Source organism: Astyanax mexicanus, chromosome 6 (assembly GCF_023375975.1).
Source record: "Astyanax mexicanus isolate ESR-SI-001 chromosome 6, AstMex3_surface, whole genome shotgun sequence".
Classification (NCBI taxonomy): domain Eukaryota; kingdom Metazoa; phylum Chordata; class Actinopteri; order Characiformes; family Acestrorhamphidae; genus Astyanax; species Astyanax mexicanus.
In genome coordinates, this window is record NC_064413.1 from 14,256,776 (window position 1) to 14,400,954 (window position 144,179).

The 144,179-nt window shown below is 37.0% G+C and overlaps 8 protein-coding genes across 12 annotated transcripts in view; 6 read left to right on the forward strand and 2 right to left on the reverse strand.

Annotated features, from left to right (window-relative positions):
• Positions 1–2,793: 2,793 nt before the first annotated feature.
• Positions 2,794–21,115, forward strand: LOC103035039 (golgin subfamily A member 6-like protein 22). Its single transcript, XM_007232943.4, has 6 exons — positions 2,794–2,852; positions 5,946–6,287; positions 8,988–9,014; positions 10,396–10,455; positions 12,655–13,077; positions 17,923–21,115. Exons 2-6 carry the CDS (start codon positions 5,948–5,950, stop codon positions 18,972–18,974), a joined length of 1,902 nt encoding a protein of 633 aa, XP_007233005.3. The 5' UTR covers positions 2,794–2,852; positions 5,946–5,947; the 3' UTR covers positions 18,975–21,115.
• A 1,622-nt stretch (positions 21,116–22,737) lies between these two features.
• On the reverse strand, positions 22,738–30,075 carry gnptg (N-acetylglucosamine-1-phosphate transferase subunit gamma). The gene is made up of 10 exons (XM_007232941.4): positions 29,908–30,075; positions 29,664–29,718; positions 28,746–28,868; positions 28,233–28,316; positions 25,630–25,723; positions 25,350–25,464; positions 25,163–25,245; positions 23,346–23,468; positions 23,168–23,249; positions 22,738–22,965 (listed from the first exon to the last, which is right to left on the reverse strand). The coding sequence occupies exons 1-10, from the start codon at positions 29,954–29,956 to the stop codon at positions 22,862–22,864; spliced, it is 912 nt and encodes a 303-aa protein (XP_007233003.3). The 5' UTR covers positions 29,957–30,075; the 3' UTR covers positions 22,738–22,861.
• A 675-nt stretch (positions 30,076–30,750) lies between these two features.
• Positions 30,751–36,729, forward strand: tsr3 (TSR3 ribosome maturation factor). Its single transcript, XM_007232940.4, has 6 exons — positions 30,751–31,188; positions 32,825–33,032; positions 33,456–33,649; positions 35,328–35,495; positions 35,589–35,643; positions 36,359–36,729. Exons 1-6 carry the CDS (start codon positions 31,068–31,070, stop codon positions 36,483–36,485), a joined length of 873 nt encoding a protein of 290 aa, XP_007233002.2. The 5' UTR covers positions 30,751–31,067; the 3' UTR covers positions 36,486–36,729.
• Positions 36,730–39,468: 2,739 nt separating this feature from the next.
• On the forward strand, positions 39,469–62,724 carry pdpk1b (3-phosphoinositide dependent protein kinase 1b). 2 transcript variants are annotated; one of them, XM_022674063.2, is made up of 14 exons: positions 39,469–39,608; positions 45,027–45,221; positions 45,770–45,812; positions 46,502–46,639; positions 47,381–47,525; positions 49,960–50,057; positions 53,082–53,157; positions 53,331–53,399; positions 53,507–53,603; positions 54,454–54,627; positions 56,412–56,641; positions 56,870–56,927; positions 58,953–59,105; positions 61,305–62,724. In XM_022674063.2, exons 1-14 carry the CDS (start codon positions 39,585–39,587, stop codon positions 61,416–61,418), a joined length of 1,614 nt encoding a protein of 537 aa, XP_022529784.1. In that variant the 5' UTR covers positions 39,469–39,584; the 3' UTR covers positions 61,419–62,724. The 2 variants fall into 2 exon arrangements, with proteins under 2 accessions (XP_022529784.1, XP_022529785.1); XM_022674064.2 differs by lacking the exon at positions 39,469–39,608 and adding an exon at positions 39,816–40,168.
• Positions 62,725–64,134: 1,410 nt separating this feature from the next.
• Positions 64,135–82,800, forward strand: kctd5b (potassium channel tetramerization domain containing 5b). Of its 2 annotated transcripts, XM_022674065.2 has the most exons (7): positions 64,135–64,610; positions 77,170–77,278; positions 77,549–77,640; positions 79,280–79,375; positions 79,487–79,597; positions 80,048–80,173; positions 81,438–82,800. In XM_022674065.2, exons 1-7 carry the CDS (start codon positions 64,410–64,412, stop codon positions 81,465–81,467), a joined length of 765 nt encoding a protein of 254 aa, XP_022529786.1. In that variant the 5' UTR covers positions 64,135–64,409; the 3' UTR covers positions 81,468–82,800. The 2 variants fall into 2 exon arrangements, with proteins under 2 accessions (XP_022529786.1, XP_022529787.1); XM_022674066.2 differs by lacking the exon at positions 79,487–79,597 and having other exon boundaries at positions 64,139–64,610.
• A 3,745-nt stretch (positions 82,801–86,545) lies between these two features.
• ube2ib (ubiquitin-conjugating enzyme E2Ib) lies at positions 86,546–97,442 on the forward strand. 2 transcript variants are annotated; one of them, XM_022674067.2, is made up of 7 exons: positions 86,546–86,704; positions 88,456–88,532; positions 88,852–88,935; positions 89,037–89,109; positions 89,584–89,693; positions 96,306–96,385; positions 96,488–97,442. In XM_022674067.2, exons 2-7 carry the CDS (start codon positions 88,467–88,469, stop codon positions 96,549–96,551), a joined length of 477 nt encoding a protein of 158 aa, XP_022529788.1. In that variant the 5' UTR covers positions 86,546–86,704; positions 88,456–88,466; the 3' UTR covers positions 96,552–97,442. The 2 variants fall into 2 exon arrangements, with proteins under 2 accessions (XP_022529788.1, XP_022529789.1); XM_022674068.2 differs by lacking the exon at positions 86,546–86,704 and adding an exon at positions 87,068–87,245.
• A 1,044-nt stretch (positions 97,443–98,486) lies between these two features.
• Positions 98,487–115,755, reverse strand: LOC103033223 (interleukin-4 receptor subunit alpha). The gene is made up of 9 exons (XM_007232937.4): positions 115,599–115,755; positions 114,762–114,861; positions 112,041–112,161; positions 108,753–108,937; positions 107,308–107,447; positions 106,627–106,795; positions 105,534–105,633; positions 102,902–102,956; positions 98,487–101,521 (listed from the first exon to the last, which is right to left on the reverse strand). Exons 2-9 carry the CDS (start codon positions 114,829–114,831, stop codon positions 101,192–101,194), a joined length of 1,170 nt encoding a protein of 389 aa, XP_007232999.3. The 5' UTR covers positions 114,832–114,861; positions 115,599–115,755; the 3' UTR covers positions 98,487–101,191.
• A 13,443-nt stretch (positions 115,756–129,198) lies between these two features.
• The window catches only part of cog7 (component of oligomeric golgi complex 7), a 23,180-nt gene continuing 8,199 nt past the window's right edge, over positions 129,199–144,179 (forward strand). The window contains exons 1-11 of one of the 2 annotated variants that reach the window (XM_049480093.1): positions 129,199–129,545; positions 131,338–131,559; positions 135,500–135,648; positions 135,753–135,869; positions 135,986–136,154; positions 138,306–138,388; positions 138,539–138,661; positions 139,808–140,006; positions 140,116–140,243; positions 141,878–142,032; positions 143,998–144,114. In XM_049480093.1, coding sequence (XP_049336050.1) covers positions 131,394–131,559; positions 135,500–135,648; positions 135,753–135,869; positions 135,986–136,154; positions 138,306–138,388; positions 138,539–138,661; positions 139,808–140,006; positions 140,116–140,243; positions 141,878–142,032; positions 143,998–144,114 — 1,406 coding nt within the window. In that variant the 5' untranslated portion in view covers positions 129,199–129,545; positions 131,338–131,393. The remainder of the gene's footprint in view (positions 129,546–131,337; positions 131,560–135,499; positions 135,649–135,752; positions 135,870–135,985; positions 136,155–138,305; positions 138,389–138,538; positions 138,662–139,807; positions 140,007–140,115; positions 140,244–141,877; positions 142,033–143,997; positions 144,115–144,179) is intronic. The other variant, XM_022674069.2, reaches the window with a different exon arrangement.

The following is a 144,179-nucleotide window of genomic DNA, read 5'->3' on the forward strand; positions in this document are numbered from 1 at the left end:
TCATGTCTTTATTAGTGGGCCAACGAAGAAAATCAACAAGGGATCAAATACTTCTTGGACTCACTGTATAAATAAGAGTAAAATAATCTCAGAAAGAATCTGTCTTGCAAATAGTGACCCTGCAAGATCCCCAGTCTTTGCAAAATCTTAGTCTGTGACTTGTCTTTAGATGTGAGAGGGTGTCAGATTTTACTGTGTTAAAAGTATTTTCATGTATGGGTAGCATTAGTTGGTTGGAAGGTAAATATGGCAGTGAGCATATGTTCCTCTCTTGTATGCAGCATAACTGAGTCTCATATAAACGATAATGTTAGCCCGACTCCACTGAAGTCCACTGGCTTTAAGCTTTGGTTCTCCCTCACCAGACTCATCATCATCATCATCATCTAACTCAGTTCATGTTGAGCTGAGATTAAGTAAGAAGTGTGTTCACAAATGTACTGTTATTAAAGACTACAGGGGGTTAATGGTTCAGTTTGGGTCAGGTTTTCTGGACTGAGGTTACAGCAGACGTTTGCAGGTGTTTCCTCTCCTCTAGACCTTTAATGAGAACATAACAGCAGAAACATTCTCACAAGGCTAAGTGCCTGTTGCTCAATGAGGTGGACAGATCTTTTCTTCAACTATTGAAAAAGGAGGGTTCCACCCAGTTGACAAATCATTACACTAATTACTTATCAGACGTCAGGCAGAAATAGGGTGAGGAGGTATGAATAAATGTGTGTTGACAGTTCAGTTTAAATTGCTGCAGTTGAAAATGGCAAGTAGGCCTATATTTTTTAAAAAATTGCATAATTTAATTTGATGTAAAATTATGTGTTCTCAAAATTGTTACTGCAGAAGTGCATTTGATTAAGCTTGATCAATTGATTACAAATACAAAAGTGTTAATGCATGTTAATTATTTTAACACATTATTCTTTTTTACGAGTTCAGAAGCTGGTTTTGTAATCCTGTTGGGAGCATTGACTAAAAGCACTGTATTTTAGAAGGACAGAGGTGGGCTATTCAACAAAAGTTCATACTCAATATCATGTTTCACTACACCCCATTTCACACAGGATTTTTCCTTTAAGAAGATTTCTTCCTCTTTTTTATATTTTGCATTGTTGTGCCTTTTTAAAATTCAACTAATATTGAACATAGTTCACAAAGGACAACCTGTACTCAAAGTTAAAAAGATACTGTGATGATCTTACATAGATTTTTATTTTACTTTTAAAATCCATTATAGTTTCAGTGATAAGAAGGGAAAATGCGTTTAATCACAGCATATACAGCTCTGGAAAAAATTAAGAGACCACTTTAGTTTCTGAATCAGTTTCTCTGATTTTGCTATTTATAGATATATGTTTGAGTAAAATGAACATTGTTGTTTTATTTTATAAACTACAGACAACATTTCTCCCAAATTCCAAATAAAAATATTGTCATTTAGAGCAGTGGTTCCCAACCTATGGGTCGCGACCCAACCTATGGGTCGCCAAAGATCCACGATGGGTCGCGAAGCCCTCTTGATTTTAAGGGGTTTCATTTTAATACTATATATAGTCTAGGGTAAGCAAAATTCGCCGCGCTGCGCTGCGCTCTCTCTGTCTCTCTCTCTCTCTCTCTGGCGCGCGCGCGGGCGCTCTCTCCGGCAGCGCGGAGCTGAATTCAGCGCGAGGCTGAATATAATAATATAATAATATAAGAATATAAAACTCAGTTTAGTTAAATAAATGAAAATGAGTGAGGGCCTGTAAAGTTAATCAATTATTGTCCAATATTTGGACAGGTTGAGGTTTTGGTGAGCTGTTTTACTGATTTGAAACTGAAACTGAAATTATTCTTTTTTTTTCTTTTTTTTTTTATATAAATTATTTTTTATTCATTTTAAATAGTTGTATTATTTTATTGATCTAATTATTTTTTTCTTCATAAGATAAAAATTCCTTATGTTTTATGTATCAATTTTTCCTTTTTTACGTGTTTATTTTATTAATCTATAGTAAATGTCAGTTTTTATTTGTCATTTCCAACCCCCCCCCCCCCCAACCCATTTATACACTTACATCTTTTACTTTTGGGGGGGGGGGGGGGGGGGGGGGGTTTATGTTGGGTCACCAAAGCTTACAATGGTAAAAATATGGGTCCCTGAAGACAAAGGTTGGGAACCACTGATTTAGAGCATTTATTTTCAGATACTGAGAAATGGCTGAAATAAAAAAAGATGCAGAGCTTTCAGGCCTCAAATAATGCAAAGAAAACAAGTTCAGAAATCAATATTTAGACTAACCCTGTTTTTTAGTCACACTTTACATGCATCTTTCATGCATTATGTTCTCCTCCACCAGTCTTTCACACTGCTTTTGGATAATTCTATGCCACGTCTGGGCAAAAATTCAAGCATTTCATCTTTGTTTAATGGCTTGTGATCATCCATCTTCTTCTTGATTATATTCCAGAGGTTTTTCCAATGGTAAAAAACAAAGAAACTTATCATTTTAAGTGGTCTCATATTTATATATTATACATTTTACAAACAGGCCTATTACTTAACCATTAAATTGAGCAGGAAAACAGAGAGATTGGCAGATTCCTCTTTAATGCCTGCAGCAGTATTGGAGTTGAATGAACGCATGAATAGACGTGATTGTTCGAGGGTGTTGGCAGCGTTAGCAGAGTTTTCTCGCCTGCAGCAGATTCAGTGCTTGCTCTGCACTTCAATTTTTTTAGCACTAGACATGTCTGACTGATCTGAGTTAAAGGGGTGTGTCCCTGTGTGGGTGTGTGTGTGAGTGTGATTGAGTGTTCTGGTGTGTTGGTGCACACATTACACTGCAGCAGGAAGGGAAGACAGCAAAGGCCAGGTAGGAACAGAGTTTATTCTTTTTCTCCACTTCTGCTTCAGAGTCATTTATTTCACAGTTAATGTTCATTATTATATAAGCATAGTGCAGCTGTGGGTGAGGCTGTTAGATTTGTGAAGTCACATTTTTGCTTGTGTGTGTGATATATGGTCTATGTCAATGGTCTCCAAACTTTCTCCTGGAGAGTCACCTTCCTGGAGGTTTCAGCTCCAGCCCAAATCTAACACACCTCATCCATCCAATCAAGAACTTCAGAGAGCAGCAATTGGTTGGATCAGTTGAGGTGAATTAAGTGTGGATTTAAAATCTGCAGGAACGTTAAACTTCCAGGATCAAGTTGGAGTCCAAAGTTCTTAGTATATCTGCTGGTGAATTACAGTAGAGTTATAAAAGTAGATTGATATGTGTTTACTGTCTTTCATACAAAAGTTAGGAGTTGCATTGATTGCTGCCCTACAGAATTTGCAAATATTCTAAAAATAGATCAAAAAGTATCAAATGCTAGTTATGGGCATGAAGCATTAACAAATAAGAAGACCAGAAACGTGTCTAATAGAAAAATGCAAGCCAATTTTGGTGCCGAAAACAGGAAAATCATCATGTATCATGGTTGTTTGACTCTTCTTCTGACAATTCTACCCAGATGCCGCCAGTCACAATCACCAGGGTCAGCTCTTGGGGGAGCTAAAGTGGGGCATTGCCCCCCAGATTTTGTCTTTGCCACTCCAAGTGCAATGCAAGCAGCCTAAAGAGATTTCCTTACTTATTTCTGATTGACTCTTTAAGACAAATAAAACCAGAAAATCCCATAAAAAGTTTTTTTTTTACAGAATTATTATTATTTTGTTCTTTAAAAATATCCACATGTTGATCTTGTTGCATGCACAACTTCAGAAATGAAATATCCCATGCATCTGCCCCCCCCTATCAGGCCTTGCTTGGACTCATGTCACCTTGCCATGAGCACACTGGCCAGTGACCAACCTCTCTCACAAGACAACACCTTACAACATATACAGGGGTGGGTCTTCCCAAGCCTTCTCCTTAGGTATAAACTAAATATCATTTTACATACTGCTGTGGCATGACTTTTGGCATAACAATGTACTGCTTAATACAACAATTTGAAATGTCCTGAAAAAGAAATCTGTCAAGGATAGCCAGGAAAAACGACAGCAGTTGATGATGTAAACATTGTTAAACCTACTGTATACAGACAAAACACAAGAACAGCAAACAGTTACATCAGAAACAGCCTGCCTCAAAAAGAAGGCTTTAGCAATGTTCAGACAAACGCTAAAGGAGAAAAAATCCATTATTTTTATTATTATTTGTAACACAGATTGACAGATATAGGTCACATCAAAAAGACAAAAATCTGAATTTGCACCACTTTAATTGCTGTGTGTATATATAGCCCTTGACAGCAGAAATAATAAGGCTAGGCTATAACTCAAGATATAAACCACTCATTTGCAGTACGAATTGCATGTACAGTAGTGTGAAAAAGTATTTGCCCCCTATAGGTTTCTTTTGTTTTTGCTTTTTTGTCATACTAATCATTTTCAGATTATTAAACAAATAATATCAGACAAAGATAACCTAAATATAAGTAAATATAAAAAAAACTTTACATTTTAATTTTATTTATTAAAGGAAAAAAACTATCCAAACCAATCTAGCCCTGTGTGAAAACGTGTTTGCCCCCTAAATCTAATAACTTGGTTAGTGAGTCTTTCACATTTCTTTGGAGGAAATTTGTTCTACTCTTCTTTACAGAATTGTTTTAATTTAGCTACATTGGAGGATTTTCAAGCATGAACAACCTGTTTAAGATCATCCACAGCATCTTAATCAGACTTTGACTAGACCACTCTAAAACCTTCATTGTATTTTTTAACCCATTCAGAGGTAGACTTGTTTGTGTGCTTTGGGTCATTGTCCTGCTGCAGAAACCATGTACACCTAAGCTTAAGGTCACGAACGGACACAATTGGCATATGTGAGATGGGCTGTTGTGTTCTTTTAGGTCAACAGTGTATTTTGCCTAAGAGGTCTTCCATGGAGACCATTTCTCTTTCTTATTATTGAATTATTAACACTGACCCTAAACTGAGGCAAATGCGACCTGAAGTTCCTTAAATGGTTTTTAATCACAGTTAATTCATTTTTTTTTTTTTTACAAAGGGCTAGTTTGGGTTGGATAGTTTTTTCCCTTAATAAATGAAATCATTTAAAAAGTGCTTTTTATATTTACTCAGGTTACATTTGTCTGATATTAAAGTTTGTTTGATAATCTTTAAGCACCTTAACAGCTGCTTTGTACAAATATTTAAAAAAATCTATGGATTTAAAGTTTTATGGACTGATGTTCTTAAGGTATTAAGACCAAAGTGTATATAAAGAAATGATCTGCCCATCTGTCAAGCATGGTGGAGGTAGTGTTATGGCTTGGGGTTCGATGGGTGCTTCAGGAACAGGTTCCCTTATCTTTATCCATAATGTAGCAAAGATAATGTAGCAAAGATAATTCAAAAGTTTACAGAAACATTTCTTAGCCAATATGCAGAGATGTGTCTTATTTAATCAGGAGCTGATTAGGAACTTTAACATGCAGCAATGAGCCAGAAAATTATGCCAAGATAGCTAGAACTTCAAGGTAAAAAAGTGGAAGGTAGAAGTGGACCTATTCCAAATTACTGAAGGGACTTCATTTTGACTGAAGGGAGAAACCCAACAAAACAACAACAAAATAATCTGCAGGAAAAGCTTCACATTACATGTAACATTACCTGTAATCTTCTTTATTTTAATTTCCTTTAAGACTATGTTTCTACTCATTTGCTCACCAAAAGATTGGCTAGTCAGCCATCAAACTATCAAGTTTTTAACACGTCACGAAGCACATATAAAGAAAATTAAAGCTAAGTTAAAGCTTTGATCTGATCTCAAACCCATATGTCTTCAGTTTATATAGCAAAATGAAGAAAATTGGATCTTGCTGTTTCTAATCCTTTGGAGGGGTCTGTTCATGTGTGTATGTGTGCACAGTCATGCCACTTCATGCTTTAGTAACTCTTCCTTTGTCTACAGACATGTTTATCCTGGTGTGTCGCTACAACCGGGTGTTTGCCTACCCCGGTGATGATGTCACGCTGACCTCTCACCTCTCCCCTGAAACCAGTGCGGTTGATATGGAGATCAGGTGGTTCAGGGGGATAGAATGTATTTACCTGTATAAGAACGGGCAGGTGACGGTGGGTAAAAGGTATGAGGGCAGGCTGAGTTTGTTCACTGAGGAGCTGAAGATAGGAAACGTTTCTCTTCTTCTGAGAGATGTCGGCCAGGCGGACACTGGAATCTACAGCTGTCAGGTCATCAGTGGTGGAAACTGGGAAAACAGGGTGGAGAAGACCATTCACCTGTACATGGCAGGTGAGTGTAGTACAGAATAATGGAATATACAGTTTTATACAACAATTTATATATTGCTGTCTATTCTTTCTAGTTTAAGCCTGGGCATCCATGTTAAAATGATAAGGAGTGGTGTAACTAGGGGTGTAAGAAAATATTGATACATTAAAATATTAACTTACAAAAATATCTGACAGACAGTGGTTCATTTTGAGTTGTGTTTAAATCCCAACTGCTTTAAATCCTACTTTTCTGATGACATAAACAATAGTATTTGCAAAATACCAATTTTTTTTACGTCCAAAACTGTTACTAAGTGTCACCCTCTTAAACTATACTGTTAATAAAATGTGTTTGAATGCACTTTAATTAACATAGTTACCAAAATATCATCATGCGAATGCTTTAAACAAATATGCTACTCTGCCTATGTAGGTTAGATTAGTGGCCCGTGGGCTTAAAAACATCTTCCATACCGTATCACAATATAAACTCACCGGCTACTTTATTAGGTACACTTTGGTAGTAATGGGTTGGAACCCTTTTTGCCTTCAGAACTGCCTTAATTCTTTGTGGCACAGATTCAACAAGGTACTGGAAACATTCCTCTGAGAGTCTGGTCTATATTGACATGATAGCAACACGCAGATCATTGCTGCAGATCTGTCGGCTGCACGTCCATGATGCGAATCTCCCGTTCCACCACATCCCAAAGCTGCTGTATTGGATTGAGACCTGGTGACTGTGGAGTTATGTTTGAGTACAGTGAACCCATTGTGGTGTTCAAGAAACCAGTCTGAGATGATTCTCGCTTTATGACATGGCGCATTATCCTGCTGGAAGAAGCATCAGAAGATACAGGTACACTGTGGTCATAAAGGGATGGACATGGTCAGCAACAATAATACTCAGATAGGCTGTGACACGATGCTCAATTGGTACTAATGAGCCCCACACTATTGCACCACCAACACCAGCCTGAACCAATGATATAAGGCAGGATGGATCCATGCTTTTATGTTGTTGACGCCAAACTGACCCTACTGTCTGAATGTCGCAGCAGAAATCATCAGAGACTCATCAGACCAGGTAACGTTTTTCCAATCTTCTATTGTCCAGTTTTGGAGAGCCTGTGTGAATTGTAGCCTCAGTTTCCTCAGTTCTTAGCTGATAGAAGTGTCACCCTTCTGCTGCTGTGGCTCATCATCCGCCTCAAGGTTAGACGTGTTGTGCTGTTTTTCAGAGATGCTCTTCTGCAGACCTCGGTTGTAACAAGTGGTTATTTAAGTTACTGTTGCTGTTCTATCAGCTGGAACCAGTCTGACCATTCTCCTCTGACCTCTGGCATCAACAAGGCATTTTCACCCACAGAACTTTTTCAGACCATTCTCTATAAACCCTATGGACGTTTGTGCATGAAAATCCCAGTAGATCAGCAGTTTCTGAAATACTCAGACCAGCCCGTCTGGCACCAACAACCACGGCACGTTCAAAGTCACTTAAATCACCTTTCTTCCCCATTCTGATGCTCAGTTTGAACTGCAGCAGATCGTCTTGGTCATGTCTACGTGCCAAAATGTATGCAGAGTTGCTGCCATGTGATTGGCTGATTCAACATTTGCGTTAATGCACAGTTGGACAGATGTACCTAATGAAGTGGCCGGTGAGTGTATAGCAATGTATTAAATCATACCCCCTGTATCAAGATATGAGAAAGAGAGTGGGGCGCGTAGTCCAGCGGTCTAAAGCGTTGTGATGCTGCTCGGTAATGCTACATCAGCAGCAGCTCGAAAAGAAGCAGTGGCTGACTTCACATTTATCGAAGGAAGAATGTGCTTCACTCTTCACTCTCCTGGTGTGTTGGGTTATTACTTGTGGGTTGGGTAATTGGCCATGTAAATTGGGGAGAAAATAGGAAAAAAAAAAAAAAAAAAGATATGAGGAAGAGAACCACATGATCTAAAAGCACAGTAACTGTAACTGACTGTTCAGCAAAGAAAGCAATTTTCAGGCAAAAAACAAGATGCATTAAAGATGCAGTTTACCTGGTCTCAAATACTGTTTGTCTTCATTTGTGCAGCTTGAAGTTCTAAAACACTGCCTGGTCCAAATACATTTTGCCATCAAAAAAAAGGTTACACACTCTAATATTTGGTTGGACCGCCTTTAGCTTTATTTGCGGCATACATTCTATGTGGCATTGTTTCAATAAGCTTCTGCAATGTCACAAGATTTATTTCAATCCAGTGTTGCATTAATTTTTCACCAAGATCTTGCAGCAGCATTGATGATGGTAGAGTCTGACTGCTGCACAAAGTCTTCTCCAGCACATCCCAAAGATTCTCAATGAGGTTAAGGTCTGGACTCTGTGGTGAACTCTCTCAATCCATGTGTGAAAATGATGATCTCATGCTCCCTAAATCACTCTTTCACAATTCCAGCCCCATAATTCCTGACATTATTATCTTGGAATATGCCCGTGCCATCAGGGGAAGAAAAAATCCATTGATGGAATAACCTGGTCTATATTCAGTATATTCAGGTAGTCAGCTGACCTTATTCTTTCAGCACATACTGTTGCTGAACCTACACCTGACCAACTGCAGCATCAACCCCACATCATTTACTTACTTAAATCCAGGTGGAGACTTTTTTTTTGTTGGCCATGCAGTGTATTTATTGAAAGCATTATTCACTGGAATGTATTTTATTCTTGTTTAGGTACGGAAATACTTTCACCTGAGAGATGTGAGTAACCATAATTATTTATTTATTTCTTTAGCATAAAATGCTATACTTAGAATTAAGTAATGCTTTGGAAAAAGGCAGTTCCAAAACCCAGTGACTTTTCATTTCGTCTGAAACTGTAAAAGCCAAAGATTGTACTTATTGTACACTGTTTTATTTCATGCATTGATTGCTTTGTGTCTTGATTTGTGTTATAGTACTTATATGTTCAGTTATATTGTAGATCAGGGTGAACTGCAGCTCATTTGTGTTATTTATTTACTGTAGAATTCAAAATAAATAGAATAGCGACTGCTGTTCTTACAGTACCCTGAGATTAGCAGTTCTAGAAATACTTACCATACAACCTCCATACAATACTCTAAATTAAGCGAATGTGAAACTAATATGTAAATGAGTGGGTGTGCAAGTGTTTTCGGATAACTTGTTTGGTGAGTGTATATTTCAGCTGTAAAAGTTTGATCTGATGTGACCAGAAATACACTGCTTTTCCTGTGGAACAAAATCTAAATAGAGGAGCAAAAGGGTAACACTTTATTTTAAGGAACACAAATTAGGTGCTAATTAATGCCTTATTATGTGCTTAGTAAAGCCTTAATTAGACATTTGTAATTATTTATTCACTACTTATTAGGCTTTATTCTGTGCAAGTGTTATTAGTGCTTAATTAGGGGTCTGTTATGTGGAAATGAATAAAAATGGCTGTATTAGTTCTTATAGTGCACAATAAACAGTTATTTTAGCACCCTGTTAAGCAGATTATTAAGCATTAACTATCAGCTAATTCTACATGTTATTAGTGTATTAGTGTAATTGGCAGCAGTTTGATCTATGTGAGTTTGGCAAGGTTATGGCTGTGCTGGAGTTTATTGAGTTAATAAGGGCTTAATAAGTCACTAATAGACCAAGATGTGTACCATATTTTAAAGTGAGGTTCTGTTCATCACTAATTACACACTAAAAAGAACTGAATACATTTTTAATCAATCACAGACCCCTATTTAAGTACCAATAACACTTACACAGAATAAAGCCTAATAAGTGGTAAATAAATAATTTACAAATGTCTAACTAAGGCTTTATTAATCAAATAATAAGACATTAATAAGCGCCTAATTTGTGTTCCTTAAAATAAAGTGTTACCATTAGCAGAATTTCTTTGCATTAGTGGTCACTACGGTTTACTACTCATATTTGATTTTCACTATTAACCCATTTACCCATTATTGCGTGTTTGATGTGGAGAAAGTGATTGAACTGAATTGAAAACCTGTTGCCTTCAACACATTCTTCCCAAAATGGGAGGGGCTGCTACATGTCCAGGCATTAACTGGTGCCTGGAATCCAGAGTAATGACTTTTTTCTGCTTATGGATCTACAGCGGGGTTGAAAATTGCAGAGCAGGACAGCCTGGATATGGAGGAGTCGGTTCATTCACTTGGTGAGAGTGCAATTAATCTTACTGATTAATCAGGAGAAATACTCTCAAATAAAGAGCCCAGTTAATTAACGAACTTCATTGAAGAACAGTTATGTTGACACAGCATTGCAACAACCTGGGGAGTTATTCCACAAAGCCAGCTAACTCAATATTTTGCTAAAATTTAGTTCCACAAACAAGGGTAAGTCAGGATCAATTACTACAGCAACATATGCATTTAAAAAAACTGCTCTGTACCAGGGTAGAACTGACATTTAGCTTAGCTTGTTCACTGTGATTGGTTGGCCCGTGTGATTTCATAGGCCGCTGGTAGAAAACAATATTCAGGAACATCATTCCACTATAACTTCACTGTCCACTTATTCTGATTTAGAAAGCACACATACAGTTCGAATTAGAGGTATAAAAATTAATTTGAAAAATCAACATTTAAAAAAAGTACACTAAAACAATTATTATAATGTTTGTGTGTTTAACAATAGTATACAATGAATTAATGAATAAATAAGAGTTATTTGCATGAATTAAAAAAATTATCAGATGCATGCATGAATCAGACAATTACATACAGGACGGAATTTAGAAGTTAAAATTACTTGAGTTTTAATAAAAACTCAATGTTGTCATTAAACAATATTGTGTTTAATATTTTAGTTTCTTTTAAACCTTAATCAGTTATGAGCGAGGCTTCCTCAAATAAGCACTGCTTTTATAAACTCGCTTTGTGGAATAGCCCACTATTGTTTTGGTGCTAACAACATTGTTACAGTGTTAAAATGCACAATGTTGTAATAAATATGAGGTATATTATTGGCAAACAATGGTTAAACTAACATGATTACCTAATGATGAGATTGCTACAAGTGTCTGTTTGTTATGTTTGATAAAACATATACAGTGCAATACTACATTAAGAACAACAACATTTAAGCTTTTAATTAACGTAATTACAAAGTCCATTCCACTCTTTTCCCCAAACACAGATCTCCTATTAGGTCCACTGAGCATATGTAAAAACTTGCTAATTCTATAATTAGAGACTGCAGTCTATCTGCACACTGTTTTATCCTCCTTTCACCATGTTTCTCAATGATCAGGACCCCAAAAGACCACCACAGAGCAGCTATTATTTGGGTGGTGGGTCATTCTCAACACTCCAGTTACTTTTAATGTTTCCATGACATCAGTATTCGTCTAGCTTGGAACGTAATATAAGATATAACGTTTTAATAACGTTGTGAAGCAACGTTTTTAAAACATGAAGCAATTATTATGTCACATGGTTTAAGAGCATTCCCGGAAGATTATTACAAGCTAACCTTCCTGGAACCTTTTCAAAATGCTGCTAAACATTCTTATAATGTTATCTGTTAGCTGGGCCTTCTGTTACCAGTGCCCTCAAGACATTGCTGCCCACAGGATGCTGGATGTTGTTGACTGGATATTTCTGGTTGGTGGACTATTCTCAGTCCAGCAGCACTGCTGTGTCTGATTCCCTCATACCAGCACAGCATACACCAGGGGTCTGCAATTAAGTTTGGCCATGGGCCAGACATTTTCCAAGTCATTACATGGCGGGCCACAAAAAAAAATCTGTTTTGGAAAATGAAGTGTAATGTGCCCAGCCCAGAGGGTTGTTGAACCCAATTGCAGAACAGTTGATCTCAAAGATCTTAAACCCAAGAAGAAAGGAAAAAATAAATAAATAAACACACAACATCTGACGCAGGATCAAACCCATGTCTTCAGGGTCGTGGTCCAATACACTAGCGCTGCCCCGGCTAGTAAATTGGAACACAGACGGTAAAAACACCCTTATAAGGAGATAGGGAGCCCAAGAATGGGCGGAAAAACAAGAACGGGCGAAAAAAAAGTCTTGCCGAGCGCAACAGAGAGACAGGGGAGGGATGTAAACAAAGACTGGCCAGAGAAGTGTTTTATTTTTTTATTTTTTATTATCTTTCATTATAGTTCAAACAACCTCACGGGCCATATTAGTGTCACTGCAGTGCTGAGAATAACCGACCACACAAATAATAGCTGCTCTGTGGTGGTCCTGTGGGGTCCTGAGCATTGAAGAATAGGTTAAAAGGAGGATTATAATGTATAGAGAAACAAAGGTCATTCTAACATTCTGACTGGACAATGTATAATCTTATATCAAGAATTAATTCTTTTTTCTCTTTAATGAACTTGAAGAAATTAAGAAACGACTGCAGAAAAAGGACAAAGAGCTTCAAGATAAGATTAAGGAGTTGGAAAGCATGGCAGTGGAGCTGAGGAGAGTTACTGGTCTCCTACAGGACAGAGAAACTGGTCTGGATGGCATGAGAAAAGTGGTGAATGACAGAGAGGTCCGTTTGAACAGCATGGCCAGTGAACTGGAGGCCTTTAAACGAGAACTGGAGAAACTGGCACTGAAACTACAGGAGAAGGAAGAAGAGAGCAAGGTCCTCTCAGAAGAGCTGCAAGCAAGAACAAGAGCAGTCCAGGAGCTTACAGTGAATCTGCAGGAAAAGGAGCAGGAACTGGAGGAGGAGAAGAAACATCAGGAGGAAAGAGAGCAGGAACTGGAGGAAGAGAAGCAACACCAGGAGGAAAGAGAACAACTGCCGCAGACAGGTGAACTCATTAACTCTATACACTCTCAGATATTTACTTACCATACACTTTATCAGAAACTCCACTACCTCACCTCACCTCATTAGCTGATGCACTACATCAATCAGCCATACAAATCATAACAATGTGGTGACGTGTAACGAATACCATTTACAATTGTATCTGGTTACAGTGGCGTCATGCATTGAAAAAAAAGTTTTGCAACTTTCTACATTTGCTTTTTTTTAGGTAAATTTAATTTCAGATAAATTTAAGTAACTTCAACTCGGTTTCAAGACTTAAATGTAACATAGATTAAATAAGTGAATTGAACTTCAGTCAATCATTTCTTTTAAAAACCTTTACTTCATTTATTTTTGCTGAATCAATCATTTCTTTTAGTAACCTGTACTTAATTTCTGCATACAATATTACCTAATTACAATTACTTAATTCATACAATATTACTCTAAAAAATTATGATACATAATATATTATAATTCCTAAAATGTAAATATTTTTAGTTAAAACACACATATTACACTGTCTCAACACATGGATGGCATGTAATACATTCTTTTTAGTATACTAATGTATTACATGCCATCCATGTGTTGAGACAGTGAGACCTGGTCGGTTTACAACATAAATCTTTGAGATTATGTAAATATTTGAATATAAATAATAATATTATAATAATAATAGGTAACACTTTACTTGGATGGTCCATTTGATGGCCTCTTTGATGCTCAACTGACATTCAACTAACATTCAACGACATGTCTATTAAATGCAAATGAACTAAAAGGTGAAAGTAAATGATTCTCTATTGAATATAACCCAACATTCAACTCTAACCCAAACACTTCTCTTAATATTTTAGGATTGGGTTTAGGGTCAGATTTTAAGTTTAGGTTAAGGTTAGGTGTAGGGTTTGATTTTATGGTTGATTAAGGGTTTAGGTTAGGGTTAGGTTTTATTTTGAATCATTTACATTCAACATAGGGTTAAGTTAAATTTAATGGACATTCAATTCAGTGTTAGTTGAATGTCAGTTGAGCATCAACAAGACCATAAAATGGACCATCCAAGTAAAGAGTTACCTAATAATATTGTATAAATTTAATAATTGTAATTAGGTAATATTGTATGCAGAAATTAAGTAAAGTTTACTAAAAGAAATGTTTGACTGAAGTTCAGTTCACTTATTTACTCTATGGAACATTTAGGTCTTGAAACAGAGTTGAAGTTACTTAAATTTATTTTAAAAAAAGCAAATGCAGGAAGTTGCAAAACTTTTTTTAAGTAAATTTTACGCATAATTTTTTTTCAGTGTGTCAAGGGTGGTGTATACTCCTGTAGCACAAATGTCAAAAAAATGTAAATTCTAGTCCATTTCAAATGTATTGAAATGGAGGCCAATGCCATTATTTCTGCTGTAGCTTGAAAGCATTTTGGTTTCACCCGAAAAGATGAATATGAGACAAAAAAAACAGATTTTAGCTTTTATTTTCAGTTATATACATCTGGATCTCATACATAGTTCAGAAGATAGCACTTTCTGTCTAAACCCACCCATTTTACTTGTAAGCAAACACTTTAGAACAGATCAACTTAAAGTAAATAAAAGTAAATAAGACTTAATATTTAGTTGCAAATCCTTCACTTGCAGTAACTGCATCATGTCTGTGATCGACTGACATAACTAAACTACTGCGTTCTACTTCTGTGATGCTTTTCCAGGCTACAGTGTGTTTTGAGTCATTAACATGATAAAGAATCTTCCAATCAGTTTGGTTCATCTTTCTTTAAATTCACAGACAAAACCTTCAGTGAAGATTAATGACCCTGTCCCAGAATAAGCAATGCATGCCCAAATCATGACACTACCTCCACTGTGTATTACAGATGAGCTGGTATGTTTCAGATCATGAGAAGATCTTTTCTTTCTCCAAACTTTTGTCTTTTCAACACATTGGTAAAGGTTAATCTTTGTCTTGTCAGTCCATAATCAGTCTACAGCAGAGGTGGTTAATTAATTTTTAACAAGGGGCCACATAAGATGCGGCTAGCACGACCGAGCATTTTCTAGGTGCAGATGGCGTGAGCATGGTGTTAAGAGCTATCTTGAAAGCTTTCTTGAACACATTTGAGTGAAGCGCATTTACCGAGTAGATGCAAATAAAAACAAAAAACAAAAACAAACAGGTTGATTTTTTAAAATAAAAGCTGTGTAGCTGTATGTCATGCACCTATCAGGTGGATCTCTTGCGGGCCGGTCAGAGATTGTCAGAGGGCCAGTTTACAGATCTGGTCTACAGGCTTTGCTCTTTACTTCTTGGTAAATTCCAGCCTGGTCTTCCTATTTTCCTCATTAATAGTGTTTTTTTTATCTTCTGGTGAAGCCTCTTTATTTTGTTCATGAAGTCTTATATGAAGAGTAGATTGTGATACTTTCTCTCCTGCACCTTTTTTGGTCTACCTGTTCAAAATCTGTTACTTAGTACACTTAGGTTTTCTTTTTAAGGACATTCCAAACTGTACTGAATATGGCCAATATATATTTTTTTATCTTCTCTCAGCTTCACAGTTGCTTGTTTTTCACCCATAGACAGCTCTCTGGTTTTCATGTTGGTTACTCCTCTAACTATGAATGGACAGTATGCACAGATAAAACCCAAATCTGAAACTGAACATAGAATTTCAATGCTACTTAATTTTCTTGAATAATCAATGTATCAAGACATACATGGACATCAAATCACATCTGATAGTCACATGCTCCAATACTTTTGCCTACCAGAGAAATGGGTGGGTTCAGACAAATGGTGATATTATTTGATACAAATGTAGATACTTGGAAATAAAAGCTTCATATTCATTTTTTAATGTCAAACCCAAAAGTTTTTAGTCTACAGCAGAAATAATGGGATTGGCCTCAATGTTCCAATACTTTTGAAGGGACTGTCTTGTTGTCTTACACGTCAGGCACAAGAGAACTTATAAAATATTAGGCAGGAAATGTTAATGGCAATGATTAATGAGTTGAGATATAACAGTCTGTATGTTCTATGTAATCTATAGATATGTATTTGAGTAAAATGAACATTGTGGTTTTATTTTATAAACTAATGATGACATTTCTCCCAAATTCCAAATGAAATTATTGTAATTTGGAATGTTTATTAGCAGAAAATGAGAAATGGTCAAATTAACAAAAAAGATGCAGAGCTTTCAAACCTCAAATAATGCAAACAAAACAAGTTCATATTCATTTAGAAACAACAACAATACTAAAATTTTATTTAAGGAAGAGTTCAGAATCAATTATTGGTAAAATAACCATGACTTTTAATCACAACTTTCATGTATCTTGGCATGCTCTCCACCAGTCTTTCACACTGCTTTTGGGTGGCATTATTCCACTCCTGGATTTGTTTGATGGCTTGTGATCATCTATCTTGATTACATCTATCAATCTCTTGATTACATTTCATAGGTTTTCAAAGAGGTTCAGGTCTAGAGATTGTGCTGGCCAGGACACTGTCTTGATCTGGTGGTCCTTCGTCCACACCTTAATTGATCTAGCTGTGTGGATTTGAAGATTGTCCTGCTGGAAGAAACAGTTCTCAGAGTTGGGGAACATTACCAGAGCAGAAGGAAGCAAGTGTTTTTTCCAGGATAACTTAGTATGCGACTCGATTCATGCATCATTGGCAAAAACCAAACTGTCTAATTTCAGCTTTGCTGAAGCATCCCCAGATCTTCACCTATACTCCACCAAATTTCACAGTGGGTGCAAGTACACCTCTGCATGCCTCCATCTAAACATTTGATTGGCAGGTGTTGAGCAAAGCTCAATTCATTCATCATATTCATTCAACCTGGCTCTCCTTTGCTTCTCATTGAAGAAGGTCCTTTTTCTGACATTCAAATATGTTGACAGTTGATCTCCAGAGCTGAACCCCAATTAAAAACCTCTAAATATGACCAAGTAAGATGTAAGATGGTCACAAGCCATCAAACAAAGCAGAACTGCTTGAATTTTTGCGCCAGGAGTGGAATAAGGTCACTCAAAAGCATTGGGAAAGACTTGTGGAGAGCATGCCAAGATGCATTAAGGCTGTAATTAAAAAGCAGGGTAATTTCACCAAATATTGATTTCTGAACTCTTAAAACATTAGCATTGTTGTTTCTAAATGAATATGAACTTGTTTTCTTTGCATTATTTAAGGTTCGAAAGCACTGTATATTTTCAATATTTTGACCATTTCTCATTTTCTGCAGATAAATGCTCTAAATGAGAATATTTGTATTTGTAATTTGGGAGAATTGTTGTCAGTAGTTTATAGAATAAATATTTTTAAATATTATTAACAGGATCAGCTCCAGTCTGACCTCTCAGTATACTTAAAAATCAGTTATAGTCTGAACTATAAAGTAAATTATAGTTTTCTTCTGTCGAAACAAAATCTATTCTAAGTTTTAATTTATGGCTAAATAAACTCCAAGTAATTCAATAACTATCATTTGGAGAGGAGAGCAGGGAATGTGTACGGTACAACTCAACTGAATGTGGTCTCCGTCACTAACCAGTTTATACAGTAACACACACTTACCCTAGTGAGCACATGTGCCCACGGTAGTTGGCAGCCACTGCAGTGGTGCATGGGATCAGGCAAAGTAAGTGTTAGGGACCACTGCCCCTAAATGCGCACCAAACCATCACAAATTCCAATACCATAACACTTTTGTTGGACACAAAAGCAATATATATAGAGCTTGTAAATTGACTGGAACGCATTAGATGACTAAGATATCTTTTCCTAAGCTTGCAGATGCATCCTATGTTTGTTTTGTTTGCAGTAAATGGAGGCAGTCCCAGCATGGCAGATGTACCCCAAAGTCCTCCCACTTCAGAACTTGTGGAAGCAAGTGAGAAGATGCTGAGTAAAATGTACCAGGACCCAACAGAGCAGCTGGAAGAGATAGAGAGATGGATTCAGCAACAAAGAGAAGAAAGAAAGGCAAGAGAAGAGCAGGAGAGGACGGACGCTCTTGAGAAAGAGTTTCTCAGGTACGCTCTGATGATGAAAGAACGGATCGAGGAGGAGCACGAAAAGATTATGACCGTTGTGAAGATGGCGGCTGACCTTAAGATGGAGCTAGAATATGCAGAGACTGAGGAGGAAAGAGGTGAGCTGGAGCTGCAGCTGAAGGAAGCTTCAGAAAGACAAAGGCAAGGGGAGGAAGAGATGGACAGACTGGCAAAAGAGATCGACAGGCAGAGAAACATAATCGAGGAGAAGCACAAGAATGAGTTAGAGGAGATCAGAGAGAAGTACGAGGTTGTGTCGAGGATTGAAGCAGAGACAAACCTACTGAAAATCATCTTGCCCGACGTACAGATGTACTTTCGGAATGTAACGGCACCATTGAGGAACACCTGGAAGAAGCAGATGCAGGAATTGGAGAGTGAGAATATAGAGTTGAAGCAGACTGAAGAAAGATATCCATATCCAGACAGTGTAGAAGACTATGACAGAGAATATCAAAGGAGTCCAATTGAGGAAGAAGAGTCCCCAAGAGAAATTCTCGAAGTTTCTGAGTTAAGAATGCATGCAGATCAGTTGAGTCACCTCAGTGAAGAGGGTCCAGAATTAAGTGACAGTTACGAAGAGAACCAACCAAGACTGGAAGGAGAAATGAATGAAAAGGTACAGCAAACTAACGAAACAGATTCTGAAAGTGAGACTTCGGAACTGCATCCAAAACTCAACATGGTGAACGGTATGATGATCAATGGAGGGCATGAAGAAATACAAACAGACATTGGCCATGGAGCTCAAAAAGAGCAAGAAGGAGTAGGCGAGCATGATGAGAAGGAGTGTGAAGAGGACTTGGATTATGCCCAGTAGTCATGCTGGCTCTGATCCATGTTTAAATTTTGGAAGACACAGCATGTAATTAAACTGCTCAAGCTGTGTCAGAATTGGCAGTAGATTTAGCTTTTTTTGAGTAGTTGCCAAAGCCTCATTTGATGAGATTGAAGGGATGCTTTGACGATGTTCCCATTTTAACCAAAAATGTATCAAATAGTAATAGTTTTGCAATGGAACATGTACTAATGTACCCTCTGACAAAGGGTTTTTTAAGTGATGCCATATGACTCTATCTCCAAATCTGGATCTTGAATCCAGTTCCTAGGCCTGAGTTGTGCCCAAAACTGTGCACTACTTTGGGTTGCGCATTTTGTAGCTGTGCCCAAAAATGTGGTGAAGATTTTTTGTGCACTCCAACAACCCCACAATCAGACATGTATAAAATACTAGAGACCCAGACTTTAGTAAAAGTACAAGTGCTCTATCAAAAAAGTGACTTGAGTAGAAGTGTTCTTCAAGCATCATCGATAAGTGGAAGTACTCAAGTATTAAAAAATATTTATTTAGGTAAGTATTGCAAGTAGTTTATTCTAAAATGTACTACTCAAGTAATGCAATTAAAAGTACAGTATTGCATTATGTAATTATTAAAGAAAGCAGTGGAAAGTAAAACGGAGAACAGGAGCAGCGTGGTCTTCTTATAAGATCAGTTTAATCACTTGATTCACTCAGTGATGAGCACTAAAAGTATTAAACTCATCAAAACTATGACGTGAATTGGAGAAAAAAATTACTCCAATATTCCAGTAGATACAGATACAGCATTTAAGTACTGTAGTACAATAGTGAAGCAGTTCTACTTCCTCACTATACCTTTGCCAACAATGAATGCACCACAATGTTTAGTGTACAAAGCGATGTACTCTATTGGACATGGAATTCCCATTACATTGCATTGTCTGATTTAAAGCTGTACACAGCTTCTCCAAAGGAGACCTACTATATGTTCAGATTGTTTATGCGACACACGCTATGTTGTGATCTGGATTTTCACATTTTCACAGGAAATATTAAATAAGGGGACAGTTTTAAACAGAAGCTCTGGACATTAAGGAAAGAGTAAACAGTTAACTTTATCTTTAAACCTTTAACCTTTAGGGATCATCAAATACACACCTCTTTTACAGAAATGGTTCTTTTTAGGACCAAAAGTAGTTCTTCTATGGCATCACTTAAAGAACTGTTTGCAGCATCCTTTGCTTTTAAGAAAAAACAGTGCAAGCCACCAGTTTGGCATTCCGCCCACTGCATACCTAGAACATTTAGTCAGGTGTTAAGCAATCGCAAATACCTAGCACAGTATACTATTTTTAAATACTGTCTGTTTAATTGCTAAAATACTAAAAAAAGGCATGAAGTCTGAATTTGGTTTATTTTTATTTGGCTAATCAACTGCATTTGATTCCATTTTTGGCCAAACCTTTACTTTAAAAGGAGAATGCAGAATTTTTTTTTTTACAAATCTAAACATAACTCATATATATAGTCATATATAGATTCAGAGTGAAATGGTTTATTATGTAAAAACCCACTGATTTCTTTAGTGATCCAGATGAGACAGAGGACAACAGTAACATTGCTATTTATTTACTGTCAAATATGTTATATTTAATGTTAAGAATATGAAAGAAAATTGTGTTTTTTGGTCTATTTCTCCTTCACCATAAATGGAAAAGTCAATCTCAAAACGAACCTACAATTCAGACATCAAGTAGTTCATAACTACTTTAGGTAACCATGTTTAAACTCTTAAAATAACATATTAGTCACTATGACTGTACATTTCTCATATAATTTCAATCAAATCCCTCTGAATGACTTTAAAAAGATACTTAAAGATAATCTGAAATCAGATGATCCTCTGACCTGGCAGAGTGTTGAGATAAACTGGCAGTCATTTTTCTCAGATGTACATACATTGATGGTAGAAACCGATTTAGTTTATTTTTACATCTTTACATTTTGGACAAAAGAAAAATATGTTAAACTGCTTCAGATACATTTTTAAATGAATATGGAAAAGGAGGGGGTTTTGTGTTTTGAGTAGTCTTATTTTTGTAATTTTTGTAATACTTATATCAGTTGTTCAAATCATTTAAATGTGATTCATATCATTTTTTAATAAATGATTTATTTGTGGAAACTGCTATAGTCCTGTGTTGTTATTGAATGTGTAGTGTTTTAATACAGATGTGGTTAGACGTTACAGCACACCTAATATTTAATTCAGTGTCCCTTAAGAAGTTGCACCTTGACCTGATGTTGACAAACCTTTGTGAGGCTAAAAGGCTTGGTAAATGTAGATAATATTTTGGAATTTCCAGCACACTGAATTTAAAAAGTAGTTATATTGTATGTACAATTTATACATAAGCTTTCTTAGAAACTATATTTGTATTACATTCTAAACTAATTATTTTTATTCAGTAAGGAAAATGCTATAAAAATGATGACAAATGCAATGCCTAAAAATAGCCCTATGGGGATGGGATTAGTTTCTCAGGGGGACGTCTGTGAAAAATATTGCACACTTCTACTCAGTGATAAAACTCTCGCATCCGGACTGCAATAAAAAAAAAAAACAGGATGACCAGTAAGATTTTAGGCTTTCGCCGTCACATGACATTGCATTCAGTAGCTCCTCTACTTCCACTCACTGTTGTGTTTAAATGGATCTCTATGGAAATGCGCACCCAAAGTGTAATTACGGTGTGTGGCAGGGTTCAGCGAAAAACAGTAGATAATGCAGCCTGTAATTTTCACAGAGGACGTCTGAAAAAAAAAAACATACACGGTCGTTCCGGACAGGAATAAAATCACAGAGGACCCACCATAAAAGAGAAAATTACCCCAGGACCCCCTGAGAAACGAATACTGTCCGGATAGGGCTTTACAGTACTATGCAAAATTTACCTTCCATTTATTTAATTTCCAGTCAAAATAAAAATGTATTTAAAAGAAAATCACCAGCTTTCATAACAAAACCTAATACTGAATGTTAAAGTGTTTACTGAGTTCACATTACATTTATAACAGCTTCCTATTTTTTCAGAGACTTGTATTCAGTTCTAGGAGCATTTGTGGCATTTCTCCACCTGAACACATTCCATAATGTTAAGGTCTGGACTGTGGGGTGATCCGTCCATTGTTCTGAAAGGAGCAGAATAACCTTCAGCAGTTTAGTTTGATCAAAATAATTCATTTTCTCAACAAGAGCATTTTGATCAGATTGGCTCTTTCAGACCAGTGTCTTCACAGTGGAATGCTGGAATGACAGAAAAGCCAATGCTTCGTTGCAGCGTACAAAATGTTTTTCATGTCTGGCAAATAATCAGCACTTGTGTGAACTTGTGGTTTACCTGCAAGCCACTGGTATGAAATTCATTGTCAAAACATACAGAGCTGTGCCTTTCTATTTTTCCACATGCATTTGTTATATAACAGGTTTTTAGGTGTGGTCAGTGTCAACAATGCAGAAGTAATGAAAGGCACCTGAGAAAGCAGTGTGCTGTAGGTGTTAGTCCAATAAATAATCATAATAAAAAAATCCAACCACTCTGGAAATTGTGTAAATAATATGTGGGAAGCAGTTCCTTAGAAAAAGCTCTTCTAAAGATCGACAAACATCTACAACATTTTTTTCTTGGCTTCACTGTCCCTCCCGTCACTAATCATGATGCCCAACAGTGTGTGAATTGATATTGAGGAGTAACTGGGTAAAAAATATAAATAAAACATCTACCAGCATGCCAGCACTTTTATTTAATTAAAACAAAATTACCATAACTTAAAATCTGAAATAAAACCAAAATAAAGTCATTTTCTTTCGATTGGGATGTAAGAAGTCACTGTTCAGCATCTTGCTAAACGTCTGCAACGATTCCAGTGTCGCCACGAAGATGCTGGTCCTGCAGCACTGAGGGCCGAGAGGTCAGTGGTCGTGGGGTCAATGGGGTTTCTGGCCGGCCTGGGACAAAGACAAAGAGACACATCAGGTGGGTATGAGATTCTTATATTGAAGCATCTTCAATATAAATAAGCACAATTAAGAGTATGTGTACAGTTTGTGTAAATATCAAGAATCTAAGTGGAGTAACGGCTACTGCAACCTACAAAAGTACTTCTTGCAAGATCTTTTTTTTTTTCTCAATTGTATGCATGGGTCTCACCAGGCTCTGCTTCATATGAAATGTTGTGCTGGGTGAGCAGAGAGCGCAGCCGCTCAATTTCAGCATGCTGTTTGTCAAAGTCCTGTTAAAACACAATGCATGATCACGTTAATGGATATTTACTTGCTATATGCTTATTATTATTCTTATAATTGCTTATAATTCTATATGCACAGACCTGTGTGCACTGCTCCAGGCTTTGGTGTCGTGGAGTGTGTGTGTTTTCTTCTTGTGTCTGTGCCTGAACTTTCTTCAGAAAGCCAGCTTCTTCAAACAGGTCCTTCAGCATCTTTTTGTAGCCCTACACACAAAACATACAACACCATGTATGGAGATAATCCACTTCTGGACAAATAATGAACATTGAATGGATTTAATGAAATTTGGGTCAGGGTCAATAACTTGCATTGGAAATTTAGAGTCTAGTCTTTTGTGAACATTTATGAAACCATCGTACTATGGTTAGAAAAATCTGTGTGGCTTGGCATGGTCACTCAGGCTTTACAAATAAAATATATCACCACATTCATAATTTGAATGGTTTGTTAATGCTCAAACATTAATTAATTAACAATTTCATGAAATAATCAATGACCATGTTTAAACTTTATGACAATACATTGTTCAGTAGAAAAAAAAAATGCTCCTTGCAATTTTCACAGATAATAAGTGTATTATATTATGTTACAGCCGCGATTGACAAAGTGGGGAGAGAAACCTCTAATCGGGTCTGAGCTGGAAGTCTGAACCGGAGCTGGACACGAGCGTGCAGCCAGAGAAAAATCAGTGTGTTGGGCGGACCAGATTACGTGGGAGTCGGAAGTAGGGGTCAAACTTGGTGCCTTAATTAACTTGTGTTAAAAAAATAGTAACGCGTTACTGGTTCCAAATTAACAGTGCGAGTTTACTCTTTAACGTTGACACCCCTACTGTTTAGCTGACTGGCTAAATGAAAAGCTGTTCTAGAAACACTGTGGATTTTCCAGGACAAAACTGTTTTGCTGTTCATGTCTTTTACTAAGCACATGGTGTAAACAACCAAAGTGAAGGCCTAAAAAAAAAGAGGGGTTTTTTGATGACTTCTCAAACAGCTAGTTGGTAAAAGGCAGCGGTGTGCAGTGAGGCCCTTCTAACCCTTCAGAGAAGGGGTGACAAAAGTGCATGTAAATAATTACATAATATTTAATCGGGAAATATATAATATAATTATTGTAAGTGTGAGCATTTATTTTATAAGTTAACTAAAATAAAAAAACAGCCACTAATTCAAAGCATTAGTCTGTGTTTTTCAGTTGCTACAGGACTCTTATATGACTGACAGCGGTTTTAACCCATCAAAGCTTTTTAAAATGGCTTCTGCTCACATGTCCGCTGCCCCTTCTCCTGATTTTGAGAAAGGTGTAGTTATTATTCTGTTAGCACAGTCAGAGGACAATCTAACCAATCAGATACATGATTTTCACAGCGGGGGCGGGGCCATGGCTGCCTAACCCCTTCTCTGCACTCGAATGAAGGTATACGCTACGTGCATTGATTAGTCCTAAAACGGAGTGCGGATGCTGGATTAATTAAATATTTAGCTAACTATCATGGAAATGAGACAGATATTGTGTCATATTACATTAAATAGCCTTTTTAAAGGCTACCCTTCAACGTGAAAGTAATAGGCTGCCTGACTGGTGAGTTTTATGTGTACTTAATGTTTTGGCTGCTCTGGTGTAACCTACTGTAGGCATACAAATGAGTGATAATTGTTGAACAGTTGTAGGAACATTAAGCATTGATTGTTGGGTCAATTGCATACTTTTGTCGTTTGTATCTATATTTGTGGGCTGTTTCTGTGTATTAAGTTCATTTAACTCACCCACCCACAAAATAAAAATATTTGTTTTTGATATGGGGTGACACAGATATTGATTTTATAACTTCATAATTCTATTTTTGAACAAACAGTAACCCTTCTGAACTGTGTATGAGTGTGTATTTATCAGTCACCTGTTCAGTTATGAGTTCATCATACCGGGCCTGCTCAATCTCATCCCACTCCTTCTGCAGTTTTTCACTCAGCACAGGGTACACTGCACACACAGACATACACAGCTTACAACATTACACTGGACAGGACATGAAAATAAATCAGCCAGTAAATCCACTTTCATCTTTCACACTTATCTGCACTCACCCAGGAGGGAATGTTTGTGACAGACTAGTGGCGTCTCAAACGTGAGCGAGTACACACATGTCTGTGGTTCCGACACTCTTGCCAGTTTACTGCTGTTCCCACAAGTAAAGAGGACCTGAGAGAGAGCACAATACATACGTTCACACGCATTGTACAAAACCTAATACACAAAACACAAACCAAAGCAAAGCACAACATACTAACCTACATACAACCAGTTATCTAAATTTAATCTGCTATAATAGACCTTAACATGTAGACACATATACACACACAGTACCTTGGTCTGTCTGTTCTTGTTCCCACAGGAGTCTCCCTCTCTCATCCACATCACAGAGAACGTGTTGTTGTGGATCTCCCACTCATGCCAGATGCTACAACGCAATACAGTCAAATAAAAAATGTGTGCAATTAGGAGGACTGTACTGATTGCCAAAATGTATTTTGTGAATTAAACCAATTAATCTTACAATACAACACAAATGTAGTACTATACAGTGGCATATACAATTATTGGAACTTAAAAACTCATATAAGTGTTTTGATTAGGTAGTTACACGTCCATCACAGCATTAATCACAAATCCAGTTAAATATGTGACTGTGTGTGCACAGACTGAAAAACTGTGTAACTATAATAATTGTATATAATTATTTTTTTTAATTTGATTTTTTTTTCTATCTTTTCTCAACTCTGAATCTAATATCACATGTATTTAACTATTTAAAACATGTACATGTCAATCTTAAGCAGCTTTACTTAATCTTTTACAAGGTTTCTAATCCGAAGATGGTTACAAAACTTATGTGACATTTTAAAACCATGTTTAAAAGCTAACCCTAACCCTTTAATTTTATCTCAAGAAAGTTTTTATTTTAAAGAAATGGTTGACATAACTGATATTTATGACAACAAAAAAAAACACTCATGTTAATGGCACACATTACTGTTACTGGAACTCAGTTCTGTTACTTTTTATGCTTTGAGTAACAGGAATAAAAATAACAGGAATGAGTTTTCAGCATAGAATTAGCAAAAACATGAAACATAGCTAAATGGTGGCCATTCTAATAGCATGAGGACACTGAGCACATTCTAGTTATTCTCCCAAAATTTGTTTTTACAATTAATCAAATAATATCTAAGAATTAATTTAGGTAACAGGGATGAGCGTTGAGATTGATCTCCTCAGTCATAGTTACAACAAGAATAAAATATACAGAAAAATAAATGAGGGAACATAATTTTGGTTTTCCCATGATCTTCAGAAGAACCCACTGATGTAACTTCCTGTTGTAGATGTGAATTGTAGAATGTTCCAGATGTTTCAGAAGGGGTAATTTGTTACGGTAACAGGAATGAGTGGAATTTAGGGACACAACTAAAAAGTGTATTTTAACATAAATACTATGGATTTATTATGACAAAATATCTTTAAAGCATAGATGGGATTTGGAGTCAAACAACAATGCAAAAAAATACATCTATAAAGGATTTTAATAATTATATTTCATGTTAAAGTTTATGGTGACAGTGGGGAGAGGTGACAAATGCTATTTTTCAGTGTTATAAGAAGTTTTTTTATTAATGTTTTAATAACATATGTTACTTTTGCAATTAGGTCAATGTAAAAGACATTATGCTTTAAATGTATTTTAAACTTATTTTGTGCGCCCATTTATACATGTAATGTCCTGGGGACAGAAATGGCATTGATTTGGCTGAATATGTCTTGAATCCTAGAAATCAGAGTATGAGGTTTATATGACAACTTAAATGACCAGATAACTGGAGAAATCTGATTACGATAGTATTACTGAGTGCATGTCAAAAAAATCACTTTTATAACCAGCCCAGTCTTCCAGTCTGATATTAAAAACCTAGGTCATGGATTAGGTTTTTTAGGTTTACATCTGAAATGTTCATTAACAACAGCATTAAATTCATGGCAGTGAAGAGAAGGCTGCTTGTGTATAAATACTATTAACATTGTGAAGGGCTTCCCTAAGGAGAATTTCTTAATTAATCAGATAAGATAAGAGTTCTTGTCCTATTTAATAGGCTTGATCTGTGATCAATCTGTGATATTGCCACACAGTTTGATAAAATGTGTTCAAATGTTGTACTGTGAGGTTCCTAGTAATAAGTAAACAGGGAGGGTGTGGAGTCACATTTTTAACACTGTACAGCTTGGGTTTTAATACCATCATGATTTAAGGGCTGAAACTATTGACTATTTTAAAAGACTAATATTTTTTTAATTAGTCCATTAGTCACAATCATTTTTGTAATGCCCTCCATTTGTGTTTTCTATTGGTGGGGCTCCTGATCCAATGCATGTTTTACTGCATCTTGACCGGTAAACTTTTAGGAATCTAAAAGATGATGTACTTATATAAAATCACAAAGCATAAAAAGGAGACATTCACACATGCCTGATGTTTTTTTTTATTATTATTATTATAAATATTAACAGATTTTATTTTTTTAATACTTTTACTTAAGATTTAATCACTCACTTCTTTTGTGAGGAACATTTTTTTGTAAAAATTATTTAGAGAGGCACTTGTTTTTTTATTAATTTATGCAAATTGACATAAAGTCAGCTTATTATTTCTGTATTATTAATTTATTTATTAGTATTTACTTCTTCTAGTATTAATATTTCCATTTTGCACTCTTAAATTGCCTCTGTATGCCAGGTTCGTTTGCATCCACGTGGTCAATTATGTCGACTAATCATTGCAACCCTACTTTAAACAAAGACTTAGATAAACTGCATTGGAAAAGCTGCACAAGGCATGTCAGATAAAGTGTTTAGAAAAGGCGTTTACTGGTGTGTTAAATGTGTGTGTGTTTGTGTGCGTGTGTGTGTGTAAGTACCCCAAAATTCCACTGTAAGCGTTCCACCTGAAGCTCTGCTCATGCTGTGTCACGTTATGGAATGGACAGAACTCATACTTATACCTAACAAATGAAAAACACTAGATATCAGACTAACAGAAGCTCATTTACTAACATTTTGGGGTTAAGAAATATGACAATTATTGTATTGCGATACATTTTCTTATGATATACAATAGGTTTTATGAAAATACTGTGTATATCATCAGTGCTTAAAAACTTCATATTTAACTGAATGAAGAGCAGAAAATGTTCAATAAAAATCACTGTACTAAGTATGCAATAGTATCGCGGCAATAGCAGTATTTAAATCGTATTTAAAGTATATAAGGTACTTAAATCGTTGGCATTTGGGTGCATGTCAACCTATTGTTATAAACATTATAGACTGTGAAAATGTTGGGAAATAATGTTGTTAATAACCCCCACTTCTAATATAAATAAACTGCAATAATAATCCCTAATATGCATAGACTTTTAAATCTTACTAACGTGGACTCGATGTAGCTGAAACATTTCCCGGCCAGTCTGGCCAGATGAGGAGGTCCAGACACTGGAGATGGTTTGACCCTGGCCTGCAGCCGGCTGCCCTGAGCCAGAAGGTGGCTGTTCAACCTGGAAAATGAGAGTAAGAGTAGGAGATTGAGTAGCAGCAGCCCAGAACGAGATCATGTGAAAGCCTCTGCATGCAAACTAGCAACTTACCAGTTCAGGGAGATACAGTACATTGTGCTGTACAAAGGCTCTACTGCTTTTACACAATAGCATATGTGGATACAGTAGCCTGTTAGGCAATCAATCTTCTCATTTAAAAAAAAAAATTCCTTAACCACTCACCAGTTCCCCAATTGTTCCCCAATATTGTAATAACACCCTGAACATACTATAATGTCCACTATAAAAATTGCTGAAATATTTGAGCATCAACGCCCCAGTGAAAAGAACAAAAATATTCAGTATGAGTTAACTTAAAACCAATATCTGTCTGTTACAAGAAACCCACCTCTTGTAGACTCCAAATATAAAACAAATTAAAATAAACTTTTTACCATGTATATTGGGCAACCTTTACTATTTTCAGCATTTATATAAATAAAGATTTCTTTCCACAACTAATAACTTATCCGGGCTCAACAATTATAATGGAAGGGGACTTTAATACAGTTTTAAATCCCAACATTGACCAAGCCAATTTCTCTCCATACATTTATACATGTAACTTCCTGGGGACAGAAATGGCACAGATTTGGCAGAATATGCCAAATATAGTTGTAATGTTGGGGTGTAGCCTAATTTACCAAATCCATACTAAAAACAAAATGAGACATTTGTGGTGTAATATATAACGTACACTGTATAAACTAACTGCTGGAACCCCATATCTACTGACAGCTAAGCAGACTAACTCACCCGAATGTATTTGGTTCCTCTACAATCTTCATCTTCCCACCAGACACAAGCGACACTGAAACAGAGCGACAGATTCACTAGTTCAGTTCAGTGGAGTTTATGAGAATAATTAGATTTGCTAAAGAAACAAAACTAGCTACACTAACTATAAATAAGGAACAACATGGGGGGTTAATTTAACCCAGACTGACACTGTTTAGTCTTCTTCAACAGCTAAAATATAGCCTTCCTCTATATGACTTACCCAGTAACGTCAGCCATGGCAGATATCGAGAAGCAAATATGCACGACATGACCTCAAAACTCTAAAATCTGCTGCAGAAATGAGCAAAAACGTTATACTGTTTCCTTGTGTTTATCCGAGACCGTCGCCATGATGCCGCCCCTGATCACATGACTCTGCAGAAGGACTCGGTCTATGAAACGAGAAGCACAAATAAAAGTCCCCTTGTAAAATATTAAATTTTAAACAGAAATAAATACTAATAAATAATATCGAAAATAATAGCATAAATACTTTAATGTGAAGATAATAATAAGAATTCTACATGTATCATCTACAGTAATATGTGTACGTTTGCATAATTGTAAATAGTTTTTTTTTCTTGTATATATTCTTGAACTCTTTGTATTAAGTGAGATATTGTTAATCTATAGTTATAGGTACTATTGATAGTATATATTATAGTTTAGTTATTGTTATTGTTAATCATTTTAATTTGTAGTTTTTTATGCCTCATTGTAATAAGTGAGATATATTTACCTCTAGTCAACGTACCATCTGTAGTTAACTGTGCTGTGCCTGTTCTCACTTTTTATAGTGTAAAACCCTTATTATTGTTTTGTTTTACTGTATCGTTGTGTGTAACTGCTACTGGCTGCTTCAAATTCATCCATTCATCCATCTATCCACACTCTGTATATTTTGTGATATGCCTATTATGATAATTAAATGATTGACTGAATCGATAATCATGATAGCGTCTATTGTGTTTATTTTTAATGTTACAATGCCTGTTCCAAAAAAGTCGTTGAGAAAGCAGAGATGCTGCGTTATCAAGTCCAGTGCGTGTCACTGTGCTGTAGGTGGCAGCAGTACGCTCAGTACTCAGGCTGCCTTAAAACCACAGAAGAAGAAACTTCACATGTTTAGAGTGTAACAGCAGCAGTTTTAGCAGCATGTCAGCTCTAAAATCTCCAGATTTAAAACCCTGTGACTGTTCTCTCTCAGTAATCTTACAGCTGAAGTAGATTTAAACCTCCGTGTAACGCTAGAAGCCGCGCAGTGCTAGCTGTTAGCTGTTAGTTATCTGTTATTTAGTTTATTCGGGTCTGGGGTTGACTGTCAGCCTCTAGCCTGTTGTCATATCTGGTTTAACTCGAGTGGACCTCAGAGCTCCTGCTATGGGGCGCAAAAAGCAGGGACATTGCGAGCGGCCGCTGAACAAGGGCAAAGACAGAAGACACAGAATGAAAGGAAAGTCTCTGGAGACTTTTACTGAGGAGATGCACGATGCTTTACAAGGTACGTGTTAAAATAATGTAGCAGGACAGACAGCTGCTCATGCGTTTATCAGCGTCAGTGTTTATATCTGTTAAGTTGCCTAGCATTAATGACTTGCAGAGATTCAGAGACAGTGATATACACAGGACAGATTCATGTGTAAACAATCTTGTAACGGACATCATGTATTTTCTTTATTTTAAAATGTTTTGTTGCACATAACATTATTAACACTAATTGAGAGCTGTTGTCCATCAGAATAGTCCATGAACCGGCCAATAAACAAGTTTATCAACCAGTGAAACGGTAGCCTGGCCCCGCCCACTGCACTGGAAACACAGTAGTACTAATTTTTACATTTATTAAGAATTACATTTATGGCATTTAGCTGACACACTTATCCAGAGTGATTTAGTGGTTATATAGAGTGGAGGGTCACTGTGTTTAGTTGTGTTGGGAGTTTGCCCCAAGGGCTCTTATTGGTGTAGTGCAGCATAGTCACCCAGACCAGGAATTGAACCCCAGTCTCATGGGTTATGAAATAATAACAATCACAGAATATTACCAACATTAGAACACACAATTATTACCATCATTTTTGTCCAGTCCGGTTTCATGAGTTAACTTTTAAAAACAGCTCTGTTGAACCATGGTTTAAAAAGTGTCAGATTTTCATTCGTTCGTTTTCATAGAAATTTTATTGTTATTTTTGTCAGATTTAAGTTATTTCTGTAACCACTGTAAGTTTTTCTTTCATTAACCAAGGGGTACCAACAACTTTGTCCATGTGTATAGGTCAGCAGTTAATACAGTACCAGTCAAACCTTTGGACACAAATTAAGAGTTTTTTTTTATTATTTTAAACATTTCTAAAGTTGTCCAATCTATGAAGAAAAAAACTTATGAAATGTATGTTTTATATACTATAAAACATTTTGTAATCTGTGTTTTATATTGTAGATTATTTAAAGTAGGCATATCTTGCTTTTTACATGACAGCTTTACACATCTGGAATGGCTTTCAGTTAACAGTGCTGAACTTGTCAAGAACTAATTAGTTTAATTGTTTGTCCTTTTTAATGTGTTTGAGAGCATCAGTTGTGTTGTAAAGAGGTAGAGTAGGTATACAGTGAATAGCATTATTTAAATAATGTTCTAATCCATATTATGGTAAGAACTTCTTCACTAGGATGCAAAACATTTCAAGAAATCTGAAATATTGTGATTAATAAAAGTGAACAAGTTACACAACAAATGCATTAAAATCAGGAAGCCTATATCATATCATATAATATAAGCCAACATATTTTAGAACAGGAACTGAAATTAGATACTATTTTGTTTGTTTTCAGTCTGAATTAAATACACAAAAAGAATGACTTTAATGTAAATAACTAAAATAGACCTAAAAAACTTTTACAAAATGCCCTAGTTGTAGTGTGAGCATACTTGCACATGAACAAATCCAACTATATACATTGAACTGAGTAAAAATAATCAGACCCATCCCACTTCTACATAGTATCGTAACTAGAATTATTACATTAGTATTTCAGTGCCTTCCCTCATAGTTCCTAATTTGCACATATCATGTATTTACATCATCTGTGTGAATCTTTTTTTTTTCCGTTAATTTGTTTTAATGTGTGCTTTTTAGCAAGTGAAGATGCTGGGTCAGAGGCTGCAGGATGTGTGAAGTTGCCATGCCCATTGGCAATGTGGGAACTAGGTCACTGTGACCCGAAACGCTGCACAGGACGTAAACTGGCAAGAAAGGGGTTTGTGCGCTGCCTTCGACTTAATCAGCGCTTTAACGGCCTCATCCTCAGCCCTATGGGCACAAGATACGTTACTCCTGCAGACCGGTAAACCTTACTTCCACTATATGAATTCATATGCAGATTTCAAAGCCTCAAAATGGATTTTATAGACTAAGCTGCTCCTCACATTTCTTGTATTTTATAATTGTTTTGTTTTAAGCTAAGCTTTCAAATTTTTGTGTGGCTTCATGTTCCCAGAATGGTCATACTCTTTATCCCTTAGGATAGTTCAGTAGTTTCTGTTACTGCACCTTTAAAACATATAGCTTTGTGGGTTCTGTCTTGATTGGATGTCCTGTATTGGGCTTTTTAGCCTTTCAGAAACACTTCTCAGAATTGCTACTTTAATGGCTAAACTGTGGTTTGTTGAATAATGATATGTACATGAATCGGTCCTTTAGTTTAGTTTCTATTTAGAGATTTTAAACATTTGGCACATGTGGTGGCTGAAATGATATTTGTTTTCAGGGAGATCGTGGCTCAGAGTGGAGTTGCAGTGATTGACTGTTCATGGGCCAAACTTGAGGAAACGCCCTTCAGTAAGATGATTGGTTCCCACCCGAGACTCCTGCCATACTTGGTGGCAGCAAATCCTGTGAATTATGGCAAACCCTGTAAGCTGAGTTGTGTGGAGGCCTACGCTGCCACCTTCTGCATTGTAGGTAAGCAGCACTATGGGGTGTGTGAGCATGGTTTTCTTTAGGATATATATTATGTTCAAATAATATGATAAATTTATCTGCTGTCACAAATTTAGTTAAAATTGTATTTATAGTTATAGTATTTATAATTACTTAAGAGTATGTTTTAGTTACGTCGATATGATTTTGAAACATTTTTGATATTTCAGTATCACTCAGAACCCACCTGGAGATTGCAATGAATCTGCGGCTACATGTTCTGAGCTTCGTTACTAAGGAACATTAACACACAAAGATGCTACACTTATCATATCATACAGCAGGTCAGGTCAGGTTAGTCGAGTTTAACGCCACATCAGCTCGTCAGCTATTTCGGGGCAGGAAAGGTACTGTCTAATCACAAGGTTCTATGATCTCGTCCTCAGAAGAGGACTCGTAGGTCGGTAAAAATACAGACACATTCACTCACACACTCACACCTAAGGGGCAATTTCCAACCAAGTTCCAATTAGCCTGAACGTGCCGTCTTTGGACTGTGGGGGGAAACCGGAGAACCCGGAGGAAACCCACGCAGACACGGGGAGAACGTGCAAACTCCACACAGAAAGACCCGGGTCGCCCCAGCCGGGAATCGAACCCAGGCCGTCTTGCTGTGAGGCGGAAGTGCCCATATCATACAGCAGAACTTACCCTGTCTATGCATAGTAACATTTATCTGGCCATGATTGAGCTGGCAATTGCATGCCAGTGTTTTAAGCCATTCAAAGGTGGACTTGTTTGTTTGCTTTGGATCATTGTCCTGCTGCAGAACCCAAGTACACCTGAGCTTGAGGTCACAAACAGTTGGCCAGATATTCTCCTTCAGGATTGTCTGATAAGCAGCAGAATTCCTGGTTCCACCTATTACAGCAAGTTGTCCAGACCCTGAAGCTGCCCCAGACCATCACACTACCACCACCATGTTTTACGTTCAGTATAATATTTTTTTTTTCTGAAATTATATATTAGTTTAACGCCAGATGTAACAGAAAACACATCTTCAAAAAAAGTTCCACTTTTGTCATGTCAGTCCAAAGAATATTTACCCAAAGTCCTGGGGAGCATCAGGATGTTTGTTGATAATTTTATTTTTTTGATCAGTGGTGTATTTTGCCTTGGAACTCTCCCCTGAAGACCATTTTTGACCAGTCACTTTATTATTGATTTATTAACACTGACTTTTAGTTGAGGCAACTGCAGAAATTACATTGTAACCTTTTCTGAACTGACTTTGTTTTCTCATATTTTCTTGCTTTGTTTTTTCTTTCAGATCAGAGCATAATTTGTTGATTTTTTTTACAACTTTTAGCTGTTTCATGTTGTCAGACAGGTTCTGTTTAAGTAATTTATTGATTCTACAGGTCTGGCAGTAATCAGGCCTGGTTGTGGTTCGTAGTGAAATTGAACTCAGGTTTCCAAAGTGTGATTAATCACAGTTAATTTATGGGGCAGCAAACACTTTCACAAAGGGCTAGATTTTTTGGACATTTTTTCCCCTTAATAATAAAATCATCATTTAAAAAGCATTTTTGTATTTACTCAGGTTTTATAAGTTTGTTTGATAATCTGAAAAATGTAAATACGACAAATACGAAATCTGTAAGGGGAAAATTATTTTCACACCATTTTCACAATATTTATTTATATATTTATTATACAGGTTTTCCTGAACTGGCAACGCTGCTGTTGAGGAAGTTTAAGTGGGGAAAGGGGTTCCTTGAGTTAAATAAAACAGTACTTGAGCGCTATGCTGCCACCAAGTCAGAGGAGGAGCTGCTCACTGTGGAGAAAGAGTATATCACCGCCGCACCTCCAGAAGAAGAGATAGGTATGGACTTTACAGTTAAAATGAGAGCTGGGAGAGCACAACAATTTACCAGTTTAATTTACTTAATTTCTGTCTGCTTGTTTGTTTATTCAGATCCTTTTGATGTGGACTCAGGAAGAGAGTGTATGAACCTTAACAGACCACTGAGGTGAGAAGTTCTTGAGTAACTGTACTATATACTATAACATTGGAGATTGTTTTCCATACATGTTTTCCAAACAGGGATTAAAACTAGTCTTGGACTGCACCACATTTTGACTAGAGACTTTCCAATGAAAGGAAAATAGAGTTTACAACTAGCCCTTATTCCTGTCTGGGGAAACTGCTCCTGAGTCCATTCGAAAAAAACTTAGAGAAAAAGATGTGACCTAAACACAATGTCAAACCCTAACTTTTTGCTGCTGCTAATAATCAAGAAATATGATTATTGAGCTAAAAAACGGCTCTTTTTGTCAAATATTTGGACCTTACTTACTTTTAGCTTGATTGAAGGAGTAAGGTCCAAAAAATCTGGGATTGGAAATTAAATCTAGAACAGATAAGAACAGATTTTTGAGTGCTTGTAAATGTACTCCCTGATTTGGAAGATTTGTACTTCGAACAAGTATTATTGAAATTAAATACTTGTATTTTTACTCATTTACAGAAACAAAGAATTCTTTTTAATTATTGCATTCTTAAAGAGTGAGTGTGTGGTCGATGATGTACAGGAAAGCCAATGTGTTGCATGATATTTTTAATACTAGAAACATATTATCAACTGTAAAAAAAAACTTCTTATCTGAGTATTGCTTTTATTCCTAGATTACAGTTAATTAATTATTTTGTCACTTGGCTCTATGATTTATTGTGTGTTTTCACAGAGTGGAAGAGGATGAGGAGACAGAAAGTGAGGAGGAGGAGACATCAGAGGAGGATGAAGATGATGACGAAGTTGACCGAAAAAAGGAGAATGTGGAAGACAACAGAAGTGAAGATGAAGAGTCTTGAGATGTTCAAGATGTGAAAATTAGACAATTAGCTATGGATACTAAAGTGAGAAGAGAGAAGTTCATTATCACCATGCTGTAATCCAGCTCTGTGGGTTGAACTAATATTGTATAGGTATATGTTCTGTATATGTAGAGTGAGACACATACTTTGTTAATATTGCAACTTTTATGAGCTCTTTAAAAAAGCGTGGTTGTATGTAATATTTGTATACTATGTCTAATAAATCTATATATTCTGCTTACTGATGAGCGAAATTGCATTTTAAAACAGAAATAAAGTAAAAGAAAAATAATAATAATTTGGACATTAAGGTATCAGCACTTTATAGGATAGATGGCTTTTTTTATCTTTAGTCCTATCTTAACAGGTCTGGTCTTAATTTGGGTTTTATTTGAATGTAAATACACTGTTGAGTTTAGGAGACAACAGTAATTGTATTACTATTTTTATCTCTTACAGCTATATAGAGTGTGGTGCAGAACAATAGACACATCACAACATTGAACATATCTTATATGTTTCATGAATAAATTAATAAATTAATTAATAATTATCATGTTTCTAAACCTGATAGTGCTGCGTTTAAGGTTTACCATTTTACCATAGTGAAATGCAACACTTTTCAGGAATATTTACTTTTATCCCCTTTTTAGCCTTTCCATATTCAGTTTTCAATTGCAAAAGATGAAATGTATTAGAGAGATTTAATTGATTTATAGAACAGAGACTGAGCAACAGTCTCTAACAAGCAGATTAACAGTGTGAAGACCTTTCTTATTTTGTCAGAAAATAAACCTCCAAACCCCTTTATAAATAAAATAAATACAATATTATGAGTACCAGATTACAGTTCAGTGTGAAAGGGCTCATTTCTGCCCAGAGACTAGTCATAGCATTATTCTACTAGTCATGCCTGCAATTAGGTTTACACATTATTTATGATTTTTGAATACTATCATAAGAGAAACTTTGCTGCTCCTCTCAGGGCTGAATTAATACTACTTAACCCAGAGAATTCCAAATTCTAAATTATGTCGGATACATTCAGCAAGTAGCTAATTTATGCTATTTTAAGGCTAATACATAATTTCATAACTTGTATTTTAACTTTTGTTCAACAAATCAGGTCAATACTAGTTATATGGTAAGCAAAACATTTAATGAAAGTGTTTGAATTGTAAAAATGGTTGGAACAGATCTGCAGAAGCTAAAAAAACATAAACAATATTTTTAAAATATATATTTATAAAGGAGTTTATAAATAAAGTTTCATCTCCAGCTCTAACCCAGCACTCCTGTACTCTCTTTATAAGGAACACAAATACACACAAAGTGCTGTGATGCTCACATGATATTCAGTATATGTCACTTAACGACTTAAAGAGTTAAAATAAGAGACGGATCCGAGTGCTGCTAAGAACTTTCCACATTTTTTTAGAATGTTACCATTGGCTCTTTTGGGGTTAAATATTGTATTATGGCTAGCATAGATGGGGTGTAACTTTGCCTTCTAAATTATAAAAATACTTATGAAAAAAATATTGGGCCTAATGTTACGGCTTCTTTTTTATGAAAAAACTGCTAATGGGCCATTGTACCAAATGGGTACCATTTGCTTTTTTCAACTCTAAATCTAATGACACGTGTATTTAACTATTTAAAACATTTACCTGTCAATCTCAGGCAGCTTTACTCATTTTTTTTACAAGGATCCTAAAATGAAGATGGTTACAAAACTCGTGACATTTAAAAAGTATGTTTAAAAGCAAGTCATTAATTCATTTGATATTCTTTCAAGGAAGTCTTTATTTACAACAAATGGTTGACTGCATTTTCATATTTATGAGAACAAAATTCACTCCTGTTAATGGCACTCCTTCCTGTAACTTTTGACAGAAATTAAATAACAGTAATTAGTTTTTAGCATAGAATTAGCAGAAACATGAAAAATAGCTAAAAGGCAGCTATGCTAATAGCATGAGGACCTTGAGCAAATTCTATTGATTTTCCCAAGAATTGTATAAAAAAAATGGACAAATAAGATCTAAGAATTAATTTAGGTAACAGGAATGAGTGTTGAGATTGTTACAATAAGAGTTACAATAAGATCAAATATACAGAAAAAAAGAGGGAACTTAATTTTGGTCTTCCCATGATCCTCAGAAAAACAATTCCGTGTTGTAGATGTGACTTGTAGGATGTTCCAGGTTTTTCAGATGGGTTAATGTGTTATGGTCACAGGAATGAGTGAAACCCAGGGACACAACTAAAATGTGTATTTTAACTTAAATATTATGGATTTATTATGAGAAAAATGTATATTTTAAAGCATATATGTGATTTGGAGTCACAACAATGCAACAAGGTTTTTAGTAATGATATTTAATGCTAAAGTTTATAGTTAGAGAGTGGGGGCAAGTAACAAATGCTATTTTATCAATGTTCTAAGTAGTTTTTATTACATATCTTACTTTTGCAATTAGGTCAATGTACAAGACACTATGCTTAATAATGAAATGTATTTTAAAGTTATTTTGTGTGCACATTTATACATGTAATTTCCTGGGGACAGAAATAGCACTTAGGTGGAATTTGCCTAGTGTTACTGATCCACGACAGAAAGTTTTTCAATGCTAGCAAATATACAGTACCTGCAAACAAGTATAAGTAAATTATTAATGTTAATAACATACTTATAAATTCAGCTAATGTTACTGATCCCCATTCATTTAATTTAATTTGAACAACTCTGTTAATTTTACACAAATGGCTGGAAACTGTTGTTTTAAATGTTAGTGAATTTGTTTTAGTAACGTGGTCCGGTGGAGTGGAGTAACTGACCGTTAGGACCGGGGGATTTTCGGTCATGTTTGAAATTCTGCTGTTACCGTTACTGACCGTTACAGACCTGTTCGAATTTTTGAATGGCGGAGTTGCGCCGCGCGAGGGCGCGTCGAGGCTCCCGCTCCCCTCGCGACTGCGGTAACAACATTGTTGTGGAATGACGTCACGGACGTAAGATGAAGGCGCAGAGGCGGCCATGACCACGGGCTCCGTAATTATTTAATCCAAATAAAATACTCGCGGAAAACTTCCATGGCACGAGCCACAAGTCAGATCGTAAGTACCGGGGGGTTCTGCTCTGTGCTGATTCGAAGCCGTCAGCGGGCGCGTGCTGTGCGCCGGTCGTTACACGGCTGTTTTGTAGGGAAGGCCCCTCCGCTTCCAGCGCGGTGACTCCGGGTCCGCCAGCCTACAACAACTCGCAGCGCCCCGGAATACAGCAGCTAGCGGGCTAGTCCGCTTTAGCAGGCGTTCAGTAGCGCGTTACGTGTGTTAATTATGGACGCTGGGCGGTTTAACCCGGCGCGGGCTGTGTTTTAGTATTATATTAATAATCCGCTGAAGCTGAGATAAGCTGTTGAATGAAAGTCCACCGTCTCTTTTAAAATGTAGTAGATTAGCTCGCTAGCTAAATGCGGCAAAACAAACTGTGCTAGCTAGTTTAGCTTACATTCGGGAGGTAAGCTAAGCTGTTAGTTAGCCACACCGCTAACCGTCAACTTAAGTACGATAGGGCTAGGTTAGTTAACTTAGCTATTTCTTTTTTATAAACTGTGTTTTTTTTTTAAACATAACCAACCGGTCAAGCCCTGTCTGTGGTCAGGCGACCATACTGGGTATGTTTTATTCTTTTGGGGTGAATTTTTAGTCATTTTGTTGTGTTTTTTGGCTAACTAGCTATCCTAGGTTAGCTAGTTTAATTTATTGAGAGTTTCACAGGTTTTTTTTTTTATCTCAGTTTATAATTGCTGTAGTCTGTCAGTTAATTTCGTTGCTGTTATATCACCGGCTTCACTGACAGCACACACAGCTAATGGAGATGTACTTACTGTAAGCCTCAGAGCTTCACAGCTAATCTAACGTTAGCATCACACATTCGTCTGTCTTAGTTTCAGGTGTCTTGGTTTGACAAACATTTAATTTCTTATTTTAAGCAAAAGTAGAGGAAAGTGTGACTCGGTGCATCTTCTTATCTGAGGTCTCTGGTCTGAGTCAAAGCTGCCCAGCAGCCTGCTGAAGTAGGTTAGTTAGATAGTCAGCTATCTTAGCTTGCTATGTTAACTGCTCTTAGCTAGCTAACTGTCTCAGGGAGTTAACGAGGCCTGGCTAGCTAGCTAACGCTATGCTCCAGCTAAGTATGGTCGGTTTAGTAGAGTGGACTTTTGACTTGTGTAAATAATGTCGTGTTAACTAACTACTGCGCTGTGAACACCAGTCGGAGACAGGGATTAAAATGCCAGCTTGTTTTCCTCCTCTACTAACGCCTCTCTTATATTTGCCTAGCATGAAATAAAGGCTAGGCTGACAATTTTTAGGCCGAGCTGCCGGTCGACCTTTTAAGGAATGCGTGAGGAAATTGTAGTGAATCCGTACGCCCCACCCCATAATGTGTGTGATGCCTGGGAACACTGAAGCAGACCTAGTCAAAACATGGCTTTTTAATTTATGTCTAGCCATAACTTGTGTAGTCTGTTGAACAGCCCTTTGATTTACTGTATTTGTTTTCAACCGTATAACATTTAGACTCTTACACTGATTAATGTTCTGTGACTTCATGTCCTGTTCGTTTGAGGTGACCTTATGTGTCCTTTCCTGAAGAGTTTCTGGATGTTCTTAGGAATTGCTGTGTTTTTATAATATTGATAGAGGGTGCCTGTTATTCTGCTGGGAACCTGGTACAAACCAGTTTGCTTTGGAAGATCATGTTATTCAGTGATCAGGGTTTCAGATGCTTGGCGAAATAGAAAATAATATAAATCCAGATGCTAGGCCAGAGTGTTACTCATAAAATTCTTATAGCTTGTTGAGCATAGCAGACTGCTTTTTATGTAGCATTATTAATACCTCATGGCATATGTGTTATGTCTTCATGTTAAATATAATTTTATTTTGAGTTGTCTTTGTCAGCGCTCTGTGAAACCTTACCAGGCTACTAAACTTTCCATTTTCTTTTGTGGTGCTTGCATGTTGCAGACTGTATGGGGTGGGGTCATATGAGTACACATGTGGAAGTATGCTTTGAAGAGTACAGTACATTAACACTGAAGGGAAACTTGAGTAGAATAAAAAATAAAAAGCAAACAAATCAACACATTAACATTATTTCAGTTAGAGGTTCTAAATGTAACTTTTGATTCATTTTTATTTTTACTGCTATTATTCTTTAACAACTTTCTGGCTGTTGCTAGATATAGTTCTCAAGGCAGACAAGTACTTCCAAGGATGCTCTAAAAGTGCAGGTATTAATTAATATCTCGCATCCAGTCAATTTGCATTGACTACTGAGAATCAAAACTGGTACAGACCATACATCTTTTGTACATTTTCTCACAGTTAAAGTCTTTAAGGATTCAATATAACATGGATTTTGCTACATGCTAGCTAACATTCTTGTACATTGAGCTGACATTTTAAGACTGGTAACTTCACCAAAATACCCCACATAACCAGCAAGTCTTGACATGTGTGGTAGGTAAGCGTCTTTGGCAGCTGTGTGTGTGTGTGTGAGAGAGAGAACCATTTATATAGTATTATGTATGTATTTCAATTTGTAACTCAATAGCTTTAGTTTTAAAGTTCTGTGCATTTACTGATGTAGGAACTATACATTCTTTGATGTCTACATATGCATGACAAGATTTTAGAACAAAATTTCACTGTCGAACTTGACATAAGTTCATAAGTAGCCCAATAGAAATACTCTATTTGTATTTTAATTTAATTAAGTTTTTTTTTTTTTTTTTTTTTTGAAGAAATAAGATTTTTGCCTGACATTGACAGTATTCAAACCAAAATAAAGACAAATGTTAATGCAAATGTTCTAAGGATAAGTTACACCAAACACTTGATATGTACAGAGATTTTTCTATAATATCTAACATATCAAGTATGTATATTTATATATATATGTATACACTTCAAAATAGTTTACTTTATTTGGCCATTTTTTCAGGAGTGCAGAAGTCAATACAGCTCTGTTATTTGGGTCTGTTTTTGTCATCTGCTCCTACACAGTGTTTTGGATGGTTTTGATGACTAAACTCATCAGACTGTCTAGTCACAGTTCCCCCCCATACTCAGTACCGGCTCTGAGAGTTCCGTAACTTTGATTCTATTGACTACTCCCAGGCTCACTTGACCAATTTCTGGTTCTCCAAAAATAGGTATTATAAGTATTTAATTATTTGCCATTGTTATTATGCTTGTCTACGTGTAACTAAACACCAAAAGTTAAAACACCTAAAGCTAAAGTTAGTTTTTTAAAAGTTAGCTTCAAGCTACGCATAGTTCCTCAGTAGTTGTAAATGTTTTTTTCTGTGACTGATTGTGCAGCATTGTGCGCTTGGATTGAATTATATTTGCGTTTGTGTGTGAGGATTTTTTGTTCTGTTTTTGGGTGTCGGGTTGGGTAATGCTAGTGTGCTAACACCAACAAATTGAGAAATTTCTGGTTACCAGGCTTAAGAGCAGCACCGGTCATTGTTCTTTTCGAGCACACAATTTGTCTAGTTTTATCATGAAAAGGGTACAGAGTATGGTTTTTTGGGTTTTAACCAAATATTGTTTTTCTGTGTGAAGTGTATTAGTATTACAGTTATGACCAATTCCACAGGAAAGACTGTTCTTAGAAGAAAGTTACTTCTCTTGAAATTGGTCAATCTGCTGAATACCAGCTTGGAGCTTGGCAGTTAATAGTGTGCGAGTTCCTGCAGTACAGTAGTGATAGGGTGTATAACTGTATATGAGGATTCTAACTAGCTCACTTAATTATTCAGTCTGGAAGAGTGGAGTTTTCTTAACCATACAGTTAATAATTAAATATTTTTAAGCATTTTGTATAATCAAAATAATTTGTCACAGTGAAACCAGTACTCTCTAAGTTCTGATTCTGTTCAGTGTTTTGGTTGTGATGTCCAAACTACTGTTTATACGCTTAGAGATGTTAGCTAGCACAGTTCAAGCACTGTGTGAACTTATACAGTCTAAGTTAATGCTAACACTTTATGAACAGGTTTAATGGGATGCGGTTATATTATAGGTTTGACTGAGGCTGTCTGTACACATTCAGTGGTTCAGTTGCTTATTAGTCTGAGAATGTTCAGATGCTGTTTCACTTGTACACTTTACATCATTTACATATGAGGGCTGTTTATTAGCAAATTAAGAATTTTGGTTAATAAGAATCACTTTAATCAGACAAACAGCTATTTAAACATATCAGTGTCTTTTTGAGTTTTTGCTGTTTTATGTAGAACCATTGCTTAGAAAAATATCAGCCTTTGTATTTGGTTTGATACAAATATGAATTATGTCAGTCTATTTTCAACAAATTAATCTTTATTATAAATAGAATTGTGCAATATGCTAAAATGTATCTGTGACATTTTCATAATACACAAACATAATACATTTATCACAGTAAAAATGCATCAGCAGTGGCAGATTTTTAGAAACTGCTATTTAATCTTTAGTCTTAAGATAACTGAAGATAGGATCATCAGTTTGAGCATCCAGGAATAGAGAACCAGCCACAGTGGCTAATGACCTGTCCTACTCGAACCAGTGTGAGCAGTAAGCTATATAATTTTAGCTAAAGTTTATGTGCTACATCTCTCATAACTTTTAAGGTAGAATGCAAATTAAAAAAAATAATTAAACGTCATTATAAATATTAACGTTAAGTTGACTACATGGCCTTAGTAGGGCTGCAGCGACACAAGAAGACATTGAAGTTGAGATGCTGTGTACAATCACGTTCATTCTACAGACAGTGTAGAATCTAGAATGCTAAATATCTTAAAGATTTGCGCTCTATAGTCTAAATTTAGAACTAAACTAGAAGATGTCATAACTTTGGTTTTGTCAGCTAATTATTAAAAGTTACAGCAAAAACTACTAAATCACTAGCAGCAACAAAGCTAGCCTTCGAGATCCATACCCACAACTCAGTTCAGCTTTTCTGTTCCTATGTTACTTAAATTAGTTGTTGGAGAAATGTGCTGCAAATATTGACTGAAGCTGCTTTCACATTGAACATGATATGTGCTGTTAGTTTCAGCTCACACCTGCTGATGCTGCTCAGAGGCTCTCAATTATTATTCACTGCAACCTTCTTCTATGCTATCTGAAAATGTGTTCAGTCAGTGTGTGCTGTGTGCAGTAAGATATAATAAAGCTAACTGGGCTTGCAATAATTAGTATCACACTGTACCTGGATCTGTGCTGCTGTCTTGTAGCCTTGAGTGCAGTAACTTTAGGTTCTTGCAATGAGCATCACTCTTGGATTTATAAGCAATTCATTTTTTTTTTATTATTGTTTTTAATTTACTTAATGTTGGCCATGATAGTGAGTGTGGTTTGGTGGAGTCATGTGGAAAATGCAATTTCTTTAAAGGTTTAACAGTAATGTTGTCACAAGACTTTGTTCATTACATTCATAAATTTTATTTATCCCCCCCACTTTTTTTTTTTTAGTATGATGTTGTACCCATCCACTCCTCTGGTCTCTGCCCCTGTCCATCCATGGTAAGAGGTCAGCAGGAAACGCCTCGTCTTCACGGCACCAGCATGGAAGGCCAGGCCCCTCCCTCCCAGCCAGCTCAGCCACGCAAGAAGAGGCCTGAGGATTTTAAATTTGGCAAAATATTGGGAGAGGGCTCCTTCTCTACGGTACATGTGCACACACACTTACACACACACACACACACACGTGAAATACTGGTGTAATGCTAAAAATTGTACAGTACTGAATAGACTTAATGTTGCATGTAGCATTAAAAAATATATATAAAAAATGTCCAGGTAGAAGTTATTTTTGTAAGCAGCACCACAGGTAGGGTCACTTTATAGGCTTCATTATTGGTTAATTTAGCACCACAATGTTTAAAGTCTATAACTTTCTTTATCACGCTCACCACAGCTTTGACGTGTAAACCAAAAACAATGACTTTATAATCATTGTTGCACATTTGTGTTTGCTTTGAACATAAAACTATTAAGTTGGGTAAACCACACACAGATTGTGGACCTATTTTTCAAACACTTGTCTCGAGTTCTCTTGCGCTATTTTAATAATTTAATTGAAACAGCCTTTGGATATCTGTCTTAGGGCTGTGTTGGGTTTGAAGGCTGGTAATGGATAGAAAAAGAATCTTGATTAAGCAAACAAATAAAAAAAAATGAATGCCTGTTTTTATATTTTTCTTTCTGCCTGCTAGGTTGTCCTTGCGAAAGAACATTCAACGGGGAAAGAATATGCAAGTAAGAAATCAATCATTATTCCATGACGTGTTCAGGATTTCACCACCTTCACTTACAGTGGCATGAAAGTTTTTGCCCCCTTAGAGATTTTTTTTTGTTTTTGCATTTTTTCATACTAACATTTTTCAGATTATCAAACAAATATAACATGAGTAAATACAAAAAGCGCTTTTTAAATTATTTAATTTGTTATGGGTAAAAACTATACAAATCAATCTAGCCCTTTGTGAAATGAACTGCGATTAATCACACTTTTTAGAAAGCTGAGTTTAATTTCACTAGCCTAAATCAAAGTCTGATTGAGCTGCTGTTTAATAATCTTAAACAGGCGGATCATGCTCAAACTCTCAAATGTGGCTGAATTAATACAATTCTGTAAAGATGGGTGGCCAACATTCCTCCAAATTGCAGTGAAAGGTGGGTGGGGGACAAAGAACATGTTTTAAATTTAGGATGGAGAGACTGGGTTCACTGGGTATTAATAGTTAACTAAATTGAAATTAGAACCTTAGCACATCATACCACTCTGTCCGATTGAAAAGCATCACCAGAAAACAGACATTTGCCCCCAATGACACATGCTGCCCTTTTGATCAGTATTGTTAAGGGACTTAATAATTGGTCTACCTGTTTTTTTTAATCTGTGCAGAGATTACTTGTTAATAATGTGTGTTTTTATGTGTGTCTAGTTAAGATCCTGGAAAAGCGCCACATAATGAAGGAGAACAAGGCGCAATACGTGAAGAGAGAGAGGGATGTGATGTCAATCCTGGATCACCCTTTCTTCGTCAAGCTGTACTTCACCTTCCAGGATGAGGAGAAGCTCTGTATCCTTTACGCTCAAATGCTCAACACCAGCGCTGCCACAGCTTGTCAGTGATATCATAACGTTGGTAAAGAACACCTTACTGTTTAGCTTGGTTTTTATATGAGTCAGGGTAGTTATAATGGCAAAGATGAACTGCAGAAAAAAAACATCTGCATGAGAGAAACCTTCAGATCATTACTCTTACCATGTACAGTGTGTATAAATCTGGACTACCTCGGGGCCCCTAAGAACTACTTGGAGAAACATTACTGTGCAGAAGAACCGAAGCAATAATCATTGTCACAGTATCTCTAAATGTGCTCAAGGTCCTCATTTAATAAAAAAAACTATACCTTTATATCTTTATATTTGCTTTAAAATATAAGTGTAAGTACTAGTATAAGATAAATTGGTTTTTTTTATGTCAAAATATCAATAGAACATCACCCCACCAACAGTTTGTAGTAGCAGTTTCAGAATGCTACAGATGTCATTGAATTTGAAAACATTGGATTTTTGTTCAAATAATTTGGAGCCTTTTGTAATTTAGAATATCATTTTTTAATCTCTAAATCATACTTTGGGTCTTTGCAATTGTTAATAATAACCCTAGTTGTGTGTAGTCTCTTGTCTGTATCCTATAATAACCATAACATTTTCCAAATACAAGTTAGAACACCTCAGCAGCAAACACTAAAACTGTATTTAATTATGTGACCTGTTTGATTGTTGTCCTATGTTTTCCTGAGCAGAAAGTCAGATTTTGGTTTGAGTTATGCTAAGAATGGAGAATTGTTAAAGTACATCCGCAAGATTGGCTCTTTTGATGAGACCTGCACAAGATTCTACTCTGCAGAGATTGTCTGTGCACTTGAGTACCTGCATCAGAAAGGCATCATCCATAGGTCTGGACTTCTCAAAGATATATTTTGGCTTTGTATATATGTGTTTGTGTGTGTTTGGCAGTGTAAACAGAATCAAAAGTCAACTCCCATTTCACTTTCAGTTCTTATATTTAAATTCATAAAAACATTTAAACTTTTTGCAATTGTATTTACCTTAGACTCATTGCACCAACTATGGTTAAACTGAATATAGCATAGCCAGTTCTTTTTAACAACAGTGTCAGACTACAAAGTTTCAGGGTGGGTTTGACAAGTACTCAGGTCAAGTCACCAACGCTCTGCTTACTCCACAACTGCAGATCTTCAACCCTGCTCTTATTGCTGCCAAAATTTTAATTGAAATTAAATTTAAAATGGCATGTCTTAAAAGTTCTTGTAGATGTGTAGTACCCAACACTTTTATACATTTGGAAAGATTGTGTTCATACACAGTAATTGGGATATCCCTACTAATCACTTTTTTTTTTATTATTATTTTTTTTTGATACCGATACCGATTTCCAATCTGATACTTTGGCAATGCAGTAAAAAACAAAAAACACATCCAAGTTGTCTTTTAACTATTTTACAGTTAACTTGCATTTTTACAAAATTTTGTTTAAAAATGATAGTTTAAAAATGATAGTTTAAAATAAGTTTAAACAATGTTTTAAATGATGTATAGTTTAAAATGTGAGGTGATTCATTTTCTTTGTGAATCTGTTAAAATAATGGCCAAGTAGCTTAATATTACAACTCTGAGATTTGTTTCTATTTACTGACTTACAGGGGGGGAACTAATTAAGGGTGAAGCCCACAAACGCAGACATGAAGGAAGAGGGAGTGTGGTAGCAGTGCTGTGGCTGATTATACTGTCCAGAGTCGTTAAGTGGGAAATATTGAGATCCTCAAACCTGGCTATCGCACTGGCACTGCCTGAATGTTACGCCACTCATAGAAGCCCCTCGCTACTCGTTTACACTGAAAACGAGCCAGAGAACGTTAGACATAGCTCTAGGCTACTGTTTATGTCTGTGTGCCCACTCTCCGTTTCCCGTAAAAGTGTAGTGTTTACAGCATAACAACATAACATTATATTTTTGATGATTCAGTGAAGTATTTTCCACCCTATTCCAATCCTTTGAAAATATTGTGTTCAGACCCAATTTCCAATCACATGATCAGATCAGGACATCACTAGTGATTAGCCATAAAATTAGCACCTCTGACAGAACAATTGAAAATATTGCATATCTGCATCTACAGTTGTCATCTGTGAAGGGGTGAATATGATCTATGAATCTTTGTTTGCCTTGTACAGGTAAAACAAGTGCAGAGGTTTTATTAACTCTTTTCTTAACTGATTCTAATGATCATTTACATAATTTCAGTACCTGATTGCCTCCAAGTTTACATTGAGGAGGAGAGGGGGGGTGGATACAGTCTGTTGTGCAGCCCTGTAAACAACAGAAACGCCATTTCAATTGTAGAAGTGCTGCAGCAGTTCTCCTTTGTGGTCACTTCTCTTCTGTGAATAGTTTTGGCCAACCTGCTGAATCATCTCTGAAGAAATGTGTAAAAAATGAAAGAGAAGTGTCACAACTTGTAAAGAGGAAGAAAAACTTCCATTCATGCTGTTGATTCCATTCAGAGAAACTAAACGGGTTGCCTAGAATGATACTGTTGACAGTTTGTCTTCGGTCACCATGCAAATTATGTCTCATTCATCCTCTGCAGGCAGTGTGAAAAGTACTTTCAGCTCACTAAAGCCTCGCGTCCTGTTTATGTAGTCTCTGTTTTTGCAGTTTTGTTTTGAATATGCTTTTGTTGCACTGAAGTTGTGCATCTATCAATATTATTTTATTCCTTTTATATCTCTTAGAGGAGCTAATTACATAAAATGCAAAACTGCATTGTAAAAGCTTTACCTACATTTACTTATCTCTATGACTTAAACAGTATATTATGTTTTATAAATTCATACACAAATTAACAGCTTAATGCATAATGCTCCATGAACAAACCAATTAAAGATACTTAGATCAAATTAAACAATGGATTGTGGGATTTCTAAATGTGGGGTTGTTCAAAATAAAAAAATAATAATCAGTATTAAAATATATGTAGTAAAATATCTTTTATAATCCACAGTCTTCCACAGTTTTCTGTAGTGTTGATGTTTTCTCTCAAGTGTTTATCTTTCTGTTATTTGTTTAATATTGTAGTTTTCATAGATATGGTTAAACTAGTTTTTTACCACAGCTAAGTGAATGCCACTATTTTAAGCAAATTACTTAATTTATAGTCATAATCTGTTGTGACTTTGCAAGACACTTTCGATTTCAGAGATACTGCTGGGAAACCTGTGATCTTTTAGGGGGAATCCTGGTGGCTTGAGATGTGATGGCCTGATCGTTCTGACATTTAGTATGTTTGCTTGTGTGTTTTTATACAGAGATCTGAAACCAGAGAATATTCTGCTCAGCGAGGAGATGCACATTCAGATCACAGACTTCGGCACAGCCAAACAGCTGTCCTCTGACAGCAGGCAGGGTAAGAAGACACAAAAGTATTAGCATTCTCTCACCTTCTCTAATAACAAATGCAATGGTGTTAAAGCCTTACCTTAAACCAGTGTTCAAAGCTCTGTTGTCATTGGGACTCAGCAGTCTTATAGTAGGAATTCTGAATTGTGATCCAAAACTATGTGTGGCAAAAAGAAGTAAAGTAAAGTGGAACAAATTTAAGCTCTACACAATTAAACATAAAGAAATGCTAGGTTTCTTCATGAGACTTGAACACCATGGTGAGGCAACTTACCTAACAGAATTGATAAGTAATTAGATGATGCTATACATAGGGCTGGGAGATATGGATCATATTTTTTTTCTGAATGGCAATATATATGTGATCCCTTTTTTTATTCCATAAGGCATTAACAAAAAGACAAAGCTACATGTTTCAGATTTTAAATGGACACATATTATTCGGTGCCATATCCTGTATATTATATATATAATATTTATATTTAGTTAGTTTATTTCTATCTTACTGTATCTTTTCTGCTTTTATCTTTATACTTGGCGAGGAGCAAAGAAAGAATTTCATTGTACGAGGAAACTTGTTTCTTACTGTGCACATGACAATAAACTCTTCTAATCTTGAATCTATATTAAAGTAGCTAAGCAGTTCTTGCAACATTTTATATCACCAGCAACTGAAAGGCAATTTAAATTCCACTAATTATAAACAGATTCTTAAATTATTATTATTATTATTTTGCTTAAACTAGTCTATAAACAAGGGATATTTAAAAAATATACAGTGTGCTTTTCGAAAAAAAAAGAGCATCCAAAGTGCTTAACAAAAATTAAATAAGTAAATAAAAAGTACACTTTGAGTTTTCGATAAATCTGGGTTTATTGTCATACCATATGAAGGAGCTAATTGGTCAGTTCAAGTTAGAGTGGGCGTGTCTGCTGTAAATATGTTCTCAGAACAAGAGACATGCTAGTTTTGAACTGTCGTCTGTGTTTAGCTGAAAAGTTAGATTCAGCTGTCACTGTCTGTTTTTATAGAGCACGCTCTCTGAATGAGCTTCGTACCTTTCCTGTGTGCCACACTTTATGTAGAATGTATGCGATTGGTCTGTGAGTTTCCCGCACTACAAAGCCTGCTTTAAATAAACCCTGTCTGAATTTATCTAGTTCTCAATAGTTCACCAGTTGGGGTCCACTTGGGACAACATCTGGGTCTCCCTATTAGTGACCCCGCTCTCACTTCCTGACTGATTAATCGATTGGGGTGGGAAGAGTTCAGGTACCATGTTCAGTGAGGGAGAGAGGCGGTGCAAGGTGTCCAGAGGCTTGGGGGAGAACTCGCAGAGCTAACTGGAACGCAGTATTGTCTATATAGATATAAACAATATTGTTTGATCTTATATCCTTATAAAAATATATAAATATTTTTAGATCTCTCTATTTTGTCCAGCCCTAGTTATACACTTGTAAAATGCTTTGCAAAAGCATACATTTAAGGTATGATTACTATCTTGTTAGTTAGGTTTCAGTGTGGTAAGATATTATCTTGAATCTCCACACCTAACTTTTTTATAGTTTTATAGGCTTATGAGCAATAGTAATGCATTGCACCTTCAAGCAGCATTTTCATTGCAATTGTTTACACAATTTGTTTATTCTGTTATGCTACAAATGTCAGACTCCCGAGACTTCTGCTCTATGATTTAATGTTTATAATGTTAATATATGAGTCTTTATATTTAAAAAATTAAACCGCTGTGGAATAAACTGGCTACATCATATCTCCAGTGCATGCCATGTGATGGACCAGTATTAACCGCCCAATTAAGGCTCAGGTGTAACCCTTTAACTGTAGACATTTAAGCATCTGTTTTAAACGGTGTAGCAATCATTGATAACATGCCTGCCAAGGTAAATTATTGCACATTAAAGACATGTAAAACCATGGTAATATTGTGGTTATCACAATATTTAGCAAGGAAAATGCTAAAATGTATATATTTTTTTTGTTGCTTGTGCCGCCATCTTGCCAGTGGTTCTAATAGTTCTCTGTTTTGAGTGTGCATTTGTTAGAAGGGTCATGTAGCCCTAACACTTTCCCCTACCCCTCCAGCCTAGCAAGAATTATTGGGACCCCCTACCTCTAGCAGGGTTCGTACGGTCATGAAAAACCTGGAAAAGTCATGGAATTTGAAAATGGCAATTTCCAGGCCTGAATAAGAATACCAAGAAAGTTTTGGAAAAGTCATGGAAATTTGGTCTACAATTAATTGTGTTTCCGTTTATTAATGAAGATAATCTATTTCGAGTTAATTCAGTAATTTAGCCCTACCCAATGAAGCTCTCAGGATCTGACACACATTTTATTATTAAAGATTGTGTGTCAGATTAATTTTATTCCTACTATAATCAATTTTGATAATAGTTTAAGTTGTTTTTAGTTTTTTTTTTTGTCCATGCCTGCATGTTTTAAAAATCGTATGGGCATGAAAATTTGCCTTAAAGGCATAGAAAAGTCATGCAGAACTTATGGAACCTAATTGGTAAAGTGTATAAGCCAGGCATTAATGTGCAAAACAGAGAGGTAGGGCTAAAGCTTAATTTACACTTATGCGTTATTCTGCGTAGGTTATAGCCTACGCGTATCCAGCGAGAGTGTGCTACACAGCGGAGCGTGATAATACTTCTGCATGCGCGTACCAGCAGCTCTGTGCTGCTGTTTAAACCGTGAAGGCAGAAATGTGTGGGTAGGAATGCAAATCCCGGCAGACCAATCACAGCTGCAAAATGTTACATTTCCAGTGATGGCGCTTCAAGCTGCAGTGTAGGCTACGGCATAGGGTACGCAGAGACGCGTAAGCTACATTGTAGGTTTGGCGCAGAAATATAAATTGGCCTTAAGTGGTAGGACCATGTAGTGAAATGGATGAGACAGGTTGTTTCTGACAGCAGTATAAACACTGAGTCAGTGATTAATGGTCAGTGAAAGGGGCTGCAACTGTTGGATATTCATACAGTGACGTGTTTCTATTCACAGCTCGAGCAAACTCATTTGTTGGTACGGCTCAGTATGTGTCCCCAGAGTTACTGACTGAGAAATCTGCCTGTAAGAGGTAAGTGATGCACATGTTTTTTTTTTTGTTTGTTTTTTTTTAATTCCTCATAATAGCATGATGTACATAAATTATTGATAAAAAAAAAAAAAAAAAAAAATATATATATATATATATATATATATATATATATATTATGAAGATGTTTATTTTGATCTCCCCTTTTTGTGCAGTTCGGATCTTTGGGCGTTAGGCTGCATTATTTACCAGTTGGTTGCTGGATTACCACCATTCAGAGCGGGGTGCGTACATTTCCACTCTTTACCACTAATCACTGTTAAGGTGCCAGAATGTGTTTTGTTGGTGTTTGTAAATCAAGACTATTTTTTCTTTTCCTGCTGTCCCACAGAAATGAGTACCTCATATTCCAAAAGATTATTAAATTAGAGTACGAGTTTCCTGAGAAATTCTTCCCCAAAGCAAAGAATCTAGTGGAACAACTTTTGGTGAGTATCTCTTTCTGTTAAGCGAGGTTTAAGGGTTAACTTTACCTAGAACTCAGTGCTGTATCTTTATAACGAAGGCTGTATCTCTGAAAACATTTTATTCTTTGAGTTTTAGAGCTGTAAAATTTAACTGTGGGGAAAGGCAGGTAGCGTTCTCTGCTGCAGTGCTGTTAGCCAATCGTGCCAAGCAATACGTTTGCATGTATGAAGTATGAATATTTATGAGCAAGAGCCGAAATCCTGTCTTTCTTCAGAGACCTGTAATTCAGTGATCTAAAGCAGGGCCAAATAGAAACACCAGAGCACTTTTTTCACAAAAAAAAAGAATAAACGGTTCACATGGCATTCATTGATACTACAGACCACAACTAGACATTTTAAAATGAATGAAAAACGATGGAATGAGACCCTTAATAAATGTAAATAGCTGTATCTCTTAATTTTTTTTGTACATAAAAATACATTTCAAAGTTGGAAGGGAAAGGGAGAATATGTACAAACAGACAAATTACTGCTTTAGTTTCCAAAGCTTCAGTCTGAGAGCGGGACGCACCAGTGTAGTTTTGTTTACTAATATGATTTTAGGATTCTACTAGATGACAAGGGATTTACATATCAAAAGCATAATGTTAGTCATGAAAATGTATTGGTTGAAATGTGTTTGAACCCTGTACCACTTTCAAAGATTGATTAATGGGTCCCAAGCCGAATTAACTAAAACTGGTTGTACCCGAAATAAAAACTGTGCTTGTTTTTAAAGGACCAGGTGATATTAGACCTTCTACGTGTTAAAAATATTTGTACATTTAGTGTGTCAGGTTGTGTCAAGTTTTTATTTTTAATTATGCAGTTATTGGATCCTTGCAAGCGGATTGGCTGTGAGGAGATGGGCGGGTACGAGCCGCTGAAGTCCCACCCTTTCTTTGAGTCGATAAGCTGGGACGACTTGCACCTGCAAACTCCACCCAAGCTTACTCCCTACCTGCCTGCTATGTCCGAGGACGACGAGGACTGCTATGGAAACGTATGTGCCACTGTGTTTATATTCTAATTTATATTTAGTACAGCCCACCAATACAGTAAAACAGCAATAACTAGGGGTGTGATGAGACACACATCTCACGTGACGAGACGCGACACGATACTGGGTACATGAGAACGAGACGAGATTTTAAAATATTTTAAAGAAAACTTTTAAAATTAACAATGACATGAAAAAGTTTTATTTGACAAAATCGTATAATGCAAACAGACTGGTTTCTCTCACAATATAAATAAAAAAAAAAATTAAAGCTTTTCTAGGTCCTATATAGTGAAAACATTAAGTGAAACCCCAACCAGTCATATTAAGACTGTTTTTTTTTTTTTTCTCCTGAGTCTCTTGTAACTTTACTATGTAAAACCATAATCAGTCATATTAAGACTAAACAGAGACAGAACCTTTTTTGATACAGTACAGAGCTAAGGGGTTAGTACACCTGCCCATGTTACAGGCATGTTCTTTTTCAAGAATATCAGCATGTCTACATGTTCTGAAACAGTTAAGACCTTTGGGCACTATGTCTCCTGCAGTTGAAAAGACTCCCGTTTGTTTTTGCATTGTGCTTATATTAGCCAATTTTTATTTTTTATTTATTTATTTTTTTACAGTACTTGCATACGGACTGTCTCTTGTCAGTTACTCTGTTACTGTTTATTGCAGCCAGACATACAACTGTTACAGTTTATGGCAGCCAGACATACAACTTGAAAGTAGTAGTAGGATCTTTTGTGCGAATACCCAGATTTTCCTCTTCTGCTGAGAGCTGTTCTGACTGCTCAGCCCCATACTTGCCGCCATTGCTACTGTGTTGCCCGATCCCTCTTAGTCCATACTAAGCTGTTTTTTTTTTTGTTTTTCTTCTTGCAAGACAGGTTGAAGCTTAATGAGAAATATTGTCACGTTTTAATCTGGTGCCACGAGATCTCATCACACCCCTACCAATAACTGTACCCATGTAAAAAGTTGAACCCATCATTGGTTTTGGGGCAGATAATGATCAGGTCTAAAGATTAACCTTTCTAGGCAAACTTGGTAATGCGTCATTGTTCTGTAAAGTTCTGTACATTATCTCTCCAAAGAAACTCGTTACGTTCTACTCTTCTGGAGCTTGAAATGAACAGAAAGCCTTAGCACTCTTTGTGCTCCATTACTTGAACACATGATTTTTACTGTTCACTGTTTTGTGTGTTTAGTAGTGTTTTTTTTTTTTTTAGCTTAGCTGTACTCTAATACTTACTGTACTAATCTGGTTAATGGTGCAATGGACATGATCTAGTCGAGTTGATGGGTTAATTAGAGGAGAAATGGCCAGAAAATACAAATACATCATTTTTCCTCTCTTTTCTATATGTAATATAGTAGTCTATTGTACATGTTTTACCTGTACTCCAAACAGGGTGTTTGCAGTACATTACAACTGGCCTGTTGTCACTGTTTGTTAGTAAGGTGTACAGAGCCTTTTTCTGAAGAGACTGATAGTCAAATGAGTTTCTTAGTAAAGAGTTTTGTTCATCAGCTTGTGATTTTGTGTGTGTGTGTTTTGAGGGAGAGAGAGTTAGTATTCATAACATGTAATAATATATTGTAATAACTTTATTAGTGTCCAATTCAAGGTTATTTATTTGATTCTCTAATTGTTATTAGGCATATTAAACACTGCAACACTGAAGCACATTTGTAAGTCCTTCTCGATAAGAGAATCTGCTAAATACTCTGACTGTAAATGTAATTCTCTCTTTCTCTCTCTCCTTCTCTTTCTCACACAGTATGATGACCTTTTAAGCCAGTTCAGCAGCATGCAAGTGGCTCAGCCTGGCCCCACGCCCTCAGCTGATGAGCCTTCTGAGAGTCTTCTTCCTGTATGTAACCCTGCCCCAAGCGTGGATCAGTTCATCCATATTCATGAGCTAGACAGTAACAGCATGGAGCTGGACCTGCAATTCAGTGAAGAGGAAAAGCGTCTCCTGCTGGACAAACAAAGCGCTGCAAACCCATGGTGCGTACAGCAGTACAAAGCAGTAGATGTGAAAACATGCAAACAGCACCATGCCTAGGATGGTGTGCAATTTGGAGTAAACAGAAAATGCCTTATGTTAAGCCTTTCTGTGGCTGGGAAAAAAAAAAAAATATATATATATATATATTTATTTACTGTGCTTTTAAAGTATTTAAGTCATGTGTATGTTTTCCTGTGTCCTCACAAGTTACATGTATCATTTTACAGGCACCAGTTTGTTGAGAATAACCTCATCTTTAAGATGGGCCCCGTTGACAAGCGTAAAGTAAGTTGCTGCTTTGTTTTGATTAACTCTTACTTGCCTCTTTTAACTCCACAACAAATTAAAGGTTTTTATTTAACCTGGCAAGTCATTCATAACATTATAACATACGTGCATCAGTAGAGCCAGATCCTTTCAAAATTCTGTTGAAATACTGTCCCATTTTTTAAGTTTTTTTTTTTTTATTCAGAGTTTGTGTAAAAGTACTATTAATTGTGTTAACTGTTAACTGTGTGTTCATGTACTTGTGATGGCTGCCTCATATTCAGTAGCTTAAAAAAAGTGTTTGCCCCATACATTTTTGTTTTTGCTTTTTTTTTTGTCATATTAATATTTTTCAGATTATCAGTCAATTAATATCAGACAAAGATAACCTGAGTAAATATAAAAAGCGATTTTTAAAGGAAAGAAAAAAATTATCCAAACCAATCTAGCCCTGTGTGGAAAAAGTGCCTCTAAACCCAATAACTTGGTTGTGCCACCCTCGGTGGCAACCTCTACTATCAGGCTTTACAGTAACTGTAATAAGTAATAAGTCTTTCACATCTCTGTGAAGGAATTTTGGTCCACTCTTCTTTGCAGAATTGTTTTAATTCAGCTACTTTGGAGAGTTTTCCAGCATGAACCTCACCTCCTGTTTAAGATCAAGCCACAGCATCTCAATCAGACCTTGACTAGGCCACTTCAAAACCTTGTTTAGTTTTTGTATTTTAAGCCATTCAGAGGTGGGCTTGTTTGTGTGCTTTGGATCATTGTCCTGCTGCAGAACCCAAGGTCACCTGAGCTTGAGGTCACAAACATATGACCGGACATTCTCCTTCAGGACTGTCTGTTAAACAGCAGAATCCTGGTTTCCTCTATTATATCAAGCTGTCCAGGGCCTGAAGCAGCAAAGCAGCCCGGACCATCATGTTACCAGCACATCAGGCCAAAGAACATTTTCCCAAAATCCTCGGGATCATCAAAATATTTTTGGCGAATGTGAAATGGGATGTTGTTTTTTTTGGTCAGCAGAGCCTTTCTTACCTTAACTGAGGCAAGTGAGACCTGCAGTTTTTTTAAATGTTGTTTTGTGTTCTTGTGTGACCTCCTGGATGAGCTCTGAAATATTTTTTCACACAGTTCTACATTGTAAAAACTAATTAGGCTTTTTATATTAACTCAGACTGTATTTTTTATATCTAAGTTTGTTAAATAATCTAAAAAAATTAGGAAAAAATAGCAAAAACAAACAAAAAAACTATAAGAGGGTAAGTACTTTTATTAACACCACTGTTTATACTGGTCCTGTTTTGTGAAATGAATGCAGGCTACTGTACACACAATCATCAGGGGCAGTGCAGGCATTCAGCAACAAGAGAAACAGTGTGATCAAGTCTGCAATTACCCACAACTTTATGATGTTTTATTGCTGCTGCACAGTGACAAATATGCTCATCAGAACAGCTGGCAAGAAAAAATATTATTTTAAGTGTCAGTGTTCTTTGGTCTGCCCTCTAGTGGAACCCTCCAATAACACGTGTAACAAATGGATAGATTTATAATTCAGCTGTTTTCCACATGGACATCACCAAAGAACAAGTGTATCTCTAGCCTAATGATGAGGTTTTGTTAAGTATACTGTATTTTTTGCACTATAAGGTGCACTTAAGATCCTTTAATTTTCCCATAAACAGTCAGTGCGCCTTTTGTATGAATTGTTACCAGTCAGGTTGTAAGAAGCAGTAAAGACACTCCACTAAGGCGCTTAACTCACCCAAATAAACTGTTTTCAGGAAAGAAACCTGTATTTAAAAGAGAGCCTTTTTTTATCATAGTTTCTGTTTACTTAGCTTAGCTTTACTTAACTTAGTTAGCTACCCCCCACCATCATCCAGCGGAGAACTGCTGAATTAGAAGTTCCTTATAGTGTCTCTTAAAATGTGCTTTATAATCTGGTGCGCCTTATAGTGCAATAAATACGGTACTACAACTGACCGTATTCTGCCATGTCAGACCTTTGATGTTTAAATTTGTGTGTGCGCGCAGGGTCTGTTTGCACGGCGCAGGCAGCTGCTCCTGACCGAAGGCCCTCATCTCTACTACGTGGATCCGGTGAATAAGGTTCTGAAGGGAGAAATCCCCTGGTCACCAGAACTTCGGCCTGAAGCCAAAAACTTTAAAACGTTCTTTGTCCACACGGTAAGCACACACCTATCACTTTGCAGATAGTTAGTTTTAACTGAAACTTAATAATGATTGAACTCAAAAGGCAGAACTCAGAAGTGCCCAAGTGTAGCATCACTGGACAAAGTTTGGCCCCCCTGATAGTTTTCATGATTTTCGTTTAAAAATGATTGGTTCTTCAGATCAGCAGTTTCAGTTAAATATATCTTAGTCGATGAACACAGTGGTATTTAAAAGTGGAATGAAGTTTATAGGACTTACAGAAAGTTTGCAATAATTCTTTAAACAAAATTAATGCATAAATTTGGGTACCCTTGTCGTTTTATTGATTTGAATACCTTTAACACTAATTATTGGAACACAAAATTTGTTTGGTAAGCTTATTGATCCTTGGCCTACATACACAGGTGAATCCAGTTATGGGAAAGATCCTGAACAGTTCTGTGCTTTTCAACTGCAAAATCACAGATTCTCTGCCAGAAAGGTCGGTGCCATTCTGACCTCGCAATCTTGCTGGTCTGGAACCAGCAAACCTGTAATGCATCGGCCAAAGGGCGGGGTGTTTAAATAAAATGTTTTAATTGTCCCCCAACTTCAAACTTTAAACAAGGAGAGGCTGTATGGGAGAGAAATGCAGAAGAAGCCTTTTCTGTGCACACACCACAAACAGAGTCCCTTGAGGTATGCTAAAGCACATTTGGACAAGCCAGCTTCATTTTGGAATAAGGTGCTGTGGACTGATGAAACTAAGTTCATGATGTGGGGCTGTGTGATCAGTGCAGGTACTGGGAATCTTGTTAAAGTTGAGGGTCACATGGATTCCAATCAATATCAGCAGATTCTTGCGAACAATGTTCAAGAATCAGTGAGAAAGTTAAAGCTGGATACTTCCACAAGACAACGACCCTAAACACTGCTCAAAATCTACTAAAGCATTCATGCAGAGGAACAAGTACAACATTCTGGAATGATCATCTCAGTCCCCAGACCTGAATATTACTGAAAATCTGTGGTGTAATTTAAAGCAGGCTGTTTATGATCAGAAATAATCAAACCTGACTGAACTGGAGATGTTTTGTAAAGAAGAATGAGCCAAAATACCTTGAACCAGAAGTCAGACTCTCATTGAAAGCTTTAGGAAGTGTTTAGAGACTCTTATTTCTGCAAAAGGAGGATCTACTAAATATTAATGTAATTTTTCTGTTGTGGTCCCCAAATGTATGGACCTTTTTTCAAAGAATTATTGCACACTTTCTGTAAATCCTATGAACTTCATTTCACTACTCAAATATCACTGGGTTCATCTGTTATATATATTTAACTGAAATTGCTAATCTGAACAACCAATGATTTATAAAGGAAAATTAATAAGGGTGTCCAAATGTGTTCATACCACTGTGACAGAGAGACATTTTTTAAATGTTGTTTTAATAAATGTCAAACAAATAATGCTTATTATTGTTGTCCAATAATGGATTGTTGTCCATTATTATGTTATGGGCAAGTTATTAAAATTTACCTGCTCTGGAAACTCTTTCCTTTGTGTATATTAAGCATTACGAAGTCTACTAAAATAACAGTAACATTATTTTATACTAATACATTATTCATACGCAGATCAAACACAAATCAGCCACAACATTAAAACCAGCTCAATATATACATTACACTGTTCAGACATAAAATTATAATCAACTTCTTGTTGCTGGTTTTAATATATATTAATATAATAATATTGTGGCTGATAATATAGAAGAAAGCAGTTAGTATAGAAGAAAAAGGTGCCTCAAGATACATCAATAATCATTTTATAATCACATTGCAGACCTCTGAATCGTAATAGAATCGTAAGGTGTCTAGAGATTCCACCCCTAATTATGAATATTTAGACATTGGAATTGGACTTTAAAAACGTGTAAATGAAACATAAAAGCATTGTTTAAAACAAAGTCAACATACCGGATTGTTTACATTAATGAGTTCTCCTCAGCAAACCCATTGGGTGATATTGTGGTCAGCAAAAATTATTAAGGTCAGCAGAAATGATTGAGGTCATGTTGTTGTTGTTGTTATATTGTACAATAAATCAAAAACAGTCATGAATACCAGATTATGAATTAATGGGACAGTTTTTATTATTATTATTATTATTATTATTATTATTATTGTTATTGAGTTTTGCTATGTTCAATTAAATTTAATGCTTCTTTGCAGCCGAACCGGACCTACTATCTGATGGACCCAAGTGGCAACGCTGACAAATGGTGTAAGAAGATCCAAGAAGTGTGGAGGACGATCTACCACAAGCATCAGAGCCCCAGCTTATAGGAGCTCTCCTCTACGGCCACATCCCCAGCAGCCCTTTGACCAATCACAGAACATACACACCCCTTGTACAGTCAGCATTCTCTTTATCTTATGCGCTCTCATTCTCGCTCTCTCCTTCCTTCCCTCCCTCACCCCGCCCCATCCCCTTTTTTTTTCAAGCCCTGGATCTCAGTGTAAGGGGTGTGTCCCCTCTGTTTGATTGGTCTGCGTTTAGAGTTAAGGCGGGTCCTTTGCCCTCATTGGCCGCAGTAGCTGGTCTAGCTGATTCTGATTGGAGGATGTGGTGTTGAATTTCTGTGGTGGGAGGTCCTGCTCCTCAAGTCGTTTATGTTCCGAATCAAAACTCCTTGAACAAAAATACATTACAGGAAAGAAACTCCATCCCAATCATCACCACACCACAACAATCACTGCAGAACTATGGGTAATGTAGTTCTAGAGGTAAATGCATCACCCCAGGCCCTGAGCCAATTGCGCGACTGATTTTTCAGTTAATTTTTTTTTCTTTTCGAAACGTCTGCAATGGGATAATGAGTGTGCGTATGTTTCTGAGTGGAGACGTGTGCGTGTGCATGTGTGTGTGGATGGCAGAGAAAGATTGGTGTGTGCGTGTTTTCGTGCGCTTCCTTCTCACTTGGCCGTTTTTAACAGGAGGGAGCTGGGCACATGGATGTGTGGTTTGCGTGCGTGCGAGCGTGTGTCTCCTCTTCCTGGTTGGTAACTGATGACTGTGATGTATAGTTGATGTAATATTGAACTTGGAGGGTGAGTAGAGCGAGGTGACTCTTGGATCTGGGTTTTGTATTTTTATTCTTGTATAAGGTTATTGGGCTACTCGGTTCGGGCCCGGCTACTTCTGTGTTATTTAAATTCTAATATATGAAAATCATATTTGGATTGAAGTCATGTTCGAGGGCCTTGCTGTGTATGTTTTGAAATGTAAAGCCTTTGAATGTGAAGAATTATTGTAAACTATGATATTTTACAGCTTTTTTTTCTTACTATATCATATACATTTTCTATTTGCGCAGTGATTGACTCATATTCTGATAATTTAAAGCCTGTGCATTGGCAGACCCCACCAGCGCTGAGGGTGTGTGAGTGTATGAAAGCGACAGTGTGCTTTTGTGTGTGTGTGTGTGTGTGTGTGTGTGTGTGTGCGCGTGCAAGCAGTTGGTGTGAACGGGCATGCGTGAGTGGGGTCTGGCTTTGTGTTTGGCGCTGTGTGTATTTTCCCTCTCAAGCTCAAGAGCTTGATGACACCTAGAATTGAAATAAAGCATGTAGGGGTTAAGGCCGACAGAAACCACGCCTCCTGTCCTCTTTCTCCTGTTTATTGTATAAAATAACTTTTTTTTAATTGCATGCTATAGTTTCTATTGCTTGTAGATAATGGTTAACGGGACGATTCAGCACACAGTTTAAATGATTTTGAACTGTGGAAAAGATTTAAATGGTAATGCCCCCATATCCGAGTAGCCTTACTCACACACTGGACCGCGTGGCATTATGTCCACATTAAAATGTAAAAATTTAAACTGCACCATGGAGGTATTTGGATCTTGAATTTTAGCTACAAACCTAAACCAAGTTTGTAATATAAACCAAGTTTCTATAAAGTGATTATATGGTGCTTCAAATTTTTACTTAAGTAAACCTAAGAAAAAGATCCAACCCTGTCTCCAGGTAAAGGTGCACAACATTCTCAGGTAAATAAAAGTAAAACAAATATGGGCAGTTTATGTAGCAACATACATAACAAACACTAGGCCAAATCCATATTAAATAAACAGTTAAAAAGGATCTACATGGAAGATATATAAATACACTTAGTAAAACTCACTGGTGGTTTTTGAGATCAAGATCTGAGTAAGGAGCTACAATATTAATAGAGGGGCCAGGTATTTCACCAGCCACAGCATGTTCAAACACTTGATTTGTGATTTTATAAAGCTTACAGGGTAAAATCTATGGAGGAATCAAAAGGAAAATGTGTATGTTGCAAATTTAGAACAGAAAAAAAAAATGTTATTTCTGAATTCTCCCCATTTTCGCTTAGCCAATCTATCAATCACCCTATCACTAGTAATGCCCCAACACCAGGAGGGTGAAGACTAACACATGCTTCCTTCCTTCTATTTGAACTGCTGCTGATGCAGCATTGCCAAGTATTCAGGATGCTTGAAGGATAGCGCAGCGACTCCATTTCGATACATCAGCTCACAGACGCCCTGTGCTGCAGACATCACCTTTTAGTGATGTGGGGAGAGAGCGCCATCTACCCACCCGGAGGGAGCAAGGCCAATTTTGCGCCGGCAGCTGATGATGAAACCATGTGAGCAGCAGGGGTTAAAACCTGCTCTTTAGACCGTGTGACCACTCGGTGCCCTACAAAATTTATATTTTTAAATATACTCGGTTATATTTGCCATACTTTGCAGTAAAATAAAAAAATACAATGAGAGATTAAAAAAAAAGATTAAAAATCCAAGTTCACATTTTTTTTTCTGTACATAAACAAAATGAGTGACACTACAGGGGTACTTTAGAGGGCAAAACTACATAATAAAGCACAGAACTTTATACTTAATATACCTCACTATTGTTTTTTATTATTATTTAAGTAATGAAAAAGGTTCCTTTTATAAACATCTCTGTACTGGAAACCGGGATCTGGCGCCCGCTGTCGGACAGTCTGAGAAAGTCTCAGCCTGAACTGCCCAACACCCAGTCTGGAGCTGGAGGCTGTCGGCGGCGCTCAGCTCGTCCCGCAGCTTCATCCGGAGCGCAGGAGTTCTCGGTCGGTCGGGCGGATCATGCTCTCTCTGAGACCGTGACCGTCCCGTTATTAACCTCAGCAGCGCGCCAGGGACCTGCGGACTCTCCAGACACTCAGTTCACTTCTGTTAGTCCTCTATGTAAAACCCACAGCCCGTGCTCGAGTCTGCGTTAGCTGGAGAGCTAACTCCTGCGCGGGGCGGAAGGGAGAACATGGCCGAGTGTCAGTGCGACGCGTCCGGCCACGGCTCTCGGCGCTGCCCGCTCCTGTCTACCGGAGAGAGCTCATCCAAGTGGGTGCGCCTTAACGTGGGTGGCACCTATTTCCTGACCACGAAGCAGACCCTGAGCCGGGAGCCCAAGTCCTTCCTGTACCGGCTGTGCCAAGCGGACCCCGAGCTGGACTCCGACAAGGTAACAGATCTAACCGAGCCGACCTGAGGAGGAGTTTTACTGGGCTTTATTCAGAGCTCCATGAGAAACACAGGGAAGTTCTGCAAAGTTCTGTTCAGATTTCTAATTCCACCTTAAATCTACACTCACTGCTGTCCCATTTAAGGTGGAATTAAAAAATGCAGTTAAACCAAATTCAGCACTTAGGTTTGAACTTTTTGACGTATTTTACATTTAAAATCATTTAGTTTACATTAAGTGTTTTTATGTGTAAAAATAAACACAATACTGTCTTTTGTAGTTAAACCTTTGTGAATTTGCACAGCGTTTATAAGGTAATAGCTAAAATAATTCCAATTATTTCTTAGCTAATTGACCTGAATTATTCAGAATTACATTAAAACAGTTTTATCTCATTGTATCTTACTCTTATAGCAAAGAACATTACGTTAACAAGGCCTGGGCGATATTGTAAAAAGAAATTCTCTCGATATTCTTCAAATATATGAGTGATTCTCAATTAGAAGTTTTTTTTTTCTTTCACAACAACTTTTTATTTGTAAATGGCCACACCATTTCAAGTGATATCCAAGCTACTGTTTCCTTTACGTACATTATTTTTTTATGTTTAAGCAGCAAGCACCTCTTTATATTTCAGTTTTATTTTTGGAAAAGGTGTGCAGTATGAAAATCACTAAAATCACATATAGACAAAACCAATCAAAACTAAAAAAAATTAGTTTAGTTTAGTTTTTCTTTAATTTTGTCACATTTTTCACCATTGTTTCATTAACAAAGTGTCTTACTCCACACTAGTTGCAAATTAATTACATCAAAAACATTATTGTTCAGTATAAATTATTGCACTTTTTCACTAAAATGATGAAAGACATTTGTTTTTGGCCATTTACTGCCAAATAATTTTGGTTTCCAAATATTCTTTGCATCCCATGTTCTGTAATGCATGAATAAAGCATTTGCATTCAGGATGAAACAGGTTCAGTATTGATATGTAGTTTGATTTTAGGTTGAGTGCAGCAGGACCATTTTGCATGGTCTCAAATCATTCACTCAACCATGGGAAAACAGGATACATTATCTACTAGGATGCACCTTGTTTTTGTTTTGAGATGTAGACCAACTGCTGTGTCGACTCTTTGGAGTTGATGTTATTGAATAATTGCTGTAAGCATTTGATTGAATTGATGAGCATTAGTGAGGTCAGGGTGTTGGATGATGTCAGATCACCACTCCACCTAATCCCCATCTCATCCCAAAAGTACTTTATGGATCATCATCATTCTAGAGAAAGCAGATCCTCTGCTCCACAGCTTAATGCCTGGAGGGAGGGGGGGGGATGGGGGGGCTTTATACCCATCTAGTCTACAACTAGCGTTAGGCATGATGCCAATAGGGTTATGTTTATTTGCTCCAGAAAGTCTTGTTGTATTGGCAACTAATGACTTCTTTACAAAGATTAGACAAGCTGTATATGTGCAGGGTGCAGCCTAATATAGCTGAATGCAGTCATCAGAATGGGTGTCCACTGAAGCAGTGTACGGCTGTGTTTTGTTTAAAATTATTACTGGGGGTTGGGTAGAGCTGAGGCTGGGATTTTTGGGGGAGATCTGGTGTTAATGTGGTTGCCCATATGGCAGTTCTGTACTGAAAGCAGCTTTGCTCTCGGAGGGGCAGCCTACTGTGAACACACAGCCCCTCTCTTCTACTGAGAACAAGGGTCCCTCTGTGGAGCCCAGGAGGCCTTGCTCTTTCCATCTACACTGTCATTGGCTGAACTCACCGGACTCGCCACAGCAGATGGTTTCAGGGCTCAGTGGTGACCACGCTGATGATGTCATCAATTTACTTCAGCAACGGCTGCCTTGGTTTTGCTTGAAAGTCACCCTGTGATTAAAAATGGACATTTTACTTCCATGTCTCTAGTCATATTAAGCAGAATTCATTATGTAATTTAAAAAACTGGACTTTTGTTTTTTCATCTTCCCTCTTCCATCAAATTGTGTTGATTAATGACTAAATCTATTTTTTTAATTAAATTATTATGTTTCACAAAATATGGGGTAAAATAATATAATATTAATGTCATAGATGTCTTATCAGTATCAGTGGATAAGGATGTCCTGATCAGGTCATTTTGCCCCCGATCAGCCAATACCAATTCGATCTCGAAATGTTGAGTATAAACAGATACCAGTCCGATCCGAGTCTTTAAATGCTGAGTATGAGTTGACACTGATCCGATCAGAGTCTCTAGATGCTGAATATTAGTCAATACCAATCTGATCTTAGTCTCTTAATGCTGCATATGAGTCGATACCATAGACTGTGTATAGGTCAGGCGCCCCCTGCTGTTCGGTTGCAGAAAGCTGTGTAACCCCACCCATTCCCATAGGTTTCAATGGCAAACAGACAACTTTCAATCCCGTTTTTTTTCCAGTATACTGTAATTCTACCTCCATTATTTAAATGCAACAGCTAGTGTAACCTCTGCTTATATTGTCAAATTTTTATATCCCCACAGAAAACATTTTAAACATTATTCAGCTCTATTCAAAAAGGTGTGGTTATCAGATCCGAGTGTCTAAATGCTCAGTATGAGCAGATACAGATCTGATCCGAGTCTCTAAATCAGGGGTGTACTTTAGAAACAGAATGAAAGATGGCCCGCTGTTAAGCAGGTTTTTATAATGTGAGATTCAAAGTTTGAACGCTAGGTGTCAGAAATGGCCAAAGAGTCGGAGAGAGTGCGCATTTCTAGCACAGAAAAACGGGCCAAAGAGTCTAAAAGCGGAGAGGCTGCGCATTTCTAGCGCAGAAAAACGGGCCAAAGAGTCTAAAAGCGGAGAGGGTGCGCATTTCTAGCGCAGAAAAACAGGCCAAAGAGTCTAAAAGCGGAGAGGCTGCGCATTTCTAGCGCAGAAAAACAGGCCAAAGAGTCTAAAAGCGGAGAGAGTGTGCATTTCTAGTGCAGAAAACAGTCAAAAGAGTCTAAAAGTTGCCGTAATTAAGGAGTTTTATGTTAAGAGACATCATGAAATTAAACATCAATTTGAAAAATCTTAGTTTACACAACACTGTCAAAGATAAAGATAGTAAGTCAAGTAAAATGTAATGTAAATGTAAATGTAATGTAAATGAAATAATTAGGAAAATGTATTATTTAAAGTGGTATTATTTGTTTTATTACAGAGTCTTTGGCCCATGACTTCAAATATATTTCTCCTTCTGGCCCCCAACAAAAAAAGTTTCATACAAAGTATTGAAAACATGCACCACATTTTTTTTTTTTTTTTAGACCTCTGTACTCTGTAGCACCGAGACGTTTTGGTCGGTTCTTTTTTGGCAACGGATTTCGATACCCAGCCCAAGTCAAGTCACTTTGTGCACGCGCGTGTAGTGGTACACACTCGACTACAACTGGACAATATATTGATATTTTTTCTGTGTTTTACTTTTACTTTTTACTTTTAAGGGTTTTAGAAAGCAATAATATCCAGTTTCACCTCCCCAATCAAACCACCCCACCTGTCATCAGATTAAAACATTTGGGGACCTTGGAGATCTTCCTTTGTTTCACTCAGAAATATGTCATGGTAAATGGTAGAAATAAGTGTTATATCTAATGAATTACGCCAGAAGAGGCACACTGTTTAAACATGGCTCTGAATGAAAGTTGAAAAACGGAATGGGAAAGCATTAGAGAGACCTTAAGACCTATTCTGCTTCAGTCTTAAGTCATAAATGTTTAAAAAGTGGATCTGTGCGCTCCAGAAAGCAGCTGGCAAAAGCTGAGCTAAAGCTAAAGCTGAAAACGTTTATTGCACGATCACATAAATAAAATAAAAGTGTAAAAAGTGTATAGAATGAAATCGAAAAATAAATGATAAAAATAATGTATTGTTGGAAAAAAGGGGGTAGTTCATTTTTAGCAAAACATTTATTTGTGAACAGCTTACAGATGTTAGATAGCAATGGAAATAATCTGAGCTTTGAAAATGGACTTTAAAAAATGTCAGTTTACAAAGCGAGTAAATGTAAAAAGAATATATTTTAAATCTGCTGGGCAATATGACAATATCATTGTGATTAATCCCTTAGTATTCTCCTCCCTTAGTATTTTGTGAATTTTATCTGTGTTTAAAAAACACTGACTTTAATTTGTGAAGTTCCTAAGTGACATATACTAAATATCCTGAGAGCATTATTACAGCACAGTGTGTGAATCTGTGATTGTTTATTTGACCTTATTTACAAAATGTAGGTGTACTGGAGTAGTTCTTGAAATAAATCTAGCTTCTTTTAAAAGTGTATTTCCATTTAAACGCTTAATTGAAATGTTTCACCTGCCATGTAACTATTTCTGACCTGATTTCTAGAACAGAATGTTTGTTGTGTCATATTTATATCATGTGCCCAAAATAAGAAAATCATAATTGAGCTGCTCACGAAATTGATCAGATTCAGTTTGGCAACAATATTCACATAACGGTATGGACTCTTGGGGGTTAAATCCAAGATTCTTCTATGGATTGGTGCATGTAAAAATAAACAAAACACATAAACAAGATCAGATGTCATTTTGAAAGAGCTTCCTCTTTTAGATCGTTTCACATTTGCAGCAGAAACAGAATCAGCATTTTGATCTGTTGGGTTGTCAGGCGCATGTGATATGATTTGTTGTTTATCACTGATGTGTTCAGTCAGTGCACAGTTGAGTAATTTTTTGGTTCATTTTTTTATGAGCGGATTTACTCGTGCTCAGAAAGCTTTTATGAATGAGGCACATGGCGTTTGGTGGCGTGGTGTTTGAGGCTGTGGTGTGTCCTCATGGACCACCTCCTGTCGTCTCACCTCCTCTCACGGCCTAATCTCAACCATTAATCTCAAAATAACCCTAATCCACACCAATCCTTTATAATCTCGCTCTTTGGGTCCTTTAAACCCAAAAAGAGATACACAAGCAGATTAATATCCACCCTATTTTTGAAATCTTGTATTTTTTAAGCAGTATTAAAGCTGCTTTTTACGCAACAGTGCTCACGTTAATGGAAAAACGAATATGAGGCCACAATACTGAAGCTTGTTGAGGGGTATTTTCTTTTAGCAATGTTTCATTAAAATAATGGTGCTTTTTTATTATCAACATTATTATCAATTTATGGGCATGTTATAATGATAATATAATAGGAAGAGTATAATATGAGTAATAATAATTATAAACTACTTTATATTTTTAAATATCCCAGAATAAAGCCACTGGTTTTGTACAAAGACAACATACCAGTCCAATCAAATTAAATGGGTTCTTCTCGCTAAGAAATATATAATGAATGATATTGAGGTCATGTTTAGGTGATGTTAATACAGCTCTGGGAAAAAAAGGAGGCCACTTAAAAATGTATTTATTTATTTATTTATTTTAATTTACCAAAATAAAAACTGCTGGAGTACAATCAAGAGAAAGATTGATAATCACAGCCACAAAACTGAACTAAAGCTGAACTGTTTGACTTTTTGTACCAGGAGTGGCATAAACTTATCCAAAAGCAGTGTGTAAGACTGGTGGAGAAGAACATGCCAAGATGTATCATGGCTGTAGTTAAAAAACAGGGTTATTTCTCTGTTATTCCCACTATTGTTTGCAAATAAATGCTCTATATGACAACATTTTTCTTTGGAATTTGGAAGAAATGTTGTCCATAATTTAAATAATAAAACAACAATGTTCATTTTACTCAAACATACCTATAAATAGCAAAATCAGAGAAACTGATTCAGAAAATGACGTGGTCACTTAATTTTTTCCAGAGCTGTATATTGTACATTAAGTTGATATCACTGTCATGACAGCCCTACTGGCATACGTAAAAATACCAAACAGAGCATTGGAGCTTATTTATTAGTTAGGCTACAAATAGGCAAGATGTAATCAGTTGGAGCCTGCAAGATTTCAAATACACACATTAATGCCTTAAATTAAATGGCTAGTGTCAATGATAATTTACTGTTGTAGAGTGTGTAGTTTAGTCTTAACCTTAATCTGTGTCTGCCAAACCGGAGCCAACTGTGTTAGAAGGGTATTAGTCCACCATGGGAAAAGCTGCCAGAAAAGATAGTTCACACCTTGACATAGATTCTACAAGTCATTGACCCTGTACAGGGAGGATGAACAGAGTTCTTCTAACAGTTAGAGTTAAAATAATGGAGGTGGAGAGTTATCTGTTCGAAATTTCTCCACGAGTGATAAAATAGGTTAAGATCAGTGGACTACAAACATAACAACATACACTGATAAAGTATAACGTAACAGTTTTACATCCTGTAGTGCTTTTTCTTCATACTTTATTATTCTCCTTTCACTCTGTTCTTCAGTGGTCAGGACCCCACAGGACCACCACAGAGCAGCTATTATTTGGGTGGTGGGTCATTATTCTCAGCACTGCAGTGGTACTGGCGTGGTGTTTGTATGTTAGTGTGTATGGACATAGTATGAGTGGATTATGCCCGGATCAGACTACATGATTTTAGCTCGATTTTGACCCGATTTTGTTGGTGTCGACAAATTGCGTGCGTCAGATCTGAATTTTAGTGTAGCGAGTGATAAATGTCTGTATAGGGTGACACAGTCAAAGAGCAGTAATTTGACTAAATTGAAAGACTAGCATGTTAGAATTTTTTTGGACTCTGACCAATAGGAAGACAGAGCGTTCTGTTGCGCACAAATGTAAACATGGGAAAAGAAAGCAGGACGGTGCTCCTGCAGTTGAAATATTCTGTTTACATTCATTGAAACCTAAGTAGTTACATCTTTACCATACCTCAAATTCTCTCTGGAGTACTCAAAGCATGTAATGTCCATTTGGGTCACCCAGGAACGAGCCCACAGTCGCTTTTCCCTCTTTTGTTAGTTTTTCGGAGCACAAAAGCACTACCATCACGCAAAGGGCTTCTGTAGCCATGATTGTCAGATTCTATGCTTCTTCCCCGCGATGACCTATGAACTCACGCGAGGACGTTGATAATGATTGGTCGGTGACTAACATGTAGTGTTGCCAGTCCCCCGAGAACGACACAAAACAAAAATAATTGCTTAATCTGACATAGTGAACATTGTGAGGGACAAAAATGTCTGAGCTTGGTATAAGACACAGCAGTGCTGCTGGAGTTTTTAAACACCTCAGTGTCACTGCTGACTGACTGAGAATAATCTACCAACATTGTCCTGTGAGCGCTGATGAAGTAATGGAGAGGATGACCAGCACCAACTGTGCAGCAACAGATGAGCTTCTGTCTCTGACTTTACATCTACAATGTGGAGCAGCTAGATAGGACTGTGTAATGAAGTAGACAGTGAGTGGACAAAATGTTTGATTTTTTTTTCTTTGTCACTTTTCTGTAGCTGTCAGGCCTGGCCTGTCACAACATTTACACAAGCAATATATAGAAATGTTTATGAATGAACATTATTGATTTTTTAGCTAGTAAAGCTTTTCTGACAACGGCAGGAATAACTTCACCTCTACACATACAGTGTATCACAACAGTGAGTACACCACTCACATTTCTGCAGATATTTAAATATATCTTTTCATGGGTCCACACTGACAAAATAACACTTTGACACAATTTTTACACAAATTTATTCTTCCCTCAAAATAACTCAATATACAGCTATTAATGTCTGAACCACCGGCAACAAAAGTGAGTACACCCCTAAATGTCCAAATTGAGCACTGCTTGTCATTTTCCCTCCAAAATGATATAGGAGCATTGCATTTCATTAAGGGACACATGAACTCCAATATGTACTGTGAAATACTGAAGCAGATCTTGATCCCCTCCCTCTGGAAACTGGGTCGCAAGGCAGTGTTTCAGCATGATAATGACCCCGAACACACCTCTAATACGATCACTGCTTTATTGAAGTGGCTGAGGGTAAAGGTGATGGATTGGCCAAGCATGTCTTCAGACCTAAACCCAATAGAACATCTTCTTCAGAGCTCCTCAAGCGGAAGGTGGAGGATCGCAAAGCCTCGAATATCCACCAGCTCTGTGATACCATCATGGAGGAGTGGAAGAGCATTCCAGTGGCAACCTGTGAAGCTCTGCTAAACTCTATGCCCAGGACAGTTAAGGCAGTTCCGGAAAATAATGGCCACACAAAATATTGACACTTCAAGAACTTTCACTCACTTTTGTTGGCGGTGGTTTAGACATTAATGGCTCTGTATATTGAGTTATTTTGAGGGAAGCATACATTTACCCTGTTATAAAAGCTGCACAAAGAATACTTTTCATTGTGTCAACGTGTTATTTTGTCAGTGTTGTCCCAAGAAAAGATATACTTAAATATCTGCAGAAATGTGAGGGGTGTACTTACTTTTGTGATACAATGACAATGTGATACAATACAAAACAAACTTTACAGGTAAGATGAATAAAATCTCCCAAACTTTTATTCATTACAATTTTATTTCTTTAGAAGGAAATTATCTTTTATTACAATTATTTCTGCTACAATATAATAATGGAATTATTTAGTAAACAAAAAGTGTTAAAAAAAAAAAAAACATATACTATTATATTTTTGATTCTTTAAAGTAGCACCTCTTGCTTAGAGGACAGTTTTGCACATCTTGCCTGCATTTTCTCAGTCAGCTTTATGAGGCAGAGTCACTTTGAATGGCTTTCAGTTAACAGCTGTGCTGAAATTACTGGAATGTCTTGCCTCTTAATGTGTTTGAGAGCATCAGTTGTAAAGATGTGAAGATGTAGAGTTGGTATACAGTGACTAGCCCTATTTAAATAATGTTATAATCCATATTATGGCAAGAACTACCCAAATAAGTAAAGATCGCAAAGATCATTAAAAACGTTGTAAAGATGTAAACCTAACTATGCTATCATCAACTGGTTTCAACTATCATCAACTGGTTTACACTCTTTCTTTTTCATCTCCTGGTTTCTAGCTGTGTATTGGAGCAGGAAACTGTGTTTTTCTGCTAAAAAGATACATGCTGTACGAGGGTAGCTGAGCTAACTTAGCCTTAGAATTTGTTGACTCAGTCTTATACTGTAAATTTCACGTACCGTATTTTTCGCACTAAAAGGTGCAGTTAAAATCATTTAATTTACCCAAAAATAGTCAGTGCACCTTAAAATCTGGTGTGCCTTATGTATAAATTCCACCAGTCAGGTTGTACAGCGTTATACAGGAGTTTCAGTGTAGTTCTCCAGCATTACCCGCTAACCGCACCTCTTTGTTTATTCAGAGTGGAGTATTATCGGCGTGTAGCCTGCTGCTAACCCTGGCTGCTGGAGCAGTATTAGCATTAGCCATTATCTACAGCGCTATTTCTTTTGCCGTTCAGAGGTGAGTATTTCAGACTGTAGTCTGTGCTTTTACCATATCAAAACAAGCTATGTGAGACGAACCACTAGCTAATATCGCCCTGGCTTACCGGAAGACTCAGGGTTCTTCAGTGTAGCGCTGTCAGGTGGCATCAGTTGCTAACTGCTAGCGGTTAGCTGCTTATGCTAATGCGCCAGCTTTAGTGGAAATCTGTAAATCTAAGCTTACTTTAAAAAAAAAAAAAACAGACGCGCTTTACTCACCCAGATAAACAGTTCTAAGAGGACAACATTCAGCACTTGTTTGACTTTTCTAAAAATCTTTTTTTTTTAAGAATTACAGTTTTGTTAACTTAAATTAGTTTAGCTTGCCACCCAGAAGCAAGGGGGGAAAACATGGCGACACCCCCCTTCCTACTACTAGTAACTAGTGTCACATGAAATGCCCCTGAAAATCCAGTGCACTTATTTATGAAAATAGAACAGAAAATAGACATTTATTAATAGTGCTCCTTATATTCCGGTGCGCCTTATAGTGCGAAAAAATACGGTACTTGTGACTTGTGTGGCAATGCTGAGTATAAAATAAATTTGCACGTTAGAATAGCACTGCTATTCACACATTTCTGACTAAAATTGTACTGCTGAGGTAGCTAGTTAAACGTGTGATTAAAAAGTGGATAAAAATAGTAGATTGATTAAATAGCTTTGCTGAGGTAGCAAAATGTATTGTGCTTTGTTGGTTTGTTTCCTGGGATATGTTGTTTTTAGGGTAGTGTTAAATGTTTAATAAATATTTTTAATTGTGGATTTATAATAGCTTTTTTAAAACTAAAATGTATGCAAAGGTTAATAGTATGGCAAGTATAATAAAAACACTTCATATTCAGCCTTTGGTCAAATCTTTCTTTTTGTTTGGTTTGTTTGGTTTCGGATTAATCTTAAAATAAATCTTATTTTATATGAAACCCCTGGTAAAACATAAAAACTGGTGCTGCACAATATTCCCTTTATAATTCTATTTCACTTTTAAACTTGGGTCACAATACATGAAATAGTACCAAGTACTGGTTGATGGTTGTTTTACAAACAGAGGTGTGCAAATTCATTGTTTCCATACCCAAGTAGAAATTTTGCTTATCTATACTTTACTAATATAATTATTTGTCATCTGACTTTTTACTTCTACTTCTTACATTTTTACACCGTTTGTCTGTACTTTCTACTCCTTACATTTTAAAAATAGCATCATTACTCCTATTTCATTTTATCATTACTCCTATCATTATTCTAGCATTTTAGCTAGAATAAAAACATATTCAGATAAATCTCTCCACCCAGATAGAGTGAATTCGACTGTGGTTGGATAAGAAGTATAAACATATACCACTCTGACACCCTGTTGGTTTTTACTGTGATCCATCACACCCTCACACATCGCATCACACTCCAGCAAGAACATAGCAGACGTATGTAGTCTAGTATGAAGATGATCTGTGCAGAGACTCAAGAGAACTCGAGCCAAACATCCCAATTAAGTTTCTTTAATATATTTACATTGTACAAAAATGCATTCATTTTCAGTGGGCATATATGCAGCTGAAACAGGAAGCCTAGTGCTTCCCAAATGTATCAATATTAACATTTTAATCTAACATTATAGTCATTATGGCTTTTAAAATATATATATTTTAGGGAGGGGGGATTATGCACACCCTGTGGTGCAGCCTAAGCTTTTGTTCTTAATGTCATTTTTTCCTCTTACATTACTTTTACTTTCATACTTTACTTTTATACTCTAGTTTTGAAACCAGCACTTTTACACTTACTTGAGTAAAAAGCTTGAGTTGATACTTCAACTTCTACAGACGTATTTTGAACCCTAGTATCTATACTTCTACCTGAGTACTGAATGTCAATACACCTTAGTTTATCACTCAGATGTCACTAGTTAATTATCTAGTTAATAATCTGTGTAAAACAAATGAACATCTGGATTCACGTTAAGTGGATTGAGAGATGTTTATTACTGTCATATAAAGTATAAAAAATCAAACTATTTAATAGATAATAGATTAATACCAAGATAGCAAATGCTCTAGAATTCTTAATGAGTCTCTAGATTGACTTGTTATAGTACAACGACTGTTGTTTTCTTTTCTGTTTATAACATCAACAATGGCAGAAGCTTGGTTGCTGATGAGCAGGCTTGATAAAACAATAAAAAAAGTAATTATGTACTTTTTCCTTACTTTTCCTTTTTCCACATGAATCAGGACCTCAGATGCCCCAGTAAAACTGCAGTTTTAAACCCTAATGGTAATTTCAGCATCTGCTGCTGTTGCTGATTCTGTCGTTGTATCTTTAGAATTCTTTCACAGGCTCATCTGAGGTTCTTGCAGTGTTTCCGTGCAGAGTGTAGATTTTCACTTTGTGTGTGTCTGTGTTTTATTTATGAATCACGCCTGCCATTAAGGAGAGAGCTCTGGTGTACTGAAGCAAACATGCACCACTCTGTGCATTAATCTTTGACTGCATTTAAACTCACATTCCTCCAGCCTGACTCTCCTACTGTCGTAGGGACGGATACTTCACTAAAAGTGCAGCACAGAGCGGGGGTCATGATGTGATGCTTCACTATGTGCAGGGGAACAATTCCTAATTTTAAGAAAATGATATCAGATATGGCAGAAATATTCAAAAGAATCCACAAACTACAGGATCGGATTTATTCGGGTGTAGATTTTTTAAATGGCTGTGTTTTACATTTTTTACTGCTGAAGAGTAGAATGTGATGGGTGATGCTGGTCTGTTACGCTATATTATGCTCTAATATGCTTAAATATGTGGTGCTCGTTTCTTTAAAAATAAATCTGCATGGTTGGAGAACATTGCCATAGAAGTGACATTTTTGATTCTGTAGTAAGCTTTTGTAAATGATAAAATGTTAAAGAATGTTTCCAATGAGTTCTGGGGACTGAAAAATCTGCCTAGTGGTTATTAACCAGTTTCAGGCCTAAATATGAATTTGGTGACCAGATGAAATAAAAAAAAAGAAAGTATTGGCTTTAAACAACTGCCCACATTTCTTATATTGGTGCACTCCCAGTTTTTATTTCTCATGGCGTGCATAACTCATGCGTTCTTCTTTGGCTGTTGTTTAAAATTTAATGTGTGTGTGTTGTCTCCTTCTCTCTCTCCCTGGCAGGATGAATCAGGGGCGTATTTGATCGACAGAGATCCGGTGTATTTTGGGCCCGTGCTGAATTACCTGCGACACGGAAAGCTTGTCCTCAACAAGAATCTGACGGAGGAAGGTGTGTACAAACAAATATGCATAAAAACAGAGATCACATTACTAGTATTATTATTACTACTGTTATACGTAGTAGTAGTAGTAGTAGTAGTAATAGTAAGTGCCATTAAGGCGGTTCTGAACCACACTGAACCAGGTACTGTTTGAGTATATAAGTTTTTTAAATGACTTAATAATAATATGAATATAAATGCATGTTTTTTTTTATTTCATTTACTTTACACTCACTGACGTAAATAGACTGTTGTAAAGTAAATTATGTGGGTTTCAGGTGCTCTGGAAGAGGCAGAGTTCTACAACATTACTTCATTAATTAAACTCATCAAGGAAAAGATTAGAGAACGAGATGCCAAGATTACACATGTAAGTAAATGCTGACACAATTAAGGGGCTTCTATTTTATGTGTGTGTTATATTTTGTGAAAAAAAAATCACTAACAATATCTGCAGGGATTTTTTGCCAGCAGCTCATTTCCGTTATAGCCATAACATGGTTGTGTTGTTAGAAATTCGTCCTTCAGGAGTCAGGAGACAGCTTCAGAGTTGACTTGAGTTTATTCTTCTGCAGACAGAAAATCATACATGGGCACAGCCTAGTTAGTCGCTGCTCTCTCTCTAAGACCTTTTGGGACCTTGCATACATTGGAAACTGCTTTAAACACTGCAGGGGGTGCAGGAGAAGAATGAATAGGAGTTTAGGCAGAGGTATGTGGGGGTATCATCATTGGGGGTTGATGATGTCACCTTACACAGAGATGTGTAAGGGGGTAAGAATCAGTGTAAGGGGGCAAAGTGATTAAATAACATAGCAAAAGTGAATTCTACAAGAGACCTAAAGAAAGAACTATTTATGGCTTTACAGAATCTCTCTGGGTTTACATGAAGAGTTGCCTTGCGCTTTATAATGAATTATAGTACAATCAATTTCATTGTAATATATTATAATACTATAATATATTTGGCCACCCACATTAATTATGTTTACATGTTAAAGCAATATCTCAGATTTTTTTTTTAGTTTAAGAAATGTAACTAAATTACATTACTTATTTGTTTTGGATTCTTTGCTAAATTTAGAACCTCTGCAGGTTATTTACATCTGAAATATAATATTAACCAGTATTAATGTTTTTTGTTGTCCCTTAAATTGGTATTTGTCCTTTTTTCATATTGATTGGGCCCATATACAGTCCCCTTCAAAAGTTATAAAGGTAAAGTTCTATTCACTTTAATTTACTTTAAGTTTATCTGTTCCAGTATTTTTGTTCACAAGAAAAATGGGTGGGTTCAGACAGAGATCCAGATATAAATACTTGGAAATAAAAGCTGCAATAATGATCTTTTGTGTCATATTAATATTTTAATTTAAATTGACCTCACTGTTCTAATATTTTGTAGGGCACTGTTGAAACATTGTGCTTTTTAGCTTTTTTATGTGTGGTGAAAAATAGTAGCTCTGTGTAGAAAATAATGAAAATAATAATAACAAAAACATTCTTCTGACATAAAATTGCAGAAAAGCAGTACATAATTCAAAATTGTCAATATTTCTAATATTTCTGACTCCATTATATACAACTTTATTTAAAAAATCATATTCAGTACAAATAAGTGTGTCAACTTTGCTATTTTTTGTGTAATGACTGTAAAAGGTCATAATTAATAGGATGGAAAAACTGTTAAAATAGATCATATTTAACATCTATTATATTTCACATCATGAATGACATACCAAAATTAATAGAAATTTCCCACCTACATTTGTGGAACTGGTGTGTAGTAGCATTGGCTTTTTTTTTGCTTTTTTTTTGTTATTTTAGCCATTTCTCGTTTTCTGCAAATAAATGTTTTAAATGATAATACCTTTATTTGGAATTTGGGAGAAATGTTGTCCAGAAACTGAGGTGGTCTTTTAATGTGTTCCAGAGCTGTAGTTTCCAGCTAAGTGATCAATCTCTCTTTCTTATTCTTGTCTCTGTCTCTCCCTCTTCCTCGCCTCCAGACTCCAGTGAAGCATGTGTACCGCGTGCTGCAGTGTCAGGAGGAGGAGCTCACTCAGATGGTCTCCACAATGTCGGACGGGTGGAAGTTTGAGCAGGTAAAACAGACAGTTCTTACTCATTTAGTTAGTCGCTGTCGCCCGCGCGGGTCAGGCTGAAGCGCAGTGTGTGATGTGGGCCCCGCCCTGTGCTCTGATTGGTTCTTTCAGCTTGTCAGTGTAGGTTATGGGCGAGCACAGAAGTCAGAGTTTCTCCTCATTGTGTCTCGGGAAGTGAAGGGGGAGGAGTCGAGTCAAACTCACCCCGCCCACAGCGGAGAGGTGTGTTTTAAGAATCCCACTGTTCCCACCATGTGTCCTCCTGCCGGTCACTGCATGACCTGTTCACGCCCACCAGCTACTATGATGATGATGTTGTTGATGTTGTTGTCCATGCTATTGTCCATGCTGTTGCTGGCCATATTGTTCTATAGGTGTGTAAATGTCTGTTTATTGAGCATGATTGCGCATGCCTAATTTGTGTTTGTGAGTTTCTGTATTTTTTGTGTGATTCTTAGCAACAGGGCCCCAGTCACGCAATGTGGGCATGTCCAAGCATGTTACCACTGTCACACAGCAGTGTGTGTGTGTGTGTGTGTGTGTGTGTATACACCACTGCCTTTCACTGTATACTCGTGTGTAATGTGATTCAGTGTTGTTTTACCAACTCAAATTTGACAATATAACAGATGTAATTTCTTTGTCTGTGTGTGTGTGTGTGTGTGTGTACAGCTGGTCAACATTGGCTCCTCCTATAACTATGGTAATGAGGACCAGGCAGAGTTTCTGTGTGTTGTCTCCAAGGAGCTTCACAACCATTCATATGGGAACAACAGTCAACCAAGTGAAAAAGCCAAGGTAAGCTGTGTTTTGTGTTTTAGTACAGTTTACTATGAATAACTAAGAATGTTCACTTCACCTTCTACTAACTTAAATATTCAGTCATTTTGTCTAAGGGTGGCTAATCTAGAAAATGTCTGACTCTCCAGATAAACCAACAATATCTGCTACTCGTTTCCATGATTCATATGTCCAGTTGTCCATGTTTATGTGCAACAATGCACCAAATGCATAAAAAAGAAGAAACAGCAAAAATAGTAACATAGCTCTGGTAGGAACTAACAGTTCAGAAAGCAGAAGCTGGGACCTTTGAACTCCCTTGTCTGCCATTGGTCATAATTAATTTGGATAAAGTAAAAAAAGGTTTAGGTGTCTTATGTCTATAGCATTATGATAGCATTATTTATACCATAATTGGTATTTTATTCCTGGATTTTGTAAGCAGTCAGCTGCAGAACCATCATTAAAAGTAAAAGAAGCACTTGGACTGATAATTTGGACTGACTGTCGGGTAATTTTTGCTATACTTTATTACCCTACTGGTGACATAAAGCTATTATTTTCAGCTGAAAGTGCGAAAGTAGATCATAAGCTCACCAGCTGCAGAGCGTTTTTCTTTTTTTTTTAGCTTCTGGCTGGATAGAAAGCTGTATCACGTTCAGCTGCTCCGCTGTATTGTGATTGGCTGTGAAGTCAGTGGGCGTGGCAATACCGGCAGTGCCTTCCACAGAACAACTTCCTGGGCACAGTGCTGCCACTCAATTCCCAATTAGCCAATTTGTCCCTCAAAAACATTTGGGTCACAGTGGCAAACAAAAAGTAAGCTTAAACGAGAGAGCTGCAGCGTAACTGCAAAGCTGATGGTGAGAGCAAAAGCCTGATCGGCAACATACAGTCAGAGAGACCCGTAAGCAAAAATGCACATTTTTAAATGTGAAAAAGACCAAGAGTTTACTCCACTACACAAATCATTGTTTTGCAAGTAAGACATTTTTCCTTTCAATGTGAAGTTTTTTTTGCTTCACTGAGTTTTATTCTCTCATAAATTCAAGTTTTGTTTTATCATTTTGGCACAAATCTGATTCCATAAACAAATCCGCTAAATGTGCTGAATTTGGCCCTCTAGTAAGATCAGTTGTGTTGAGGCTGTCATAGGTTTAGTTAGGAACTGTTTCTGTAACGTCACGCAAGAGTGTATATTTGTGCACTGTATAAGTGTGAGCTGTGTGTGTGTTTCGAATTTGATCACTCTTCCTCACATATTCCTTTCTCTGTTTCTCAGCTACTCCAGGAGCGAGGGTCCAGAATATGAGCTCCTTAAACACCAAAACCCTCCAACATATCAGCACTCAAACCGGAACATTCCACGAGCATGTGCAGAACATGTAGCATGGCCACAGATGTGCAGATTGTGTGTGAACACGGACCAAACACGAACACACCAGCGCTGAGCTGGTCTACTGTAGCTGTGTCTTTTTATGCAACAGATTCATTCCAATTCCACTATAGGCCCTGCACAGTGATTTGGACTTTACCATGTGCTTTCAGTATTCTAGGGAAATTATTTCAGGTTGATTTCATGTCTAAAACAATACAACAGTCAGTTTATTAAGAATCTAAATGTTCACAGACAGAATATGCAGAATATGAATATGAATATTAATATTGAGCCACACAGTGCACCATAGACTTAACTTTGGCAATCTAATATCTGAAAAACATCCTTTTTTTAAAGAATTCTGTAACTAAACAAAATTGATTTACGTGTTAATGCACTTAAAATGATACGTGATCACTGTGCAAGACCTTTAAACCGTAATATTGTGTTCGTAATATTCTGTTTTTCAATCCTATACTGTAGAAGAGGAGGACATGACTGATCTAAATCTCAGGGATTTGATCCACATGTGGGGAAAAAACAAGCAATCACTTCTCTTTGACACTCTGTCCCTGCAGGCCTTAACCCAGCCTTATGTAATCTCACTTCACCCTCTATCCAGTAAATCCATGTTTGAATGCAATATTTTATAAACTAATATTTATAATGGGTATATTACATGTTACATTTAAATCAAATGCATTCCAATTACATTTTTCAGCAGACTGATAAAAACAATAATAACATATACTTGTATTAATAGTGCATTATTGTTGTTATTATTATTATTATTATTATTATTATTAATCAAACTGTATATTTGTTTTAAACTGTTTGTTTGCCCCTTTAAAAAATATTTTATTGCACGGTGCTTTTTTTCATCTGATCAGTAGAGGTAAACAGGTTATACCACAGGTTTAATAATATAAAGCAGGTAGAAAAGACAATCATTTTAATTTCAGTGTGTTGGCATTTAGTCGAATATAATTCCAGTCTCCATTTTCTGCTTTCCAACTCCTTCCTATGTGCTGTCAATAATACCTTAAAAACTAATCCTGTACACCCATTGAAGTCTCTGCGTATATAAACATTTGCACACACACACACACACACACACACACACACACACATTCAAGAGTAAGGTATTTCACTTTTTGCTGAGTCACACAAATACCCCAAAACAGAAAAAAGCACATTTTCACAAGCTGTCACTCTTACACTGCTGTACACAGAGTGTTATGCTATAAAGCTGTTTTTAACAAACCTCTCTCTGTTTCTGTCTGTTTCTTTCTCAGACTGCTGCTATTTCACTACATCCCTAAGCTAAGTGAAACAAGATAATTTATATTGACAGTGTTGATTGATGGTGTACATAAAAAATATTTTTGTGCACACTATTATATACAAACAAGTAAATCTTGCTATGCAAACAAGTCACATATCTATTTGTATGGATAATTCTAGTCAGAAGTCAATGCTCATGATTATTAACACCCAATTAACTAACTCACAATGTAACTATTATTAGTGGTTTCATCTGCCAGTCATTTTAAAGTGTTTTTGAGGGTCATGATGCCATTTATATTATACCAACCAGGCTGTGAAATGGAGAGACTTTGTTTTATTAAAACAGATGAAACACTTTGAAAAATGCTGGGAAAGATGAAATACAGGGGTGTAAAAAAAGTGTTTGGACTTTCATGAGTTTTTTTTTTTTGCATGTTTGTCAGTCTCGAATGTTTAAGATCATCAAACAAATTTAAATATAAGTCAGAGAATGAAGGTTTGAAGAAATTAAGTTTTTTTTTTTATTATTAAGGGCGAAAAATCCTAACCTACACAATCCTGTGTAAAAAGTGTTTTCCCCCCTAAACCTAATAACTGGTTGGACCATGCTTAGCAGCAACAACTGCAATTAAGCGTTTGCTGTAACTTGCAGTGAGTCTTTCACAACGCTTTGGAGGAATTTTGGTCCACTCTTCTTTGCAGAAGTGTAATTCCACTACATTGGAGGGTTTTCCAGCATGAACCACCTTTTTAAGGTCATGACACAGCATTAATAGTATACAGGTCAGGACTGTGACATGAATGTGAACGGTTAAATCGGAATACATGCGTCTTTTTGCTTTTACACATGAGCTACATGCTGCTCTCTCGTACTTACGTATCTCTTGGTGCAGCTGTGCAGCTATAGCTGCAAAAACAGCAAAAGCAAACCGCCTGGCCTTTTTCACTTCCTCTACCTGAGCATGTACTTCAGACCAGCCACTCGAGCTTAAAAAGATGCTTAACATATGAGCTGCTAACGCATCCATTTCCTTTTATAAAGCTATGAGTCGTCTCTCTAAAATAACTTTTTTTGTTGTTGTTGTTGGTGAAGAAGGTAACGTTTTTACACGTATCAATGTGCGCATGTGATTTCAGGCATTTCAGGAATAGATCAAGTCAATAGTCAAGCCAAATCTGATCTGAGCAAAAAAATGCGATTTAAGCAATGTGACTTGTAATGTGAACATAGCTTTAGTCTCTATGTTAAGCTAAAACAAAGGCATTGCTATATGGGTCAGCCAGACTTCTTTTTGTACTAGTTTTCTCCAGTTTCCAAGAGTCTGGATTTTGTACCATTTCTGGTTATTGACTGTACCTGAAGAGCTTAAATAACAAAAATATAGAGAACAATTGGGGTGTTTTGAAACTTTTGACAAGTAGTGTATGCCAAATGAACTGTTGGATAATGTAGTGCCCTAAAAAGGGCCAACATACTCACTAGTGCCCTAAAACGCAAATAGGGATCCATCCATACGGTCACTGCAGCGGTCGCTAATGCAGTGCTGCCCTCTAGTGAACAGCCTCTCTCTGGTTGAGTATTTCTACAGTTTCTCTCAATGTTTTTAAGGAATGGATTTGTATTAAAGTTTTACATTCCAAAAGAAACAAATAGACGCATCCGCAGTTATATTATTTTAGTGTAGAGTTCAGAAGGTTAATTATCTTTTATTTATGCTGGAATGTATGCTCTTTCACTCTTGTCTTTCCCAGCTGTTGAAGGTAGAATATGGAGCTACTCTAGCGTTTCTTTTTTTCTGTTAAAACTCCCAGTTAAACTCAGTTACTCAGCACATTTCAATATTATAGTTTAAAAAACATCAAAACTACCCTGAAATATTATATATAATACAGGTGTAAATAATTGTGACAAATACAATTATGTTTAACCTCCAAAAGCTTAGTCTTATTCTGTTGTGATTAAGTTGATGTTTTATAATCACCTGAAACCATATACAGCTTTGGAAAAAATAAGAGACTACTTAAAAATTACAAGTTTCTTTGATTTGACCAAATTGAAAACCTCGAATATAATCAAGAAGAAGGTGGGTGATCACAAGCCATCAAACCAAGCTGAACTGCTTGATAACTTGATGCACCAGGAGTGTCATACAGTTATCCAAAAGCAGTGTGTAAGACTGGTGGAGGAGAACATGCCAAGATGCATAAAAACTGTGATTAAAAACCAGGGTTATTCCACCAAATATTGATTTCTGAACTCTGAAAAACGTATAATATAATATGAACTTATTTTCTTTGCATTATTTGAGGTCTGAAAGCTCTGCATATTTTTTGTTATTTCAGCCTTTTCTCATTTTCTGCAAATAAATTCTCTAAATGATAATATTTTTATTTAGAAGTTGGGAGAAATATTGTCCATAGTTTATAGAATAAAACAACAATGTTTATTTTCCTCAAACATATAAATAGCATATAAATAAATAAACTTACATATAAATAGCAAAATCAGAGAAACTGTTCTTAAAAACTGAACTGTTTTTTTTTCTATATTAAATACATAAACTGTATATTCGCCTTTTATTTGCACTTTTTTATTAGAGTGTGCACGGCCCCTTTAAATCCGTAGCTGCCGACACAATGCCTGGCTTAAATGTCTTCAGAAAACGAAAAAAGCGGCTAATTACACTGTAACACACTGGGTTTTATAGTCTTTAAAGTTTAAAATGTAAATGTTTGTCGTCTGCTCGATTAAAAGTCTTCACAACTGACAAAACTTTAGAAAATGAGTGTTAGTGTCGGTGTTTCTCTCAGGCAGCGGCGGTGTAACAGAGCGGGTTTACTGAGAGCCTTCCCACTTTATCATAGCAGAACATTAGATCACAATAATACCATCAAACACTAGAGGGAGCCCGCGAGCGAGACCTCAATGAATTGGGGAAACGAAGCTCAATGGATAAAAACTCATATAATAAATACTAACTACCTGTCTACCTGTCTTGGATATTCTTTTAAATGTAGAATATAGAAGTATTTTGCTAAAAAAAAAAAAAAAGCTAAGAAAACTCATTTAAATGTTATCATTGTCTCTAAAGAAAACATTATTTATACAGTAAGGGCACTTGCACCACTATAGAGGTGGGTAACCCAGATCCAAAAAGTAAAAATCCACCCCAGGGATTTGTACCAAATCCCTGGGATGGATTTTAATATCTGGACCTTGTGATTTGTGTTACAAGATGCAAAAATGGAAAAGAAATGAGAGAAGGTTATTATTATTTTTTCTTTTGTTAGCGAAAGGCAGAAATAAAAAGCTAAACATGGGAAAAACAGAACAACTTTTTCTTCACCAAAGTAAATAAATAAATAATGATGTTTTATACCCAATTTTCTATGTTCAAATTTAGCTTTAATGATAATCTAGCGTTAATGATAAGCTGGTGCTGAAGTTACAGTCAGAGCACTAAGCCAGAGTTTAAAAGGCTCAGAACTGGAGCTGAAAGCTTTTAAAAAACGTTTGTGTGTGCTCTGCTGAAACATTTTACATTGTTTTGTTTTAAGGAAATTGAAACATTTTTGGTATAAAAATAATCAAACATTAATAAACTGATTTTTCTCATTAGCTGTATATAAACCTATTCTTTTTGGACTCACTCGGCGCCCCCTTCTGGTGGTTTTACGGCTCCAGAAAAGTCTCAGAGGTGGGTATTCTCCTCTCCAGAGGCTCGCTGGCACTAAGACCAGTGGTCCTATTTAGTCCGGTTCAGAACGGATGCCTGTTCGAGAGGGAAAAACTTGACCGGGTTTATTTTTTTATTTTTTCTACACTTTGGCCCAAGTCTGGCGCGGTTTTAGCCGAAGAGTCCGAAAAGAAGAGTCACGCAGCGGTAAGCTTGTTCGCGGCTCGCGAGCGCGCGCTTTCGGACTTCTGTGCTGTTTAATGAAAGAGCGGCGCGTGCAGACGAGCATTCGTTCTACTGTAGTATTAGTTAGTATTATTATTATTAATGTTTTTGTTTTTATTTTAAAAGGTTAGTGCTCGCCCCCCCCCCCCTCTCTCTCTCTCTCTCTCTCTCTCTCTCTCTCTCTCTCTCTCTCTCTCTCTCTCTTTCTTTCTTCTTTCTCTCTCTCTCTCTTTTCTCTGTGTGTGTGTGTATTGGTGTTTATGTGAGCGCGCGTTCGCTCGTGCCAGGTCTCGGGTCTTTGTCCCGCGCGGCGTTTCATCCTCGTTTGAACGTAACGTAACAGCGTTCGGTGAAGCGGCCCGGCGTTACAGTTAGTAGCTACCGGTATCTAACAAACTTCACCTGATTGAAAAGCGTGAATGTGGCGCCAGGCTTCTCTACTGTAGAGAACACTTCAGACTGAGTCCCGCACGCGCTGTTAGTGTTTGGGTGTTTAGGTATCGTTCAGAAGTTTGATTCTGAAGTGAGTGAGGTAACGTAGTGTAACTAGGTAACCTAGCTAGCGTTACCGGTAAGTCGTAACTGAGGTTGTTGTTAAAATTAAAACGATCCATCCGCAGTAAACGAACCTACAGTTATATTATCTATCAGTACAGTTGTTCACTCACCCAACGACACAAACTGCGGATGGGTCGTTTCAATTTTAACAACAACCTCCGTTACGAGTTACAGCGAACGGTAGATAGGTTACCTACCTAATACAAGCTAACTAATTTCTGCAGTAAGTTAATTTCACATCTAGCCTGCCTACTTTCCATCCCTGTGAGCCTCACTTTAGCATATTGTCTGGGTGTCCACACTTTTATTTGTAATAATATTTTTTTTACAATATGGCGCAGGCCTAATTTGAGACTAAATTTGTAAGTCAATGAAACTCAATGTGTGATATTTATTTTTCCCCCAGTTTTCTGCTTTTATCTTTCTATCCCCTTCGATTACAGTGTTCAGGAAAAACGTAATTCATTTTTATTTACGTTTTTGATACATTACATGTACAATACAACATATAGACACGTACAGTGCAACATATATTCTTAGCTATACCAAACGAATGAAATAAAGTTTTACACCCAGTTTCCTTTTTTACCTGATAAATGTTACACTGATCAGTATTATGATTTGTAATACTGTCGACACCCAGCCAACATGCTAATATGAAGCTCACAGGGATGAAAAGGGGACAAACTAGATGGGTCCAGGTGGGCAGTGGGCATTGGGCTATGAGGGAGTTTGTAGATAACTAGCCTACATGTGATGTTACTAGAACCCAGCTGTACTTTCCAAAAAAGCCTCATCATTACATCTCTCCCTAATCATGGTACATGTTTCCATCCCTTCTGGTTAGTTCTTTTTGAACTTGTGTACGTGTAGGGAACCTCGATACAAGAGTATTAATCGTATTGCAATATATAGATAAACCAATTGTATTGAGGTGTTTTGATTTATCATGATTACAGGTTTTACAATTCTTATCACCTATACATTAATTTGTGGTAGCTATCAATACACCTGGTCTTTATTATTTTATATTACTGTGTGAAATAATAGTTTGTATCAATATAAAATTAGTTACATTTTCCCTTTAGTGAAAATAAATTAAAAAGCAGTTTTGGGCGTAAAAAAAGAAACGGTAAAAGATGTATGGTTTTCATTTTGCTGTATCTCCCCTGTAGGATCAGTGGTCATGTCTGGCATTGCTCTCAGTCGACTTGCACAAGAGCGTAAAGCTTGGAGGAAAGACCACCCCTTTGTGAGTATTTATATCTGAATGTCTCTGTCTTAGGCAATTCTCATGATGAAATATTAAAGGTTAATTGTTGTGTTTACATTGAGATGTGTTTGTGAATCAATAGCCAATTGATGCAGCAATGGAGCAATATAGCATAGTTTTCACTGACTGTGAATTATAGGGCAGCAGGGTATTGGAAAAAACTGTGATATTTTGTTCTGCAATATAAAAAATATAAAAAATTATACCGGATTTTTGCCAGAAATCAATCTTTAAAGCGATTTGTAATGCTCTCAGTGTATAGAAGTTTATAGAACCTTATTGTACTGTTTTCTTGTAGGGCTTTGTTGCTGTACCAACCAAGAATCCTGATGGAACAATGAATCTGATGAATTGGGAGTGTGCCATTCCAGGAAAGAAAGGGGTAAGAATCATTTGTTTACTAATCTTGTTTTAAGTGCAAAAAAGATTGCCCTGTAAAGGTGTTTCTCTGTTGGTTTTAATATGGTTTTATCTCATTCATAGACTCCCTGGGAAGGAGGTCTTTTTAAGCTAAGGATGCTCTTTAAAGATGACTACCCCTCATCACCCCCAAAATGTAAGTTTTTCAATATACACATGCACAGAACAGCACCATGAGACAAAGATTGTGTGAAATGAAGTTTCGGGGGAAGAGTTTAGTTTAAATTGTTGTTTTTTTTTTTAATTATACTTTATTTCTCTTAAGGAATTAAAAAGGCATATAAATGTCACACCCGACGTCACCATGTGGCACATGTGGTATCTCCACAAAGACTGGTCCTTATGTGTGACCAGTAGGCTTATAAAAGGAGTCTTAAAACGGTCCTACTGTGCACACTTTATAGACTTTGGAACACATCTGTTTTTATACAAAAACATTTAGAAACATCTAAGCAAGTTGGAGCTCGGCATTTGTATTTTGAGAGGATGCTTAATTTGCTGTCATTTTAATAATAATATATTGTGAGTCCTGAAATCACACCATAAAAGTAGTAGGTTTACAAATAAGTAGTGGCTGGTAATTCTGGCTCCCTTCTCTTTATCTCTTCAGGTAAATTTGAACCTCCACTGTTTCATCCTAATGTGTACCCATCAGGAACAGTCTGCCTCTCTATCCTAGAGGAGGACAAAGACTGGAGACCTGCTATCACGATCAAACAGGTAACATGGACAATTTCTGCAGAATTATGTAAATCTTTTACATCCGATCCCATACATGAACTCCTGGTAGTTTTCAAAAACGACATTATAAATATGCAAACAATAGATTTTTACATAACAGCTGGCATCAGTATCTAATGCTGTACAGTTACAATGTATTAGTGCATTGCAAAAAAAAATAATATTATTGAAAAGTTACTTTATTTCAGTAATTCAGTTCAAAATGTGAAACTCTATTATATAAATATAATACAAACAGAGTGATCTATTTTAAGCCTTTATTTATTTTATTGTTGATTATGGCTTACAGCCAATGAAAACAAAAAAATTGGTGTCTCAAAAAATTAGAATATTATATAAGAGCAATTCATACTTTCGGCAGTGTGGCAGTGTGCCGAGTCCTGCTGAAAAATGAAATCCGCATCTCCATAAAAGTTGTCAACAGAGGGAAGAGGAAAACACTGCACTGACTTTGGACTTGATATAACACAGTAGACCAACACCAGCAGATGACATGGTTCTCCAGACCATCACTGACCATCAGTAAATTTTACATTTCATTTGAAGGATACATTTGGAGACACACAATCCAAGCTGCTTGAGGTCTAGTGTTAAGTTTCCACAATCAGTGATGGTTTAGAGAGACATGTCATCTGCTGGTGTTGGTCCACTGTGTTTTATTAAGTCTAAAGTCAGTGCAGTGCTTTCCTGGAAATCCTACAGCACTTCATAAATTTAAAGATTGATCCAGTTGATCAATTATAAGATTATAATTGATCACATATTAGCCAATTTTTCACAGACATTGGGTTTTTGGGTTTTCATTGGCTGTAAGCGTGATCAATAATAAAATAAGTAAATGCTTAAAATAGATCACTCTGTGTGTAATACATCTATATGATTTTACATTCTAAACTAAATGACTGAAAAAGTAACTTTTAAATGATATTTAAATTACTTACTAGTGTACATTTATACTCAGTGTAGGGAACAGGTGTTTTTTGTTTTCGGATAACAGCTAAATTATTTAAATATTTTTTAGTATACAAAAATAAATTATTGTGTGACTTCAGATTTTTTGCAAATGTTTGCAAGCAACATTACGTATCAGTGTTGTCTGTCTCAACCAAAAGCAGGCCAGTCAGTTTTGTTTTAGCAACCAGTATTCTTAGGCTACGTTCACATTACAAGCCACATTGCTCAAGTCCGTTTTTTTTGCTCAGATCGGATTTTTTGACAGTTCACTAGGGCTGCAGCTATCGATTCTTTTTGTAATCGGGTACTCTACTGAAAAATCTATTCGATTAATCGAGTAATCGGATAAAACATTTTTTTTGTTAAAGAGCAATTAAAAAGGAATTTTACTCAATAATGAATGACCAATTGGTTTCCTTTTTTAGATAAGTTATATTTTTTAATTCACAACATTTCCAAATTGCAAATACAAATAAATAAAACACAATAAATAAATAAATACCACAATAAAAAAAAATAAATTTAATTACATTACTTTCACATTTGGATTTCTTGTAAATAACAAATATAGGGTATAAATCAATAAAAAAGGCATAAACATCGTCTTTGTGTTGTGCATCTTAGCTTCTGAGACGTTGTCAGTTCTGCCAGTGTTGGATCAGTGTGCTGCATTCTTTTACCACCAAGCCGCTTCTCCAAAATATATCAGGACCTGTGCAATAATTGTGACACACAAGTATTACAAATGTTGCTTTTTTCTTTATTTATATGTTGGACTATTTGGGTCTAATTACAGGTGCTGGTCAACGAATTAGAATAATTTGAAATAGTGCAATCATGAAATTCTTTGAATGCATTTTTTGTGCAGAAAGCAAATCAGGTGTTCACCGCACCTGTCCTACTCGTTAGACTAATCACAGAACTCGTTACCTGGAAAAAAATTTGCTCAGTTGAGCTTTCCAAAAGGCCCATTTAGGCCATTTAACTGTGACACTGTTGTTTTATTGAATTAGAATAATGGAGAAACCGTTTCATTGAATTAGAATAAATGCTCGAATTTTTGTTTTCTGTGAAGAGTGTTCACTGTGCAGTATAAAGTCAGGGTTGAGTAGAATTTCTAAGTTGTAAAATCAATCATGGGTAAGCAGCGCGACCTCTCAACCGGAATAGTGGCTCAAATTCAAGCCCTTCGCCAACAAGGCTTGACCCAAACTAAAATTGCTGAGCAGCTCGGCATCAGCCAGTCTTCCGTCTGCAAAGCTCTCAAGAAAAACTGCAGCAAGCGCACCAACTGTTCCGGCGTCCGAAAAACTTCTGCTCGCGACAACAAGCAGCTGAGAAAGATCGCAGTCAGCAACCGGTTCAAGTCCACTTCCGAGCTCACCGACTTGTGGAACAAGCAGACCGGCGCTGACGTCTCCAGATCAACCACTTACCGTCGTCTGTGCGAACTCGGCTTCAAATCTCGCGTTCCAGCAGTAAAACTGATGCTGAACAAGAAACAAATGGAGAAACGGCTGAAGTGGGCCAAAGAACACGGCGAGTGGACTGCTGAAGACTGGCAGAAAGTGGTCTTCAGTGACGAATCACGCTTCTGCATCTCCTTCGGTGACCAAGGTCCTCGTGTCTGGCGTCGTGGTGGCGAAACCTACAACCACGAGTGCGTGAAAAGATCCGTCAAGTTTCCCCAGAGCGTTATGGTCTGGGGATGCATGTCCGCTCGAGGTGTAGGGAAACTCTGCTTCCTCAAGATGACTGTCAATGCTGCCGTATATCAAGATGTTCTGGAAACGTTCCTGATTCCGACTGTTGAGGAACAGTTCGGCGAAGAAGACTTCATATTTCAACAGGATCTTGCACCGGCTCATGCGGCAAAGTCGACCAAAGATTGGTTCACTAAAACACAGCTTGAAGTTTTGGCATGGCCGGCCAACTCGCCTGACCTCAATGTCATTGAAAACCTTTGGGCCATCGTCAAGCGGAAAATTTGCGACAGAAAGCCTACTACGCTGGACCAACTGAAGCAGAACATCGCCACTGCCTGGGAAGCTGTGAGTGTGGAAAGCTGGTCAAATCAATGCCGCGGAGACTTCAGGCAGTCATACAAGCCAAGGGGGCAGCCACAAAATACTGAGAAAGTGATGATTGTAATTATAATAAAAATTATTCTAATTCAATGAAACGGTTTCTCCATTATTCTAATTCAATAAAACAACAGTGTCACAGTTAAATGGCCTAAATGGGCCTTTTGGAAAGCTCAGCTGAGCAAATTTTTTTCCAGGTAACGAGTTCTGTGATTAGTCTAACGAGTAGGACAGGTGCGGTGAACACCTGATTTGCTTTCTGCACAAAAAATGCATTCAAAGAATTTCATGATTGCACTATTTCAAATTATTCTAATTCGTTGACCAGCACCTGTACATCACTAAGACTAATAACTCTAATAATAAGTTCATGGCCGTGCATTTATTAAGATTGACACCTATCGCATTGGGGCACATTAGACACTAGTGGTAATCAATATTTTACCCAATAAATAAGAGACACACTTCCTTATATGAACAAAAGTGTTCATACTTTTTTGTCTCACTGGCCAAATGTACTCTTAGATGAAGAAATCAAGCATTTAGTTTCCAGCCAAAGTAACTTCAGTTTAGCTAACTTTTAACATTTTTATTGTTTATATTCTGAACTCCACAGCACTGTGTTTACTGTTTAAATAAAGCCTGTATGAACTCTGTTCTAATTCTCACCATTTCTAACTGCTAACTTCATTTCTGCTGGGGATGGTGGTGGGAGTAGCTAAATAAGTTAAGTAAAGGTAAGCTAACAAAACTGTAGTAAAAAAAAAAAAGACTATTTCAAAGTCAAGCGAGCACTGGGTGTAAATCTACACAAATTTCTCTCCTGAAAACTGTATTTCCGTTTATGTACTACGTTTATTTTTAAGCTTACATTTACAAATTTCTCCAGCACTAGGCTGGAGCATTAGCATTAGCAGCTAATCGCTCCAGCAGTGCTAGCCTAAATCGCCTCCCCTCGGAATGTGGAAATGGCGAGCGTGGTTGGCGGGTAATGCTAATGCTACTCTAGCAGCGCTAGCTGTGGTTGGCAGCTGGTTACAGGGCGATAATACTCCCCTCTGAATGGGGAAATGTCTAGCGTGGGTAATGCTAATGCAGGATTCCTGCACCATTTTAAAAGTAAAATGTAATGCTTTTTAATACCTCGATAAGTATAATTTAAGACCCAAAATGAAGTCATAATAATAAAATAAATAAATAAATAAAAAAAAATTATTTATTTATACATAACATGTAATTAGCATGATCTCTTTTGTAGCTTCCTGCACATATGGAAAGAAAGAGTAAATTATCAATTAAATTGCAGTGATAATGTTTATAATACTAATACTACCACTACCACCATTGCTGCTGCTACTACTACTACTACTGATGATGATGATGATGATAATACTGAAAAACATTTCGTATCTTCTCTATACACAATTATCAATGTCCATTTATCATTATCTGATTTGGCTACATCTTTAAAAGTGGTGCCTGATAACATAACAAACTAATAATAAAGCATGCAGATTTTGGTTTGTACCCCAGGTAGGGTGGGAGGCCACAGTGGCACTTACCATGCACAAATGGGTCTCCAACTAAGACGTTTGAGAATCGCAGCTGTAAAATGCAGTCTAAAATTATTTATTTATTATAGTCTTAGTCAAGAATTTCCAGTTAGCTACCTCACCGCTAACGTTCGTATGTTACCTAGCCCGCCGCTAAAGTTAGCTAGCTTACCCCAAACATTAGTTCTCTTCCCGATAGCTTAGCTAACTCGCCGGTAAGGTCAGTATGTTAGCTAGCTCTCCCCTAACATTAGTTCTCTTTCTGGTAGCTTAGCTAATTTGCCGGTAAGGTCAGTATGTTTAGCTACCTCACCGCTAACTAGCTTAACTAACTTGCCGGAAATGATTGCTAGCTCTCGCTAACCTTAGTTCTCTCCTTGGTAACGTAGATAGCTCACCGCTAACATTAGTAGCTAGCTCTCCACTAGCGTTATTTCTTTCCCCGGATTAGATGTTCACGGTGAGCCACTGTGTTTTCCCACCGGCATTAAAGCACCGTCTGAAAATGTAATACATACAGCAGATTTACAGTAAATTTAAGACATTTTAAGACCTTAATTACCAGGATTTTAATTTAAGACTTTTTAAGGACCTGCGGGAACCCTGTAATACTACTCCAGCAGTGATAGCCAGGGTTAGCGGCAAGCTACAGGCCGATAATACTCCCCTGCTGTATAATGCTGTACTTCAGCAGAGTGGCTTTACTGCTCCTTACAACCTGACTGGTAGAATTCATACATAAGACGCACCAGATATTAAGGTGCACTGATGATTTTTGGGACAATTTAATTATTTTAAAGTGCGCATTTTAGTGCGGAAAACATGGAAGAAAAATTCATATCTTTCTGTTTCGATGCAGAAACATTAAAAGTAGTTACTCATTGGAATTCTGCAGTTTAGGCTTGCTTTGGCTGTGTTTACATTACCAAGTTGTGACTGCAATCTAATTTGTCAGATCTTTTCACTGCTATGTGGACAAATACAATCTTTCAGATCAGTTACACTTGTGGTTCTAGATTAAGACCAATTTTGCAATACATTTCACATTTGTTTGACGTACCTATATTAAACTAAAAATTACAGGGTGTATTATAGGAAACATTTACACAGGCTGATGTTATTTTCGGGAGAATCTAGGATACTTCTGTTTTTTATAGTAGGTCTGTAGTTACAATAACATATAACTTAATTTTATTGGAGTGGACAGATTACAGTATTTCACTAACACTTAGCCAGCTAACATTAGAACTAGCAAAAATTGACTGTAGAGTATTGTGTGGAGTAAAATGTGTTTGATTGTTCAATAGACACAGCGCTGCTATTACACTGTATGTGCGTCTCTACTGCTCTCTCTCCTGCTCTCTCACATGTGGCAAGTCCCACCCACACTGAAACCTTATTGGTCAACTGAGCATGAGGAGAAGCCACTTTCTAACTCTGTGTGCATGCGTGCGCGTGCGTGCGTGTGTGTGTGTTGTGTCTTCCTCTCTCACCCTTTTTTTCTCTCATGGGCGCAGTCCCTCTGTTCTCGTCACACATTAATGATGCGTCGACAATTAAATTCTGCGTCAACAATTTTTTATAGTTAGATTTAGAGTTAGATGTCGATTACACCGACTAATCATTGAGGCCCTATTTTAGATCGGATGTGTATCTGATTCATGGGGTGATGTGAAAATGAACAGTCAGATTTTGGTGCTTTTTTTTTTTGCCTGTAATCGTGCACTCAGTACTGCCGTCATTAACAGTGCAGTCAAACAACAATGTAAGAGAGGAAAAGTTATGACAGAGTTGACTCACATATAAACGTATGGATGTGTGCATGCATCTTCCAGGGAAAGATTCATCTATATACAGATGCATACAGGCCACCTATGTTAATGAATGTGAACCATCCAAACACCAAAATATAATCCAGTCTAAGCAATATATGTGAATTGATCATTGAGCCTTTTAGTCAGCCTTTGTAATGGATTTGATTTTGTTTGTCCTTTCTGTAGATTTTGTTGGGGATCCAGGAGCTTTTGAACGAACCTAATATTCAGGACCCAGCCCAGGCAGAGGCTTATACCATATACTGGTGAGACACACAAGCTTATACAGCCATGCACTCGCAATACTTTTCTATACTGTAAAATTGGAGTTTTCTTAATGTGCTGGGTTATTTTTTGTGTGTTTCCAGTCAGAACAGAGTGGAGTATGAGAAGAGAGTCCGAGCACAAGCCAAAAAATTCTCTCCCTCATAGATGTGATGGAGGGGTGGATAAATGGAGGGAATGTGTCAACACTTCTTTTTTTTTTTTTTTTTTTTCTCCCCTCCTCTTTTCCTTCTCTTCTCTTGCTGGGACTGAAAGGACTCTATGCGATGTCTGTGCCATCTGTCCCAACCTCAGGCTCCGCCCCTGATTGTGATGTCTTGAACACGGCCCCTATCCCCTGCCCTCTGCTTTCTTACAGGCCAAACCCACCAATCAGAAATGGGCTTTATTTTTCAGTTGAAGCAAACATGGAGTGACTTTTTTTGGAATCGTATTCTTAACTTTCAGTGCGGGTGCTGTGAATGGAAATTTGAGCATGTATGTTTTGTCTTATTTTAATGTTAAATTTACCTTTCTTGGTCATTTTCCTTCAAGACTGTATGTATGTATGTATGTATGTATGTGTATGTATGTAAGTAAATGTGCATGTGCAAGCGTCTGCACACACACAGTTACCAGAGTTAGCTCTGGTCAGGCTGGTTGCTCTCTACCACATACCTGTGTGAGAGTGAGTGAAAGAGTGCCTCATGACTGCTGAGACCAGTTTTGCTCATGTCCAGCTTATCTGATCTCAGCTGTTAATGCTGTTTGTCTATGGTAAAATTAGGAGCTCTTTGCTCTTAACACTTGTGAGTCCAAACAAATACCGTAAGTTCATTCAGCAATCAGACAATTGGCCGTTAGTCTGTACCAAGTGGCTGCCGCTTGGAAGCATGCTAATGCTGGTCAAGGTTGTGGCTAATTGCAGATTTGGGATCATCGTAGGGTCGACCTGCTCTGATCCATTCGGATAGCTTTTTGTTTGTTTGTTGGTTTGTCTATGATGGGAACACGTGTCCTGCGCTCTTTGTTGGTTTAATAAAACTTTTTACAAAACCATTTCCGCCTCAGTAGCACAGACTGACAGTCCTAAAAAAATATACACATGCTTATGTAGAACTGCAGTTGCGAAAACATTATATATTTCATTATACCACAATTATGTTCCAGATTAGTACACTGAAGTTATTTCTATACATAAGTGACTATTCTATTGTAAGTCTTGGATACATAATTTTTGTGATTAGGTTGGATTATTCTTGCTCTTGACTAATGGGATTTGTCCAATTTTTATCTCATTTTCTTTTCATGCCTTGTATTGACCACTCTCTTTGTATCACTCATTAGAGCGGAGAGTCTGAGTATATTCTTAAAGAGAAATGTGTGTCCAAAAATAGCACTTAGTGCACATATTGACATTAACAGACTACTAAAGCAGAGATTCCCAAACTTACAAATCTTGAAAAGTACAGCACAACAATCAATGTAGGCTAACAAACTGTGTGATATTTTTAAATTGTCTTGGGCTCTAAGTATATAACTAACATTATTTTTGCAAATAAGACTGAAAATCTGTCTCATCTTAAATATTTTTTAGATTTATACATTAGACATTTTTAAATGTACTAATTAGAAAAGCTGGCAGTATCAATGCAGTGCTTGAAAGAAGAGGTTTAAAAAAAACAAGAGTTTAAAATTTCTGCTAATGTGAAAAATAGTAAAATAACATTTTTAAGATAATACAAAAAAATATTGGTCATATTGTGCTTAATAGGAAGCAGTTGTTTTTAATAATCAGTGTTGGGCAGCTGCTTAGAGGAGCCTGCTTCTGTTTGTGTGATGTCAGGATATTTTTATAGGATATTAAACTCTAAAATTTGTCACGTGGCTTTTCACCAAAATTGCTGAGGCAAAGCCAGGATCCTAACCCACTTAAGCTCTGAAACCTTGGTAAAACATAAGAGCTTGAATGTCTTGGGATGACCAAACCTTTGTTGGGTTGTCTTTTTTTTTTTTACTCTAAAATCATACAAAACTATTAGACATTAACAATAACAATAATACAGTTCACAATTCACAAACTTTTCAGAATTTTTATTTTATTTTAATCAACTGTATTGCATATAATTTACATTAACAAAATAAAATATATAAGCATAATAATGTATGACTTTAAAGATCTTACTTGTGATATTTAATGAATGTATTATACATCTTTTGCAACAGCAAAACTTATTTACATAGCCTTAAACCACCCAGGGCAAGTTCTAAAGTAAAAAATAAAGGCAACTTGCATATATCATAAGGCATTAAATACATAAAGACCAGAAAGGTACACAAACATTTGCAAAAAGGCAAAAAATAATGTAATGACCTGATAGAACTGGTTAATAGTAATAGTCCAGAGTAACTGATCTGTGCACTTTGAATCCTTTTTTTAAAGAGTTGTGTTAAAGCTATATAAAGTGTCAAGAAACTTCACTTCATATGATTTTGGGGCAGTATTACTGGCAGGGATGAAGCCTAGTTGTAAACTATATTTTTCTACCAATGGCAAACCTTAAATTAAAATCTGGTGCAGTCCAAGACTAGACTGTCTGAGAAACTGCCCATTTAAGTGTTACCCAATGGTGTAGGTGATGTTAAATTTATAGTGAGGCAGGGTGCACGATATGGTTATCTTAACAAGTGAAATTAGCCACACGGGCACATTTACTGCAGCTTTATGTATGGAGGATAATTTGATAGTGTTTGTATGCGCTTGTAGGGATTAACAGGGACAGCAATCATCTTGCGTGTGACATTTCCTGCTCTGACACCCAACTGGTGTATGAAACACAGCATGAGACCTAAGCAATTAACTGCCAAGTGACCAAAGTGCATCTTAGGTGCATATCCACTGTGAGAGACAATCTTTAAAAAAAACAACAACTGAAAATAACGGTGTATGATTTTTTAATAATTTAAGCGTGTTACTGCTGCAAATAAGTATTTTCACACCTGCCAATCAGCAAAGATTCTGGCCCTCAAAGACCTGTTAGTCCGCCTCTGAAAAGTCCACCTCCTCTCCACTTATTATTCTAAATTAGAAGCACCTGTTTGAGGTCGTTAGCTGCATAAAGACACCTGTCCCCCACACAATCAGTAAGACTCCAATTACTAACATGGATAAGACCAAAGAGCTGTCTAAAGACACCAGAGACAAAATTGTAGACCTCCACAAGGCTGGAAAAAAGAGCTACGGGGCAATTGCCAAGCAGCTTGGTTAAAAAAGATCAACTGTTGGAGCAATTATTAGAAAATGCAAGAGGTTTAACATGACTGTCAATCTCCCTCGAACTGGGGCTCCATGCAAGATCTCACCTTGGGGTGAATCAGTGATCCTAAGAAAGGTGAGGAATCAGCCCAGAACTAAACAGGAGGAGCTCCTTTTTGTTTGTGTTTTTCTGCACATGGGACAGGATGACTGCACTGTATTAAGGAGAGGATGACAGGGTTAATGTATTACGAGATTTTGGGGAACAACCTCCTTCTCTCAGAGAGCTTTGAAGATTGGTCATAGCTGGGTCGTCCAACATGACAATGACCCAAAGCACACAGCCAAAGCACATAACCAAGGAGTGGCTCCGTCAGAGGCATATCAGGGTTCTGGAGAGGCCTAGCCAATCTCCAGATCTAAATACTATAGAAAAACTTTGAAGGGAGCTCAAACTCAGCGGCAGCCCAGAAACTTGGCAGATCTGGAGAAGATCTGTGTGGAGGAATGAGCCAAAATCCCTGCTGCAGTGTTTAGTGCAAACCTGGAGAAAAACTACAGGAAACGTTTGACCTCTGTAATTGCAAACAAAAGTTAATGTAGCATATATTAACATTGATTTTCACAGGTGTTCAAATACTTATTTGCAGCAGTAAAACACAAATACATTATTGTGATTTTCAGATTTTTTTAGACTATGTCTCACAGTGAACATGCACCTAAGTTGAAAATTTCAGAATCCTCCATGATTTTTAAGTGGGAGAACTTGCAAAGTCGCAGGGTGTTCAGATACTTATTTTCCTTACTGTATATGAATAACTGTGTTTAACATGTTAAAGTGCATAGTGGAGCTCTAGAAGGGAATATAATTTAAACACCAGTCATGTGTGACTGTTAAACATTGTTAAACATACAGTACCAGTCAAAAGTTTTGTCAAAAAACTGATTTTTTCCAAATATAATATTGAAGAAATAAAGCTATACATGGGCATGTGGAATTATTTTGTAAACAGAAAAAAGTGTTAACCAAACCAAAAATATGTTTAAAACTTGAGAGACTTCTAAGTAACACATTAAGCTTTGAGGACAGATCTGCACACTCTTGGTATTTTAATATCAGTGTCCTTATTGATAAAGAGTCACCTGGAATAGTTTTCTCAGCATCTTTAAAGGAGTTTCTGGAGGTTCTGAACAACAGATGCTGCATTTCCTTCACGCTATAAAGCTCCAGCTCATCCCAAATCACCTCAAATCACCATCTCAGTTCATCAGGTTTAGATCAGGGGACTTTTTTGTTTACTATGTAATTCCATATGTGTCCCTTAATTGTTTTTATGTCTTTAATATTAATTTATTACATAGAAAATTAATTTAATAAACAAATAATAATGAAAAAAGATGATTGAAGATTGAAGATGTGTCCAAATTTTTGACTGGTACTGTACTCCGAAAGCTACTAAAGCAACAGTTATCTGCCAGATTAAGAATAAATCAATTATCATTACTTTAACATCATCAGCTTCAAAATTATTTTTAATTATAACACCCACCCCTATGTGGAATTCTCTGTGTCTGTGGGAGAGAGAGTGCAGTAATCCTCGCTGCATGTTACACTCCCCCTCTCCACTGTGGTGAAATCCTTCAGCCAGCTGCCGGAGCCGAGCTCCGCCCCTGCAGGTGAGTAGAGCATGATGTGAGATGCAGGTGGTCCTGAAGGTGTGATGAAGGTGGGCTCAGAGCAATCACCAACACTTTTCATCTTCTCGTAGCCAGCAGGGCTGCATGGAGAGGCGTGGTCTGAATATTCAATCATACTCTCAATCTTTAGAGACTCCTCCCTCTGTAGCAGCTCAGCCACAATCCCTGGCAGCACTGCACAGCTCTGAGAACACACACACACTCACTGGTTAGATGGTGCAGCTAACGGGTAACACACTTTACACACAGTTACGCCTATGGGTAGGGTAAAGGCCAAAGCTGTATGTTTGTTTACATACAGCTCTATTACTTTAAAGATTTTCCAACTTAATACATATTCTACCACAGTTAGTTCCACCCCTGCAATGTGATTGGATGAGAGGCGTTCTATGACGCAGTGCATACAGGTCAAACAGCACAGCTACAAACAGAGCAGCAATTGAACTTTTTTAACTCGCTGAGTGTTTATAACCAAACAGATCATATTTTCTCGTCCTCTTAAAATTGATCAATAAACAGCAGTAATGGAACTGATATAATCACTATAATACACTCAAAGTTTATGCTATAACGTATAATATTGGCACTGCTGTGCTGTGGTCCTAGGCACGAGGCCCCAGAGTTATAGCACTCCCTCTCGTGTATTATTTCTTAATCGATGCATTTACTTTGTCCACATTTGAAATAATTTTGGATCTAAGGATTAAAAACATATTGATTACAGCTTTATAGAAATGAACAAACTGAATATTCCAGTATTCCTAAACTGGTTTAGGCATTTTAGACTGTGTTCAATCAGCTCTTTTTGAGAATCAGGTTGACCAATGAATAATTCAGTTTCAGATGCACACACAAAATGTGTGACAACTGTAGAAGCGAATAGTAATGTGAAAATAATGTGAAACTTTTTAGCACAATTTATCAAACCAGACTGAGCACATTTTTCACATCCCAAAAGAATAGAGCCTGTAATATTGGCTAAATGCCCAGAGTACACATATGATGTCAGAATATTGATGGGTGGGATACTGAATCATTCTAAAATAATGTAAACTGTACATTATTAGACATCCTGACTAACCACATGTTTTTGTTTTACAGAAATCCACCAGAATAGCAGAAATTTCACAATTTCTGAAATGGTAAATACAATAAATAGAAATGTAAGTTATATGTGAACTGGTCTACTTTTTAAGCTTTTTTTTTAATTCATCAGTCAAAGTTTATAAACAGCAAGTGATACCAGGGTCTTTCCTGACCTCCAGGTAAAATTCCTTAGACCATCTTAGTACCAGATCAGGGAGAAGTCTAAAAATTCAGTCAATCCCTGCCAGTAAATTCAAGCTTTTCTTAAAGCTATAAAGGGCATCAAAGTCAGTCACCGTAAAACAGTAGTATGCTTTAATTCTTTTATTCAGTTTCTATCAGACAGCAAGATGTTATCAACCACTGTTTATACTGAATGTAATTGCTCATCCTGAATTTTCAAATGCCCAACTCAGGATTGAATCCTGGTAAACCCACCCTCTTCATTATTTAAAATTATTCACACAATGATACTTACTTTCAAATCTCTGATATATGGAGCTGGACTTGGGATCAATAAACGCTTCTTCCACCTGGAAACAAAAACATAAATCTTGCATCCAATCATCAGAACTAAACAGGTAAGTATAGCCAATAATAATGTGCATTACAATATTATGTATTAGAGTTTTTCTCAGTCACCACAGTGTAGCACATAATGGATTTCAGTTCACTCTATAAAGATGTACACAATGCTGATGTTTTGGTGTCTGACTGAGAATTATTTAAAAATGCTGCCCTTTTTTCCTGTGAATCCTAAATCAGTTTCAGTAGTAAAAAAATTACACACTACTGTTTTATGATTTTACTGTTTACAGAACACACAGACAAGACTGTCAGTACAGAGCATTTCATCAGGATAAAGTCAGCCTCATCCAGATATAAGGTTTGCTTCATTTCAGTTGCATCATGTTACATTCCAGAATATACAACGAATACTACATACTATACTATGAATATTACATTCATTGTCATTCTGGACAAGATACAGTTATGTGTACATATCAGATGCACAGCAATTGTCAGATTACAGATCACTTACTGTACTGTATATCATCATACACCGATCAAGCATGACATTACGACCAACTGCTTGTTTCTACATCCATTATTTAGCTCCATTTTTCAGCACCAATGGGAATATAGGAGCACTTAATATTCTATATATCTATATATCTGAAGTGCTCCTATATGCTCATAGTTAACTGAATTCAGGGTGGAGTTTCCCTGTACCTGAAGAAGTGAAACAGCCTCAACTGTGTCTGTGTCTCCTGAAATGTTAAATGTCCTTTTAAATCTGTTTAATTGCTGCTTGTTATGGTTCTGTTTTCATATCTACAGGTTCTTTTAGTGCCTTTTAATGCCTTTCCCATGGAGACCATTTTCGACCAGTCTCTTTCTTATTATTGAATCATTAATACTGACCTTAACTGAGGCAAGTGAGACCTGTAGTTCTTTAAATGTTATTCTGGGTTTTTTGTGACCTCCTGGATGAGTTGTTCATGCTCTTTTGGAATAATTTTTGTAGGTCAGCCACTACTGGGAAGGTTCACGAGCGTTCCATGTTTTCTTTATTTGTGACTAATAGCTCTCACTGTGATCCACTGGAGTCCCAAAGCTTTAGACTGACAATGACTCTGTTTTCTTATTTGTTTTTGAATTTCTTTAGATTACGGCATAATGTGTTGTTGTTTGGTGATCTTTTAGCTGCTTCATGTTGTCAGACAGGTTCTATTTAAGTGATTTCTTGATTCTACAGGTCTGGCAGTAATCAGGCCATATAGTTTGTTTGATAATCTGAAAAATATCAGTATGACAAAAAAGCAAAAACAAAAGAAATTTGTAGGGGCCAACTGAAAGTCAGAGACAGAAGTGCATCTGTTGTTGCACGGTTTGTGTTGCTCATCGTCACCTTCATTAATGTTCACATAGAACTTTTCCCACATGATGCTGGTTGGTGGATTATTATCAGTTCAGCAGTGACACTGAGGTTTTTAAAAACTTCAGAGGCACTGCTGTGTTTGCTCAGCTCGACCAACCACCCAAATAAAAGCTGCTCTGTGGTCCTGTGGTGTACATTATACAGTACAGCTGTGTCATTCTCAGCTGGAATATTTTCAGAACCCTGTCAATGGTTGAGATGCTAACTGAATGGATGTTTTAAAAAACACTGTTGTCTTCTATAATAACACTTAGTTTCTGCCTTAGTCAAGAGCAGTATTAGCTATGACTATGCCACAAATACCACCTCCCTGCTGAGGGGCGAGAAGGGGCACTCTATGTTTCTGTAATATAAAGTATACAGTATAACAGTACAGAAAACACTGTTAAATCTCTATTAAACATTTAAACAATCAGCTGCACCCTTTGACCAGCCTCTTCCGGTGTAAGGTCATGATTGATAACATGTGGCATTTATTTTATTTGAAACATTCACACAAACTTTCCATCATTAGTTTAAGTCATGATTCACCTGATAGCTAATAGTCAATTCAGGAGATATTTACCAAAAAAAATCGAACAGAAATATTTGTATGAAATAAATGAGTGTGAGAAATGGCTTCTGTAATGTGCACTGTAAAGTGACTAGATGATGAGCAAATTAAACATCGGGTTTTGTGAAATTAATTTTGATGTGAGAAATGCTCCAAAACGACCAAGAAAAACTTTAATAATACTATTATTCCTCTAGTTTCACTAGAAATGGTTTAGAACTGAACAGCTCTGGTTTGAAAGATGTGAGGTTTCAAGTTTAGTCAACTAATAAACTGACTAGTCTGTACATTTCTAAAAGATGTAGGTCAGTGGTACTCCAGAACCAGGATTGGGAACTACTGTGTTTTACTGTACAGCTGTGTACCGTTACATGGAAATAAACCAGCCTTAAAAAGCAGATATTTTTTGCAATTTCATCATAAAAAAATGAGTGTGTTTTATTCTGTGGCAATTTAACACAGTAGCAAATGAGCTTAAAAACCTCATCTATACATTTGTTGTGTTCCCTGACCAATATCACACACTTTCTATTTCTCTATCAAAAAACATACGAAATATTGAATAAAAAATTCCTTGTTAACATCTGTATGTATGTGTGTGAGATAGAGACTCACCTGGAGTATGGGAGGTACGATAACAGAAGGACTAGTAATGGCAGCAGACAGAACAGAGCAAACCAAATACCAGGGAAAGTTGTGTCCTGTGTGTCTCCTTCTAAACACACACACACACACACACTTTAAACTTGTACTTAAAGTCATCTTATTGCAGTCAGCATCATTCTATATAAAAATGTATAGCCCTTTAACTTTCCAAAAGTCATGGAATAGCCCTACGTAAATAGACTTCAGGGAACGTCTTGGGAACATCCACCTGTATAAGTTGTGAGGAGCTCAAGCAGCACCTGAAAGGGGGTGCCAGAAGAACGGGACATTCCTTTTCGAAATTTAGCCAGTCTTTTAACAATCCTTACATATTACATAGAATTAATCACAACCACATTGAACGCAGAAGGCCCTGCACATATATCCAGCAGGTAAGTGCAGTGCAGTCCCATGACATAGGCTACTTTCACATTACAAGCGCCATTATTCAAATCCAATTTTTCATTCACAAATGTATGTGACCTGTATCTGTGTGTAATGTGAATGAATCTGTCCCTGAAACATCTCACATGTGCACACTGATACGTATATTTGAGAGACGACTTATAGCTTTTTAAGGGAAATGGATGCGTTAGCACCTCATATGTAGAGCATCTTTTGCTCAATTGAAGAGCAAACAGCTCATCTGAAGTACTTACTCAAGTCGAGGAAGTGAAAAAAGGCCAGGTGGTTTGCTTTTGCTGTTTTTGCAGCTATAGCTGCACAGCTGCACCAAGAGATGTGTGGGTACGAGAGAGAAGCACGTAGCGCATGCGTAAAAGCAAAAAGAGCACATGAATTCCGATTTGACCGTTTACATTCATGTTGCATGTCAATGGATCGGATACGTTTAGGACCACATATACAAGTGACTCAAATCTGATTCCACAGAGCAAAAAATAAATAAAAAATCTGATTTGAGCCACATTAAGCAAAAATATGATTTGAGTCACTTCAGCCTGGTAATGTGAACATAGCCATAACATTTCAATGGTAAATATATGTTTGTGCATAAATTCCTGAATGCATAATTAATCCTTATATTTTGTGCTATTTCTCTTACTGTGTATGGCCCCAGTGGTCCAATGAATGGCAGGCCCCCAGTGGCTCCAAACACCTTCGTAATGAGGCTGTTTTGGCTGTGAGCGCACACGGGCCATGTACTCTGTGTGAGGCAGAAATTCCGACACTGCCACAACCACTCGTGTTTGGACTGGATGGACATTGTGGACCTGAAAACCCATACAAATACATTCTCATCATCAATTTAATTAACAATTAAACAACTAACTTGCCCTTACTATTCATTTCATTTGTTCTACCTAATCACACTACAATTACACACTTTGGCTTATATATCTACCCCATTTGTAGTTGGTCATAATTGGTCAGCTTCTGACCACCTGACTGCTGTTGACAAGATATCTGGATGGTAGATTGTTCTTAATGTGGCAGTTTGTGTGGTGCTAGTCTGAGTTTATTAGAAAGCTGAAGTTAAAAATATGTATTTATTCCAAAGCACATCACCCACATATACCCAGCCAAGAACAGCTCACTGATAAAAGGCCATTAGAGGGATTGGGACTTCTAGTCCCATGCATTTTTCTGCTCAAGTACACCTTATTTAACTAACTCAACACATGTTGATCTGGTAGAGCAGAGAAATGACCGAACTGGGTCATCAAACAAAAGTTTCCAAGCCCCGACTAGAATGTAAAGTGAGTAAATGCTCTGATAATCCTACCCGGTTGTTATTTTGTATGTTGAACTGGTACTGGAGGCTTTGTACAAATGAGGTGTTTTTCTCGTATCCACTGAGCCAATGAAAAACAGCCCCATCTTCTTTCCACAGCAATGTCAGATTTGAGGGAGTAACAGGACGAACTGCAACACACACAAACACACGCACGCACACAGAAACACTGCAGAGACTTGTCGGCATACTTAGTTTAGTGTACAGTATATAGTCAAAAATATATGGACCATAGATCATTTCACTTCAAACCCTTAATTCTTCACTGCACATTGGGGAGTTCACTGTGGGTACTTCTTTAAACAGTTTTATTTTAGAATTTCTTCACACCACTCTTCACATTACCCTTTATTGAATCCAACAGACTTTTTCAAACTATAAGAAATTGCCTAGACCATAATCCCTAAAGCACCACACTGCACAACTGGCACTATGCAGTCTTGTTTTCCTGACAGCCACCACTAAGGCTTTTTAATATACAAATTCAATCTGCCTGAACAAGGGTAATCCCTAAAATCATCCAATAAATCTAGGAATAATACCCATGTGAACACCTGTATCTGATATCTGTAAGTACTGTACATCTGGACAGTGTATGAGTGTAGTCTGCCTGAGATAATACATCATTTAAAATCTTCAAAGCCACATGAAACCATGTGAAAGCAACATGCATTTACACCTTGTTGTTGTTGTTGGTTAGACAACAAGTGCATCTGTGCTTCTCGGCAGAGAAAACGGACCTGCGCGCTCATGCTGTGAAGGTGTGCAAGCATAACGAGCAGATCATTAGTGGGAAACATAATGTTATTTTATTTAGTATTCTGTTTATTGTTGATGTAAAAGTTGGTGTGTGTGTGTGTGTTACAAGCAGGGGTCTATGTGCGGGGCGCACCATTTAAAAATGAATCGTTTAGTTATTTTGTCTAGCTTAAACCTTATTATGTTTTTGGGTCTGTGGGACCTGTTTTTAGTTTTTAGCTTAATAAAAATAATACAATTTTTTTTTTTTCAGATTCATTGGCAATAGAAAAGCTCTGTCAGCGTGATTCCAAACCACAGTGTTTTGGTGATGATGATGATGATGCAGGGAAGGAAGTTTCCAAATGTGAGGACCATGTTTCTGACAATTCAGAACCTGACACTGACATATGCAATACACAGTGAAACTCTGCCCCTTATATAGTCTAGTATGAACATAATGTTGTTCAGACAGATTTTAGGACATTTTAGTTTTGAAAAAACATGCTTCATTTGCTGATTATTTTGTTTATTACATAAACCAGCAGGACAGCAGGACTCCCTGTGTAACAAAAAACGAAGACCCAGTAAAGGTTAGTATTAGGGTGTGTTAGGTGTAGCCCTTCAGCTTTCCACTACAATCCTTCAGAGGAAACCCCCTGAATCCTGTGTGTGTGTGTGTGTTCCTGGGCTCTTACTGTGTTTAAAGGGTCTATAGTCCGTGTCCAGCACTGCCGAGCTGCTGTTGCCATGGTAACTGGAGTTGAGGGAGATCTGGAAGAAGTCAGTATCGGTGAAGGTGTCCTCGATCATCAGCACGGACAGGTCCAGCTCACACACCTGCGAGCGCGCGCGCGCCCTTAACATACACCTGAACGGGTCCCTGTGGTGTGATATCATAACCACCAAACCCCAACAGTACACGCGCGTTAATTTGTGTACCCCCTATGGCAAGCCATATGGGTCAGAATTCGCCTGGGTCTGACAGCGCTTAAAGCGTGCTTAATACTTAAAAAACGCCGTCCAAAACGCCGTTCAGGGCTTACTTTTACGCCTTGGAATAAACGCGAGGCGCCGCCAGGCGTTTAAGTATGGAACGCTCCACCTTCCAGTTTTGAAAGCCAATACATTTAAACTCTGTTCAGCCAATGCTCTTACAGAGAGACTCAGTCTAAAGCAATTCACTGCAGATCCGAGCTCTTGAACCTGAGCTCTTCAGTTTTTTAATTACAAATTTACAATATACCTTCTTCAGACATTCCCGCTGGTGCTCATGCCTTTCATTAGTCTAATATTTATGCTGTTCAATGTATTTTAAATAAAATTAATAGTAGTAGGGACGCCCCTTGTGCATGAATTTTATTAATTAATAGTGTGTTTCTTTTTAGGCTACGTTTGGTAAATGGTAGCTAATAGGGTCATATTGCTATATTTCAAGAGTTTCTTGGTTTATTAGCTCTTAAATATTTGGCCAGGTACTGTATCAGTATTTATATTATTTGAAGGATCTAAATAACAGGAGTGTTAGTAATCATAAAATGTAAGGAAACGTAAATGTTTATAAGATATACAGTGATAAACTAAAAAAAAAAAAAAAAAAAAAACACCCCCACAGCTGAATATTCAAGGAACGGACACGGAGGTGTTGGTAGAGAGAAGGATGGCGACTAAATTTATACTCCACGAAGAACACTCTTGATCACTGGATAGCTCAACTTACCAATCATTCAATCATTCAATCAATAAACCTTTTTTTCCTCTCGGGAGTACATCATTTCCAGTGTAGCCGAGCATTTACAATTTAAAAGAAAACAGAAAGTAAGAAAATAGAATTAATAAGAATAAATGAGAAAAATTAAAAATTAAATTAAATATATATATATATTTTATTTAATTTTTCATTTTTCTCATTTTTCTCATTTATTATATGATATATTATATATATATATATATATATATATATATATATATATATATATATATATATATATATATATATATATATATAAATAATCAATGCCAGGCTGCTTTGCCCCTGTTTGTGCAAATAAATGATTTTTAAGACCACCAGAGACAAAATTATGAAAATTGCAAAAAGCACACAACAACAATGTTAAATTCAAAGGATTTACAGTAAGATTTGAAGGCCTTTTTAGGGCAAATAAATGACAAGACTTGATAAGACATCCGCAAACCGTGAATAGGTGTCTATACACAGGAACGTCGCTATAGCCCCTTTTTAGGGATGTTTTACTTGTTTTTACAGAAGTGTCTCTCTAATATGTTAAAAATATTCAAATCTTAAAGTATACCACAATTAAAGAATTTTAGTAACGAAATCAATCTCCCCACGCAGCGCGAAAGATCTGATCCACTTTGTCTCGGAGCCGTGTCAAGAAAAATGCATACACGCACGCAAAATTAAACAGCGCTTTTTTAAGCTAATGATCCAGGCTGTCCAGCATTTAGACTGGAGTGAGTTAGGCTAGCTGTGGTGCTGTTGGTCAGTTTGTGTGTTTATAATAAATACAGTGTATTGTACTGCCTGTATGTGTATCAGCTAATTGATGTTACATAATAATAGAATATGATGAGATAAGTTGACACTCATAATGTGCGTGGGGCTTGCCAATGAGTTTGGATATTGAATAGATTTTCCAAAGTAAAGAGCCAGATTAATAATTTAATGAAGGTTTCTAAGCGACTGAAGTAAATATAATATAATAATAAATATAAATATAATAAATATGTAACTTGTAAGTCTATGTCTGTAAATGACATTACTTGTTTCCTTATGGAAAAAGAAAAATTAGTAAATTAAGAATACTTTACATCTTATAATAATATAATAATAATAATATAATTATAATATATAATTTTATATAATATAATATATATATAATATATTATAATTGTACTGTATAATTATAATATTGTAATAAGAATAAAAATAAGAAGAATCAGCTTCCTAATATAATTTGTAACTAATTTAATAAATTAATAAATTCATTTATTGAAACCCTGATGTTTTTGCAACAATAGGGTTCTTCATGTGTGATATACTGACAAGGTGATGTGATTTCCGTCTGGATAAAAAAAAAAAGTGGGGAGCTGCACAGCGTTTTGCTTTCACCTAAACCTAGAGTTTATTTTTACATTGATACAGCATAAATATTAGACTAATAAAAGGCATGAGCACCAGCGGGAATGTCTATAGGTATATTGTTAATTGTGTCTAAAAAACTGTGTCTGAAGAGCTCAGGAGCTCAGATCTGCAGTGAATTGCTTTAGACTGAGTCTCTCTGTAAGAGCATTGGCTGAACAGAGTTTAAATGTATTGGCTTTCAAAACTGGAAGGTGGAGCTCATTATCTTATTATTTAACGCCGCTTTTTACGGCGTCAAGAGAGACACTAAAACGCCGCTTTTTACGCCGTCTTATTGCACTGAGACGGCGCTCTGTACGACGCGCCAAAAGGGTCGAAAAGGGGCGTTTTCTGTGCTTTTAGCGGCGTTTTTAACACCGTCGTGAAATCATACGGCATATATTACGGCGTCTTGAAATCATACGGCGTATATTACGGAGTAAAACCCACATTTTCTATAAAAGGCGTTTATATGGTATATATATGGTCCAGGCGTTTTTTGGGCCTTTTGGCGTTCCATATTATGTAAGCGCCTGGCGCCGCCACACGCTCTTAAACGCCTGGCGGCGCCTCGCGTTTATTCCAAGGCGTAAAAGTAAGCCCTGAACGGCGTTTTGGACGGCGTTTTTTAAGTATTACGCACGCTTTAAGCGCTGTCAGACCCAGGCGAATTCTGACCCATATGGCTTGCCATATACCCCCCTCTCTTACACGCACGCACACACACAGTCCGACATGGCACAAGACGCCAACTAGAAGGTCTAAACAAATGGCTCGAGAGCCATATTTGAATATATTTGCATATTCATGAGATTGATGAATAATAAAGAGCTGCTGGAACCTGAGGTCGTAGAACTCCAGCCAGGAGGTGGCGCCGTGCTCCAACAGATCAGAGGACACATTCAGCTCACAGGAGATAGTGAAGAGATAATCATTTAAACACTGCAGACTGTAGTTTCCTCCTGCACACACACACACACACACACATATTCAATTTGCTTGTTTTTCAGTCAGTCAACCAATTAATTAATCAGTTACTATATTTTTCACACTAAGGCACACCGGAATATAAGGTGCACTATCAATAAACGTTTATTTTCTAACTACTAACTGCTAGCAGTTAACTGCTAATGCCTCTTGACAGCACTACACTGAGGAACCCTGAGTGTTCCGGTAAGCCAGGGCGATAATAGAGCTCAGCATGGGTAGTGGCTAATACTAATGCTAGCCAGGGTTAGCAGCAGGCTACAGGCTAATAATACTCACCTCTGGACGACCAAACTAAACTGAAACTCCTGTATAACGCTGTACTTTAGTGGAGTGGCTTTACTGCTCTTTACAGCCTGACTGGTAATGTTAAAATGCATGAAGCACACCAGATTATAAGGCGCACAGACTATTTTGGGATAGTTAAAGGATTTTAAGTGCACCTTTAAGTGCAAAAAATCTGGTGATAAAAAAGAATTTCTCTACAGGAAGCAGTTGGCTAATGGACCTAATACCCTTATAGCAGCATTAACCGCAAAAAAAAAGGCAGCATGGTGTTGTACAGTACCAGTTGAAAGTTTGGACACACTTTAAAAGGACCTGTAAGGATTATATTTCCAGTAGTAAATAATACATTTATCACGATGTATCATCCAATATTAAGAACACATACAAAGTTTAGGCACCATCATCTCTCAGTATTTTATAACTAGAACTGTGATGGATATCTGTGTGGGTGTGGTCTCTGACTCCACCTGCTGCTCATTCCCTTACACAAATCCCACCCCGAGGTTGCCAGGTTAAACAAGGGCAAGGGCAGAAGCCATGGAAGCTAGCAAGTGGACTGGTTCAGCCCAAACCTTAACTGCTACACAGCCTCAGAACGCTAAAAGCCTCAGCGTTCGTCCAAAAAGCTCAGTGACCAAAGACAAAAATAAAACGTGAGTGAATACTTGCAGTGAGTTCACCAGATGGAGAAAACTTTAAGCTCAGACAGACTACAAGGCATTTCTCATGAACAGGTAGTTAAGCTACTTTAACCAGGTAATTTATCACAATCAGTAGGTTAGCTTTTTAAGGATGGCCATTTTAAATGCCCCCCCAATAATTTATTTTAAAAAAAATGTGTTGCTTAGATGGCTGGATTTTCTCAGGCAGCTTCATGAGTCACCTGGAATGGCTTTCAGGTAACAGTTGTGCCTCATCAAGAGTTAATTACGTGAATTTCTTGTCTCTTAATAAGAGCATCAGTTGTAAAGTTGTGATAAGGTAGAGTTGGTATACAGTGAATAGTCCTATTTAAGTAATGTTTGAATCCATATTATGGCAAGAACTACTCAACTAAGTAAAGAAATTAAAGTAAAATGGACGAAGGTCATTCAATCCAAACATTTTCAAGAATGTGTCCAAACTTTTAACTGGTACTGTATGTATCACATTCCATTGAAGATGTGTAAAGTTCCTAAATGCATCCCTGTCCTTTACTTTAACCCATGAAGTTTCTGAGTGATATATACTGTAAATCCTGAGTGCACCATTACAGGAGGTGTACAGTAGGTGTGCTTGCTTAATGCTTTAGATAAAACAGCTCATTTTAAAAGTGCGTTTCTTTTGCTTTTAAAGATCTTCAAATAATTTAATAAAAGGTTTTGTATGACATATTACACTGCCTAAATTTAGAAAACTACAGGGCAATTAATAATGACCTAATTTAAAAACTTTAAAATATTTACAGAAGTCATGTGACTGTGTTATCACAATACAGAAAAACCTATGAACTGCTCAGTTAACTGATTCAGATTTTTATTAAATATCCAGAACTGAGTCGAGGCTCTTATGGGTTAATGTAGCCAATACGCCGGCCACACCAGTGCAGTCCTTGTGGCTCCCAATTCAATAGGAATTTTTGCCCATAAATAAGCCAGATGGTTGCCAGAAATTGTAAACTAAATCTAGTGGTAAGGTAGTGGTTGAATGGTGGGTCAGTTTTCAAATCAAATTTCTAATCTAATTTATGTGCATTTTTAGTTTTTAAAAACTGATGTTGTCACAAAGCAGCTTTACAGAAAAGTTTTATTTACAGTTTTATTATTAAGACTAAAATGAAAATGTGCATGTGAATTATATCAATGCATAAATAAAACTTAAAACCGAATAAAACTAAAAACTGGTAAAATGCTGGTAACATGCTGTCCCAATTGCCCAAATGCCATGGAATACAATACAAATGCTTACAAAAAGCAAAAAATTAGAAAACCATTCTGGTCACCTTTAATTCACACTAAAATAGTTGCTACCTTCACATCTGTAACCGACATATAAAGAATTAACTTCTGCACAGTAAATGTAATAATAATTATTACTATTAGCATCATAAAAATTATGAATGGGTCTAAAAACACATTTGGTCCATTTTTGGTCGATCATTCTAAACACTATATGGTCCATATATAGATGTGGTCCAAGTTCAGGCCACATTAATATTACTATTATTGAGTCTCTCTCTATAGAAAACAACACAAGATTTACATTACATTTTTTAAAAACTTCTAAATGTAAGACTAAAAGTCCTTACCTAGAGACATCAGATTTCCACAGACGTGTGAAAAACAGACGAATGCGAGAAAGCAAAAAACAAAACTCATCTTCTTTCTCTGTTAAAACAGATTCATCTTCTGTAACAAAGATCAGTAAACAGTCAGTATAATTCGCTACCTTGTGATATCATTACACAATCTGTATGACTAATACATTGCTTTGAGGTGAAATTAATAGGCCTATGCTTGAACTGTTTTTCGAGCTGCCGCACAATTTTAATATATAATATTTTCATGTACTTTAATTAATAGGCACATTCCTTAACATTTAAGAAATGTGTCTGGAACAGCAATACAGAAAGAATAACACTTATTTGGTTGTGCCTCATCAAATATATGTTTGCTTTAAAAAAGAATTACCACGTCTGAACCATAGACTGATCTGAACATCTGTCTGACACTACTCATTTTTTAATTAATTGCCAATATGAAAAAGAGGAATTTATCCTTAAATATGATTCTGTTTTTCTGTTGAATCTTCTTAGATTTTCCTTTTGGGAATCGATTTTTTCAATGAAATATTGTAACCATTTGAGTTCTATTACTCTGATTTATAATTGCTTAAAAAACTGTATGTCTTAGACCTTAAAAACATGGAAAGATGTGCTCAAAAATGTCATATATCACAAGGATTTAAACTTTTAATTGTAATTATTTTAAACATTTTTTGTTTAGTTTGTTTAGGAAATATATATAGAAGCAATCCTCACCAATGTTGTTATTTGTAAATTTTATAAAATAATATAATACAATATATATCAATATTAATGAGCATGATGTGAGATTAAATTGAAGAATAAAATAGAGAACCATACCTGAAAATCTTGCTGTATGTATCGTAATGTAGAGAGTAATAAGGAGTTCAAGACCAGCTCAGTTTAGTTGGCTTTCATTCTGCCTGTGTGTACTAGTGGGTGTGACACATCCTCACATCACTTTTACTCTCTCTGATCTTATCTTTACTCTCTCTCTCTCTCTCTCTCTCTCTCACTCACTGCTTACTACATGTTCGGGTTTTTGTGGTTAGGGGTTTTATGGATGGGATATCAGAACGTGAGCAACAAAATTAGTGTCAGTGCACATCTCATTCACAATCATATAAACATATTCACCATTTGTTTTGGACATATTGAATTTAGCACTATCTTTAACACAGCAGTGCAGTGAACACACACATACACACCACTGAAAACATATATATGTATATATATATATGTATAAATGTAGATTCTGTACAAAAGTTTATATGTGTAAGTTATATTTATGTTATATTATTTACTATTTTAAAAAAGATGCACATAGTACCCCTGCAGCGTGGCTTTACTCATACAGAAGACATTCTAGATGAACACAGTTGCGTAAGACAGCCTTTTCCTCTGAACCTTTTTTTGAAGGAAAAGATTACACAGATCAGCAACTTCATCTACACCACAAACTGATAAAAGTTGTTTTTATGCTGATTCTGGCTATATTATCCCAAAGCAAAGAAAACACACATTTTATGAAAGTTCACTGGAACATGTGGTGCAGAGCTCTTGCTACAGTGGTCTATAATGATAATCTGAAAGATTGGAAAAAGCCTGTAGCTACAACTATTTCAAATGACTTTTTAAAATGTATAAAAGAACCTGCTACCGTTGTAACAGATACTATAGGGAAGGGCATTTGTGTGTGTTCTTTACTACACTGGCAGGCAAGATTTGATGAAAGTTTTGGATACTTCTAAAATCATGCAACTAAAGACCTTATTTCCAATATTTTAAAGCAGCAATGCTTGTAATTTTTTAAAAATTGAAAGCAGTAGTGTTCCTGAGTAAGGAGAAGGAAAAACATTTAAAAGAATAGTATTAATGTTGTTCTTTGCCCATCTCAGTAACGTGTAATATTTACATTCTAAAGTGCTGTGGTAGGTTTTTTTTCTACCTATTTACACATCATTAAACTAGAAAAGAAACAGAATCAGTAATTAAGAGAGTTGACAATAAAAAGCAACAGATATTTAAAATAATGGATGTCCTCAAAGCAGAAGAGGTTATCTGAAGATAGTAAAGTGTTGTAGGGTTTCCTCAGTTCGTTATGATATTAGGAAATGGCAGATAACAGAAAAGGTGAAGTTGAGGTCTAAAAGTCAAACACCGGCACCTTCAAGGGGGTATGGGGCAGAGGGGCTGCCTTTCTTAGTGCCATTATGGTTGAAAAAACATTACTAAAGTGCCCTATGGAGTGGCACAAAGAGACAAAGTGCCCTATTGGCTGCAGTTATTGTGGGGAAAAGTGGTTGAGTGTCTGCTAGTCTGCCATTGCTTTTAATAAACTGTGATGATGTGCCTTCTATATTAAATCAAATGATGAAATTAAGGTAATCATTTTGATGATGTGTCTTGTGGTAAAGTGCCTTTTAATTTTCAAACAGCCGGAGTCTGCCTCTGAAAGCCAATACAAAGAGAAAGAGAACTGTTAATACATTCAGATAGAACTGCTTATTGACTTATTGAGTTATGGTGCACTGGTCTACTGTGCAGTAATTTTTCAAGAAAGTGTCATTAGTGACTAGTATTTCTTAGATACTAATGGATAACGATGCTTAATCCACATTAATCTACAATAGACTACAAAAGGCGTAATTTAAAGGTTTTGCCATGACCCTCACAAATCCACGGCCTCAACATAATTAAAAACCTTGAACAGACCCCAAAGCAGCAGTGCAAGGCACTATCACAGAACTACAAGCTGTTTCAAAGGAAACATTGAACTGCTAGGTTTTTTTTAACTGTAATACTTGTCAAAGTATTGCCCTTTGTTGTAAATTTAAAACCTTAGAATATAGAATTTTTGAAATAGTATTTCTTGAAATGTTAATGAAATGTGTCTTTATCAGATTTGCAAAAAGCAAAAGCATTTTTATTCATGTAAAAAACCATGGTACCAAATCACTAAAGAACCTTTTCTTCAAATGAGGGTCCTTTCTTTACAAACATACATTGTAGTGAAGCTAATTAAAAGAAATGTCTTACCGCTAACCAGTTTATGCTACGCTTGAGAACTGCTGCAGGTACTATAACTGACTCTGGCCTCAGCATTAAACTCAGCACAGCTCGACACAAATAGGCCTCTTACAGGAGCCCACGCTACTTAATTTACACCGCTTTCTGTGTGTGTCGAGGGTCGGGAGTGGTGGGCGGTCTGTTCATTTTTTAATTGTTCATTTCTCTTTTTAGCTTTGGAGCTTCTAAATCTGATCTTCTAACCCTCACCATACACACAACTCAGAAGCACATGTAGTATTGCGCAAGCATGAAGATTAAACTGAGCGATGGACGTGATGTTTCCTGCCTTTTACACTATAAAAAAATGCTCAGGTCAAGTAAATATTATGTAACCAACTGCATAGGGATTTTTTTTAGGTTTCTCAACTTGACGCAAACTCAGATGATATGTTATCATGAAATCAAGTGTCAAGATTACAGCCAGTGAAGTGATGCCGAAAGTGTTTTGCTACATTTTTTAACGAAGGAATTGAATTCTGAAACATTTCAAGAACACCATCAGAAACATTATGATGAAAATGGCTCTCATCAGGTCTGCAGAGTTACCTCTTGCACAGGATAAGTTAATTAGTTACCATCCTCAAAAACTGCAAGTTAACATCACACCAGATAAGGACACCTAAATGCTTCACAGAATATTTGGTTTGTCCAATACTTTTAGCTTTACTTTTTTATGTGTTGTAGTCTGGTACTGGTTATGTATATTGCTAAATGCTAAATGGTTCCACTTTCGTATCCTTTACAGTATTTTTTTTTTTACAGATTTTTTTTTCCCTTACAAGCTTTTGGTATTTACAAAACCAGCATGTTGTAAGGAGTTGTAAGGCCACAATCATGAAAAATCTTACAAATACAGAATAAAGTATAGAGCTGGATAATGAAGATTTTCGTATTGTGATCAAATTTCTTGTTGTATCCACTTTTTTAAGCATATTGAGGATATCATCAGTGCTTAAGGGACACTGACCCAGCTGTACATTTCATTACAGACAGTGTAAAAAACTGGATTGATTGAATGATGTGTAGCAAAAATGCAATAAACATCACTGTACTAGTATTTAAATAGCATTTTTTTCATACATTTTGTCTGCGTGTCAAACATTGCTCTGACTTTGGCACGTTAGTATCTTAACAGCGTGGAGCTTTGTGTGTCTCAGCAGAGGATACTGACCTGCATGTTCACGCAGTAAAGGTATGCCAGCAGCTCATGTAAAGAAACAGCAATGTTATTTTACTCTTTATTCTATTTATTGTTAGGGTTAAAGTTAGGATTTCTCTCTGCAGTGCGTTTCTGTTTGTGTTTAACGAGTGGGGGTGTAGTGTGCTGAGGGCACATATAGTAATGGACTGATAATGGACTGTTGTCTAGATTAATTTCAGTCAGTGGCGCACCTGTGTTTTCTGCCGCCAAAATAGCAACATGCCAGAAATTTACCTGAACACACCTCACTTGGTGAAAAAGTCTCAAAAAGCCTCAAAAAGTTGATCTGAAGAATGAAATGATGGTCTTGGTCTTGTCCTGTTCTTGATATCCTTTTGGCTCAGTCTGGTTTTCTCAGAGGGTAAGGAGGACATGGTAAGGAGAATATGCTTTTAAATCCAGTAGAGTGCTAGACCTTGTTAACATCCTTTATTTATTTATTTTTGTGAGAGCATAACTATGTAAAGTGTAACTACATTTTAAACCAGGAGAATCTATCATGATGTTCAGTGCAATCCAGCAAACCAGCTGGGCATGGCATACATGTCGCTAGAAGCCTGTAAATAAAAAATGCTCTTGAGAGAAGGGTGTAAAGAAAAGACCAAGTTACTGGCATGCCACCTGCTAGCATAGCATAGCTGCTAGCACTGTAGCATAAGACAAGCTACATTCAAGCTGTTCACATTTAATGTTTAACTATACACAGCCTCAGGGTTGCAGTCAGAGCTTAACTAAGCATTTCTAATTTATTGACTGAATATGTTAACACCCTCCCTCTGTGTACATTATCACAGAATCCCCTGATTTGACAGACATCATATGACTGCTTATTTTAACAAATTATACCTAACAAGTAGCTTTGTTTGTAACTCTCTTTCAAACACTTAATACATTTCTGTGTACTTCCTTTTTTACAGGGTGTAGTGACACTGGTTGGCTAACATTAGCATTAGTGTTATCATTATCTATGTTCATTATCTGCATCTTTCATTAACAATGATACACACACACACACACACACACACTAGGGCATCTTGTTGGAGATAAGTGTAGTAACTGTAAAAAGTGGATAGTAGATGCAGCGGTTTTAACTGAGGTTTTGAGGTGTTTCCAATAAATAACAGATTGGAGTTAGATATATTTTAGTGGCACTGGTGGCTGAGTATCAAAGCCAGGCCACAGGCCTTTTTAATTTAATGCCAAACAGAAAAAAAGCATGACATGTTTGGTAAACAAGCAGAGGCTCTCTGATAAAATAACATCTCCACTGGAGGAGCTCTCGTCCAACCTACACCTCAACACCAGAAGGGTGAAAAATACCCAAGCAGTATAACCCACCACAACACAATAAAGCTAAAGCTAATTACAATTAAAAAGGTTTTTAAAAATGCTTGAATTTGAAATGAAACTATTTTAATTGATATGATTTGGAAATTTACCCTACTGTAGGGTGACCAGATTTGGGTTTCTGAAAAGGAGGACACCTTTTTTTTGGTATTTTCTAAATTTCTGTGATATAACAGCTCAATTCTAATTCTTCAGGTTAAAGGTGCTTCCTCCTTTAAACAGCTATAACATATATTTTTATCAGGCTACAAACAGGGCTGCTTTATGAATTCATGCAATGTAACTATGTCTTAAAAGCATTTGACACTGTTTTACTCTTATTCAATGTGGGCATACCTTGTGATAATATTACTTTTATATTTTTTACACTTTTTAAGTTAACTGATCATTTATCAGTTTTAAAATCTGTTATTTCACTTGTTTTAGTGCTTTTTAAAACATGTTGATACACAGCATAGAGGCTACAAAACTCAAACTATGCAGCCTTTCAGCACACCTTTAACTAGGCCTGGACAATAATTCGATAACGGTATTTATCGCGATAAGAAATGTTTCAATAACGGTGATATCATTTTTGTGTCATATCGATATGTATTATTTACAGAAACACGGCTCAGCTGCGCTCCGTTCGGCCCCTAAAATCTCTCGCGCTGAAACTCGCGCTGAAAACCTCTCGTGCTGAAATCTCTCGCGCTGAAAATCTCTCGCGCTGAAGCTCGGCCGCGCTCCGGTCAGCATCTAAAATCTCTCGCGCTGAAACTCGGCCGCGCTCCGGTCAGCATCTAAAACCTCTCGCGCTGAAATCTCTCGCGCTGAAGCTCGGCCGCGGTCCGGTCAGCATCTAAAACCTCTCGCGCTGAAATCTCTCGCGCTGAAACTCGGCCGCGGTCCGGTCAGCATCTAAAATCTCTCGCGCTGAAACTCGGCCGCGCTCCGGTCAGCATCTAAAACCTCTCGCGCTGAAACTCGCGCTGAAGCTCGGCCGCGGTCCGGTCAGCATCTAAAATCTCTCGCGCTGAAGCTCGGCCGCGGTCCGGTCAGCATCTAAAATCTCTCGCGCTGAAGCTCGGCCGCGGTCCGGTCAGCATCTAAAACCTCTCGCGCTGAAACTCGCGCTGAAGCTCGGCCGCGGTCCGGTCAGCATCTAAAATCTCTCGCGCTGAAGCTCGGCCGCGGTCCGGTCAGCATCTAAAATCTCTCGCGCTGAAGCTCGGCCGCGGTCCGGTCAGCATCTAAAATCTCTCGCGCTGAAACTCGGCCGCGCTCCGGTCAGCATCTAAAACCTCTCGCGCTGAAACTCGCACTGAAATCTCTCACGCTGAAACTCGGCCGTGCTCCGGTCAGCATCTAAAATCTCTCGCGCTGAAGCTCGGCCGCGGTCCGGTCAGCATCTAAAATCTCTCGCGCTGAAACTCGGCCGCGCTCCGGTCAGCATCTAAAACCTCTCGCGCTGAAACTCGCGCTGAAGCTCGGCCGCGGTCCGGTCAGCATCTAAAATCTCTCGCGCTGAAACTCGGCCGCGCTCCGGTCAGCATCTAAAACCTCTCGCGCTGAAACTCGCACTGAAATCTCTCACGCTGAAACTCGGCCGTGCTCCGGTCAGCATCTAAAATCTCCTTTTAGAATCTCCTAAATTTCTTTATTCTGGCTGAGACACTTTTGTAGTTTATGTTATATATAAGTTATTTATAGTTATAAAAGCCTACAGGTTTGCTTATTTGACTGTGATATCATGTTCCTTTTATGTATATAAAGGCTTTTTTTCCTTATCCTGGTTGAAGCACTTTTGTTTTGATCTGTTAAATTTGTTTACGGAAGAATAAGAAGCTTTGCCTCTGTTGTAAATGTAAAGTTATTTATATTGGTAATATGTACAGTACAGGCCAAAAGTTTGGACATACCTTCTTATTCAATGCGTTTTCTTTATTTTAATGACTCTTTCATTTCATGACGCATTGAATAAGAAGGTGTGTCCAAACCTTTGGCTTGTACTGTATATAGGTTATAGGCTTGTGTTTGACAGAGATGTCATGTTTTTATTTTGCTATAAGTGATTAAAAGTGATCATTGGTTTATTTTGACCATTTTTTATTTCTAAAGTATTATATAGTTTTTGTGAAAGGAGGCTTTAAAGACTTAAGTTTTTCTTAGGCCTTCAAAATATTTATGTCGATATCGAAATTATATCGTATCGACCGAAATTATGGAATATATCGTGATATAAATTTTGGCCATATCGTCCAGCACTACCTTTAACCCAAATATCTAAAATAAAATAATGTAGCCTAAAATATACACTTGCTGCTCATCCAACACTTCTCAGTTTTGACCGTTTGCAATTTTATCAGCCATTGCTCATCATTCTCATCATGTAATAGAGTTAACGTTACCTCCATCACCTCAAAGTCCCTGTGTTATCCTAACTTTACTAACGTTACCTCCATCACCTCAAAGTCCCTGTGTTATCCTAACTATACTAACGTTACCTCCATCACCTCAAAGTCCCTGTGTTATCCTAACTATACTATAGTTACCTCCATCACCTCAAAGTCCCTGTGTTATCCTAACTATACTAACGTTACCTCCATCACCTCAAAGTCCCTGTGTAATCCTAACTTTACTAACGTTACCTCCATCACCTCAAAGTCCCTGTGTAATCCTAACTTTACTAACGTTACCTCCATCACCTCAAAGTCCCTGTGTTATCCTAACTTTACTAACGTTTCCTCCATCACCTCAAAGTCCCTGTGTTATCCTAACTATACTAACGTTACCTCCATCACCTCAAAGTCCCTGTGTTATCCTTACTTTACTAACGTTACCTCCATCACCTCAAAGTCCCTGTGTTATCCTAACTATACTAACGTTACCTCCATCACCTCAAAGTCCCTGTGTTATCCTTACTTTACTAACGTTACCTCCATCACCTCAAAGTCCCTGTGTTATCCTAACTTTACTAACGTTACTGCATGTTTATGTGCTACACATTCCCGCTCAGTCTGTCCCTCGGTTTCTCTGTCACAAGCCTGCTCTCCCGGTCTGAACGTACCACGCAGAGAAAAGGTGTAGAACCGGCGGACACACACATGCTTTCGCTTGTAAACACTGAAGAGTAACTGTTTATATACCTTGGGTGTATTGACAAATATCTTTTAGTTATGATTACTTAACTTAGTATCTATAAGTACATAATCATTGTGTGAAACCTTGTATTTTATATGCATTAATCAATACTCACATTGTACTTTATATACATTTATATAGAAGATTAACCAATAACCACAATATATATTCTTTACACATATAGTAAAACATTGTTTGATCAGGCATGTGACTAACACATCTATTATATGACAAATTAACCCACATGATACATAAGGCATTTACTAACACATAGGATCTATTGTATGGCGGACTAACCACGCGTTACTAACACATTAACATATAACATATGAAATCTATTGTGTGACTCGTGTAGCTCATGCTTGAAGCATTTCATTCACTGCATGACCCTAACTAACGGTCATCAACTCGACTGGTACACTCGGTACGAGACTACATTTCTACAGAGGAGGCTTTTAGATCAAAGCGGCCTTCTGTGTGTGGGGGAACCTGCAGCGGCTTCAAAGAGGGGGGTGACGCACACTCACACAGATAGTGCCACGATGTTCCATTCTGGAAGAACACAGTCAAGGCCAAACACTAGTGGTCCAGTCAGACACGTGAAACTTGAGTACTAATACGTGAAATTATGCATATTACATGAGCTAATCGTTAGCAACGCCTCATCAGCAGGTTTCACGTCATTTGGGGTATAAAACATGGAGTCAGATCAGACGGGGTCAGAACTTTTACTGGGACGGCTGTTAACTGTCTTGTATGTATTGGTTCTCCTGAATTCAGTAATAAATACTTGGTTTGCTTTCAACTTCACTCCACCTGTCTGCGACTCTATCAAAACGAACACGTAGGGGAGTTGTACCCCGGATGAGGGGTGGGTGTGGACCCATCTTTCATTTCTTTTCTACAACAACACTTTGGGAAGACTGGCAAGCTTCACACACACACACACAATGCAAAGTAGATAGATTTGAGGAGTAGGGCGTGACTAATTTGCGATACAGAGAAACCTGGAATGGAGCGGAATGGAGCAGAATGGAACGGAGTGGCAATTCTAATCATAATGCACTGTACTGTACTGATGTTTGAGGCAGTCAAACAAAATCCCGGACGATATTGAAATTCCCCCCAGACATTTTTTTAGGTCTCAAAAGTAGGACATGTCCGGGAAAAAGAGAACGTCTGGTCACCCTACCCTACTGATACAGACGTGATTCTAGCTTCATAGTAAATAGCTATAGCTTTTAAACTCATGTCTTGTTTCTGTTCTATTTCTGTGTTTAGAAAATCAGCCACCAGTTATCGTAGATGTCAACGGAAGCTTAAGGACGCAGAGAGCTCTAGGCTTGTGGTCGAATGTGATAGTTGTTGATGGGGTGATAGGGCATATGTGTGATGACCATAGTTATTTTAACATTCTCTCTAGATATCTAGGGCTAGTAAAAGTGAATGTGATTTGAAAACAGAGTCAATAAAATGTATGGTTTGTGAAAGGTCATGGTTGTTTAACCAAAACAGTGTTGCTTTTTTTGATGCATTTCACTGTCAAGAGCTGAGAGACATCCTATATTAAGTTGGGAGACATTCTATATTAATGACAAAAACTGAATTGTCATAACAAGCAAAAAAAGAAGTGACCAAACTTCAGACAGAAGCTGAATTTAAAGCTAAATAAAAAATCCTGGCACTAACTCAACTTTAAAAAATAGTCCACATATATTTGGAAAGGGCTGAGGTCAGGACTTTGTGAAGGCCATTTGAAAAGCTTAATGTTGTGTTTGGAGACATTGCCCTCTTGGAACTCCCAATTTGTCAAAGCTTCAACTCTCTAACTGGTGGTGTGAGGTTATGTTAAATCCTGAAGGCACGCCTCCTTCTTCATGAATCCATTTACTTTTGTGCAACATGCCAGTTCCTGCAAAACAGCTGCAGATCATGTGATACTACTGCTACCGTGCTTAACAAATGGTACAAATGTTCTTGGGGCTGATTACCTCTTCTACATATTACTCCTCCAAACATATTTGTGAACATCATGGCCAAAACAGTTGTCTTACAGTAAAATAAATGTTTTAAAAAATCATTTTCATAAATGTTTCTATAAGATGTATTATTCTTTGTCTGTATGGCCAGCTGCTATCTTCAGTCGAGCTTGAAGGTGTTGATTTGTGAGCAGGGGTTTCTTGGACAGGAGGTAAAAGGTATTTCCCCCCAAGCCATTCTAGGATAATCAGTATTGACTTTAAAGTATTTACTTTGAAGGCACTTTAAAATGATGTGGGCATAAGATATTACCTTTAACATTGAACCTTTAAACACTTAGGAACCTCGCCTTGGGAGGACATATTTTAGAAATGTTGATGACAGGAAAGAGTGTGCAGTTGCTTTGAAGGCTAAGTGGTAAATGTGGTGACTTTGGAAGACTGGCCACATAATAAAAATTGCAGTGTCAGAGGGAGGATGCTGTTCCGCTGCAGAAAGCAGCAGTCTTCTCAGATTTTATGGGACGAAAATGAATCAGAACAGCCCTCATTCTGTCAGACATCTCAGCCTGGGCTAGATGTTTATCTTACAAAGACACAGTCATCCAAGATTTACTGGCAGACAAAAACTTACAGAAAATCATATTCGAGAGAAATCTTCAGTATTACATTTACAATGTAGAAAATCATAAACAGACAAAAAATTAATTGAATGAGGTGTGTCCAAACTTTTGACAGGTACCGTATACAAAAAGAAAATATGCACTGTCATTTTACATGATGTATCTACCACATTATATAGTCCCAATATCATATATTTTACCTCAGTATAACCTCCACTAAAGTCTCCTACACTCTAAACACTCTAAATTTTCTGCTTTATACATATTGTATAAATATTGTATATCTTTTTAAATGCACTGAACACGGTTCTCTGCATAAAACACAACACTGACAAAGTCTCATGTTTCCATATCAAAACATTGCCATTCAAAATGACACAACATGAGCTAATTGGCTGATATATGTGCCACCTGGCCAAACATTTCAATCGCTAATTGTTACCATTTGAATCAGGAATTAAGCACTATAAAAACAGACCACAGGTGAGCTATTTTTTTTTACAATAACAATGAAAGATGTTGCAAAGAGAGGAAGAGGGAGGGTGAGAAGGAGGGGAGAGTAATTTCTCTTTTATTGGGGGTCCTCCGGGATTTTATTCCCACCCAGAATGACCATGTATGTGTTGTATCTGAAGAATTTTCTACAATTTTAGCTATTTATTTATTATGGCAGAGCTTGCTAAATATGAAAGTGCTTTTCATTGTGCCCAACATTGTAAAGCTGGTTAGACTAAAATCTGGTAAAAAGTGTTTAAAGCTATTTGGTGTGGAAGTTTGATTTTGATTATGCTATATATTGCAGTTTTTCATTTGTTAGTATATATGAGGTATTCGGCCATTTGGGTGTGTGGTTTTGTGATCTGTGTATAAAACTGGCCTAGCTTCAAAAACTGAGAAGGCTTTTTAGTCAGTCCATCTGAGTACAGGTGCACAGTGCAAAGAAACACGGACAGACATAATAGACAGACATAAAGTACAAACGTGCAACAAATGTGCAACATAGAACTATAACACTACAATAAATTCAATAAATACAGCAGACAAGAGACAATTTGGTAAACAGGACAGTGCAGTAACAAACTGTGATATATGTGTAACATTTGTGACCATATCTTACACCTCCCCAACAGTCTATTTTCACACCTTATGCCCACGCCATTAAAATAGTGTAAGAGTTTAGGAAAAGAACTAGCCGATGGGTGTGATGGTCTGGAGTTTTTTTCAGGTAACTTTGGGACGTATTGCTATTTTGGTGGCGGAAAACCACTGCACCACTGACTGAAATGAACCTAGATAACAGTCAATCATCAGAGTCCATTACTATCTTAACTACGCAGGTGCGCCATGCGCACATACACCCCTGCTCGTTAGATACATACACAGTCACACTGCAGAGCGCAAAAAGGACTTTTACCCCAACAATAAACAGAATAAAGAAAACAATAACATTGCTGTTTCCTTAAAAGAGCTGCTGGAGTACCCTCACAGTGTGAACGAGCAGGTCAGTATCCTCTGCTGAGACTCACAAAGCACCACACTGTTAAGATACGAATGCGCCAAAGTCAGAGTGCCCCTGCCTCTTAAAGGGAACGATGACTAGCACACTGATTGGTTTATTTCTCATTACACCCAAAACACACCCACGATAAATTAATCGAGCTGTGCAAGACTTATATTTTGCACCCTCACGGTAGCAAAGACACAATGACCCGCCCTAAACCTAACTTCCCAATACGCTAAAATAGGGCCCAAAAAACTGTTATATAATACGCACTTATTGTTATAGAATCTGGTTGGCTATTCCACCGAATGGGAGCCATTTGCCTATTGTAACTCTTTCAAATTAAACTTATTTTTTTTCTTTTTTCAACTTTAAATCACATATATTTAACTATTTAAAACATGTACTAGTCAAACAAAGGCAGCTTTACTTATTTGTATACAAGCTAAAGATGGTTATATTTTTAAATTTCTGTTACCAAAACTCATGTGACATTTAAAAAGCAAATTTAAAAGCAAGTCCACTAGTTCCTTTGATGAATAAACAGAATTGAATGAATAAAAGTTGTTTACGCTAACTTATATTCACATTAATAAATTAATAAACCAGGGGACAGTACTCATTCCTGTTACGGGTACACACTCCTGTTACTTTCACTCACTCCTGTTACTGGAACTCACTTTTGTTACTGGCACACCTTCCTGTTACTTTAACTCACTCCTGTTACTGGCACTCATTCCTGTTACTGGAACGCACTCCTGTTACTTTCACTCACTCCTCTTACTAGCACTCATTCCTGTTACTGGAACACACTCCTGTTACTGGCACTCATTCCTGTTACGGTACTTTTTATGTTTTGAGTAATAGGAATGAAAGTAACAGGAATGAGTTTTTAGCATTGAATTAACAAAAACATAAAAAATAGCTAAATGGTGGCTACCTATGTAACTTCCTTTTGTAGATGTAGAATGTTAGAGATTTTTTAGATGGGGTAATATGTTTCGGTAACAGGACTGAGTGAAAACTAAAATGTGTATTTTAACTTTAATATTATGGGTTTATTATGAAAAAAAAAATAAAGCAGAGATGGGATTTGGAGTCACACAACAATGAAAAAAATACATCTCTGAAAGATTTTAATAATTATATTTCATGGTAAGGTTTATAGTGGAGTGGGAATCGTTAACAAATGCATTTTTGGCACAGAAATGGCACAGATTCTGCAGAATATATCTGGTATAATAGCTGTATTTTTAAATATCCCATATTTATCCCAGAACATGTTTTTTTTAGTATCGTGTTGCTTTCTCTGGTATCGGAGAAATCAGAGGTATCACCCCTCCCTCCACCTGCCGCTGACTGAACCCGACCCGTTTACGGTGTAACACCCGCCACGTCAGTCTGAGATCTTCGCATCAGGTGTCAGAACTGTCGAATCAGCTTCACAGTCTGAATCTAGATGTAAATATAGCTATAAATGTTAAAACACGAGTAAACTAACACACCACACACAGCTGTATAAACATCTCAACCGCCCCTTTTCATACACAAGCAATAAACATCCAAGAGGAACGTTTCTCCCTTAAACCGTGTTTTCACCCGAACGCGACAACATAGGGCACACCCCGGACCCTGGCTCTGTAAACATCAGCTGCGTTAGCTTCTGTTTCTGTGATTTTGGGAGATTTTAAAGTTTATTTTTCAAACGGTAAAGCGCAGTTTAACGCTGGAGGAGGCGGTCGCGCTGCTGGAGCTGTACCTGGTTGTTATGGTGATTTCTTTCTCCTGGGCTGTTTATTTTCTCTTCGTGTCTAAACCAGGAATAGGGAAGAACTACAGGGTGGACTGAGGAGCTCTTCAGCTGCAGGTCAATTTACTACTGATACACACTTAATCCCAGAGCTGACCCCAGAACTGTTCACACTACACTACTGTCCTCAGGTAGAAGTACAGATACTCGGGCTTAAAATACTTCTGTAGAAGCTGAATTATCATCTGAAGCTTTTTAATCAAGTAAACTACTGTAAAAGTACTGGGTTTTAAAGCTACTTAAAGTATAAGTAAAGTATAAGTAAAAGTAATATAAGGGGAAAAATGGCATTTATGACAAAAGCGGAAGCTATAACCCTGGCTATAGAGTTATAGAGATACTGGCTTTCATTGGGTTCATTGTTTTTTTATTGGCTGCAAGCCATAATCATCAACAATAAAAGAAATAAACAATTGAAATGGATCACTCTGTGTGTAATAAAACATAAGTTTCACTTTTTTTGTTTAATTATTAATATACTTTTTCGATCCTATTCATTTTTTTTGTATTGTAAGTACACAAAGTGATGGTTAAATATTTTGCGATATATATATTTATAATATAGGAAAACTCTCATACTATAAAAACACAACAACAAATACATGAATTCTGACTACAAGGAAACTTTTTGGATCCAGAATAGGATCCGAAGATGTAGCACAGCACTGCTATCTGTAATTAAAGATCTGTACTGTGTTTTTAAGAATTAGATCAGTGTTTTAGAATAGAATGACGGTGTGGTTATATATCTCAATATATTCATGAATCGGTTATTTTGTTAAACCCTAGTTTACATTTTGTTGGTGAATTTTTTTATAAGGGATTATATTTGGCGAATGTTGTCAAGTTCTGTTTCTGACAACCTGTGAATGTATTTTGAACTTTTTATATATATTGCGTGGCCAAAAAAAAGTTGTCACCTGGATTTATGTAAATTATGTGGTGTTGATGCTGCAGTTGGTCAGGTCTAGGTTCAGCAACAGTATATGCTGAAAGAATGAGGTCAGCTGACTACCTGAATATACTGAATATAGATCAGATTATTCCATCAATGGATTTTTTTCTTCCCTGATGGCACGGCCATATTCCAAGATGACAATGCCAGGATTCATGGGGCTGGAATTGTGAAAGAGTGATTCAGGGAGCATGAGATCATCATTTACACACATGGATTGTTCACCACAGAGTCCAAACCTCATTGAGAATCTTTGTGTAGTGGTCAGACTCTACCATCAATGCTGCAAGATCTTCGTGAAAAATGAATGCAACACTGGGTTGAAATAAATCTTTTTACATTGCAGAAGCTTACTGAAACAATGCCAGAGCGAAAGGAGGTCCAACGAAATATTAGTGTGTGTGACCTCTTTTTTTTGGTGGCAACTTTTTTTTTGGCCAGGCAGTGTATATATGTATATATAAATGTTTTGGAAATGTAATAAAAGCCAATTACCATCCAACAGCCCAATGAAAAAGTCAGTGTTTGCTATAATAATTTAAGTAGTTCTCAGCAAAAGTTTTTTTTTTTAGACCAAAGCATTCCTGCATTAACCACTGTAAACATTTAAGTGTTAAAGAGTAATTAAGAGACTGCCAGTGAAACAGAATTCAGCAGGGACTGCTTTTATAGCTGCTGTAGGATGTACCTTAGTGGGCATTCCTAAATTAAGCCTGCCACTTGCCTGCCACAAAAAAAATACCAGTAAGCTACAAAACATGCTGGACTCAAGTATAAACTGGATGCTTTCATTTTGTTGTAATTACATTACTGATTGGAAGTGTCTTGCAGTGCATTCCTTTTTAGTGTTTTGCTACTTAAGCAAATTATTAAGTATAAAAAGAACCATAGGTTTTAAAAAATGTGAAATGTGAATCTAATTTGCTAATGTGATTCTAAATAATGCTCTCTTTCTCTGCACCTGACAGGTTTTTGAGATGGAACAGCTGAGGTAGCTAGTGGTTTCCAGTTTAAAGCTTTAAACATGGACTTCTCAAAGTTTCTTGCGGATGATTTCGATGTGAAGGATTGGGTGAATGGCGCATTTAAAGTGGCGCAGCAAGAAGCGCCTGGAAGAGCTGATGCGCATGCAGCGACTCTCGTCATGAAGCTTCAGCTGTTTATTCAAGAAGTTAACAACTCGATAGAAGGTAAATGCTGTTTTTCATGCTTTTGGTGGTTCAAGTGCTTCCTGTGTTGTTTTGAATATTGAAAAGGGCATGTTATGTTGTTTGAACCCTTATCTTCTTTGTATTCAGTTGTATTTTATAGCCAGCTAAGTGCCCTGATAATGAAAAACTGTAATATAGATGTGGTCAGAGGAATATTCAGCATTTAGTGGTTTGAAATTATCACATGGGCCAGAATATGTGGTACAGACTAGTGCTGGGCGATATGGATAAAATCATATATCACGATAACGATATATATCATGATATACCACATTTGAGTATGTTTTCAGTTATTCCTGGAAAAATATGGCTAAATAATATCATTGCTTACTTTTTTCCAACTTCATTTCAAAGTGACATTAAACCAAACTTTCAGAAATGAGAATTACTACCCTTTAGTGCAGCAATATATATGTATCAAATGAAAACAGATGAGGTAGATGCAGTAGCAAATTTTTTCAAAATTATACAGATATTTAAATTGGGTTATCAAAATAAACTCAGTTAACATTTTTTAAAGAGTCCGTCAAATAACGTAAAGCAGCGTCATGTCGCAAAACCACATTACGAAGCTTTTTTGCAAAGATTACTTTATTATCACTTATATAAACCGAGTTTATGCAAAGTGACCACGCCAATACATTTAATCGTAGCCTACTTTATATATTTGCATGAATAATTGATGAAATTACTGTAGAAGCGATAGGGAGGATAAAAGGTATGTAGCACGATAGACACTTTTCTATCGTCCCCACGATATTTGTCATATCGCACAGCACTAGTACATACACCCAGTTAAATCCTCACAGCAATGTTTAATAAGCTTTAACCATGGTTGGTCAACCAGGAGAACTTAATCTGGGATGATTTTGAAAAACTAACAGGACAAAAAATTAATTTTGACCAGTACAGAAGGGCTGCAACTAACCATTATTTTGATAATCAATGAGTTTATTGTTTATAAAAAAGCAAAATTTGATTTCCAGCATTTTATTTAATAAACCAAATTGTTTTTTTTTTTTAATCAGTTGTGACGCCATTACTGAGAATAAAAAAGAATTCCAATTAATATGTACAGTGGCATGAAAAATGATTTGCCCCCCCTACAGATTTCTTTTTAATTTTAAATTTTTTGTCATACTGATATTTTTCTAATTATTAAACAAACATTAATATCAGACAAAGACAACCTGAGTAAACAGGAAATGCACTTTTAAAATAACTGTTTATTTATTAAAGGAAAAGTGTTTGCCTGAAAAGTGTTAGCTTTACCAATAACTGGCAATGAGTGCACTCTTCTTTACAGAATTGTTTTTCAAACATGAACAGCCTGTTTAAGGTCTGATCTCAATCAGACTTTGACTAGACCACTCCAAAACCTTAATTTAGTTTTTTTTTAAGTCAAGTACACCCAAGTACACCTGAGCTTGAGGTCACGGACAGATGGCTGAATATTCTCCTTCAGGATTGTCTGATAAACAGCAGAATTCCTGGTTCCATCTATTACAGCCCCAGACCATCACACTATCACCACCATGTTTTTCGTTCACTATGATGTTCTTTTTTGGTCGGCCGCTCCTGGGAAGGTTCATCAGTGTTCTATGTTTTCTACATTGTGAATCATAGCTCTGAAAATGAAATCATCATTTAATAAGTGCTTTTTGAATTTACTGCTCGTCAGCCTGACACGTTTAAGGTGGAATTTAAGGTAGAAATAAAAACACTAAGGCTAACTTTTTCACTAAACATGAGTTATAAATTTACTACGAATGATACACATCTTATTTAACTTCTCTAATAAGCTTTATGTACATTGATATACTTTTGATGAGTTGGGTTGTACATTTATCTCTATGCTAGTGATAATGCCCAAAACCTTTCTTCTAGAATTTGTCATGTGAGCCACACAAGGCATGGCACTGGTTCTCTTTTTGTTTTTACTCTTCTTTTACTGAGGTCGGCATCCAGCTTAATGGTGCTTTACTACTGTGTTTTTTCTTGGCTAACTGCTCCACATTAGGGAGAAGCAACTGTACTTATACTGTGTACAGTAATGTAGACCCAGTGTAATAAATTATTAAATGAATTGCCAATTTGAATTGATTTAATGGATTTGTTGTTGCGTGTTGACTGTTCAGATGTGGAAAGCAATGTAAAGTAATAAAACATGAATTTAAGTTGGCCTCAGAGCCTTTCAGTTCCTGTTGATGTTCTTGTCAGGAATTTTGGTCTTTTTTAGCTGGTGAAAGTTGTAGCTGTTACTTTGCTTTGATGTTGGTGGTTTTCCTCTGTTGATTTAATCATCAGTTGCTGGCTTATCTTTTGCTGCACATCATATTAAAGAAAGAAAACATTTGAAAGCTTCAGTTTCTTCTAAAATAAAAAAATGCAGAATACATTAAACGTTTTATTAATTACGTATAATGAACAACTATTATAATGAACTACATAAATAGTGTTTTTCTTTGGTACAAGTTGCTCAGGTTGCTCCATTGACTCTGTGTTTGAGTTCTCCTCCATGATGCAGTCAACACATAAATGGATATTTAAAAAAGTATTTAGGCCTTACAAAACAATGTTTTGGTCACTAAAAAAAGTAACAAAAGATAAAAACACACTCTATTATATTTTTCAGTGTTGTCGCATGGGCGACTACAATATAGATGAAACAAATACATGTTTCGGGCTGAATATTGAATACTTTCTTACTCTTAGTATACTAACCCCAACATCTACGTGCAGATGAATTAATGAATAAATGTAAATGCTGTTTTATTACAAATATATAATGCTCTGTAAGGGTGGGCAATATGGCCCTAAAATAATATCACAATATTTCATGGTATTTTTATGATAATGATAATCTTGGCGATATGACAAAACACTGAATAAAAAAAAAAAAAACGTATTGCATACGATAAGATATGGCACGCCCCTAACTGAGATAGTAAAAAATACAAGCATTTTATTAGATTTGTAACAGAAGTTAATGATCCAGAATGTCATGATACTAAAAATACACTCCAAATATCTCCATATATCCAGGATTAAAGTAAAATAAATGATACTATACAGATATAATCTGTAGATATATAATGGGAAATGGGAAATTTTGCCAAAAACATAAAAACACTATGGAGAAAATATCAACTAAATGAAAAAAGGATAAACATTAAAAAAAAAAAAAGTAATTGCCATGGGCAAAATTAAGAATATGAATGTCATTTTTGATTAATTAAAAAAAATAAACATGTTCAACCCTACCATGTAGAGAAATGAAAGATTTGGCAATCTAAAATCTTGTAGTGTTGTTCTGAGTATACATGGATATTAGTCAGTCAGTTCTTGAACACTTGAGTACTGATGATGTCGCGACAATAGCGATACTATCATTTTCTCTCCGGGCATACAAGGTTAACACACTCCTTTTGAAGGTTCTCCACACAGTGAAACCTGCAAACTCCTCTCACAGAGTGCATCAGTTTATCACCACAACAGATGATAACTTTGTACAGCATCTACCACAAAGGATCTTTTCTCAAAAACCTGAGCAGTGCTGCAGCATTGTTTTATCAATTACTGGTTTAAAATAATGAGTGGCATATATAACTTTTGATATAGGATGGTGATATGTAAATCAAGAAGCCTCTTCAATGTTTGTTATTTTAATTGCCATTTCTTATCCTGTTCAAATGGATCAAAAGCATTACAGAAGTCCTGTGCCAAAATTATGGTCCTTAACCTAACCATGTAAAACTAATCTTGTACAATAGTTTTTTTTTGTTTTTTTAAATAAAAATAGTGATAGATATTACATTACTGGTTCAGTTCAATGCTCCATATTAAAACTGTGTTTCTCACAACTAACATTTGTATTTTTTTTTTGCTGTCATATTCAAATGTATGTGTGTGTTTTCAGAGAGCAGCATTCAGGCCCTGCAAAACATGCCACGCGTGTTGAGGGATATAGAGGCTCTGAAGCAAGAGGCTTCGTTCCTGAAGGATCAGATGACTATGGTGAAAGAAGACATCAAAAAGTTTGAACAGGACACACTGCAGTCCATGCAGGTAGCTACCCAAACACACATGTACAGCGTTTTATGTATGTTTTAGTGCAAATTGTTGTGTGTAAGGATCTGGATATCTTTTGTGTGTGTGTGCGCATGTTGCAGGTGCTGGTGGAGATTGATCAAGTGAAGTCTAGGATGCAGTTAGCAGCTGAGGCTCTACAGGAAGCAGATAAATGGAGCACGCTTAGCGCAGACATTGAGGAGACGTTCAAGACACAGGTGTGTGTGTGTGTGCTTGTGCATCTGCGTGTGTAAGGATGCATTCGAGTGTGCACGTGTGCCTCTGTGTTGAAGTGATTTTTATCACGGTTGGTTAATTTGATGCGTGTATGTAGGATGTGGCTGTGATCAGCAGTAAGTTGGCAGCGATGCAGAGCAGTCTGGCCATGCTGGTGGATACTCCAGACTACAGCGAGAAGTGTGTGCAGCTGGAGGCTCTCAAAAATAGACTTGAGGCTCTCGCCAGCCCTCAGATAGTCTCTACTTTTAACACACTCTCTACAGGTGAGACACATGCATACACACCACAGCACGTGAGTCGAGTAGCAGGAATTATTGTTTATATCCTCTTCTCAAAGCAGTCTCTAGTCCCTTATTCTCCTTTCACCCCTCAGTCTTAAGTCGAACTGTGTGGAATCATTTTTTACATTATCAGCATTAAATTATTACGATTATAAACCATATATAAATGTTCAGTTTTGGTCCAACCAAAGTAGCTGGTGTGAAAGGAGACATAAATCTCAGTCCGACCAAAAGAGGTGGTTTTAGTCCAGTTTTACTGAACCAATTCATCTGCATTGTGAAAGCCCTTTCTAGATGGCGTAGACTTGATCAATGACAAGAAACTAAGGCAGTTTTTTTAAACCATACAGAAGAAAAAAGAATTGGTGTTGTGCTTTTCTTGGCGTGCAGGAGTGTCACACAGCACTATGGACACAAACGCTTAGACTGGGAGTTCATTATTTACTGTAGCAGTAGATTAAACCTTATTTATAAACTGAAATAAAAGCAATTTGAGGATAATGTTTTACATGCATTATGCTGGAGGGGGACGTGTACACAAATGGGAGTCTGATTCCTGCAGAGAGCTAGAATTTGGCACAACACTTGGCCAATCAGCGCATCAAAACTCTACTAACTAACATTCTACAACTCAATCCAATTAATTTGAAGTATAGTGAAACCCAGCCCATGTAGATGGTGATGATAGGATGTAGTAAAGTTCTTTAGGGCGTTTTCACAACAGCACTATTTGGTCTGGTTAAAACTGACTCTGGTTAGTTTGTACTCTTAGTGCGGTTCGATTGAGCAGGTGTGGAAACCATAATCGCACTCGTGTGCAGATAAAAAAAACACACCGATACCAGCTAGAGGAGGTGGTTTCGGTCTGGTCACAAACGAACTCTAGAGCAGTTCGCTTGTGGTGAGAACGTGATCCGGTCTCGATCTGACCGATCTGAGCTATCGAATATAGTCCTTTTATTTAAGCTAAACTGCTGATAAGGCACAGTTTAATCTGATTTATTAGCCAGATAACACTGATTACCACAGCTATGAACAAACGTAGTCTCTGTTCCATGCTGTTTACACAAGTAGTCTGTGCTGCGTTCACTACTTGCGACCATGCGACTCCGTTTACTACATGTACATGTGCACTGCACGTCATTTAAAAAAAAAATGCTGTGAACTGTGAAAAAAACATTTTTACTGTTTTCAATAGGAAGTGCAGTGCAAATGTACATCTAGTACAGTCATGCGGTTGTAAGTAGTGAACGCAGCACAGACCACTTGTGTAAACAGCATGGAACAGAGACAGTGTTTGTTCATAGTTGTGGTAATTAGCATTAGTATTAAAGCAGCTTCACACTGCACAGATATACGCGCATAGAACTTTCTCGCTAACTTTTCTTTTTTGCTCGCATGCCAGAGAGCTCTGACCAATCAGAGGACACAGCATGCTCGTGTGGTTTATTGGTGTGTATTTTGGTGCATTTAGATTTATTCCTGTGTGAAACCAAACCAAACAGAGGGAGAAAACGCTTCAAATAAACAAACTTATCAACTGATTCGAACCAGAGAAACCAACTATAGGTGTGAAAACGCCCATATTAAACCCTTAATAAACTACAGTGTGAAACCAAAACTAACTGGACCAGATATATACAATGTAGCAAAGACACTAACTTTGCTGCGGAATGTCGTCCAGACTTTTTGGTGTGAAAATACCTTTAGCAACATCATAGCAACTTTCTGGAATACCATATGAACCATCTAGCAACATCATTGCAAGCACATATTATATCAAATTTGGAGTTAACAAACACATAGCAACAGCCTTACATGTAGAGAGAATCATGTTTTTTTGAAAAATTGTAGTTGAACATCAAATTGTTCTTAAAATTTAAAATCTCATCCATCTGTTAACCACTATCTTTGCACAAACTCTGAGGTTGAACACTGGCTAGTGTGCTTATAGCAATGCAACAAATTATCACTCACAGGATAAAGAACTTACCTTACAACTTTTACTGGTGTGTGCATTCCAAAAATGTCCCTTGATGTAACAATTCATGATCTTTATTCTATATATTTGTTATATCTGTGAATAATAATCATACTTTTTAGAGTACTAATGAGTGTGGATTTTCTCTTCAGATCAAGCCAAGCTGTTTGTGCGAGTTTTCACAGAAATAGACAGAATGCCTCAGCTATTGGCTTACTACTATAAGTGCCACAAGGTAAGGCTCACACAGATCCTGTATACTTTTTTAATTGAATATTATATTGGCTGTGAAAAATAAATTACAATTGTTTTGTGTTTCTTTATTAATGTGTATTATTTTCCAGAGATGCCCCAATTTATGTCTGTGTGTGTTTGTTTGCTTCAGGTGCAGCTGCTGAATGTGTGGGAGAGTGTGTGTCAGTCTGACGCTCCTCTACAGCAGCAGCTCTCAGAGTTTTATGACACACTCCTCTCAACTTGGCACACACAGTTACAGTGGACTGGCCAGGTACTCACACACATACAGGCACACAGCACCTGGCGTACATAGCTTTGTTGTACTTTCTGTAGCATAATACAGTCATGACATGACAAAATGGACACACACTTTTATATGAGATGAAATAAAATGTCTTTGCAATCTATAAATTATTGCCCTCGTAAAGGAGACAGATCACTCTGATTACTGAAATGCTGATGTCAGTGTGTATGTTCTTAGTTGGACCAAAAAAGAATGATTGCAGGACCTTCCTGCTAAATATAATACTCCATTCTGATTTCTGGTGTCAGACACCCTGCTTCTTATTGTGAAATTTTGTGTATTGGCACTCTGTGGTGCATAGTTTATACCATTGTTTATCACTGTGTTTATTTGGTCCTCAAAAGATACCAAATCCCCTGATTTGAGTTGACTCTACCCTCAGCTCTAATTTGAAAAATCTTTAAAAAATGGGAGGAGTAGAGGGGCACTGGGTGATGTATGGGTTTAGAGGCAGGGCAGGAGGGAGAGCTGATTGGCTGAGCTGCAGCAGCAGCAGTGTGCCTCTGATAGGTGAGACCCAGATAATTATACAGCTTGGGGGGGGGTGTATTAATAATTGATTGATTTGCATATTATGAGTGTCCGTGTACCAAAGTACAGACACATCATCCACGCCTAAAGCACAATTGAACCACAATTGCTGATGCTGCAGAAGTTTTTTATATGGTTATACCTTCTCTGAATTATTCAGGTGTTTTTTTTGCCAAGATTCAGACGGGCCTTTAAAGTCATAATGATTTTCTTGGTGACTCTGCTACCATCTCCCCTGAGATCATTAACAAGCTCCCCCTGTGAAATTGTAGGCTGACACTTCACTTCACTTCCTTGGAGCTCTAGAATAAGGGCGATTGACTGTTATCTTGTGTTGTGTTCCAATTTCAAATTAAAGCATTTGCAGGCAATCAAATGATTCTTTCACTTAATCAAATACATAATAGATTTTTTTTTGGATTTTATATTGATATTCTGTCCATCTCTATTAAAATAAACCTTAAATAAAACGAATAGACTGTTCTTGTCTTTGTAAGGAGGATCAAGTAATTATTTTCCCCAGTGTGTGTCATGTTGCATTAAAATTGTCATGTCATTGTGTGTGTTTGTCTGTGTGAATAGGTCTTTAAAAACCCCTATGAGGTGGTGACCGTACTGACGATCCAAACTCTGGGTGCCATGGTTCCATCCATCCCAGACAGCATTGCAGCAGCACTAGAATGCTGCCCTGCTGAGGGCCGTCTGGAGACAATCCTGGAACTCCATCAGACAGCTGCCAACTTCAGCCGCAGCCTGGAAACTGCAATGCAGCCGCACCTCAGTACGTGTGTGGGCCACTTTGTGGGGGTGATATTTTGTTGTTGTTGTTGTTTTTCATAACTAAAGTGATATTGTTTGATTAATGCCTTACACACGTTTGTTTCTTGTAGGTGAGTGTAACCTTTTGAAGGTGTGTGAACTGGTGTCGTGTGTGTGTTCACCATATAAAAGTTATCAGATGCAGTATGGAGAACTAGAGGAGACCAACCTACTGATCCAACTCAGTGCTGTACCACTGGTGAGTAAATGCACACGCAGTCCGGTAGTTCGCAGTTCTGTCAAAAGTTTAAGCTCCATTTAAGTTCTTAAAGTCCAGCCAATAACCAGAAATGATACAAAATCCAGTGTATAACAAAGTACAAAGTACTTTGTACAACAGTGTATACTAAGTATATATAAGTGTGCATGAGCCAAACAAATACATTTATATTTATCACTATTTTTTGTAAAATATTTTTAGTGAACACATTGAACACATAGTACTGCAATCACAAAGTGCATCAACTTGCCTTTGCAGTGCCATAATGATGTAATTTGACTAGTGCCAATTAAGCCTTATCTACTATTAGAGCTGTATTGTGCTTTAGTGAACAGGGATTAAGCTCTAGCCTCTTGCCCAAAACTGGGTGATAAAGTCAAGGTATATTAAAGCCATCTGCAAAGTACACATATGTACATCAGTATAGGAACTAATCTAGTATTTGCTACTAACCTAACTATATGTTTTAAGCCAGTCACATCAGATCTTTTCATTTGCATTTTGGCGCAGTTAACAAGCTAATGGTTGAACTAATAAACATTTAAAATCTTTTGAGATTAAGGAAATTTTACTCAAGATAATTCTTCACTATTCTTACCTATTTAATGTCAAGTCAAGTCAAGTCATTATCAACCGCTTCATCCAATAAGGGTCGCGGGGGGGTGCTGGAGCCTATCCCAGCCGGCATCGGGCGGAAGGCAGGATACACCCTGGACAAGCCGCCAATCCATCGCAGGGCAGACAGACACAGACAGACAAACAGACACATTCACTCACACACTCACACCTAAGGGGCAATTTCAACCAAGTTCCAATTAGCCTGAACGTGCCGTCTTTGGCCTGTGGGAGGAAACCGGAGAACCCGGAGGAAACCCACGCAGACACGGGGAGAACGTGCAAACTCCACACAGAAAGACCCGGGTCGCCCCAGCCGGGAATCAAACCCAGGCCGTCTTGCTGTGAGGCGGAAGTGCTACCCACTGCGCCACCGTGCCGCCCACCTATTTAATGTTTTGACATTAATTTCAGAATTGCAAGGTTTTTGTCAAAAAGCAAATATATGTATATGGTCACATGAAGGACCATTTAAGGATTATATTTTTCTGTAGTATCTCGTAACACGATCAGGCTGTATTATCAGATATTATGGAAAGATGCTGAGTTAATAGCACCTACAGCTCTTGTCAGCAGAGCTTTAGTCTTTTCAGTATTTTCTTATTTGAACTGTGCAGTACGTCACAGGAACCTGTGTGGGTTATGGGCTCTGAATCTAAATTCCCCCAGTCCCATTTCACCCTCAGGGTTGCCAGGTATTAACAACAGGACCCGAACAGTATGCTAAAGCCATAGAAACAGGCGAGTTTGCTATTTTTTTCTTAAACAGGTAATCACTGAGCTCCTGTAAGGTTGCTAACCATAGCTAAGTAAATAATGCATTATTTAAAATAATATAGTAAATTGAAGTAGAATTTGTTGTCTATTGTATCCAACATGATTACTGAACATTCTAATAATAAACCTGTTTCCACCTTCTACCCTGCACTATCCCTGAGAAACAGGATTGTTACATGGTGTACCTTTAGTCAACTTTGTGTTTGTGTGTGGGTGTATAGGAGCGTGGGGAGGTCTTGGATTGTGTGCTGGAGCTCACACACTCTGTACAGAAGGTGTTTGGCCTGGCAGCCACTGCTGTGGATCGCTGTGTAAAACTTACAGATGGACTGGGAGTGTGTGGCCTCATCAAAGCTCTTCGTGCACTGTTCAGCAAGTATGGACACACACACACACACACACACACACACACACACACACACACACACACACACACACACACACAACGAATATCTGTACCTCCCCAATCCTGTCTCTGAACTCTATAGGCAGCTCTTTCCTTCACAGGGCCTGGTTTTTGCTCTGATATGTATGTTGATATGTCAACTGTAAAAATTATATATAAATACAAGGGTATGTCTTTCCAAATAATGTTCAACCAAATCAGTTTACCACAGATCGACTTAAGGTGATCAGGGTGAAGAAACATCTCAAAGAAAAACACATTTTCCAAAATAAGGTTTTCTCTTTGTGATTATGGGAATGCAGAATGATTGGAAATAAGCGAAACGCCAACAAAATGTGAAAAAGGTATCTAAGGAAATGTTCAGCTGTTCAGGATGGGAGTGATTTAGGTCAGAATGCACTGCTTCCTTGTTGAAATCAAAGCAAGGCTGGGGGGTACGCTCCTAAACCGAAAGTCAGAGGCAGCGAGGGAGCCGGCAGGATATTCACCAGTTTAAATGTCCTGCCTGTGTGGACAACAAACATCACACACTTCCCTGAATTAATGGTGAAACAGTCAAAAAATGGGCAGAAAAGAAGTGCATTATTCCCCGGACTGTTTTTTCATTAAAGGCTACAGGAACTGGATTGAGGGTTATGTGCAGGACATGAAAGGTAACTTGGTAATTGTCTTTGTTTGCTGTATTGAGAAAATACACATTAGCTAGCTTGCTGGCTAGTTAGTTACTAACTAACTTAGTGACTGTAATAAAATATTCTGTAGTTCATCTAGTTACAGTTCTCTTCACAGGCTTTACTGAACTAAACTTTCTGTCCAGGCAAATAACGTGGGCACAGCATTCTTTTTCAACTTTCACATTCCAACCAGTGTCTTAAAGAAACACTTTTTTTCTAAAGTTTTCTGACCTTAATCTGTAATATGAAATCAGACATAACATTAATGTTAACATGACCATTAAATGGCAAATATAGTACAGCTAAGCATGTAAGTGTACACTGCTGTAAGACCAGGCTCCCCATGGTAGCATATTAACTAGCTAGCTAAGTGGGCTATTCTAAAAAGCTACGGCTTTCCAAATAATGTTCAATCAAATCAGTTTACCACAGATCGACTTAAGGTGATCAGGGTGAAGAAACATCTCAAAGAAAAACACATTTTCCAAAATAAGGTTTTCTCTTTGTGATTATGGGAATGCAGAATGATTGGAAATAAGCGAAACGCCAACAAAATGTGAAAAAGGTATCTAAGGAAATGTTCAGCTGTTCAGGATGGGAGTGATTTAGGTCAGAATGCACTGCTTCCATGTTGAAATCAAAGTTAACTTGACTAACGTTGACTAACGTTACCCCTCCACTCATTTTGACAATAAAGCGAGAAAATAGACAGTTCAGAGTTAATTCAATCATGGCTGGAGAACCAGGTTTAGCTAGCTTGCTGTCTCTCTGCTAATGTTTATCTGGCTAAATTGGCTGGCTGGGTAATATAATAATATGGCTAGCCTTAGATAGCTAGCACAGTAACATACATCGTAAATCTCTTCTGATTTTCTGAATCCATTCACGGTGAAGTACGGGATCGTCGGGGAAACTATGGAGGGTTTAACCTTTATTAGATGTCTTTCTTTTTAAAGTGCATTTGGGAACGCAGCAGTGAGACAGCATTGCTAGTACCCAGCAGCCCAATACTACTTCTGTACCCCACAGCCTTTTGGTAGTCAATGGTGACACAGGTGAATAAAGCGTATAGCTGTTTCAGTGTGGACCAAGTCATGGGGCAATTTTAGTATTCATTAGGGCCTTCCTTGGTACACAGCATGTCTAATATACAAGCAGTATATTACTAGAATGAGACTTTGGGCATGTTAACTCTGGATTGTTTCGACTGATTGGTCTCCCCCTCTCTTTTTCTCACCTTTTCTCTCTTTTCCTCTTTCAGATATGTGTCAGATTTCTCTGTCACTCTTCAGTCAATCAGAAAGAAGTATAAATTTGAGGAAGCCCCTACCTCTGAAGTGTTCACTGAGGATTGGACAGCTTTCCAGAATTCTGTCAGGTGGGCTCTGCACTGTCTATACCAAAATGATCAGTTCATCATTCAAGGTCAATGAATAACACTTC

Bases quoted from the DNA above. Each gene is read 5' to 3' on its own strand.
- LOC103035039 (XM_007232943.4), top strand. From the start codon at position 5,948: ATGTTTATCCTGGTGTGTCGCTACAACCGGGTGTTTGCCTACCCCGGT. The intron at 6,288-8,987 runs GTGAGTGTAGTA...ATTCTTGTTTAG, and splicing joins CATTCACCTGTACATGGCAG to GTACGGAAATACTTTCACCT. The intron at 13,078-17,922 runs GTGAACTCATTA...TTTTGTTTGCAG, and splicing joins AGAACAACTGCCGCAGACAG to TAAATGGAGGCAGTCCCAGC.
- gnptg (XM_007232941.4), bottom strand. From the start codon at position 29,956: ATGTCGTGCATATTTGCTTCTCGATATCTGCCATGGCTGACGTTACTG. The intron at 25,465-25,629 runs GTACTGTGTGTG...GCTCTCTCTCAG, and splicing joins ACAAGAACAGACAGACCAAG to GTCCTCTTTACTTGTGGGAA. The intron at 25,246-25,349 runs GTGAGTGCAGAT...CTGTGTGTGCAG, and splicing joins TCACAAACATTCCCTCCTGG to TGTACCCTGTGCTGAGTGAA.
- tsr3 (XM_007232940.4), top strand. From the start codon at position 31,068: ATGGGGCGCAAAAAGCAGGGACATTGCGAGCGGCCGCTGAACAAGGGC. The intron at 33,033-33,455 runs GTAAACCTTACT...ATTTGTTTTCAG, and splicing joins TACGTTACTCCTGCAGACCG to GGAGATCGTGGCTCAGAGTG. The intron at 35,496-35,588 runs GTATGGACTTTA...TTGTTTATTCAG, and splicing joins ACCTCCAGAAGAAGAGATAG to ATCCTTTTGATGTGGACTCA.
- pdpk1b (XM_022674063.2), top strand. From the start codon at position 39,585: ATGGCACGAGCCACAAGTCAGATC. The intron at 53,400-53,506 runs GTGCGTACATTT...GCTGTCCCACAG, and splicing joins TTACCACCATTCAGAGCGGG to AAATGAGTACCTCATATTCC. The intron at 53,604-54,453 runs GTGAGTATCTCT...TTAATTATGCAG, and splicing joins ATCTAGTGGAACAACTTTTG to TTATTGGATCCTTGCAAGCG.
- kctd5b (XM_022674065.2), top strand. From the start codon at position 64,410: ATGGCCGAGTGTCAGTGCGACGCGTCCGGCCACGGCTCTCGGCGCTGC. The intron at 77,279-77,548 runs GTGTGTACAAAC...TGTGGGTTTCAG, and splicing joins CAAGAATCTGACGGAGGAAG to GTGCTCTGGAAGAGGCAGAG. The intron at 79,598-80,047 runs GTGTGTTTTAAG...GTGTGTGTACAG, and splicing joins ACCCCGCCCACAGCGGAGAG to CTGGTCAACATTGGCTCCTC.
- ube2ib (XM_022674067.2), top strand. From the start codon at position 88,467: ATGTCTGGCATTGCTCTCAGTCGACTTGCACAAGAGCGTAAAGCTTGG. The intron at 88,533-88,851 runs GTGAGTATTTAT...GTTTTCTTGTAG, and splicing joins GGAGGAAAGACCACCCCTTT to GGCTTTGTTGCTGTACCAAC. The intron at 89,694-96,305 runs GTAACATGGACA...TCCTTTCTGTAG, and splicing joins CTGCTATCACGATCAAACAG to ATTTTGTTGGGGATCCAGGA.
- LOC103033223 (XM_007232937.4), bottom strand. From the start codon at position 114,831: ATGAGTTTTGTTTTTTGCTTTCTCGCATTCGTCTGTTTTTCACACGTC. The intron at 112,162-114,761 runs GTAAGGACTTTT...GTGTGTGTGCAG, and splicing joins TGGAAATCTGATGTCTCTAG to GAGGAAACTACAGTCTGCAG. The intron at 105,634-106,626 runs GTAAGAGAAATA...GTGTGTGTTTAG, and splicing joins GACCACTGGGGCCATACACA to AAGGAGACACACAGGACACA.